The sequence below is a fragment of the Cavia porcellus genome, unplaced genomic scaffold (genome assembly GCF_034190915.1).
Source record: "Cavia porcellus strain 051 isolate PalLab524CR breed Dunkin Hartley unplaced genomic scaffold, mCavPor4.1 scaffold_3, whole genome shotgun sequence".
NCBI lineage: Eukaryota > Metazoa > Chordata > Mammalia > Rodentia > Caviidae > Cavia > Cavia porcellus.
Genome location: NW_026947486.1, coordinates 24,269,447 through 24,391,342, shown reverse-complemented (window position 1 = coordinate 24,391,342; position 121,896 = coordinate 24,269,447). Strand labels below are relative to the sequence as shown.

General features: G+C 39.0%; 1 protein-coding gene across 12 annotated transcripts; it reads left to right on the top strand.

Moving 5' to 3' along the window:
- Positions 1 to 529: 529 nt before the first annotated feature.
- On the top strand, positions 530 to 88,756 carry Fam156a (family with sequence similarity 156 member A). Of its 12 annotated transcripts, none has more exons than XM_063245885.1 (4): positions 530 to 2,267; positions 5,491 to 5,624; positions 83,740 to 83,827; positions 85,643 to 85,986. In XM_063245885.1, exons 1-4 carry the CDS (start codon positions 2,139 to 2,141, stop codon positions 85,718 to 85,720), a joined length of 429 nt encoding a protein of 142 aa, XP_063101955.1. In that variant the 5' UTR covers positions 530 to 2,138; the 3' UTR covers positions 85,721 to 85,986. The 12 variants fall into 12 exon arrangements, with proteins under 12 accessions (XP_063101955.1, XP_063101958.1, XP_063101956.1 ...); XM_063245888.1 differs by lacking the exons at positions 83,740 to 83,827; positions 85,643 to 85,986 and adding exons at positions 28,849 to 28,885; positions 39,292 to 39,405 and having other exon boundaries at positions 536 to 2,267; XM_005000151.4 differs by lacking the exons at positions 83,740 to 83,827; positions 85,643 to 85,986 and adding an exon at positions 39,292 to 40,674 and having other exon boundaries at positions 1,823 to 2,076; positions 2,193 to 2,267.
- The last annotated feature ends 33,140 nt before the right edge of the window (positions 88,757 to 121,896 follow it).

The following is a 121,896-nucleotide window of genomic DNA, read 5'->3' as shown; positions in this document are numbered from 1 at the left end:
TGGATAGATGGGATTATAAAACTCTTCCTTAGAAAGCCTCACTGAGGTCTGGGCTTTGGGATTACTCGGCTAGTCAGAGGGACAGTCATCGAGGATGGCTTCAAGCACCTCTAGCCTAAGCAGCAAGGAAGAAGGTGCTATCTTTTGCTGAGTTGGGCAGCACTGCAGGAAGGGCAAATGGCAAAGGGTCAAGGTGGACACCATCAGCATGGGACATATTGAGCATTAGTAGCTACAAAACTCAACCACATATGATGAGGGAATTTGAGAAGCTGACCTAACCTCTTTATGCCTAACATACCTCACCTGTTACATGAGAATAATACTAATTAGGAAACACAACATTGACTTAGCACAGAATAGTATTTTATACATTACATACCATAGCATGATGGTGTTATGGCCACATACTCCCCAGGTAAAATGGGAATCTCTCTCCTACCCATGTTGGTTTGGTTTTGTGTTTATTTCCTTTGTTGGTTTGGTTTACACATCAACTTTGAGAATGGTATTGTCAGTACAGGCAGGAAGGAAACAAGAAAAGGGGTTAAACAATTGCAAACTGTCAGTGTTTCTTATCACTTTTGTGCAATATATCCCATCAGCCTGTCTCCCACTGAAACATACTCCTCAGATCCTCTACTGTCCTGTCTGGAGTCTGTCTGTCTCCTTCAGTGGAGTAACATGGGCCTTTACTAAGATCTTCTACACTATTCTCTGCCCTGCAGGTTGTGTAGAATCCCTTCAGTGCCACGTGACTGGGAAGGGTGAGGGTTGTCAGCTGTCTCAGAGGTCTGTAGTTTAGAAGATTAAGCTAGTTATGTGCTTCTTGAAATAACAGTGTAGGGCTGCATACCAGGGATGTAATAAAGCCACGGACATCTACCATTCAATCTGAGCCACCATTTATTCTTTGTGTGACCTTTTGCAAGTGACTTACACTCTGTGTGAGTCACCTCATTTGTAAAAGGCAGGCCCCATAGTCTTCTGGGATTAATTCATTTTGGCCTTTAGACCACAAAAAAATTATTTTTAAATGTTACAAATGGCTGTGCATGGTAAGACACTTTCATGGTAAAAAGGGAATCTAATCTTATGTACCTATCTGCCTAGACGCACGTGAAAGACATCTGGCTTAAATTCACTTTGTTGGCCATGTTGAGCTTCACCTCTTTCCTGAAACAAGCCACGGCACAGAAATCCCTACACTTTCTTGTCCTAGGAAACCGCTGCCCACACAGGGCCAGGCTTCCCGGTAAGACCTAGCTAATGAGGCTTGCTGTGCGTCCACTCTGCCCTCACTCTGTAACACTCTCAGGTAACAGACCTTCTATTTCTTGTTCCTTGTTTCTCGGGATGATACACTTAGAATGGAAGTTTGTCCTGCTAAAAATAGTTGGGCACAGAGCTAAACATCCCCTGGTTCAGCAGGCTTCAAGCTTTTCTGATTACAACCCTCACACCTGCAGAAACTCTCCCCATTACAGCTAGTCTGCTCCTTCCTCTAAATCTAAAAGGAAAGTGCAACCTCACTGAGACACCCTAGCCAACACATCTGGAGCTCTCTGCCAATAAGTGCAGATAAGGCCTAACAAATGAAACTCATGAGCGAAACTTGTTACTGATTTGGTTTTCCTCTTGCCTGCTGGACTTCTTTCGCCCACGCACAACCAGGCAATGAACCAAAGCAAAATCCGCGATCGATTTTCACGTGCACGCTCTGCACCAGAACCAGCCCGCTGAACTGGGGCCAGCAGCCTCTCGAGACCTCTCCGCGGCTCCCACGGGCCACGTCGATGACGTCACGTCCGCTCCCAGGAGTCGCTTCCCATGGGCTTGACGAACAGCATGGATTCCTAAACCCACAGGGCAGAGGTTGCTCCGGGGGCCGCGGCGGGGCGCTATTCGGAGTCAGCTGGGACAAGTGGTCTAGGCGGGGCGGAGGGGAATGGCGCGAGTCCCAATCAGCAGCCAGGCCTCACTGGCAGTGGCACTCCCAACCACCTTTTCGGACTGCTACTGCAGTGGCCGCAGCCTTAAAAAAAAGGCCCAGCTGCTCTGAGACGTCGCTTCCGGGTGGGTGACCGAGGCCTGGCGCGTGCACACGGCTTTCCCTGTTCCGCCTCTCTAGCCGCCAGATGCGGGCTCCTCTCGGCGATCTTAACCCCTTCCTGACTTCTTCCGCTTCTCAGTGTTTCCTGCTCTGGGGAAAGGAGGCGGCGCGCCTGCGAGTGGACGGCGAGACCTGCACTGGAGAACGAATGCGCGTGAGACAGGCCGAGAGATATTGAGAAGGATGAACCCAAGGGGCCGGGGAGAGAGGAAAAGGGATGGAGAGGGAGACATAGAAAAAGCGCCACAGAAAGAGCTCAGGAGCAAACCAGAGAGGCCCGAGAGGCCAAATGAGAGACGGAGGAAGAGGGTGGTGCAGGATGCAGAGGGAGCCAGAGCTTCAGGCAGGCGGGAAGGAGAGTCAGGGACAACAACCGCCCTACAGTGGGGCAGGGGAGAGAAGGAAAGAGGAGTGGGGCACCAGGGCAAGTGTGTGTCGAGACCACAATGGTCCCTCGGCCAATAGTGAAGGGCGCCCCGGAGAGGAGTGTTGTTTTTCTTGGAGAGCCCTTCGCTTCGCCATCAGAATGGCGTTTGAACAGTCTGCGTGTCGCATATTGCTCTTTCTGTAGCGGGAGACTGCTGTCTTTTAAGAGAGGAAATAGGATGTAAACTTTCTGTGGGCATCATTTAGCAGCCGGGGTGTCACAGGCGTCACATTCGAGTTTGGTTCAGAAATAACCCATTTCAGGCTTGCGTGGTGGCACATGCCTGTAATCGCAGCACTTAAGGTTTGTGCCAAGTTCGGGTCAGCCTGAGCTACAGAGAGTTCAAGGCCAGCCTGAACTACATAGCAAGACCCCGATTTACAAAAAGAAAAAGAAAAAGGAAATAAACACTCCCCCAGAAGTAACCAGTTCCCTTGGCATCGCCTCTCTCCCCTCCTCCTCTCCCACCCCACAGTGTGAGACAGAATCATTCAAATGTTTTCGAGACCAGCAACATTTCTCAAACGGAACCATCAGAAAAACTCTTCCTAGAACTCTTGAGAGGTTCTGTGGTCAGGATGTGACTTAGGAATGAGTACACATGCTTTTCATAGGCTCTGGGATTCCTGCCTTAGCGCACAAATATGGGTCATTATCAAGTAACTGTGCAGGCTGAAGCGTGTGGTAGTCAGGGAAGAAAGGCATCTTCGGTTATCTCCTTTGCTTGAGTACAGCAGTGGACTTCAGTGGGTTCAGAAATGTGGTGTTAGGATTAGTCACAGATTTCCAGTATCATCTCCCTAGATTCACACAGCCTTCTTGGGGGTATCGGATTTGTGTGTTCAGCAGTATGTTTTAGGATTGTTTTGTTTGACTTATCCAAAAAGGCCAAGTGAATGGCCTGGCTTGGCTAAGCCTCTCAGTGTATCTACCAGCACGGAGAGAAAGGCCAGAAAGGAAGGATTTGTATATTTGAAGGAGCAAAATTTCAGCAGCTCCCTGTCAGGGGCAGTGTCTCTTTACCTGGACCATCTTGGCATTCAACACAGTGTTTGGCGTACAAATTTTGTAGGGAAGCACTGCTTGAACTCTTTTTGGTTAGAGATAAACTGCGCTGAAAATCATTTGTGTGTTCTATGAAATAGTTAAAACTACATCTTGGTAATCTGTTTCCTCAGCAAGTGGGTTGAAGCTGCTCTCAAGATTACTGTTTAGTTCTAAGCCAGGCAGTCATTCATTACAGGGAGAATTGACATTCTTAAAGTAATAGTCCTGGGCTATAACAGAATCTATGTATGATATCAGCAGATAATTACAATTTCAAGGTAAGGGGAGCATTATAAGCACAAGATGCTGAATGTGAATTACAACAGCTGACTGTGAATTACAGCAGCTGACTGTAGTGAGAGAGATTGATGTAAGGAATAGTACAGAGACCTTTGCATTTTAAAGACCTAAGTGAGTGAGAAATAAATATTGTCACTACCTACCTGTGTGACCTTGAGTAGCTGAACTCCTCCGATCCTCGTTTATATCATTTGAAAGTAGGGATAGTAATACAAACCCAGGGTCCCTAATCTGAAACTCCAAAACCAAAATACTCTAAAACCTGAATATTTTTGAGCACCAGCATGATACTGGAAATGGAAAATTCCACACCTGACCTCTGATACTTTGCAGTCATGGTAGGAGTGTAGCTCAGCAATAGAGGGTGTGCTTAGCATCCCTGTGACCCTGGGTTAAATCCCCAGCAAACACACACGAGCATGAGCACACACAGAATACACACACAATCACAGATGCATTGAAAGTATTCTATAAAATTACCTTTAGGCTGTGTGTATATGACATCTATAATAACACGCAAAAGGATTTTATGTTTAGGCTCCAGTCTCATCCCTGAAATATGTCATTATGTGTATGCAAATATTCCAAAATCTGAAAATTCTGCCTTGTGAAACATCACTGGTCCTACTTTTCTGCACTGTGTGTCACACCAGCCTAAGGAAGCAGCTCTTCCAGACCACCTGGGCTTCAGGACCGCCTCTCTGTTCCAATCCTTCCATGGCTCATGATTTGAGCCTTGTTTTGTTCAGTGCCTTGCTTCAAACACTGGTAGGACTCTGAGAACCCTTATCCTAAAGTACTATGTGTTGCGCATGAGCAGATGCCGAAAGTATTTCAGCTGGATTTTCTGTTCATCCAGTGTGTATGTTTTTTTCTCCCCACACTGCCTAGGGTCCAGAATCATGTGCTATGAGTGCCATAGTTTCCCACTTCTCAGTTGACAGGTATCATTATGCCAGCTAGAAATAATATGTTGTGGGTGAGTGGATATAGCAGATCCTGTGTTCAGATTTCTGTTCATTGAAGGGGTAGGAAGCATCGTGTCTTCTATCCCCACCCTACTGCCAGTTGTCTACTACCAGTGGAGTCTCCAGTCTTTTCCTCCCTATACCATTTCTTGAACAGAATTTGACTTCCTCAGACTGAGCTCTGTCTTCACAATGGGGCTACACTGGATATCTCACCAACAAGGCCACTGAACACAATGTATCCTTGGTAAAAGGCTGCTTGCATGAATATATCCTTGCCACTCAGGTTGTGTTGTTTTGTAGATGAGAGGTGTAGATGTCCCTCAGCTGACTGTCAGCAGTATATGTGATGTGAGCTCACTGATCAGTGATCTTGGTGACCAGGTGAATTCTTCACTGGCAAGAAGAGATTCTCTTGTAGACTTTCTCCTGCTGCTTTGGCCCCTCCTCATCTTTCCTAGTCCCTAGGACCCTCCTTTCAGCTCCCTCTGCTGTCCTGTCTCTTTCAGACCACCTTGCAAGGACCATGTTGGTTTCTTCATTTTCTTTTACACTCAGAAATAGGCACTGCTAGGTATTTACTGACATCACCGTACTTTATGTGACAGTACTAATGCCATACCCTCCATTCTCAGCCTGGTAGGATACAACTTATATGTGGAAGACCCAAAATTATAGAACACCTGTGTGCAAAAGACTGGACAGTGCTGACTGACCTACTTCTTATATGGCTGCAACACAGACTCCTTTTTCCCTGGCATCATAGAAGGTAGGTGAATACTTTTTAGCACTCTTTGCCTTGCACAGGGCTCAGTCATTTACCCATGGGAATTTGCCATTTCTGGAAAAGCATCACAATATGACAAAGGAATTCTGTTCTTTAGAACGGAAATTATCTTCATAGGAATGTTCCCTACCATTTGGGAAAGTTGGCAAAAATATCATATACTGTCACTGTTTTGCTTATTTTGGTTTTTGGGTTTGTTTGTTTTCAGTGCTGGGGATCATGCTCAGGTCTGTGCCTCTCTATGGCTGTCAAGTGCCATACCAGTGAGCTGCAGTCCCAGCCCCAGTGTCATTATTTCAGTTGTCAAAATCAGTACAACTCTCCTCACAACTCTCATCACCCCAACATGCTGTGCATTTGCCTGTTTAGCTGTAACTTTCTTGTCCCTATCACTAGAATGTAAGCTAATATGAGAGGAAATTGATGAAGTTTGTTGGACAATATTTGGGTCACTGAGAAGACAGCCTGGCACTAGAAAAGGGTGGTAACATTGGCTCTAGGAATGACCTGATCCCCCAGACGAGCTCAATGCAGGGACCAGCCTCTAGGTCTTTCATTCCTGACCTCTGTAGCTGGAGATTACTCTCTAGTTCAGAATTCGGAGAGGGAAAAGAATCCAGAGAGGCCTCGCCCCGCCACCAAGGGCACGTGCATCTGGAGTCAGACAGACCTGGCATGGAATTCAGTCTCTTCCTGGTTGTGTGATGTTAGGGCCATTACCTGATCTCACAGTGCAGGAATGTCCTTTGCCATATGGGTCAATATGAATTCTATGGGGTTAACATTTAAGTGAGTTGTTTATAGAGGATCTATATTTTTACTTCACCTGATAGATACTTGTGAACATCTACTTGGGGCAGGGCTCTGTGGTGGACAAACCACACAATGTTGCCAAACTTTGTTGGCTGCTGGCCTTATCTGAGACCAGCTGAATGGCGTTGGAGCTGAGAGAGGGGAGATGGTAGGTATTGATTGTGAGAACTCAGAGCAAGGCGTGCTGTCTGGGTCTTGGGAAAGAAGCCAGAGAAAGCATCCTGGAGGGAGTATTGTCTAGCTGAGTCCCTCAGGATAGGTAAGAGCTGAGTCCTGCTAAGAGCCATCTCATTTCCATACATTCATCTGAGGCCACCATGACTGTCCCATCTGCGGGCTCCCTACTAACCAAGGAATGGGGAACTGACCCAGTGCTGGCCAACGTGAAAGGAAGACAATCTCTGCTGAGGTCTTCTGAAGTATGCACTTCCTTAAATTAGTGCCTTTTATACTTGCATCTAGCTGTGTGTGTATGTCAGTCCTAGAACCAGTATAGGAAAAAAGGACAGATCAGACAGATGATCTTTGTATGAACCACTGGTAACACATTATTCCATGCCTGGGCCCACCCATCACATTGGCTGGTTTGTCTGATGGTCAGTTACCTTTCTGATTAACCCTGATTGAGAGATGTTTTCCTTTACAGCAACAACTAGACCTATGATATGGTGAATAGGCTGGATTTTCCATGAGAAGCCAATATAATGTCATTGTTTACGATACTAGTTCTGATTCTATTTAAGCTTTCTTCCTGTGTTATTCTCCTCTTATAATCACATTATCTTGACACAATTAGTACCTTCACATGTCAAATGGGTTTGTAATCATTAATAATGCCAATCCCTAACTTGAAAGCTTGTGTTCGTGTTTCTTGATTCTTTCTGGAATCTCAATATTGCTTTCATTTGCAGTTCTGTGATGGCCAAAATGCTACATATTTTATATGCTTATTAGTCATTTTTACTTCTTCTGAGGAGTGTCTATTCATTTCAATAGCCCATTGTTTCATTGGGTGTTATATTTCTATGGGTCTAGTTTTTTCAGTTTTTCATATTCTGGATATTAGTGCTCTTGCAAAGAGTACCTGGCAAAAGCTTTTTCTGTCTTGTAACTTGTTTCCTAATTTGGTGATTTTTTCCTTTTGTATGCAAAAGTTTTTTAACTTGATATTATCCCAGGTTTTAATTCTTGGTGTTGTTTTGTAGTTGTATTTCTGTTTAGAAAATCTTTGCCTATGTGTTTGATTTATTCAAGTTTTACATGTTTGATCATCTAGCAGATTGTTTCTGTTTAATATCTAGGTTTAGGTTCTATTTTCATTTTAGTTGTGCACAAGGCAAGCAATATGAGTCTAGATTCATTAGTTTACATGTTTATGACAATTTTTGCCAGCATCATTTGTTAAAGAAGCTGTCTTTTCTCCAGGATATGTTTTGGCTCCTTTGTCAAAGATCAGATGAGTGAATATGGGTTCTGTTGTTTCTACATACTCTATTATGTTACATTGCTTAACATTTTTCTTTTGTACCAATACCATGCTGGTTTTTTTTTCTCAGATAACTTGCTAATAAAACTTGAAGTCCAAGATTGTGATGCTTCTTGCTTTGGTCTTGTTGACCAGGACAATTTTATTGTTCTAGGTATTTTCTAGTACTTTATGAACTTTAAGATTGTTTTCTCTAATTGTGTGATGTATACCATTGATTTTCACTGGAATTGCATTAAATCTATACATCCTTTTTGGTAGTATGCCCATTTTAACAACACTGTTTGTACCTAGTCAAAGAAAAAACACCTCTTTCTTTTCCTTATTTTTTAATTTAAGAGAAAAAAAGACACAGAAACAAAAAACAAAAAGCAAAAGAGACAAACAAGAACAACAACAAACCCAAAACAATAACAGTATAGGTTTACAAAACAAGATAATATAAATTTAGCGATAGTTGTAATATTTTATATTGTTACTTTCAAAAGGGTTGCTTAGATTACCAGCTATAGACATGTAAAATTGATCTAATCATATGAGCATTAAATTTCTCTTTCCCAGAACTAATACAATTAGTAGTAGTCATTTTAGCTACCTTATGTACATGTATACAAATGTATGTCTTTTTCCTTTTCCTTTCTTTCTTTCCTCCTTTCCCCCATCTCAGTTACTTTTCCTCTTTGAACAGTTTCTTACCCTTACACAATACTTATTATAGATTCTGAATCACATTTGCTCTTTCAGTTTCTTACACTAGGAAGACAATGTGGTACTTACACGTGTAAGTTTGATTTATTTCACTTTGTGAGTATGGTCTCAAGTTGCATCCATTTACTTATAAAAGACTCGATGCAATCTTTCTTTAGAGCTGAGTAGTACTCCAGTGTATAAAAACACCACATCTTTTTTAGCCATTCCTCGATTGATGGGCAGTTGCATTGTTTCCAAGATTTGGTTATTATAAATTGTGCTGCTATAAACATGGGTACACATATATCACTGTGGTATGATGTTTTCAGTGCTTCTTGGAAAATGCCCAAAAGCAGGATAGCTGGGTCAAATGAAATCTCTAATCCTGCCTCTTTGAGGAATTTCCACCCTGATTCCACAGTAGTTGCACCAGCCTACAGTCTTACCAACAGTGGAAAAGATTTCCTTCTCCCCCACAGCCCCTCCAGCACTGGGTGATTTCTTTTTTTTTTTTTTTAATAGAAATTTATTTAATTTTTTTTTGTCTTTTTCGTTTTTATCGGTACCAGGAATCGAACTCACGACTGCCTGCTTGCAAGGCAGGTGCTTATGCCGCTGAGCTAAATCCCCAGCCCCTTCTGGGTGATTTCTTGATCTCAGCTATTCTGGAGTGAGATGGAATCTCAGTGTTGCTTTAATTTGCATTTCTCAAATGCCCAATGATGCTGAATAATTTTTGGATATTTATTTGTTATTTGTATTTTTTCATCTGAGAAGTACGTATTCACCTCAGATACTCATTTTTGGGTTGGGTCCTTGTCTTGTTTACTTTTTTCTCATTGCTGGGACAAAATGCCCAACAGCCAAAATGAAAGAAGTAAAGGTTTATTTAGCTTACAGCTTTTTGGGTTTGGGGTATTTTGTCCCAGCAACAAGAAAAATGTAACTAAGAGAGAGTTTGGCGCCAGAGGAGGGGGGTCATTCCTGTGACTGTACCAGACCATGGGGTTCCAGAGCCTTTGAAAATGGCTTTTGGGATGAGTTTGGAAAGGTTCAGAGATGTTGCCTGAATGTATAGAGCTGGAACAGCTTAGGCTGTTCAGTAAGGGAGATTCTGGTCAGAGTTCAGGAGACCAGAAGGCTGATAGAAAGCTGCTGGTAAAGACTCGGCTCGGGAGGCTTCTGCCAGGAAGAAGGACTACACTGGTTCTTGGACTCCACATGATGTATTTTATGGGTTGGCAGAAAGTTTATCTGCATTTTGTTTATGTTCAGAGACTTTACCTGAGACTAAAGTTAAGGATGGTGGACTGATTAACCTGGCAGAAGAAATTTCAAGGCGGTCGAATGTTGAGGTGGTGGCATAGCTATTTTTGAGTGCTTTTAGCCAGATTTATGTTGCAAATCAAGAGCAAAGAGCCCAGCAGGGTGATTTAAAATGTTGTGAGTTTGGCCAGAAGGGAACTTCAATAAAGCTATAGTCTGTAAAGATAGAGCTGAGATCTCAATTGCTTAGAAGGAACAGAAAAATAAAAAAGATGACCTGTGGGTATCACAGGAAGAGGCAGCTGGTCCCCGCACTTTGCAGCCTCAAAATTGCAAAAGTGAAAGACTTGGCTTGGAGGAGAAAGCCTCAGAGCACCATGTTCCAGATTGGTGGCAGTGGCTGCACCAGGCTCCAGAATGGAGACAGCATAGAGAATCTGTTCCTCAGAATCAGGTTCAAAGTGCCCAGTGATCCAGGCACTCAATCCCTACAGCCAAGAGAGAGGAAAGCCTAGCTACTGCTCCAAGTGGCAGCAGACCTTGGCAGAGAAAGGAAAGCCTAGCTATTGCTCCAAGTGGCAGCAGACCTTGGCATCCACATGGGGCTGGTTTTAGGTGCATACAGAATGCAAGCATTCTGAGATTTAAAAAGACTTCCATCCCGATTTCAGAAGGCCTGGGAGGCCAGGCAGTGTGTCCCTGAGAGGGCAGTGTGTGAAGCTGTGAGCATGAAGCCACAGATGCAGTGGAGATCCAGAAGTTTGGAAAAGCCAGAAATGTGGATTATCTAAGGAAACCTCCAAAACTGTAGGATAAATAAACCTTTCCTTCCCTAATTTTGGTGTCAGGTGTTTTGTCTCAGCAATGCATGAAAAGTAACCAAGACAGTCCTTGAATTTGGGGGCCTGATTTTTAAAAATTCTTTATACATTCTAGATAGAAGTCCTTTGTCTGAGGGACAGTTGGCCAAGATATTTTCCCAATTCATGGGATTTCTTTTCACTCTGGAGATTTCTTTCAATATGCAAGCACTTTTTAACAAGACGAAATCCCAGTTATTGATTCTAGGAAGTATTTCCTGTGCAGTTTGATTTTTGTTTAGGAACTCTGTGCCTACCACTCTGTCATTAAGATTTCTACCTACTTAGTCTTTCAGCATATTTAGTATTTCTGTTTTAATATTTAGATCTTTGATCCATTTTGACTTCAGTTTGGTGTGTGGTGATAGACATGAGTCTAGTTTTAGTTTTCAGCATATGAAAAGCCAGTTTTTCCAGCACCACGTATTAAAGAGGCTATCCTCCCAGGGAACATGTTTGGCCCCTTTGTCAAAGATGAGGTGGCTGAGTATGTTTGTAGTTGTGGCTGTATCTTCTAATCTATTCCATTGATCTTCAGGTGTTTTTTTTGTTCCAGTACCCTGCTGATTTTATCACAGTAGCTTTGTAGTGTAATTTCAAGTCAGGAATTCTGATGCCTCCTGCCTTGCCTTTGTTACCCAGAATTGCCTTATGTTGCTCTAGGTCTCTTCTGGTTCCAGGTGAATTTTAGGAGTGATTTCTGTAGATCTGTGAGGTATGCTAGTAGTATTTTGATTGGAATTGCATTAAGTCTGTATAACAATTTTGGGAGAATGGCCATTTTCACAATGTTTGCTCTTCCAATTCATGAACAGGGAATGTCTTTCCATTTCCTGAAATCCTCTTGGATTTCCTTTTTCAGAGTAATGTAATTTTCGTTGTATAGATCCATTACATCCTTTGTTAGATTAATTTTTTGGGGGGATGCTGTAGCGAAGGGTATGGTTTCCCTTATTTCTCTCTCAGTGAGTTTGTTGTATGTGTATAAGAATGCTACTGATTTTTGACTGTTGACCATGTATCCAGCTACATTACTGAATTTGGTTATTACATCTCGAAGTCTTTGAATGGAGTTTTGGGGATCTTCTATGTAGAGTATCATATCATCTGCAAATAATAATTTCACTTCTTTCTTTCCTATCCATATTCCCTTTATTGCTCTCTCTTGTCTAATTGCTCTCACTAATGTTTCCAGCACTGTATTGAATTGTAGTGGTGATACTGCACATCCTTGTTTTGTTCCTGATTTTAGGTTGAAAGTTTTCAGTTTTTGTCCATTTAGTAAGATAATGGCTGTTGGTTTATCATGCATGGCTTTTGACAGATTGAGATAGAGACCACCTATTCTGATTTTTTATAACGTTTTTGTCATGAATGAGTGTTGGATTTTGTGGAAAGCTTTTTCTGCATCTATTGAGATGATCATGTGGGGCTGGGAATTTAGCTCAGCGGCATAAGCGCCTGCCTTGCAAGCAGGCAGTCGTGAGTTTGATCCCTGGTACCGATAAAAATGAAAAAGACAAAAAAAACAAAAAGAGAGAGATGATCATATGATTCTTGTCTTCGGCTCTGTTGATGTATTACACTTATTAATTTGTGTATCACCACTCCTTCATTCCTGGGATTAATCCTACTTGATCGTGGTATATAATCTTTGTGATTATTTGCTGCATTCTATTTTCCAGTATTTTATTGAGAATTTTTGCATCTATGTTCATTAGGGAGATTGGCCTATAATTCTGTTTTCTGGTTGGGTCTTTCTCTGGTTTTGGTATTAGGCTGGTACTTGCTTCCAGGAATGAGTTAGAAAGACTTGCTTCCTTTCAATTTCCTTGAAGAGTTTGAGGAGTGTTGGCATTGAGTCTTCCCTAAATTTCTTTTTTTTTTATAATTTTTTTTGTCTTTTTCCTTTTTTATTGGTACCAGGGATTGAACTCAGAATAAACATTCTTCTCAGCTGCATATGAGTCATTCTCTAGAATAGATCATATACTAGCCCACAGAAAACACGCTTAAGTAAATGCAAGGGAATTGAAATCATCACATGCATATTATCTGACCATAGTGCAATAAAAGTGGAAATTAACGACAAAAAATCCCACAAGAAACCCATAAACACATGGAAACTAAATAACACTCTCCTAAACAACTAGTGGGTCACAACTACAGAATACACATGTGTATTCTGTAGAGAATGTGTATTCTGATTAGTGGGTCACAACCACAACTACAAACATACTCAGCCACCTCATCTTTGACAAAGGGGCCAAACATGTTCCCTGGGAGAAGGATAGCCTCTTTAATACGTGGTGCTGGGATTGCAAGGCAGCTGCTTATGCCACTGAGCTAAATCCCCAGCCCCCTTCCCTAAATTTCTTGTAGAATTCAGCAGTGAATCCATCAGGACCTGGGCTTTTCTTTGTTGGTAAGGTTTAAATTACTTTCAATTTCATTAACTTAAATTGGGTTATTCAGCAGTTTTGCATCTTCTTGGTACAGCTATGGTAATTCATATGTGTCTGGGAAGCTGTCCATTTCTTCCGTGTTATCCAACCTATGAGAGTAAAGATTTTCGACATAGGTATTGATGATCTTCTGTATTTCCATAGGGTCTGTAGTGATTTCACCCTTTTCATTCCTTACTGTGCGGATTTGAGTTTTGTCTTGTCTGTTTTTCATAAGGTTGGCTAGGGCTTTATCAATTTTCTTTATTCTTCCAACTCTTCAATTCATTAATTCTTTGTATTATTTTTTTACTTTCAATTGCTTTAATTTCTGCTTGCGATCCTTATAATATTCTCCCTTCTTTTGGCTTTAGGCTTGACTTGCTCTTCATTTTCTAGAAGTTTGATGTGCAGCATTAAGTTATTTATTTGTGTTTGTTCCATTTTCCTGATGTGGGAGTTTGGCGCTATAAATTTCCCCCTGAGGACTGCTTTCAGTATGTCTCACAGGTTCCAGTCAGTTGTATTTGTATTTTCATTCTATTACAGATATTGTTTAATTTCTTCTGTGACCCACTAGTTGTTTAGGAGAGTGTTATTTAGTTTCCATGTGTTTATGGGGTTCTTGTGGGATTTTTTGTCGTTAATTTCCAGTTTTATTGCACTATGGTCTGATAATATGCATGTGATGATTTCAATTCCCTTGCATTTACTTAAGCGTGTTTTCTGTGGGCTAGTATATGATCTATTCTAGAGAATGACTCATATGCAGCTGAGAAGAATGTGTATTCTGATTCTGTTGGGTGGAACACTCGGTACACATCTACTGGGTCCATTTGTTCACAAGTTTGGCTCAGTTCTGTTATTTCTTTGCTGATATTTTATTTGGTTGATCTGTCACTTTGTGACAATGGGGTTTTAAGGTCCCCCGTTATAGCTGTATTATTGCTTATTCAATTTTCATACCTGTTAACATTTGCCCTACATAGTTGGGTGCTCCCATATTTGGTGCATGTATATTTATGATTGTTATCTCTTCCTCTTGAAGTTTTCCCCTAACAAGTATGTAGTGACCTTCTTTATCTCTTTTGGTCATTCTTGGTTTGGAGTTCATATTGTTTGCAAACAGAAGAGCTACTCCTGCTTTTTTGTGGGTTCCTGTCACATGGAATATTTTTTTTCCATCCTTTGACTTTTAGTCTATAAGTTTCCTTTTGAGTTAAATGTGTTTCTTTTACACAGCATATTGTTGGATTTTGTTTCTTAATCCACTGTCTGTTTCTTTTTATTGGTGAGTTGAGACCATTTACATTGATGGATGTAACTGATATGTACTGACTTATCCCTGTCATGTTATCTTTCTGTTGTTGGTTTTCTACTTTTTCTGTTTAATTGGTTGCCTTACCTAGTGGTTTCTTCTGCTGTTGTTCTTGGAATGGTTGTTGTCTTTATCTATTTCTAGAGTATCTTTTAGTACTCTTTGTAGTGTTTCCTTAGTGGTCATGAATTTCTTCAGTTGCTCTTTGTCATGCAAGTATCTTACTTTTCCATCAATTTAAGAGAGAGTTTTTGCAGCATACCTCAATCTGAGTTGAAAGTTGTTTTCTTTGAAGACTTGAAATACTTCACTGCATACTCTTCTTGACTTGAAAGCTTTTGTTGGGAAGTCTTCTGTGATTCTGATAGGCTTTCCTTCATAGGTCATCTGTTTCTTTTTCTCTGACATCTTTTAGTATTCTGTTCTTGTGCACAATTTCTGATATCTAATTATTATATGTTTGGGTGAAGATGTATTTTGGTTATGGCTAATTGGGTTTCTGTATGCCTCAATTATCTGTAGAGCAGATTCTTTTCCCATGTTTGGAAAATTTTCTGCTATTATTTCTGTAAATGGTCTTTGTATGTCATTTTTGTTGACCCCTGCTTTTCCATTGATACCTGTTGGTTTTTTCTCTTTGCATCATCTTGTAGCTGTTGAATTGTTGTTTACTGGTTCCTTGATAATTTTAAGAGATCTTTTCTTTTGTGATCATAAGCTTCCATCCTATCTTCAAGGTCTGAGAGCCTGTCTTCAGCTTCATTCAAGTGGTCTTGCCAGCATTCAATGGAATTTTTAATTCCCTTAGTATCCCTTTGAATCTGTTTCATGCATTCTGTTTTTGTCTTATATTGTTCATTCAAGGTTTCCATCGTTTTCTTATGTTCCTCTTTTTTATCTAGATCTTCTTTAGGTACACTCAACATTTCTTTCACAGTGTTTGTCATTTCTAATTTTACCTAGGAGATTATTTATGATCTGATTTCCTCTATAGTTTCATGGAGTTAATTCTTTACTTCGTTTCTATCATTTCAAACAGTTCATTTGCGGGATTTCCAGTGTCTTCCATTTTGTGTCTCCTGGGTTTGTTCCTGGTGGGCTGGAGAGCTGAGATTGTATCTTGCTCTTTCATTTTGTAATTTTCTGATGGATTGCAGTGGAATGCTGCACTGGTTGTAACTTCAATCCTCTATCATCCTGTGGCTAGCTGGGGTACACGCCAAATCTGTGTTTCCAGAGCCTTCTGCTGTGTGTCCTGTAAGGTTGTCCAATGTTCCCTGATGTATTGTGCTGGTTTTCACTAGGATGCTTGGTTAGGCAGAGCTTGCATCCTCCATGCAGCTAGCAGAGACACATCCCTGGAGAGTGTTGCCTGGGCCTTGCCCCTGGCTGGGTAGATTTGAGAACCTCTAGGACCAAGATGGCTAGCAGTGTTGCTCTCCCAAAATGTGATGTTCCAAATCCTTGCCACCTGGCTAAGATGAGTGCAGAGCCTCTGAACTGCCTGGCTAGCTGACATGCACCCCTTATTTATGGCACTGAGGGCTTATCCCTCCTCTTCCTCCTTTTCCTCCTGTTCTTCCTCCTCTTTCTTCTTTAAGTTTTTATGACAGCATTTTACTATGTAGTTCAGGATAGCCTCAAACACAGTTAGTATCCTAGGTTAGCCTTGAACTCACAGGGATTCTCCTTCCTCAGCTTCCCAATTGCTGGTATTTAAGGTGTGCGCCACCATATCTGGTTCTTTCCCTTTTTTGATGTCCTCTTTAAACTTCTTTTTCTGAGTACTGTAGTTTTCATTTAGAGGTCTTTAATGTCCTTGGCTCAGTTAATTCCTGCATAATTTTTGAGGGTATTGTAAATTGTATGGTTTTCTTAATTTCTTTCTTGGTGAGTTCATCACTATTGTGCAAGAACATTATTGATTTGTTTTTGTACTAATTGTACTTAATTTAATGCTGGTGCAGTAGAAAATAGAAGGTTTTACTACCTTGAACCAATACAAGAGTTAGTCTTATAATAGAAATATATCCTAGGCTGCAAGGTTGTGGAAAATGTACAATAGGATGAGGACAATTTCTTGCATTAAGCATTGTAAGAGAGATAACTGCCAACCCAGCATTATGATTGTACTAATTTAAAGAAAATCCTTTTTTCCTGGGGATGCTTTCATCTTCCCTATCTTTTAGTTGTGTGGGAAATAAACGAGTTTGCTTTTTTCATTTTTATAACTTCTTTTTCTTAATATGTATCTTGTTTCAGTAGGATGCCATCCATTAAGCCTGAAGGAGTCCTTCTGGATTTGTGAATTGTGTTCTTACACATGTGTTTGAGAGTACAGCTTGTGTTTGTATAATATTCTGTTGTTGTTTTTTTATTGTTAGGCAAAATATTAGCAATGTGTCCTTTCCATATTTCCAGCCATCAAACATCTGATTTTTAAATCTGCGAGATAGTAAAAATTTAAAACAAAAGATAAAAAGCTCTTTGACAAAAACCCATACTCCTTAAGCATGGTTTGTGCTGTAACTTTCCCATATACTGCTAGTTTCCACATCCCACTACTTGGAGGTTCTGTCCATATTAGAGGAACAGACTGTGGAAAGGAGGTGCATAAGGTAACTCTTATTCTGGAACAGTCTTCATTCTCATGGTTCGAGTTCTGTCAAATAGTAAAACCCCACACTGTTCCCCATATCATTTTCAGTCCTGAAAAATAGCAAAGTCCTCTTACTAAAGTCATTCAACTATCTCAGCTCTGCTGTGTGTGCAGTGTGGCTTCTAATTGGAGGGGCAAGGACTTCGGTGTGGGGGGATTGGAAGAGGAGCAGGCAGAGGTTTCAGGTGAACTCCAAGGCACTTTTGCTACCTCCAGGGCCAGGTTGCTGCCCCCAAACACTCTCCAGAGCAGGTGACCCCATGCAGCCTGGCTCCCTCTTTAGACAGCTCTTGTCAGTGAGGAAGACATCTGTACCTCCATTATTCAGATGTGGCTGGCTCTCAGACATAATAACACAGGAGCATGTCCATCTACCTAAGTGAATACTACTGTGTTGTTTCTCTGGAAGGTGCCTCTGCTCATTTGTTTCCAAGCCAGACCTTTCCAGAGTTAGTGATGGACTGTGGTCCCCTCATCCTGTTTGGGGTGACCTTAAACAAAGTTAATCCTCATCTGATAGTTTCTTTGTTATTTTAGACATTACTTCTGCTAGCTTTTGCTTAATCAGCATTCATCTATTCCTTAGCTAGTGACACTGCAAAATAGAATGATGTAAGATCACATAAACTATTGATGTAACTTACAAGCTTGTAAGTAGGACAAAAGGTTATCACATAAGCTGGGGATTTAGCTCAGTGGTGTAAGCATTTGCTTGGCAAGCACAAGGTCATGAGTTCAATCCTGGTACCAGAAAAAAAAAAAACCACAATCACGTGTTCTTTGATTTTCAGAACTCTACAGTATTTTCTAGAAAATTCTGAGGTGTAGACTCTAGAGGAATAGTGATACAGAATTTATCTAGCTATACAAGAGTCTGAAGGATGTTCTCCTTCGAAGTATAAGTATATAACAAAGAGCAGACACCATCATTATCGAGGGTGCTTTACTTCCACAGTAAATTGAATCTGATCATTCTGTTAAAATAGCATACTTTCCATGGGTGTCTATATACTAAGAGGTAATATGGCAATTACCTTCAGCACTGGACTGAATCCAGCTTCCTGTCTTATGGAAAAAATTCTTTTTCATGGAAACTAGATACTCTTCACTAGTGTGTTGAATTAAAAATTTTGAGGATATCACATTTTTATTTTATTTATTTTTTTGGCTTTTTGAGACAGGGTTTCACTATATAGTTCAGACTGGCCTTGAACTCACTTTGTAGCCCAGGCTGGCTTTGAACTTGCAGTGATCCTCTGGTCTCACCCTCCCAAGTGCTGGGATTGAAGGACTGTGCCATCATACCAGGATGAAGATCCTGCATTTTTAAAAAACTCTTTAACATAAAGTAGAACTTACATAATTGACAGATTAGGGAGTCAGTCTGAATTGGATACATTATAGATGCAACACACAGATGAAATTTCCTAACACCACTCCCTTGACATGAATTTGAAACCTCCCTCAAAAGAATCCTATGAAAAATGATTTCAGAACCCCTTTGAAATTGTAATAGTGAGGGCCAGGGATATAGCTTAATGTCATGCACCTGCCTGGTAAACATGAGGTCATGTGTTTGATTCTCAATAGCAAAACAACAACAACAACAACAACAAAAAAACAACCCATACATTTGGGGCCAGGGATATAGCGTAGGGACACAATGTCTGCCCAGCAAGCATGAGGTCATGAGTTCCATCCCCGGTACCAAAAAAAATTTGAAATAGTGTAGCAGAACCACAAGTAAACAATTGCCTGTTAGTCTGTTATTTCAAATAGACTGAAAATCCAGCAAAAATTTTTTGTGGGTGTGCAATTTTTCAAAACAAATCACAAGTTGAAGTATCTAATATGCACAGCACTGTCCCTTCACCGAAGGCAAGAAACTTCCAGTGCTTCATGTCGGAGGCCATTCTTAGTGCTGTAGGCTGTGAAAGTGGGCTGGTTGATGTGGAAGTAAAGGCGTTGGCATGGTGCAGACTGCTCAGAAATGGGTTGAAGGGTATTGGGGCTAACTCTGGGGATGATCTGGTTTAAGTTGCTATTTGGCCCACTGGCCTGGTTTCAGCTGTGGATGCTGCTGTTGCTGCTGCTACTGCTACCACTATTGTCACTGCTCCAAGATTCTGTGTCCCAGGAATCCTGAAAGTTGGGGTTTTTACTCCTCATTTTGCTGGGGAAGGTATCTTCTTCACTGCCATTTTGGGGGGTGGGGGCATCTGCTGGTGGAGAAGAGCGACCAATTGCTGATGCCCATAAAGAGCAAGCTGAGTGCTTGTGTTTGTGTGGCCATCACAATGGTGAATACCCCCTACTCATAGTAACTATTTATTTTTGTATGTTGATTTTGTATCCTGCTACCTCACTGAATTTGTTTATTAGTTTTAGGTGGCTGTTGGTGGAATTTTTTTGTCTTCTATCTAAGTAAGAATAATTTGACTTCTTCCTTTCCTATATGCATTACTTTTCTTTTTCTTGCCCTATTGCTCTGGCTAAGTTTCAAGTCTGTATTGAACAGAAGTGGTTTCAAGTGCTGTACTGAACTTGTCTTGTTCTTGATTTTAGGAGACTGGGTTTTAGTTGTTCCTCATCTAATATGATGTTGGCAATAGATTTTTCATATTCAAATAAGGGTTCATCAAATTCAAATAAGGTCCTTCTATACTTATGTTATTCAGGGATTTTATCACAGATGAATGTTGGATTTTGTCAAAGGCTTTTTCTATGTATGTTGATGATCAAGTGATATTTGTCCTGTTGATGTGTAGGGTTATATTTATTAATTTTGTGTGGTGAGTGATCTCTAAATCTCAGGGATGAAGCCAATTTCGTGATATATTATGTTTTTAATGATTTTGTTTTTGATACCGGTACTTGTTAGGTAGTCCAGGCTGGCCTTGAAGTTGCTATATAGCTGAGGGTAGACTTGAACACATGGCAATCCTGCCTCAGCCTCCTGAGTGCTGGGATTCCAGGTGTATGCCAGCACACCCAGCTCTTTTTAATGATTTGATGAACTGCTTGTGTGTATATTATTGAGAATTTTTGCATCTATGTTTATTAATTAAATTTACCTGTAATTTATTTTGTTAAGTCCTCATCTGTTTTTGGAAACAGGGTAATACTAGTTTCCAGGGATGATTTGGGGACTGTCTATTCCTTTTAAGTTGCATTATAATTTGAAGAGTACTGGCATTAGATCATCACTGAGGTTCTTGTAGAACTCTGCAATGAGCCCAGTAGGTCCTGGGCTTTTCTTCATAATTTATTTTTTATTTCTGCTTCAATTTCAAGGTCTTTTTTGAGGTGACTCAGAATTTTTAGATTTTCTTGGTTGTTTTGGTAATTCATATATATCTAGGAATCTACTCATTTCTGCTAGATTCTCCAGTTCATCACAATATAGATTTTCAAAGTAGTTCCTAATAACCTTCTGGATTTCAGTGATATCTGTTGCAATTTTGACTTTTTCATTTCTAACTGCAGGGATTTAGGCTTTTTGTTTTAATAATATCAACTAAAGGTCTATCAATTTTGTTTATCTTTTCAGACAAGTAATTTCAATTAACTGATTCTTTGTATTATTGAGTCTCAATTTCATTGATTTTTTTTGCTCTGATTTTTATAATTTCTTTCCTTGTACTACCTTTGGATTTGGATTGTTCTTGTTTTTCTAGGACCTTGAGGTACATTGTTAGGTTACTTAGTTGTATTCAGTGTTTTTCTGATGTTTTTATGCATAGCTGTAAATTTCCCTCTTTCCTTAATAAACACTTCCCTCAGTGTGCCCTTCAGGTTCTGGCATTATCATTTGTACTGGGCATTATCATTTGATTCTAGGAACTATCTAATTTCCTTGATTTTTTTCTGTGACTCATGATTATTCAAGAATATATTATTCAGTTTTCATGCATTTGCATACTTTGTGTAGTTTCTCTTGCTGTTGATTTCTACTTTCATTGCATTATGATCTGCTAATATGCATCATATAATTTTGGTTCTTTTTCATTTACTTAAGCATTCTTTATGGGTTAGAACGTGATCTGTTTTGGAGAAAGTATCATATGCTGCCAATAAGAATGTGTATTCTGTTATTGTTAAGTAGAACACTTTTTAGATGTCTATTAAATCCATTTGCTTAATGTTTTCATTCAACTCTGAAACTTCTTTGATTTTTTTGTCTAATTGATCTATTTTGACAGTGGGGTATTGTGTTTCATCTGATCTTTTATATTAAGTAATGTCTTGTATGAACATAGATTTGCTGGTGTTCATTATGTATACATTCATAAATGTTATTTGTTGTTCAGTTGTTCCTTTAAACAATATTTAGTGACCTTCTTTGCTTCTTCTGATCAGTTTTGGCTTAAAATGCTCTTTATCTGAAGTTAGGATAGCTGTTCCTGCTTTTTTCATGATTCCTGTTGCAATAAATATCATTTCCCTTTCTGTACTTTGATTTCTAATCTTTTAATATCATTGGATTTTATTTCTTGATCCATTTTACCAATCTAGGGGCTGGGGATTTAGCTCAGTGGCACTAACACCTACCTGGCAAGTGTGAGGTCGTGAATTAGATCCCACCCCAAAAAATGTTTCCATTTTACCAGTCTGTCTTTTGATCTTTTGATTAGGGAACTGAGACCACTCATACTGATTTCCTTTTTTTATTGCTTGCTGCTCATCTCACCAGATATATTCATTCTTTTTTGACTTGTCGCCATTGTTGAATTCATTGTCTCTTTTAGGATATCCTTGAGAATTTTTTGTAATAATGGTTTGGTGGTCATAAATTTCTTAGGTACTCCTTGTCATGGGAATACCTTACTTCTCTATCGGTTTTGAAGGAAAGTTTTGCAGGTTACATAATTTGGGTTTTGAATTGTTATCTTTTAGGGCTTGAAATACTTAGTTCCAAACACTCTTAGTCTTTAATGTTTGGCTAGAGAAGTCTATTGTGATTCTAATGGGAGTAATTTCATAAGTCAGTTGTTGCCTCTCTCTAACACCTTTTGTGATTTGGTCTCTGTGATGAACTTGTACTTTTGAGTATAGTGTGGCACAGAGAGGTTCTCTTTGTCGTAGCTATTTGGGAGTCTGTGCTTTTTAAAAACCTGCATGTTAATTTCTTTCCACATCTTTGGAAAATTTTCTGCCATTATTTCTGTGAACTGTGGGTTTTGTTTTTTGTTTGTTTTTGGGGGTTCTTTTTGAGACAGAGTCTTTCTGTGTACTTCTGCGTAGACTTGAACTCACTGTGGAGCCCAGGCTGGTCTTGAACTCACTGCAATCCTCCTGCCTCAGCCTCTAGCATGCCACAGTTACTGGCATGTGCCACTACACTCAGTTTGAACAGGTATTTATGGCATTTATGTCATCTTCTGATTTTTCACTTATTCCAGTTACTCATAGCTTAGTCTTCTTTGCATTATCAAGCAGCTATTGGATTCATTTTTCATGTTCTCTTGTTGCTTTTAAGGTATGCATGATTAGTTGAACTTCAAAGGCATCACTGTCTTCCAGCTTTTAAATTTTATCCTCAAATTGGTCACTTCTGCAGCCTATGCTTTCAATATAACTTTTAATCTTCTGGATTTCTGATACAAACCCTTTCATGGACCCTTTCAAGTCTTGGCTAATCTGGTCATTCATGTTTTATATCATTTTTTAAGCTCATCTAGCATTTTGTTAGTGTCTTATGAGAGCTCCTGGATCATTTTGGTTATAATTTTCAATAATTGTTTAGTTACACTTTCTGTGATCCTGTTGAGTACTTCTTTGATCTGTTTTCTAGCTTCCTCTTTTATCCTTTCTATTATTTCAAGTGTGTGGATTTTACTATTCTACCCCTCACTGTTCCTTGGATTGGCTTTGCAGGGTGGAGCAGGATTTGGGAGTTTGGGGAGGCATTTTGTTGCCTTGTTTTCTGTTTCTGTTGTTTTGTTTTATGCTGAGGTTTGTGGGTGCTTGTAGTCTAAGGCTTTGTTGCTAGTATAGAGATCTCTTTAGTTACTTTTCATTGATGTTTTTTGGGCACAGCTAATTCTAATCCTTTGGTACAGCCCCAAGATTCAGCCACCCTGGTTCTGTTGGGAAAGGAGGATTTAGGACTAGGGAAATGCAAAAAGAAAACTTTGAAACCTTAAATTGATATGAAATAGAAGTAGTACAAAGGATCTTATTGGAGAATAGAATGTTTACAACAATAGGTAAAAGTAAGAGAAAGAACTGATGAGAAATGCAATAATACTTTGGTTCACAAACACTTCTGTTTGGAGAACTACCAGCATCTCCTGAGATTCATACCATGTTAGAACTTAGGGCACTGGGAAACCAAGCAACCAGTTCGCCTCCCTGGTAAATGGCTGTTGTGTGGCAGGCTGTGGCCGCCCCAGGGGGAGAACCCAGCATCTCCTAAGATCTGTGCCATATTGGAACTTAGGGTGCTGGGAAACCAAGCAACCAGCTCGTCACTCTGCTAAGCGGTAGTGAGACTACCAGTGCCTGGGCTGAGAATCAAACATCTCACCCCCCGCCCCATTAGCAAATGGGAACCAGAAATCTGAGTATCTCTTGGGAGGTTGACCATATGCAATATAGCAAATAAGGGGACTTCCTTCTACCATCTCTTTGAAGGCAAATATTTTTACCACTGTTTTGCTTTATTCTGATTAATGGTATTGCTCTATTCAATAATCTGTTTTGATAAGTTCTATAATGTTATGTATTTCATTTTATTTTGCTGTACCTGATTGAAAGAACAACTATTGTGAAGATAATGAGATATACTGTGGTACGTATTACTGTTATCCCAGTAACCTGCTGTGAAGTTCTGTACCAATTTCACTACACTGTCTAAATTGGCTTTGTACTGTCTTGTTCTGTTGTATTTTACTACCTTCAAAATAATTTAAAAAAATTTTAAAACACCTCTGTTTGTGAACAATTTGGTTTCCAAACAGAATTTGGCAAAATTTTCCTTCTGTTTGTGACCTCTGCATTGGGTGACAAACATGACCGTGGTCATCTTCCCCACACAAACAGGAATATAACCACCTTCCTCACTCTGGCACATGGGTAACAGACAGAACTGTGCATATGTGCCTTGAAGCTTTTTGGTGTTGTTTTCATTGAATACAGTACTATACAGGACTATTCAACCCATTGTGGCTCCAAAGAAGTGCAGAACAAGCATGGTAGTAAAAATAATGCACAGAGCAGTAATGAGGGTGACAAGAACATGTAGAACAGCAATGAAGGTAACCAGAATGTGCAGAGCCGAAATGAAGATGACATGAATATAAAGGGCATAGTGAAGGTAACAAGGATGTACAGAGCAAAATGGTAAGAAGAGTTTGAAGAAAATAACCACTGAACTGAAGAAAGAAATTGTAGAAAATCGTGAGTGTGATATTCGTATGACTGATCTGGACTCAGAATACAAGATAGCAAAGGCAACGATCTTGACTATTTTGAAGAATAGATGCTGTCAATGAGCTGATGTGGCAAAAGGAGAAATGATGTTAACCAAATGAGGACACAAGTGCTGGAAGAGGTGGAAAAAATTGTTAGTGTGGTTAAATGAGAAACAGCTGGCAAGTGATAGTGTTAGTGAACATGATCTGTGGAAAAGCCAGGAAATTCCTCAGTGATTTACTGCATGAAAAATTCCTCAGTGATTTACTGCCAGGAAATTCCTCAGTTATTTACTGCATGAAAAGCACTCTATAAATGCAACTGGGATGAATTTAAAACCAGTAGAGGGTGGTTTGGATTCATGAAGGCAGCAGGATATGTTGCTCAACATGTTCAACTGTGATGAAACATGGCTCTTTTGGAAGAAGATGCCAAACAGAGCCTACATCACACAGGAAAAAAAATGGTACTGCTGAAGCAAAAGCCTGTGAAGGACAGATTGACCCTTTTGCTGTGTTCAAACATAGGCACTAATCTGAAGATTAAGTCACTACTGGTATACCATTCCCAGGCCCCAGGCCCCTTTATGTTCAAAAACCAAAATGTGAACAAGGCCATACTGCCTGTCATGTGGAGGGCCAATGCAAAATACTTGGGTAACATGGCGATTGTTCACGGAATGGCTACACAAAGTTTATGCCCAGTGTTAAGAAATATCTTTCTGACAACCAATTGCCTGAAAGGTGCTTTCTGATGGACAATGCCTCAGCACACTCTCTAGCCTTGATGGATGGTATGCACTCTGAGTATGACTTCATAAAGGCCAAATTCCTTCCCACAGCATGATACCTCTTCTGTGGCTCATGAACTATCAAGTGATCTGCGACTTACAAGAAGTTGTACACATTGAAACAGATTACAAGTGGAAAAAAAAGAAGTTGTACACAAAAGCACTCTTCACAAGGTGTTTTAATGCCACTGAAGGGGTGTCCTTGACCCTGAAAGAGTTATGGAAGAAACATTTCAATGTCCCCACTGCATTAACCTCATTGACAAAGCCTGGAGGGCTTTGTTATCATACCACACCAGACCTTAAACTTGGCATGGAGGAAGCTAGTCAGAATGTGTCAAAGAATGTGACTTTGAAAGGTCTGATGCATAGGTAGTGGAGGAGATTATGTCCATGGGCAAGAGTATGGGTGTGGGTATTAGGTACAAACATAGAGGAACTTCTTAAGAGCCATAAGGAGGAGCCTGTGAAAGAAGAACTTGCTGAACTTGAGTGAGTAGCAGAGTAGAAGACAGGGAAGAGGTTAGCACAGATGTGATAAAATCCATTATGAAAAAATGCAGTGAGTGCCAGGATGTCCGAGAAGCACCACCTCAACATAAGTGTAACACAGTGTTGAGTCTGATGAAAATGAGGTCTCTCATTTCCAGAAGGTTACACAGCACAGGAAAAAAGTGTTAATAGATAGATTTTTCATCAAAATTGACCCTCCAGTTAAGAAATGAAAAGAGGAGATCCTTGAAAAAGATCTCCCCAATGTCCTTGTGGAGGCAGACTCTCCCTTCAAACAATAACCTCCTCCCCACATCCTTCCTGTCTTCCACATCTGAAGTTGTGTCAAGTAAGGTTAGGGTTCTCTCTCTTCATAGTGTACTGTACTGTACTTTCATATTTTTGTGTTAAAAAATAGATCTGATTCACAATGATTAACCTTATTTTCATTGGCCCTAGTGGGGAAATTTGATTTGGTTTCTGTCCAAAATTGGTTCACAACCAAAAGAGACCTAGAATAGCAAAGGCAGTTATAAGCAGCAAAGGAAAGGCAGGAGGCATCACAATCCCTGACTTGAAGTTATACTACAAAGCTACTGTAATAAGATCAACATGGTACTGGAATAAAACCAGATCTGAAGATCAGTGGAATAGATTAGAAGATACAGCCACAACTACAAACACACTCAACCACCTTATCTTTGATAAAGGAGCCAAGCAGGTTCACTGGAAGAACAACAGTCTCTTTAATAAATGGTGCTGGAAAAACTGGCTCTCCATATGCCGAAAACTAAAACTAGACTCATGCCTATCACAATGTACTAAACTAAAATCTAAGTGGATCAAAGATCTGAATGTTAAAACAGAAACACTAAATCTGTTGGAATACAAATTAGGTAAAAATCTTGGAAGACATAGGGCTACGTAGAGAATTTCTGAACAGGAATCAAACCGCATGGGAAATACTTCCCAGAATCAACAACTGGGATCATGTCTTATTAAAAAGTTGCTGCACATCCAAAGAAAACTCTAGCATAGTGAAAAGAAAACCTACAAATGGGGGAACAATCTTAGTGAACTGTCCCTCAAACAAAGGACTTCTGTCTAAAACATATAAAGAATTAAAAAAATCAAAACCCTGAAATTCAAAGACCCATTCCATAAATGGGCATCTGAGATGAATACACAGTCTCAGATGAAGAAATACAAATGGCAAATAAATACATGAAAAAATGTTCATCATCATTCTTCATTAGAGAAATGCAAATTAAAACCACACTGAGATTTCATCTCACTCCAGAAAGAATGGCAAGGATCAAGAAAACTACCAACAACAAATGCTGGAGAGGCTGTGGGGAAAAAGGAACTTTCCTGCACTGTTGGTGGGAGTGTAGACTGGTGCAACCACTGTGGAGGTGGAGTCTGGAGATTTCTCAAAAAGCTGGGATTGGAAGTCCCATTTGACCCAGTTATTCCACTTCTAGGCATATTCCCAGAAGAACTGAAAACATCATACCACAGTGATATATGTGCACCCATGTTTATAGCAGCACAATTTGTAATAGCCAGATCTTGGAAACAACCCAAGTGTCCATCAACTGAGGAAGGGATAAAAAAGTTGTGGTATTTTTATTCAATGGAGTACTACTCAGCTAAAAAGAAGGATCACATTGAGATATTTATAAATAAATGGACACAACTTGAGACCATACTCATAAGCAAAATAAATCAAACTCACATGTGTAATACCATATAGTCTCCCTAGTAGTAAGAGTATATAAGATTTTATGGTAATCGTGATTCCCCATTACATTGCTTTGAAGCCTTATAATGTTTTCATTCATCAGTTGTAATGATTTTAATCTGTTTTGTTTGATTTTATTGTGTGTGATGGTATGAACAGCTACGTTGAATAAAATAAGACATTATGCAGTTATTGCTGATTTAGTACTATCTTGCTTTGAAGTCCTACCATGCTTTTTCTTCTGTTTCCATTGGTTCTATCATGTTGTATCTTATTGGATTTTAATATGTGTGATAGTATAAACTAATTTTTATGGAAAATGAAATAATATAGTAGCTATTGTTCATTTTCTGTTATTTGGTTCTGAATGCCCTGTAATACTTTCATTCTCTTGAATGGTTTTATACTATTTTGTTATGTTTGATACTATTATATGTGAAGGTATGCTCAAGTATTTCAAAGAAAGAGACACTATGGTAGCTGCTGTTAATATCGGGTTGTCAGGGGCTGGGGATTTAGCTCAGCGGCATAAGCTCCTGCCTTGCAAGCAGGCAGTCGTGAGTTCAATCCCTGGTACCGATGAAAATAAAAAAGACAAAAAAAAAATATCGGGTTGTCTTGTGGTGAAGTGCTGTGTGTGTTGCTTACAGTGTTATGTTCTGATATGCTTTGTTCTGTCCTCTTTTGTCTTAATCTCTTTAAAATAAAAAACTAAAAATTGGTTCACAACTACATTTGTAGGGTTCAGAACAGATTAACCTTTTTTTTTGTACCAGGGATTGAACTCATGACCTTGCACTTGCCAGGTAGGTGCTTATGCCACTGAGTTAAGCTCCCAAGCCCCCACCTTATTGTTTTTAAGAAAATAGGTTTATTGATTCATAGTTCTCCAGGTTTAAAGGCCTACGTCACATAAGGGCCTTCTTGCTATAAGAGGGGAGGAGGGATTAACAGTGGTTAATACGTTCCATGCCATTATCTTCAAAGTAGTTGCTCAGATTATAATATATAGGGATGAAAAAATTGATTAAACAGTATAAGCACAAACGATTCTTTTCAATGAACTAATAGAAATTAGTAGTGTGATTATCTTAGCTATCTTGTATATATGTACATTTTTAATCTTCTTTCTTTTTTTCTTTTCCCAGTCCCAGTCATTCTTTACTTTTGAGTTTCTTTCCCTTTCACAATGTCTATTATACATTTTATATCTTATTTGCTCTTACAGTTTGTCACAGCAGGGAGACAATACAATGTTTACACATGTGAGTATGATTTATTTGTCTTATGCGTGTGGTTTCAAGTTGCATCCCTTTATCTATAAAAGCCTTGGATTTGTCCTTTTTATAATTGAGTAGTACTCAATTGTATAAAAATACCACATCTCTTTTATCCATTCCTTGGTTGATGGGCATTTGAGTTATTTGCAAAATTTAGCTATTGCAAATTGTGCTGCTATAAACATGGGTGCACATAAATTGCTGTGGTACATTTTTAATTCTTCTGGGAAAATACTCAAAAGGGGAATAACTAGGTCAATGGAACCTCTAATCCTAGTATTTTTAGGAAGATTAACCTTATTTACTTTGAACCTTATGGGGAAATTTAATTTGTTTCATGACCAATTCACTTTGTGACCAGAGTTGTAGAATGATTAAGTTTATGAACTGAGGTACTACTGTAGAAGATAAAAGAAAAAGAGGGAAAAAAGAAATTATATAGAGTAAACATAAGAGAAAAAAATTAAAGGGAGAAAATTTAAAAGCGAAAAGAGGAAAAAATAAACAAAAAGAGCAACAAAAAGAGATAGGAAATAAGGCAGGAAGACAAGTAAAAATTTCCCAAGGCCCAGTAAACTGGTCAAGAAGTTGAGGTAAAAGTTGGAAAAAACAATACAATACATAGATTCACAGAAACAAGAACAAACGAACAGGAAACCAACAGCAAAAATAACAACAAAAAACCCTCGAATGCAAACACTAATAATTTTTTTCTGTGATTTTGAATGTGTAGATTTTTCCCAGGATCTATAATTTTGAGGCAGTGTTTAAATCAGGACTTGTCCCTGCTCATAGTGGTAGATAGAGAAGGCACTCATCCCAGATCCATGCTGGACATAGTCATTAGTAGGCGGTAGGATTAGGGTGAGGGTACCAGTTTTGGAACTTTCAAATCTGGAGCAGTTTAGGCTGAGCTTGGCCTCTTGAAATGGGACTGGGGTCTTTGTCCTTTAATGTTAACCCCTTAGGGGTCTTTTGCTGGCCTGACTTCAGCTCCCTGACCACAGCTGTGTCCCATTGCTGTCTCTTACCCAGTCACTATGTGAGCCCTGAATTGAAGTTGTCCCATGACTGCGCTGAGTCTTGGGTTCAAACAGTAAACCCCTCCCTGGAATGGTTTCCACCCAAGCCTTGCCCCCTCCAGGGATATAGCAAGCAGGTCACAGCATCTGGTCTGATCCACTATCACCTTTCAACCCTGAGGCCTTCTAGAGTCTGTCCCCTGCTTTAACTTTGTCTCTGTAGATTCTGTGTTTCTTTCTCATAAGCCATGAGCCCGGGAGAATGTGCAGGTCATTCCTTCCCTTGTCTATATTGTATTGTCTCTTCAATTTCTCTGTAGCTTTGAATTTTCATTTCAAATCATTCCTGGTTACTGGAAGTCTGCTACCCTCTTTTTTTATTCCCCAAACTGTTATTTTCCAGTGTCTGGATTGCAAATCTCAGAGGAGCTGAGTTGTTGCTTATCACTGCACCATTTTCCTGGAAGTCCTTGTGGAGTTTTTGGATCTTGCTTATAGGGGATTGTTATCTGAAAATAGTGATAATTTTACTTCTTCCTTTATACATAGCCCATTTATTTCATTTTCTTGCCTGGTTGTTCTCGCTAGTACTATATTGAACAAGAGTAGTAATAGTAGATATTCTTGTCTTGTTCATCCTGTGTAGCTCTGCTTTCTTCCCTGGGTGAGGGCTCAGCTCCTTAGGCACAAGTCTACTTGTCCCCCTCCCCTTTCTTTGGTTGAGAACAGAATATATTTATTGAGAGGAAGAAAGCTTTTGTGTGTGTGTGTGTATGTGTGTGTGTGTGTGTGTGTGAGAGAGAGAGAGAGAGAGAGAGAGGGTTCCGAGTGGGTTGGCCATTGTTTCCCTTTTGATATTATTTCTCTTAAACACTTTTTAATGTCACTTGTTCCATCATCTGATTTTTCACTAATTTCATTAATCCTACATTAGTCTTCTTGGTGACATGTATTCCAGGTCCTTGAGAGGTTGTGATATGCTGCTAATTTTCACTCTGTTGTGTTCTAAGACTCTGGATATTTTCATTCAGTAAGATTGATCTTTCTGTAGAATAGAGTTCTATGAGTTTTAATATATGTGTAGCTTCTTGATGCCACCGCTACAATCTGGATAAGGAACTTGTCCATCATGTCAAAACTTTTATTGCTGCTAATCCTTTACTCCTACATCTCCCCATCACTAATACCTGTTAAATAGTGATCTCTCACCCTTTGTTATTATTTTATCTTTTGTGGAGTATCAAACAAATGAAGAGACAGCTTGTAGAATTCTGAATGGGTTTCCTTCAGTTGGCATAATGCAACATCTTAGATGAATCCCAGATCAATGCTATATTGTTTTTTGTTGCTGACTCATTTTCCCTTGTATGGCTAGCACAATCTCTTATTCACTCATTTATTGAAGAACATTTATATCACTTACCATTCTGAGTGACTGAATAGAGCCACTCCAAAAATCCATGCACTGGCTTTGTTGTGTGTGTGTGTGAAACTAAGTTTTGTTTCTCTAGGGTAGATATTCAAGAGTGGAATTTCTGGGTCTTAAAGTACATTCATGTTTTACAAGAAGCCATCATTCCATTTTTTTTCTCATCATCAGATATGAGAGAGCCAGTTCCTTGGCAGGTTTCCCAGTACTTGCTATTGTGATTTTTGCTTTTACCCATTCTATATATCTTAAGGTTTGTCATCACAGTTTTAATTTTCATATCTCTTTTTTATTATTTATTTATTTATTGGGTACCAGGGATCAAACGTGTAACCTAATGCTTGCCAGGCAGGCACTTGTGCTGCTAAGCTAAACCCCAACTTTATATATCTTATGGTTAATAATGTTGAACCCTGTTTTAAGCGTTCATATTCAAGTCCTTGCCCCGTTTTCTATTTGCATGTTTTATTTTCTTACTATTACGTTTTCCAGTAGTCTGGTTGTGGTCCTAATGGATAGCTTCTCCATTCATCATCTATTTCTGAGCCAAGAGATTTTTTTTAAAAAAGTGTAAAACAAAACAGAACAAAGCAGATCAGAAGAAAACAATGCAAATGACACAGGATTTCAAAGCAAGACAACAGGAGATCAGCAGTGGCTACAATAATGTCTCTTGTTTTCTTCAAAATAGTTGTCTATATCTTCACATACAATGAATTCATACAAAACAAAATAGTATAAAACTGATCAAAACAGAGTAATGAAGGCATTAAAGGCCTTCAAACCCAGACAATAGGAAAATCAACAATGGCTACCATAATGTCTCTTGTTCTCTTCAAGATAGCTGTCCATACCTTCATGTATGTTGAAATTAAATAATGCTAAACAAAGAATAAAAGCATTAGTGGATTTCACAGCATGACAATAGGAAATCAGCAATGGATACCATAATGTCTCTTTTTCTTCAGAGTACCTGTTCATATCATCATATATAATATAATCGATTCTTGTAAACTGTTTAGACATTTTAGGCATGCATAAGCCTCTACATGTACACCTATCCTTTCTGCATTAGACGGAAAAACAAATTACTAGAAAAACAAGAAACAAAAAAGACAAATAAATAACAGTAGCAAAGAGCCCAAAACAATGACAATATAGGCTTCCAAAACAAGGTGGTAGGAACATACTAAGGTTGTTATTTTACACTGTAAGCTTCAAAAGAGTAACTCAGATTACCAGACACTAACACACAAAATTGATCCAATCCTATGAATGTTAACTGTTTTGTTCCAAGAACTAATACAGAATTAGTAGCACAATCACCTTAACTATCTTAAGTGAATATATACAGATTTGTATATTTTTTTCTTTTCCCTTCCTTTTTTTCTCCTTTTCGCTGAGTTACTTTGAGCAGACTGAGCCAACATTTTGATCTCTCTCCCCTCTTGTCTCTCCTCTATCTCTCCTTTCCTGTGTCCCTTCCCTACCCCTTCCTTTCTTTTCTTCTCTGTTTGGGTTCGGTGATCAAACACCCAGCTTTGAGCATGCTAAGCAAGTGTTCTATCACTGAGCTACATAAGCAGACCCTAGGATTTTAAAATTTTTTAAAGAAGATAAAGCAGCCCCTAAGGTTGTTAAATTTATTTTAAAGAAGATAAAACAAATCAAAATAAACCAGTGTAAGAGATACAGGCCTAAAAACATGAAATCAACAATAGTTACCATAATGTCTTTTTGATGTCTTCAAAATAGCTTCAGATAACTTTGGACATAGTAAAAATCAAACAGAAAAGAATAGAATAGAAACAAAAATAAAACAATGCAATAAAGGACTTCAAAACAATCCATAATTGCTACCATAATATATCTTGCTATCTTTGAAATAGTTGCTCCTGCCATTGGCTTTGACATAATCAAACAAAGGAGAATAAAACTCAACCCAGCAAAACAATGGAAACGATATAGGACTTCCAAAATAAGACCATAAGATGGCGGCAACCCTCAGAAGGAGATCCCCCTAGATGCCACACTGCCTACCTATATATCCTCTGAACCCATGGTCAGACCACTGGCCCTAGACCTGCAATGTTAGTGAAACACCAAAGCACCACAGGCATCCACTTGCGTTTCACCTTCATAGCTATCATCACAACCTGTGTTTCCCTGGATAAGCTGGTTGCTTAAGGCAGCAGTGGGGGTGGGAGGGCTGTTTAATGGTACTTCTTATTTGCTAGCCTGCACACCAGAAGCAACAGGGGTCTGGCTGTTCCAGTCCGGTGGAGGTCTGTGCATGGCACTGGATCCTCGGCTGGGTTTGCTCACTGATATTTCCTTTGTTCTCTCTACCCCTGGTCCATGAATGGTGCTGACTCAGGGGAGAGGCTAGCATCTGGCTGTTCCAGTCCAGCGGAGGTCCGCGCATGGTGCTGATTCCCAGACTGGGTTTGCTAGCTGATGTGTTAGCCCATAGGTTTTAAAACTTCCTTTCATGCATTGTGATTTTCATTGAAAATTTGCTCATACTTACTGTCTAGTACCAAGCGTGTTCTCTTATAGTATCTTCTGAAAGTTTTATCTTTGTACTTTTGACACTCAGACCTCTGATATATTTTTAGTTAATTTTATATATAAATCATAATGCAAAGGTTCATATTTTTGTGTGTGAGTATACCACATTTGTTAGAAAAGTCTCCCTTCTCTTAAATTCCCATTTATATCTCTGTCAAAATTCATTTGACCAGCCAGGCACAGTAGTGCATGCCCATTATCCCTGCACTCAGGAGACTGAGGCAGGAGGTTTGCTGTGAGTTTAAAGCCAACCTGAGCTACATAGTGAGTTCAAAGCCAGCCTGAACTACATAGTGAGACCCTGTCTCAAAAAACTTGAAAAAATCATTTGATCATATTTGTATGGATCTTTTTATGGACTCTATTTTCTGATAGCAGTCTACATGTCTACTCTTTGCCCAGATAACAACACTTTTTAAATTTTTTCTTTATCAGTACATGTTTGCAGTATATGCAATTTACAATCATCTTGTGGAATGGATACATGTACATAATACAGCTTGGTTCTTAATTTTTTAATACCCTCCTTTTCTCCCCCACCTCCATCCCTCCTCCTCTAAATACCTTTCCCCATTTTGGTTCTTGCTGATATTATTAATCTGATTTCATGTTTATTACATGTAATATTTATATTAACTGAGGTTATTAGGTTCCTGTATATGACATATCTTTATTCTATTTATTTCCCCTTACCCTCCCTTTTGTCTCACCTGTTCTGTCTTGGACCCTTTCCCATTTGCAAGGGATCTATACCTTTGGCTCTTGTTATCTATCCTTTATTGTGCTCTTTGTATATACTTTGCCTTACTCAAATGAGAGATACCATATGTTATTCAAGCTTGTGTATGATTTTTTTGAGACAAGGTCTTGCAATGTAGTTCAAGCTGTCCTTGAACTCATGGCAATCCTCCTGCCTCAGCCTCCCATGTGCTGGGATTCTAGGCATATGCTGTCACTCCTGGTATGTGTATGTATGATTTACTTCACTCAATATATTTTGCAGCTGCATCCATTTTCCTACAGATATTTCACATTTATCCTGCTTTATAGCTGATAAGTGATCCATTGTGTATGAATGCCACATTTTTTTATCCAATTGTCTGTTGATGTGTATACAGGCTGCTTCCAGGATTTAGGTATTTTGAACTGGGCTGCTATAAACATCGGTATGTATATCACATAAACAATCTATTAATTATGCCTTTTTTATTTCTTTGTTGAGTATTTTATAGTGTTCATAGATAGATCCTGTATGTATTTTGTTAGTTTTGTATGTAACTATTTCACTGAGTTTGAAGCTATTAGTATTGTTTTAAAATGATGTCTTTAGCTCTTTGGGGAAGAAACCTAGAAGTGGGATAGCTGAGTCATGGAATTCCTAATTTTATTTCTTTGAGGAATTTCCATAATTATCAGCTTATGTTACTATCAACAAGCTTAGAGAGTTCCTTTTTCATTGCAGCTATGCCAGGATTTGTTATTTTTTGATTTCTTGATGATTGTCATTCTTTCTGGTATAAGATGGAATCTTAGCATTGTTTTAATTTGTATTTCTCTAGTAGTCAGGAATGTTGAAAATTTTTTCTTAAGTTTGCTGGCCATTTGCAGTTTTCCCCTGAGACATGTCTCTATTTCACTTGCTCATTTCTTGATTAGGTCTTTTACATTAGGTGGTCCTAATTTTTTGAGTTCTTCACATAATCTGGACATTAAACTTCTGTCTGAGGAATAGCTGACAAATTTTTTCCCATTCTGTAGGTTGTCTCTTCACTCTACTAATTGATTCCTTTGCTGTGCAGAAGATTTTAATGTGATTTAATCCCATTTGTTGATTCTTGCTGTTAATTTGTTGTTCAGTTGTGGTTTTGCTTATGAAATACTTTCCTACATTTATGGCTTTAAGTATTTTACCTATCTTATCTTCCAGTAGGTTCAATATTTTAATCTATTTTAGTGTTCATATTGTTGATCTATTTTATTTTATTTTGTTTACATGGTAAGAAATATGAATCCAGTTTTAATCTTCTGCAGAGAGATACCTAGTTTTCCTTGCCCCATTTGTTGAATAGGTGTCTTTCTTCCAATGTCTGCTTTTGGTCCCTTTGTCAAAGATCAAGTAGCTGAATGTGTCTGGGGAATGTTTCTGTATCATCTGTTCTGCTCAATTGATCCACATGTCTCTTTTTGTTCCAGTACCATGGTGTTTGTATTACAGTAGCTTTGTAACATAGCTTGAGATCAGGTAATGTGTTGCCTCCTGTTTTCCTCTTGTTGCCCAAGATTGCTTGTGCTATTCTGAGTCTCTTCTGGTTCCATGTGAATTTTAGGATTGTTTTCTCTCGTTTGCGAAGTATTCTGTTGGTATTTTGACTGAGACTGTATTGAATATGTATGACATTTTTAGGAGTGTGGCCATTTTCACAGTATTGATTCCAGCAACATTGCTAATTTTTGCAACTTTGTGGCAAGTTTTGAAACTGAATGATGTGAATTCTCCAATTCATTCTTATTTCAGCAGTTTGGAAGTTCCATATGAATTGTAGAATCAGCCTACATGTGTATACATTTTTCCTTCTAAGATTTTGGTTGGCATCTCTTTAATTCTGTAGGGATAATTGACCTATTTCCATATTGAGTTTCCTGATCCATAAACACAGTGTTTGTATTAATTATTCCTTTTTTATCAAGTATTTTATAGAGTTCATAGATAGATCCTGTATGTATTTTGTTAGTTTTGTATGTAACTATTTCACTGAGTTTGAAGCTATTAGTCAGTATTGTTTTAAAATGTACATTTCTCATACTTATATGGTTGTTTTACTTTTGTTTGTTTTGTATCCTATATTGTTAAACTCACCCATTAGTTCCAAGAGGTTTAGAGGAGATATGAGTTGTGATCAGCATACACAGTGAATGTTTAACTTTTTAAAAAATTGTTTTAAAAAAATTGTTACAGGCTGGGTGTGGTGGTGTACACCTGTAACCCCAGCACTCAGGAGGCTGAGGCAGGAGGATCATTGCAAATTCAAGATCAGCGTGGGCTACAAAGTGAGCTCAAGACCAGCCTGAACTGCATACTGAGACACTGTCTCAAAAAGACAAAAAAATCATTAAAGTAAAATACGCATAATCGTAAAACTCCCTCAAAGTACTCCCCCTCATTCTTATACATTTATCCCATTATTTTTATCATTTTCTGAAAGAGTTCTGGAAGTCTTTTCTTGTGTCTTTGCAAGTTATGATTTTAAAAATATATGCTGAATGCTATATTCTATCCAATGGTAAGGCAGCCTTGTAGAAAAACATTACAGTATGTCCTCATTCACCTTATTCACTGGATCTGGTACCATGTGACTTCTGGCTCTTCCCCAATGTAAAAATGACCATGAAATGTAAGCCTTCTGAATTAACTCAGGATATCAAGGTAACCATGACAATGGAACTAAAGATATAACAGAAGACTTACCAAACTGGTTCAGAAAGTGGAGAGAATGATGGGATAAGTATGTTAGAAGTAAAGGAGAGTATTTTCAGGAGGTTTAATGGCAATGTATATGTAACAATTTATTTTTAATTTAATCATGTACCATATTTGTTAATCATACCTCATACTTGGGTATTCCAGGTACACAGTCGTGAGATCTATGAGAAGAGACAGCATATTATTTCTCCTTTCTCATTTGATTGAGACTCATTGAATCTGTATAGCAGTGGTGACTATTCTGGCATTGTCCCACCATCTAGGACTTCCAGCATGAAACTGAATAGATGTGTTAAAACTGGGCGAGTCTGGAGGTTTTTATTTCAGCATTATAAAGAAAGTGTTCAATCATTGACCATTATGTAGAACATTAGTTTTACAGTTTTTCATTTATGCCCTTTAACAGGTACAGGAAGTGATCTTTTATATCTAGTGTATTAAAATTTTAATATCATTAGTGGATTTTCCATCTTGTCAAATGTTTTTTCTCATACCTTGATATGATTCTGTCATTTTTCTTCTTCATCTTAACTCACACTTTGTAGATTACATTGACTAATTTTTAATTAGTAAAAGAACCACCTTTGCATTCCTACTATAAAATCCACTTGATCATGGATTATGATTCTTTTCATATATGCTTGTTTTCTGTTGAAGAATTTTGTGCATTTGCTAAGGCAAATATCAGCCTGTTGTTTCCAGGTGTCAGTGCAATGCTGGCCTCATCACATATTTGGGAGTGCACCTTCTGCTGCGTTTTCTAGAAGAAATTGTCTAAAATTGATGTCTTCATTTCAGGTTTGGTAGAATTCGCCAGTAAAATTCTCTGGGCCTAGAGATCATTTTGCAAACATTTTAAATTTTACAAATTTAATTTCTATTTAAAGATGTAGGGCTATGCACAAAATTTCATTTCTGGTCAATTTTGGTAGTTTATGATTTCTCAGTAATTGGTCCATATGATACAAACTATAATTTATGTGTACCCTGTTTCAGTATACCTATGTTGTCCCTTTGTTGTTTTCTGAGTTTGTAGTGAAATCTCTCTTTTTGCTCCTGCTATTGGTAACTTGTTTATTTCTTCTCTTTTTTCCTGAAACAAGGTTATCAATTAAATTTATTATTTTAAAGAAGCACTATTTGGTTTCATTCAGTTTCTTACTCTTCTGGTTTTTGTTTGCTAGCTCTTCATTTTGTCTCTTACCTTTTAATAGGAAAATTCTTATTTATATACGTTGAAAATTTTGAGATGATTCTCATATACAGGAATACCCTTTGGACTAAATGTAAAGCCAACAATCAGAAAACAAAAATTAAAAAATACATAACTAGTACAAATACTTCCAACTTAATAAAAGTCTACTTCATGAAAGTATATAAATGCTTATCAGAAAACCATGGGTTAGTCACCCATTATTCATCCTTGACAATTCGTCTTGGGAATGACTCAGAAAAACTCACTCAGCAAGGGCTGGATATGGTGGCATATGTCTGTAATCCCAGCACTCAGGAGGTGGAGGCAGGAGGATCAAGAATTTGGTCCTAGGTTGGGCCTAATATTATTAGGGACGCTGTCTCATAACTTATAAATAAATAAAGAGCTGGGGATGTAACTCGGCGATAGAGCCCCCAAGACTGCTACCTATGAGAAAAAAAGGCAAGGAATTAATATTGTCCATGACATTTCATCACTGATAATCCCACCTGGTTGCAATGATAGGCGGTATTTCTACGACCTTTGTGATGTTCCATCAGCTCTCTGGAAGTAGCCCATGAGGTAGATCATGTGTTCAGTTGCATTTTATACCTAGGAAGTGGAAGTACAGAAAGATATAATAAGATGAATGGTCATGGGTTTTCCTTCTTCTCTTTTCACCCTTGGTTGCAGTCTGGCATCTTCTGGCCATGCATTTTCCTACCTCCAGACTAGTTATCTGAAAACCACCAGCTTCACCTTCCCATCTAGGCTCCAGGGCCTCGCAGAGCTTCTGGCTCAGGCAAGACCTCCATGGATCCACTCCAGAAATGGAATCCAGGGTTGATTTCTGGATCTTCCAAGATGGCCACTGCAGAGACATCCCAGGAGGGCACGACCGCCTCTCAGTCTTCCTCCACAGGACAGCTAATGATAGACCTCAGTAGTCTGAGCATCAGTCCTGGCTCCAACCTTTCTGCACCTCTGAGACAGGGACTTTTCCAGCCACAGTACAAGGAAGAGAAGACTCTGCCGGAGCAGCACTGGGAAAGGCTGGGGTTCCCTCAGAGGAAGAAAGCATTCCTGGGACACCTGGGACGCAGGCACCGTGATCACATGGCACCTTACCCAGTCGAAAGGGAAACCAGGCTCTCTTTCCCAGGCAGTAGAGCTCAGAATCAATTCAGGTGTCAGTGTCGATACTGCCAGGCCCACACGCCAAGTAGTTCTGGGGTCACTGGGGAGAAGAATGGGACCCTCAATCCCTCCTCCTGGGAAACCCTCGTGCAGGGTCTCAGTGGCTTGACCCTTAGCCTGGGCACCACCCAGCCTGGCCTTCAGCCAGATGGGGTGCAGCAGCAGAAGCCAGAGGAAAAGCACCAACTGGAGAGGCAGCAGGAAAGCATGTTCCAGAGGCTGCTCAAGCAGTGGTTGGAAGAGAACTGAGATGCTCATTCTCCAGGGACAAAGCCTCTTAGGGATTCAGACCGCACCATGTTGCAAGCTTTTGGGGGTTGGGACTCTTCGGATACCAAGCAGTCGCTCTCAGAAAAGGAGTCCCAAGACCTGTGTCTTCATCTTTCCTGCCTGTCAGTTGTGGAACGCTGAGAGGCATTTGGGGGCAGAGGAGACTGCACACCAGTGTTCCCCACGTCCTTTCATCTGGTTCCCATGCTGCATGTTGTCAGTTTCCCAGCCTGGATCTCCATCTTTGCTCCTTAACTTGTCAGGAAGATGTAAGATGTCTGTGTAGTGTGAATGCCTCATCGATGTCCGTGTGCTTTTGTACCATTTTACTGATCGCCACCCAGGAACAGAGCTGGGTCTGCTTGAAATGGCAGTGCTTGATTCTGAGATCCAGGTGCAAACATCTGCTGCCAAACAAAGTGTGGGAAAGGGATGTGGAATTAGAATTTGATGCTTCAGCATTGTGCTGTGAGTGTAAAGTATTATGACTGTGATAAGCTGACTGTATGTGTTTCCCTGCTCCTTAGCAATCGGGCAATATTCTCCTGTGCAAGACTTTGCCTAGGCACCTCATCGCTAATACCAAATAAACATACATATGAAAGGAAAGTAACACTAGAATGTAGGTTTGTCTATCAATAATGGTTTCTCTTTGAATCTCAGATCACTACCTTGAAATCCCCAACCAGCAGACCAGAGTATATCCAGAGGAGCTCTGCACCATGGAGATTCAGAAGAGGGCAAAGGGGCAGGCACAGAACAGTCCAGCCACTATTTGAGGTGCCACAGTGGAACCAGCATTTACACCAGCCAGGCAGTGAGGTTGGAAGAAAATCCTCTGGTACATAAGGGTGCAAAAGAGGCCACTGTCCCAGAAGGAGCCTCCGAATATTGGCACTGGTTCCCTGGATGAGGTTTCCAAGAGCCTTCCCTTGTTGCCTGGTATACTTGGTTAGTGAATGTGAGCTGAAGTTTTGTGCCTGTTTCCTGAGAACCATAGTAGTATTGGATTATTTCAAAATCCTACTGGAATTTAGATGTGTCCTTTAATTTCAAGAAGACAATGATTAAATTTACCTTCTTTTCCCCATCTTTTGTCCTGTGATGTGCACTGACCCAGTCAGAAACCTGAGGTTCTTCTGAGACAAAAACAAATTCTGCATTATGTCACTCTCTTTTTAGGGAGGCTCCAGAACTGCTATAAAATTCTATGTCTTCTGGTAGAAGTGACTTGAGAGCAGGTAAGTTTCTTAGATTAGATCTTGAGATCTCATCAAAGAGCATGAGAGTTAAGATGACTCTGCCAGGGATATCTGTCAGGTCCTGGGAACCAGGTGTATAAAGAGCAGCTTTTGTTTCTTTACACTCAGAGGCCTAAAATCAGAACAGTGATTTAGAAGTGTATAGAAGGATACCATAGCAGTGCACTTTGGGGATGTTTACTCAGTGTTAGACTCTCTTCTCTGAGTCTCTGTAGTTTCACTCATTTCACCCTCTCCCACAGACCCATCATTTAGCAACAGTGCCAGTACCTCATTAGGTCACACAAGCAGCAAAACTCTGAAGTACAGTATGAGCCGAGGCAGGCTGCATTTTAGCTGGCATCTCTGTTTACTTTCTATAAGAACTGGGGTGATATACAGAGACCTAGTGACCTTAGTGGATATTTCATTCCTTAAAGGACCAAGTCTGCTGAGATGCAGTGTTGAACCCTCACCACTATCAAATAGGGCAGGGGTAATTATTCCCATATTGCTGGAAGTTCACAGAGGTTATCAAGTATTGGCTAAAGACACAAGCCTTTGTCTGACTTTCCACACACACAATCACATGTTCTAGGCCAGCCACAAAAGTTCCATAGTAACAATAGCAGCGAAGTGTTGACCCAGTCAACAGGCTTTACTTTTTTCACTTGGCCTCCCCCAATTCTCTGAAATGCTAACTACTATGGTAGGGAAATGAGGAATTGCAGTGCTTTCCCTTGCCCTCTGATATTGAGCTTCTATGGGAGGGGAAAAATTGGACACTTTCTTAGTGTGTTTCCTCCTGCTATGTATGTCAGAACAGTACACAATGGGCAATTTACAAGTAAAATAAGTTTACTTCTACAGTCTCTGAGGCAAGGAAGGCCAAGATGAAGATGCTGTCATGTGGTACCATTTGAGGATCTTCTTACTATGTCCTCACATGGTGGGAGGGCAAAGGACAAAGAGGGATGAATAGATTTGACAAAATCCAAGACCCACTCATGACAAAAAGTCTCAGCAAACTGGAGGATGAAGGGAGTGTCCTTAACCTGTTAAGAGCATCTATAGCTTTAAGCTTACAGCTGACTTGGTGTTATCACACAGTAAAATAAGGAACGTTTTTCCTGTGAGAGCATAAACAAAGCAGGATGTCTATCCTACTGTGCACAAAGATTCTGGAAATATGGAGAATTTAGATAGGAAAATACATGTCTACTCACAGACAAACTAAGGGTTTTCTCTCCAAAATTCATGTAGAAAGTTAATTCTCATTTTGAGATCATAAGATGTAGGAGTAGAGGGACCTTCAGGAGGTGATTAGTGCTGTGCTCTCCTTAATGGTTTAGTCTATTCATTCTCTAATACATGAATGGATTAATAAATCAGTGGGTTAATATGGAGAGTTGTACTCCTATGAAATTCAGTTTAAGCTGGGCATGGTGGCGCTCACGTGTAATCCCAGCACTTGGGAGGCTGAGGCAGGAGGATCATTTCAAGTTCAAGACCTACTTGGGTTACAAAGTGAGCTCAAAATCAGCCTGAACTGTATAACAAACCATGTCTCAAAAAAAGACACAAACAAAGTAAAAAAAATAGAAAAACAGTTTTGTCAGGGTTCATCACGCTCAGCTCCTTGTCTCCCTTCTGTTTGAGACCTTCATCCACACGAAGACTCTGTCAGCAAGATGATCATCACCACATGTAACCCTCATGTCAGAACCATGAACCAAAATAAACTTCCCATATGTTTACCATATGTCTTACCCACTATAGGGCATTGTGTTTTGAGTAATAGAAAACAGACTAAGACAACATGATGTTCTGATATTTGTAGGCACATCATTCATGAGCCTTCAAGTGAGAACTATTACATGTTTACAGACTGGTGAAGGAATAAAGGAAAGATCGTGTATCTACATAATAGAACATTACTGAACCTTGTGGAGGGACAAGATATTCATACATAAACCTTGAAAAATTTTGCTAAGTGGCAAAAACCACACAAAAAGGACCACTTACTGTGTGAGTGGATCTATAAGAAAGGCTTTGAAACGGCAATTCCACACTGACAGGAGTGAGATAGAGATTGACTGTTATATAGGAAAAAAGGATCTATCTAAGATGATAGAAGAGTTCTAAAACAGAATTGGAGTACATAACTATGTAAAAATGCTGAAAGTCCCTGCATTTGTACCTTTTTATTAGTACATAGTACACTGTAATGTTTGCAGTACATAAAGATTACATTTATGTGGGAAGTTGGTACATATACCTAATACATCTTCATTCTTTTCTCATCCCCTAGCCCTCTTATCCCTCACTGCTCCTTCCAACTCTTAGTCTCCTTCCCATTTTCAAAAGCTCCATTTCCATTTTTGTCTTTTTTTTTTTTTTTTTTTTTTTTTTGTACTTGGGATCAAACTCATGACCTCACGCTTGCCAGACAGGCACTTATGCCACTGAGCTAAATCCCCAACCCCCTATTTTCCTCTTTTAATTCTTTCTTTCCATCTTCTTCCCCTCCTTCTCCTCCTTCCTCCATCTCTTATTCCCTTTCCTATCTGAAAAAGATCTCCCTGCTTCCTATTATCTCTTTTACTTTGCTCTTTATAATTCAGGCTTCTCATAAAACAGAAACTGCAGTTGAGCTTCTGCATCAAGTTTATCTTTATGGCAGAATAGTACTTCATTGTGTATAAAACCACATTTCTTTTATCCATTCATGTGTTGATGGGCATATAGGCCATTTTTAAGATTTAGCTATTATAAATTATGCTGATTTGTATCTTTTGTTGCATGAAATTCATGGTATGTCAAATGTACTACAGTAAATGTATATTTAAAATGTAATGATGCACATGTGAACTTTAGTCATGGAGGAAAAGGTATGCAGTAAATCCTTTACGATAGTACGGGATCTCCTGCTCTCTTTCCATGCTTTGTGTCTTGCCTACATTTCCCATCTCCATATATACTCAATGCTATAGCCAAACAGAGCACTGTGCACATCTGGGCAGAAAGTGTGCTAATAAGGTATGCACATTTCCATGTGTTGTGTGTGTGCGCACATGTGTGTGTGTATACAATCACAAGTAGCTACTCTTTGGTTGAACATACCTATTGGCTAGCAGTTCCCCATCTGTAGGGGGAAATCCATCTTACTTCCTAAATTCCATTTTAAAATTATGATTTTCAGCAAGCTCCACATTGGTCTCTCAGATAAACAACCTCAGCACTTGACTTGAACCCATTCCTAGGAAGGTATCAGAGTGGTGAGGGCTTTGATCTCACCCCAGGGACACTTTTCTGAGCAAAAGACCCTTGAGAATGAACAGCAGCAAAGTTTCCAAGACAACACCTGTCAGATGCTTTCCCACCTGTGTGTCTCTTTTCCCTCCAACCTTGGCCTGTCAGGTAGGAAAGGGAAGATTCCCAATTTTGTTTTCATAATTGAATTTTGAGTGTTCAGTGAGCACATTTAACAGATCCTTGGCCTTGAAGGTTATAAAGAATTCCTGTGGTAAAGGAAATATGAAAAGTTACAGAACTTTGGAAGACAGTGCTTCTCTAAGCCAGGCCATTGTCAGTCTTAAGTGCCGCAGGCTACCAGAGGAGGGTACTATGGGCCTCTAATCCATCACTGCCTGGAGACTGACTGCAGAGTATCACAAGTATTGTGGGCTGCCATGGATGGCTGTGGTGGCAAAGCCAGATGAGGACATCACTCTTGTATTGTTGCTCTCTTGCTTGTCCACTAACCTGAGAGCCTCCAGCCCCCGAATGTGACACAAGTGCTGTGGCACAGGCAGGCTGGTGGTTTAAAGGCTCAGCTAGTCTGTGGTGGAGCTTGTGTTGCAACAGGCAGGAAGCAGGGTGGGCTTGGCCTCTGATTTGCTGCCCAGCCACTACCTGCAGCACTGTGCACGCATCAACTCCTTGGCACCCCATGAACCGCCATGGCACCAAATCTATTGCTGGTTTTACTTTGGGTGTCTATAAAATGGAGGTCACAGAAAAATACTCCTCTAATGGGGAAGGGTCTTTTTTTGCCTTCCACAACTCCTTCCTCATCTTATTGAGGGGGCTGTTACTCCATTGTTGCTTTTCTGCTTGGGTCTTAGTTTTAAAACATTGCTCTGAGCCAAATCATCTGCGGTCATCTCAACAAGTATACCATCAAGATTCTCCCTAGTCCAAGTCCACACACAAAAAAGTAAATACAGGAATCAATAAAATAACAGGCACTTTTATTTACAATTATGGCCCTACTGAGCCTGCCTGTTTTTGTCCCATGTTTTATACTTGATGAAATCAATATAGATGATACCAATACACCTCTCTCCCCAATGTGTCTCTTGAGCCTCTTTTGCTCTCATAAGCCTGCTTTATTTGTGTGTCCACTCAGCAGTGACCTCTCACTTGCTCCATAATAAGTTCCTGTGTACCCCAGATCCCTGTTCAAAAGCCAAAATGCCATGTCCAGTGCAGCTCTCAAACTTCCCAGGCATCAAACAGAGGAGGATGAAGAAATGAAGACAAGAGTCAGAAAACAAAAAGCTGAGGTCAAGTGGAGCCCTGTCTCCTGATGGAAGAAAAAAGCTTCTCAAGACTTCAGCATGTTTATACACTTGGCAGGTTGATGTTATGTGGTCTGCCTAACAGCTTGTTTGCTTGGATTGCCTTGGGCTCTCCATATTCTGGAGGCTGGTCTTGCTTTAGCCCCACATGTGCAATTGGCCATCAGATTCAGCTGCTCCCTACAGAATATAATTCAGTGTGAATACCTTGGTTCAATCCCTGATATGAACAAACAAACAAAAGCCTTGTACAGATTTCTCCACAAGACACAGCATAGTAGTTCTTTGGAAATGGAAGATGGGACTTCCAGGAAGATGGCAGAATGGTAAAGAGCAACAAATTCAGCCTCTCCAAGATTCAGATTGCAAACACTGGAAAATAACTTGGGGAAGGAAAAGAGGGGAAAGATGGATCCCTGGGACCCAGGAAGCACCCTGAAGGGAAAATTGGAGCCTACAGAGAAAATGAAAAAAACAGACTATAATGAAGAAATAGCAGTGAAATTGGATGACTCCAGAGGCCTCCAGGGGAACATGGACCAGTGCAATTGAGCAGTGGATGCTGTACACTACAACAGTTGATTGTCTGGGGGACATGTACAGTACTACAGTCTGGTACCAAAGAACCGGACACTAGTCGAAACAGGCTGCAACCTTTCCTCCCTAATAAACAGAAGAGGCAGGATCATGGGATAGACTCAAAAGCCAAAACCCAGCTCCTCCTAGAAGACATTTCTGAAAAGTAGTCATTTCCTAAAGAGTTCTTCATACTTATATTACCCACCATAATCAATTTGTAAGCATCGGTGCAGAAAACAAACAACAACAACATAAAAGAAAACACAGAAGCAAGATGCCACCTCAGTCCTTGAGCTTACCCAAGGGTGTTGAGGTGGAAATAATCAGAAGCCACTGAGCTGAACTTTTTAAAATGGTAACATTAGTAACAAAATAGATGAATGACTCTAGAAGAAAGAAACAGATAATTAAAGAGGTTAAAGAAACACAGATAATTAAAGAGATGATGACCATAATGATGAAGATGGTTAGCGAATCTAGAGTAATACATACAAAAAATAGAAGCATTTAGGAAAGTGATGGAAATCATGAATGCCCAACATAGGTAAGAAAGAACAAGATTCTGTAACACATTCCAATAGATATCTAGGAAATTAAAAATTCTATTGAAGGTGTAAGCAGCAGAATCAACCATTGTACTATGTATGGTACACTATGAGACCTAGAAGTATACTATGAGACCTAGAAGACAGGGTTGCATTTAGTGATTGTCAAATAAAAGACTTAAAAATAGCAAGGGACCACAAAAACTCAATCCAACAACTGCTAGATGATGCAAAGAAGGATGATAGAAGGTTAATGGAAATAAGTAGAAAAAAATCAGAAAATAGCACAAAGGACATAAAAAACCTGTTGACAGAAGTAATAGAAAACTTCACAAGTATGAAAAAATTTGATACACAGATAAGTGAGGTGTATTAAAACTCTAGCCATCATCAACAAAAAATACACCAAGGCATATAATAGTGAAGATTTCAGATATTCAATACAAGAACAGAGTATAAAAGCTGTTAGGGGCTAGGAATTTAGCTCAGCGGCATAAGCGCCTGCCTTGCAAGCAGGCAGTCGTGAGTTCGATCCCTGGTACTGATAAAAATGAAAAAGACCCAAAAAAAAAAAAAAAAAGCTGTTAGAGAAAAGAAACAAATCACCTATGAAGGAAAACACATCAGAATCACAGCCTTTATATTTACCATGTCTGGGTAGACCCATTCTCTGGATCTAGCTCTGCCAGTTCTGCTGCACTCTCCAGCCCTTCCCTCTCCCCCGACTCCCTCAGCCTCTCCTGGAAATCTCACATATACAATGGATTTTTTTCAAATTTTTAAAATTTTATTTAAAAAGTGATAAAACCAAGGAAAGTAAAATGAAGAAAACCAACAAAAAATAAACCAGTATAAGTGATACAGGACTTCAAAACCTTATGAAACCAACAATAGTTACCATGTCTTTTGTTGTCTTAAAAATGGCTGCAGGTACTTTTGGACATAGTAAAAATCGAACAAGTCAGAGTAGAATGGAAACAATAGAGCTAACAGTGAATGCAATAAAGGACTTCAAAACAGGCTACTGGTAAATAAAAAATGGCAACCATAATATGTCTTATCTTTCAAATAGCTGCTCATGCCATGAAATTTAACATAAAAGAGTTATTCCAACCCAACAAAACAATGAAAATGATATGGTATCCCTATTGGAATCGCTTCCTGGGAAAGGTGCAGACTCATGGAAAGAGGCTTAGGTGTGGCTGTCTCCCTCACACAGCAGCCTGTGCTTGGCACTCCTTTCCAGGCAGGTACAATGGATTTTAAGAAGGTACCATGAACTCCCTTGTCCTAAAAATCACTTGAAAAAGATCTGAACTAGTGCAACCATTATGGAAATGAGTATGGTGATTCCTCAACTAAAACAAGAAATTCCATTTAACTCAGTTATTCCTCTCCTAGGTATCTTCCCTAAAGAGTTAAAGAGCTGAGGAGAAGAGAAGGTATTGGTTATGTGCTCAGCAGGAGGATTTTTGAAGAAGCTGCTTACCTCTACAAGAAAAAGTCTTTTAAAGTTACATTTTGCAATGTCTGAAATTCTGAAAGTTAGTGTAACATTTTGTCCAGTGTTCAAAAGCTGGTTGCTTTTGCTTAATGTAATGAGGTATAGAAGGAATAAAGAAAAATACTGTGGTTTACATTAAAACTACATGTGTGGAACAAGACTCATAAATTCCAGTTTTCCCCAACTCTAGATGATACTTCTGAAACTGCTTTAGGCATGTCTCCCGTACCTTGTTACATATTTCTTATCATAAAGAGGAATCACTTTAAACAGTACCATACACAAATAATTTGAGTTAACTTATGCTAAGAACTGTTGTCGGAAAGACAACGATTTGGATATGCAGTTTTATACTAATTTTTACTTCTCACAAAGTCTCATAGATGACTGTCCTTGGGCTAGGGCTTAAGAGAACTTCCCTTCCAGTCCTAACTCTACCAGGCTTTCCTGTTTTACTGAGTCCCTTTATTGTGTAAGTCAACTGTTTTCTGTATTTTAAGGGGAGGAAGCATGAAGGGCAGAGCACCCAGGGAAGGGATTATTCTGTTGTTTCCCTTATGCACTGTAGTGCCCCTCACAAACCCAGATAGGTTCTTTCACATAGGCAAACAGTTTGAAAATAAATTGGTGGGGGCTGAGGATTTAGCTCAGCGGCATAAGCGCCTGCCTTGCAAGCAGGCAGTCGTGAGTTCGATCCCCAGTACCGATAAAAAGGAAAAAGACAAAAAAAGAAAATAAATTGGTGTACACGACATGTAAACTTTCCTTTGTGCTCCATATTCCACAAAGGAAAGGAAGATCAGAGAGAAACTACTAAATAGTAAACATCGAGGGCTGGGGATATAGCTGAGCAGCATAAGCGCCTGCCTAGCAAGCATGAGGCCATGAGTTTGATCCTCAATACTGGGGAAAAAATAAATGTATTCTACTGAAAAATAATCTCTAAAGTTAGGTACCTAACACTGTAAAGCAATTATGCTGGTCCCTGACTTAAGGGATGATTTGAAGAAAAACATTCATCTTTCTTCAGGCTAATATATTTCCATTGCCTTACTAAGTAGACTAGCCCATACCCTAACTAAATAGCATATATGTGCATAGATTACAGCATCATTGACATCAGCATATCCAGACATGATAGAAATTTGACTTTTTTTTTGGTTACTGAGCTTTCATAATATATCTTTTCCATTTAAAATATGTAGGGCCTGGCATGGTGACACATGCCTGTAATGACAGCACCCTGGGAAGCTGAGTAAGACAAAGCCAAGATGCAGGAAAACCTGGGCAATTTTCTTTATTGGGAGGTTGGAGGAGTACTGGGAATCAAACTCAGGACCTCGTGCTTGCCAGGCAGGCATTGTGCCACTGAGCTAAATCCCTAGCCTCAAGCCTGGGCAATTACTGAGACCCTGTTGCAAAAAATTAAAAGGACTTGAACTATAGGTCAGTGTGAAGGTGTTAAATTCAATCCTTGGTAATGAAAGGTTCCTGCCCTAGTATAAATTACTGTACAATTATGACGGTTGTCTAACATGGCAGAAGGCCAAAGTAATAACGCCTACCACTTCCTCCTTCTCCAGCCCTAACTGCCACTCCCCTTCCTATTTATGCGCGAAGAGAATTCCAATCAGTTTCTCACACGTCATCAATGCCCACCCCATGTGCCACTTCTTATCAGAGGTCATATAACCCTCTGCCTCTCTGTATCCCGTCAAAGGAGACAGCCCAAGCACCATGGGTTGTGTGCTCCTTCCCATGTCCTTAACTCAATAAACCTGTTCATTGTGTACTTTTTGCTTCTCTATTGTGCCAGAATACTCGAACAAGTACCAAAGAAAAATAGGGAAAATAAAATCTCACAAAATACCTCCATAAGACACAGCACCGTAATTTTTTGAAAATGAAAGATGGCTCAGATTTGTGTCCCTTGATGTGGACAAATAACCAGCTCTTAGGCACGCTAAATGTATCATGTTTCCCTTTTTGATTCTTTATGAATTTATTACCAGACTAATGCATTTGCTTAGCTAAAAGGCCAAATACTGCTGGGAAATTCATGATGAAAAATAAATAATGCCTCTTTTGTGCACACCTAGGGAAATGCATTGCGTATAATTTTGTCTTTTTGGCTATTTCATCTGGATTAATCTCTGTGTTTCTAAATGATGGGATTATATTATGGGGTCCTGGCATATCTAAGAAATTATATGTTGATTTCTTATATCAGTTGAGGATTTCAGCCATTCTGATACAATACAAGATCAAGATATTCTGCAAAGATTTCATGTTTGGGGCCCAAAAAAACAGGATGTTGAGCCCTGCTTAGGATGTCTTCAGAGAGTCCCTTATAAGAAACAAGGCCATCTCAGGAGAATTTTCTCTGTTGTCTGTTACAACTTAAGGAAGGTTTTGCTTTTTCCATTTCCCATGATGTAGTTGCTAATATTATTAACATTTTTTAAAAATCAGTTTTGAGGGGGTCGAAATATACCTCAGCAGCACAAGTGCCTGCCTGGCAAGTGCAAGGTGCTGAGTTCAATTCCTGGTACCACAATAATAATTAAAATAAGACGGTAGGTAAACAACATATTTGGGAGCTGAGGATATAGCTCAGTGGTATGGGCATCTGCCTGGAAAGCGCAAGGTCTTGGGTTCAATCATCAGTACCCCCCAAAAAATATTAGTTTTGGGGATTAGGAATATAGCTCAGTGCAAGTATTTTTAGTGGCACACGTGCTGATGTGGGTTAAGGTCCCAGCCCTCAAAAAAAAAAAAAAAAAAAGAAAGAAAGAAAAAAACACTATTCTGGTATCAGCCAAGTGAGCTCATTTACTGAAGGTCCTTCAGCTGTGATGATGTCTGTTGAGTCTTCTGGGAGCCCTGTGTGCCAGGAAGGAGGCCAGAGGCCAGGGCTAAGAGAAAGAGAGTGAAGGTGCAAAGTGAGAGGCTTGTTCAAAACCAGGGTGGGTGGGAGCAAGACCAGAGAAACCCCATGGCACTGGCAAGAGGTTCACGACCCGCGGTGGGGCAGCAGGCACTAGAAACCACTGGTCCTGTTGCTGAGTAACAGCACTGTCAAGGAAAACCCCAGGATACAAAGGGAAAGAGAAACTTAGCTACCTCAGAGATCCCATGTTGTTATCCAGAACCGAATCCTGGGAGTGGCTAAGCTGAGTTCCAGCTGCTGTTGCTATGGTTCCCATGGCTGGAGGAAGGAGGCTTCCTTACAGAGCGGAGCCTTAAACTGGAGCCACTCTGTGCTTTTAGTGCAGTCAGGGGTTCTTCTCTTTGTTCCACCGAGCTTCCCTAGTCTTTGACTCAAGGTCTTTGGCAAAAAGGATTGGAAGATAGGTTTTTTAAATCATTAGGGTGTCTTTATGTTACTCTGGACTCTAGAAGGCAGTGTAACTGCGTTTAGTAACACTTTCCTCCTTAGCTTCCGCCCCTTTGTATCTGAAAAAAAAAAGTGTAGAGTCTTTTTTTTTTTTTTTCTACTAAAGCAGCCTTCCTTCTCTAATTTCAAACTATAGGACTATGGATGCCTGGGATTCCCCCCTTGCCTTCAAATCAAGTTCTTCCCTAAACCTCACACCTGTAGAAAGACAGGCCCTTTACTTTTCAGAGTGTCTTTTCTCCTGTGAGGCTGTCTTGGCATCCTCAGCAACTTATATTTCTGCTTTTATGCAAGATCTTGTCATTTATTTCTCATTTGTCCTACGGCTTATGAACCTTTATCAGTATTTCTTTTGTTATAAATCTCATCGAATCTGAGGAAAATCACAGCAGATCATTTCAAAAGCTGGGGAGTTTGAGGACCCTTGAGGACAGGACCCTGTTGCCGGCCACATGGGCATAAAGGATTACACTTCAATGACTTAGCACAGACAACCTCACATGCACTGCATAGTCACAACAGTACACAAGAATGTACAGCTTGGTAGCAGCCAATATATATGGGCAAAACAATCAAGGCCCTTGCTTGCTGTTTTGGTGATGACAGTTCTCAGTGCTTTCTTTCCCTGGGAACCTCACCCCTGCAAATAACTTTCAGTCCCCCCACCCCAAATCTCACTCTGGAAACTTTATCTGGAGATGATAAAACAGAATTTCATAACAAAATAGTGAGAGAATAACAATAGTAATACATTACATATTGTCAACTTCAAAGTAGTTACTAAGAGGACATGAGGTAGGCATACGACGTTCTCCAAACAATATTAGCACAAAACTTCCTTTTCAATGAACTAAGAGACAATAATAGTACACCTACATTGTATTTTCTCCCTTTTTCATTCCATCCATTCCTTCCCCCCCCCTTTCCTGTTTCCTTTTAAAAAGTTACTTTGCATTTCGCAATAGCTATTGTACATTCTAGATCTTATTTACTCATACTATTTCTCACACCTGGGAAACAATATGATGTTTACACCTGGGAGTCTGATTTGTTTCACTTATGAATGTGGTCTCAATTTGTATCCATTTACCTATAAAAGTCTCAAGTTTATTCTTTTTGGCTGAGTCACAGTCCATTGTATAAAAAATACGACTTTTTTTTATCCATTTCTTGGTTGATGGGCATTTGGGTTTTTTCCAAGATTTAGCTATTACTAATTGTGCTTCGATAAATATCGGTACACTTATATTGTTGTGGTATACTGTTTCCAATTCTTCTGGGAAGATTCTCAGAAAGGAATACCTAGGTTACCTGGAAACTCTAATCTTAGCATTTTAAGGAATCTCCACACCAATTTCCTAAGTGGTTGCACCAGTAAACACTGCCACTATGACTGGAAAAGTGTTTTTTAATTCTTTAAAAGTTCTAGATAGAAGTTCTTTGTCTGAGGAACAGTTGGCTAAGATATGTTCCCAATTCAGTGGGTTTTCTTTTCACTCTGTTGGAGATTTCCTTTTACATCAAAAACTTTTTAATAAGATGAAATCCCAATATTGTTGATTCTGGGAAGTGTTTCCCATACATTTCGATTTTTGTTCATGAACTCCCTGACTACTCCTACATTGTCAAGATTTTTAGCTAATTTGTCTTCCAGCAGATTTAGTGTTTCTGTTTTAATATTTAGATTTTGATCCACTTTGACATTAGTTTAGTGTATGGTGATACACTTGGGTCTAGTTTTAATTTTTGACATATGGAAAGTCAATTTTTCCAGCACCACTTATTAAAGAGGCTATTTTTCTTCCATTGTACATGTCTGCCCCTTTCTCAAAGATGAGTAGCTGAATATGTTTGTACTTGTGGCTGTGTCTTCTAATCTACTCCATTGACCCTCAGGTCTGTTTTTATTCCAATACTGTGCTGACTTTATCACAGTAGCCTTGTAATGTAGTTTCAAGTTGGGCATTGTGATGCCTCCTGCCTTAGAATTCTTGCCCAGAATTGCCTTTGCTATTCTAGGTCTCTTCTGGTTCCAGAGGAATTTAGGGACAATTTCTCTATTTCTTTTTTTTTCTTAATTTTATTTAAAAAGAAAAAGAGAAAAAACAAAACAAAACAAAGCAGTGTAAGGGTACAAGTAATACAGAACTACAAAAAAAAAAGTAAGAAATCACCTGTTAATAGATTACATATTATCATCTTAGAGATAGTTACGCAAGTAACAGTATCAAAGCATACAAAGTGAACATTCAAACAGAGAGACTGCAACAGTTGTGTTCATGATCCAACCAAAAACATTAATATGGTCAGCTATTTAACACCCCTAAATACACTTGCAGTTGTATCCTTTAGAGCACTTTTTCCCTCTCTTTTTTACAACGCAATTTACACATTATGGGTTTTATTACTCCTTAGTTCTTATTACTTTTTTTGGAAGAGAATAAAGTCAAATATGGCAAAACAAAGGTGTCAGTCAAAACCAAGGATAGACATAGTACATGATGTAAAAACAGAATACAAGGTTATCAACAATGGTTACCATAATGCCTCTTGTTTCCTTAAAAAGAATTGTCTATCTCATTAGGTATTATAAAGTAGAACAAAACAGTAGAGAACAAGACCAATAAAACTTAAACATTGTAAACATTACAGGACTACCAAAGGAGATAATAGTCAAACCACAATGGGCATCTTAGTGAATCTTATTGCCTTCAAAGTAGTTGCCTATACCATCAAACTTGATACTGTCATACAGAATGAAACAGAGTCTAATCAGTCAAAACAAGATAGTGGGAGTATTACAGAACTTCAAAACAAGTTAATAGGAAATCAAAAAAAGTTACTATAATATATCCTGCTAATTTTTTTAAATTTTTCCCCTTAATTAAAAAAAACCATAAAAAATACCTAAATAATTTTTTAATGAATAAGGGAGAGATTGAGATAAAAGAGGACATAAAAACATAACAATACAGGTCAAAGCATGACTGTTTCAGCAACCTAGTGCTTCACCACCAAATAACCCGACTTAATAGTAGTTACCATAGTGTCTGTCTTTTTCCTTGAAATATTTGAATATAACTTCATATACTATAGCTTCAAATATTTCCTTATCAAGAAGCCCAGAATAAAGCCTTTCCAATTAATAAGTGAAAACTTTATAAGGCTTCAAGGCCACATAATAGGGAATCATGATTACCACATATTTTTATATATTTGAATCATTACTTACATTAGGGAAACTATTCAGTATTCATACATGCGAGATTGATTTATTTCACTTATGAGTATGGTCTCAAGCTGCGCCCATTTATTGATAAATATCTCTGTGATCATTCTTTATAGCTGAGTAATACTCCATTGTATAGAAATACCACAACTTTTTTATACATTCCTCAGTTGATGGACACTTGGGTTGTTTCCAAGATCTGGTGATTACCAATTGTGCTGCTATAAACATAGGTGCACATATATGACTGTGGTATGATGCTTTCAGTTCTTCTGGGAATATGCCTAGAGGTGGAATAACTGGGTCAAATGGGACTTCCAATCCCAGCTTTATGAGAAATCTCCAGACTCCACCTCCACCTCCACCTCCACAGTAGTTGCACCAGTCTACACTCCCACCAACAGTATAGAAGAGTTCTTTTTTCCCCACAGCCTCTCCAGCATTTGTTGTTGGTTTTCTTGATCCTGGCCATTCTTTCAGGAGTGAGATGGAATCTCAGTGTGGTTTTAATTTGTATTTCTCTAATGACCAATGATGATGAGCATTTTTTCATATATTTATTTGCCATTTGTATTTCTTCATCTGAGAAGTGCGTATTCATCTCAGATGCCCATTTGTGGATTGGATCTTTGAATTTGGGGGTCTGAGTTTTTTTAATTCTTTATATATTTTAGACAACAGTCCCTTGTCTGAGAGAGAGTTCACTAAACTCTTTTCCCAGTTTGTGGGTTTTCTTTTCACTATGCTGGAGATTTCTTTTGATATGCAGAAACTTTTTAATAAAGGGCGATCCCAGTTATTGATTCTGGGAAGTATTTCCCAATTGGTTTGAGTCCTGTTTATGAATTCTCTACCTACCCCTACGTCTTCAATGTTTCTACCCAATTTGTCTTCCAATAGATTTAGTGTTTCGGTTTTACTATTCAGATCTTTGACCCATTTAGATTTTAATTTAGTACTTGGTGATAGGCATGGGTCTAGCTTTAGTTTTTGGTAAATGGAGAGCCAGTTTTTCCAGCACTATTTATTAAAGAGACTGTTGTTCTTCCAGTGAACCTGCTTGGCTCCTTTATCAAACATAAGGTGGTTGAGTGTGTTTGTAGTTGTGGTTGTATCTTCTAATCCATTCCACTGATCTTCGGCTCTGTTTTGATTCCACTACCATGTTGATTGTACTACTATTACTTTGTAGTATAACTTCAAGTCAGGGATTGTGATGCCTCCTGCCTTGCCTTTGCTGCTTAGAATTGCCTTTGCTATTCTAGGTCTCTTCTGGTTCCAGATGAATTTTAGGAGTGATTTCTCTAGAGTTATAAGGTATGTTGATGGTATTTTTATTGGGATTGCATTGAATCTGTATAACAGTTTTGAGAGAATGGCCATTTTCACAATGTTTGTTATTCCTATCCATGAGCAAGGGATGTCTTTCCATTTTCTGAGATCATCTTCAATTTCTTTTTTCAGTGTATTATAATTTTCCCTGTATAGGTCTTTCACTTCTTTCGTAAGGGTAATTCCTAAATATTTCATTTTTTGCTTGCTAATGTGAAGAGTGTGGTTTCTCTTACTTCCCTTTCTGTGATTTTGTTGTTAGTGTATAGGAATGCTATAGATTTCTGAGTATTGATTTTGTATCCAGCTACATTACTGAATTTATTTATTATATCTAAGAGTCTTTCAATGGAGTTTAGGGGGTCTTCTATGTAGAGTATCATGTCATCTGCAAACAATGATAATTTAACTTCTTCTTTTCCTATCTTTACCCCTTTTATTTCTCTCTCTTGTCTAATTGCTCTGGCTAGTACTTCCAGTACTATATTAAATGGGAGTGATGATAAAGGACATCCTTGTCTTGTGCCTGATTTTAAAGTAAAGGCTTTCAATTTTTGGCCATTTAGTATGATGCTGGCTGTTGGTTTGTCATAAATGGACTTTATTATATTGAGGTAAAGACCATCTATTCCAATTTTCTCTAAAGTTCTTATCATGAATGAATGTTGGACGTTATCGAAGGATTTTTCTGCATCTATAGAAATGATCATATGATTCTTACATTTGGCTTTATTGATATGGTGGATTACATTTATTGATTTACGTATGTTGAACCATCCTTACATTCCTGGGATGAATCCCACTTGGTCATGGTGTGTAATCTTCTTGATGATTTGCTCTATCCTATTTGCCAATATTTTACTGAGGATTTTAGCATCTGTGTTCATTAGAGAGATTGGTCTATAGTTCTCTTTTTTAGTTGGGTCTTTCTGAGATTTTGGTACTAGAGTAATACTTGCTTCCAGGAATGACTTAGGAAGGATTGCTTCCCTTTCAATTTCATTGAATAGTTTGAGGAGTGTCGGCATTAGGTCTTCTTTGTATTTCTTGTAGAATTCTGCAGTGAATCCATCGGAGCCTGGGCTCTTCTTTATAGGTAAGGACTTAATTACATTTTCAATTTCATTAACAGAGATAGCAGTTTTACATCCTCTTGATCTAGCTTTGGTACTTCATATGTTTCTAAGAATCTGTCTACTTCTTCTGTGTTATCAAACCTTTGAGAGTAGAAGTTTTCAAAATAGGTGTTGATGATCTTCTTTATTTCTGTAGAGTCTGTAGTGATTTCACCTTTTTCATTTCTTATTGCATGAATTTGAGCTTTTTTTCCCTTTTTTTAAATAAGGTTGGCTAGGGGCTTATCGATTTTATTTATTCTTTCAAAGAACCAACTCTTAGATTCGTTGATTGTTTGGATTGTTTTTAGTCTATATTGCATTGATTTCTGCTCTGATTTTTATAATTTCCTATCTTCGTTTGGCTTTGGGATTGACCTGCTCTTCTTTTTCTAGCTGTTTGAGGTGTAGCACCAAGTTATTTATTTGTATTCATTCTGTTTTCCTGATGTGGGAACTCAGTGCAATAAATTTTCCTCTGAGGATGGCTTTCATTGCATCCCACAGATTCCGGTAAGTTGTATCTGCATTTTCATTTTCTTGTAAGTATTGTTTAATTTCTTCTTTAATTTCTTCTGTGACCCTCTGATTACTCAAGAGTGTGTTATTCAGTTTCCATGTGTTTGTGGGATTTTTGCACAATCTTTTATCATTAATTTCTAATTTCAGAGCGCTATGATCCGATAACATGAAAGGGATGGTTTCAGCTCTTTTGCATTTGTTTAAATATGTTCTGTAAGCTAATATATGGTCTATTTTAGAGAATGATCGTTGTGCTGCTGAGAAAAATGTGTATTCTGATGTTGTTGGGTGGAACATTCTGTATATGTGTATCAAATCCATTTGTTCGCAGGTGTGATTCAATTCTGTTATTTCTTTGCTCATTTTCTGTCTGGTTGATCTGTCCTTTGGTGTCAATGGCGTATCCTGTTACAATTGTGTTACTGATAATTTTTTTTCATTTCTGTTAATAGTTGTTTTATATAACTGGGTGCTCTGGAGTATGGTGCATATATATTTAAGATAGTTATCTGTTCCTGTTGGAGTTTTCCCCTAATGAGTATGTAGTGACCTTCTTTGTCCGTTATGGTCATTATTGGTTTAAAGTTCACGTTGTCTGCAAACAGAATGGCTACTCCTGCTTTTTTTTGGATTCCTGCTGCATGAAGTATTGTTTTCCATCCTTTGCCTTTCAGTCTGTGAGTATCTTTCTGGGTTAGATGGGTTTCCTATAAACAGCATATGGTTGGATTTTGTTTCTTGATCGATTCTGCTAGTCTGCTTCTTTTGATTGGTGCATTGAGACCATTTACATTAATGGTTAAAACTGTTAAATTCTGGTTTATTGTTGACATGTTATCTCTCTGCTGTTGCATCTTTATCTTTTTGTTCTGTTTAATTATCTGCTTTGCTTAGTGGTTTTTTCCTTTGTGTATGTAAACTGTCTTTCAATATTTTTTGCAGGGTTGGCTTGGTGTTCATGAAGTTCTTCAGCTGTTCTTTGTCATGAAAATATCGTATTTCACCATCAATTTTGAATGATAGTTTTGCAGGGTACATCAGTTTAGGTTGGAAATCACTTTGCTTTAGGATCTGGAATACTTCACTCCATGCTCTTCTTGACTTTATTGTTTGTGCTGAGAAGTCTGCTGTGATTCTGATAGGTTTTCCTTTATAAGTGATCTGTCTTTTCTCTCTGATGGCTTTTAATAATCTATTCTTGTGTTGGATTTCTGGGATGGTGATTATTATATGTCTGGGTGTAGTTTTATTTTGGTTATGACTATTTGGAGTTCTATATGCTTCACTGATCCTGATGTCGGTTTCTGATCTCATGCTTGGGAAATTTTCAGCTATTACTTCTCTAAATATCCTCTTGACATCCTTTATGTTGTCTCCTTCTTTTTCATTAATCCCTATCAGTCTTATGTTATTCTTCTTTGCATCATCTTGCAGTTGTTGAGTTGTTGTTTCCTGATTCCTTTTTATTTTTAAAAGATCTTTCCTTTCCTGTTCACTAGCTGCAATCCTGTTTTCAAGGTCTGAAATTCTATCTTCACTTTCATTGAGGCGGTTTTTACAACTTTCAGTGGAGTTTTTTATTTCCTGTATATCTCTGTGCATCTGCATTATGTATTCTGTTTGTTTCTTATATTGCTCATCTAGGGATTCTATCTTTTTGTTTAGTTCCTCCAATTTTTTAACTGTGTTTCCTTTAGATATATTCAGAATCTCTTTCATTTCTTTTATCATTTCTTCTTTTTCCTGGGAGATTATTTCGAGTTTGAATTCCTTTAAAGCTTCCTGGAGTTGCTTGTTAATTTCAGTAGCTATTATGTCTGATATCTGAGGTGAATGGCATATATTTTCTTCTATATACATCGCTCCTAGGGTTTCTTGAGATGGGCTGGAGTTTTGAGGTTGTAATTTGGTCGTTCGTTTTGTCATTTTCCTATATTTCTGTGTTTCAAGTGTTATTTGAAAGCTTCCTCAGGGTCTGTTGGAAATCCACTTCTATGTTCACAGCTCCTGGGACTCTGGCACCCAGTTCCCCCAAGCCACTGGGCCTGTAGAACCAATGGCCCTCTTCTGCCTGTTTAGAACTCCATAGTTCCAGATAAGCTGGGCTTCAGGGACACTGTGCGCCCCCCTGCTTGTTGGAAGCTCCACAGTTTTCCAAGTGCAGCCATGATGGGGAGGCGGATGTAGATGCCTCAAACCCACTTATGCACTTCCCTGCACCTGGAAACCTGGAGGGTCCCGAACAGTCTGGGCTTTGGGCAGAGTGCACTGAGCACTTACCACAGGCTGCGGGGTCTCTGGAACTTGCGATGCTCCCCTGCTTGCTGAGATATCCACAGTCCTCCAGACACACGGAGAGGCAGATGCATGCACCCCAGATCTGCCCCTCCCTTCCTCTGCACCCAGATGGTGAGGTGCAGGAGTCCCAAATAGGCTGGGCTCCTGGGATAGTGTGCACCCGCCTACTTGCTGGAAACTCCACAGTTCTCCAAGCGTAGCCAGAATGGGGAGGCGAATGTAGATGCCTCAAACCCCACAGTTTCTCTATTTCTGTGAGGTCTGCTAATGGTATTTCATTTGGAATTGTATTAAGTCTGTATAACAATTTTGGGAGAATGGCCATTTTCACAGTTTTTTTTTTCTTGCTATCCATGAACAAGGGATGTCATTCTGCTTTCTGAAATCCGCTTCAGTGTCCTTTTTCAGAATAATGTAATTTTCAATGTATAGATATTTTACTTCCTTTTTAGATTGATTCCTAAGTATTTCTCCCTTTTTTTTTTGGATGCTATAGTGAAAGATATGGTTTCCATTATTTCTCTCTTAGTAAGCTTGTTGTTAGTGTATAGGAATACTATTGATTTTTGACTGTTAACATTGTATCCAGCTATATTACTGAATTTGGTTATTATATCTAGGAGACTTTCAATGGAATTTGGGGGTCTTCTATTTAGAGTATCATATCATCTGCTAATAATGATAATTTAGCTTCTTCCTTTCCTATCCTTATTCCTTTTATTGCTTGCTCTTGTCTAATTGCTCTCGCTAATGTTTCCAGAACTACATTGAATAGAAATGGTGATAATGAATATCCTTGTCTTGTTCCTAATTTTAGAATGAAAGCTTTTAGTTTTTGTTCATTTAGTAAGATAGTGGCTGTTGATTTATCATATATGATTTTTATCAGATTGAGGTAGAGACCACGTATTCTGATTTTCTGTAGGGTTTTTTTTTATCATGAATGAGTGTTGAATTTTGTTGAAAGCTTTTTCTGCATCTATTGAGATGATCATGTGATTCTTGTCTTTGGCTCTGAAGATATGGTGTATTATGTTTATTGATTTGCATATGATAAATCACTCCTGCATTCCTGGGATGTATTATCCAACTTGATCATGGGTGTATAATCTTCCTGATAACTTGTTGCATTCTATTTTCTAGTATTTTACTGAGGATTTCTGCATCTGTTCATTAGTGAGATTAGCCTGTAGTTCCCTTTTTTAGTTAGGTTTTCGCTGGTTTTGGTATTAGGGTAATACTTGCTTCCAAGAATGATTCAGGGAGAATTGCCTCCCTTTCAATTTCATTGAAAAATCTTAGGAGTCTTCCTTGAATTTCTTGTTGAAATCAGCAGTGAATCCATCAAGACCTGGGCTTTTCTTTGTTGGTAGGGTTCTAATTACACTTTTAATTTCATTGACTGAAATTGGGTTATTCAGCAGTTTTGCATCTTCTTGACCCAGCTTTGGTAATTCATATGTTTCTAGGAATCTGTCCATTTCTTCCATGTTATTGAACCTATGAGAGTAGAGGTTTTTGAAGTAGGTACTGATGATTTTCTTTATTTCCACAGGGTCTGTAGTGATTTCGCCCTTTTCATTCCTTATTGCATGAATTTGAGTTTTTGCTTTCCTTTTTAAAATAAGGTTGGCTAGGGGCTTATCAATTTTATGTATTCTTTCAAAGAACCAACTCTGACATCTTTTAGTATTCTGTTCTTATGCACAATTTCTGATATCCTAATTATTATATGTTTGGTTGAAGATTTATTTTGGTTCTGGCTCATTGGGGTTCTATATGCCTGACTTATTTGTAGAGCAGATTCTTTTCCCATGTTTGGATTTTTTTCTGCTATTATTTCTGCAAATAGTCTTCGTATGTCATTTTTGTTGATTCCTGCTTTTTCATTGATACCTGTCGGTCTTATATTGTTTCTCTTTGCATCACCTTGTATCTGTTGAATTGTTGTTTCCTGGTTCCTTGATTTTTTTTGATATCTTTTCTATTGTGATCATAAGCTTCCAACCTGTCTTCAAGGTCTGAGAATCTGTCTTCAGCTTCATTCAAGCGGTTCTTCCCGCTTTCAGTGGAATATTTAATTTCCTGAATATCCCTTTGAACCTGTTTCATGCATTCTAATTCTGTCTTATATTGTTCACTCAATGTTTCCATTATTTTTATATTCCTCTTTTTTTAATCTAGATCTTTAGGTACACTCAACAATTCTTTCATAGCGTTCATCATTTCTATTTTTACCTGGGGGATTGTCTGTGGTCTGATTTCCTTTATAGCTTCATGGAGTTATTTCTTTAATTCAGTTGCAAGATTTTCAGTGTCTTACATTTTATGTCTCCTAGGTGTGTTCTCGGTGGGCTGGAGGACTGAGACTGCCTGTTGCTCTTTTGTTTTGTCATTTTACCCTGGGACTCATGTGGCTGATCAGTCACTCTCCTGACAGATTGTACTGGAATGCTGCATTGGCCAGAGTTTCAATCTTCCAATATCCCCTTGGCTAGCTGGGCACACCCCTGACCTATGGCTCCAGATCCTTGTGCTCTGTGGCCTATGAGGCTAGCTGGGTGTTCCCCTGATATACTACGATAGGTTGCTCTGGGGTGTTTGACTGGGTAGCGTTTCAGTCCTCCTGCTGCTATCAGAGACACACTCCAAGAGTGTGATTCTGGGGCCTAGAACCGGATTGAGTGGAGTTAAGAACCTCTGGCATCCAGGTGGCTAGTAGGGGTGCATCCCCAGTATGTCACCAGGACCTAGTGCCTGGCTTGGAGGGGTTCAGATCCTCTGGTGCACACAGTTAGCCAAAGCACATCCACATCATAAGGTGCCAGGGCCTTGCTCTTGGCTGGGTAGAGTTTCAAACCTCTAGGACCCCACTTAGTGCTGACTTTTGGGAGGCGCTCATTAAGAAGAAGAAACTAATTAGGCCATCCGCTAAGCTGTGCATGCTAGCCATGTGGGGTCCAGGAAGAAAGAAGCTGGAAAGCGCCTCAAGGGAAACCATCTCCCTGCAGCCCCAGGCAAGCAACTGGCTGGTTTGGAGGATAGACTGAATTAATAGCAGCTAAGGTACAAAAAGCAACTGAATGCTTGTATTGTTTGGTTGACTTTGCAAGCTTGAGGTCAGTGGTCTGAGCATCTTTTGGGAGGATAACAGTATGCAGTGTGGCAAATATGGGGGGATTTCCTTCTTTTTGGGGGAGGGTACCAGGGATCAAACTCATTACCTTGCATTTCAAAGGCAGGTACTGCAAAAAATAAAAAATGAAATTAAAAATTCATAAGCGCTTGCCTTGCAAGTGTACAGTTGTGAGTTCGATCCCCAGTACCAAAAAAATAAAATAAAAAACAAAAGCAAGTGCTGTGCCACTAAGCTATATCCCCTGCCCTCTATCTTGTTTTTGAAATCCATTATTTTTCTGTTTTGTTTTGTTCTGATTTATTGTTTTACTTATTCAGTGTTCTGTTTTGATTGGTGTTTTCTGTTTTTATGGTTTTATTTTGTTATGTCTGATGGGATGAACAACTGTTATTAAAATAACAAGAAATACTGTGGTATCCATTGTATATTTCCTATTATCTTTTTTAGAAGTTCTATACCAGTTTCACTGCTTTGTTTTGATTGGCTTTATTCTATTTTGTGTTGTTGTATTTTGTGGTCTTTAAAATAAAAACTAAGACACAGACTGACAGAATGGATCAAGAAGCAAGTTCCAACAATATACTGTATATAAGAAACATGTTTAATTAAAAAGAAATTCATAGACTCAAAGTCCTAGGATGGAAATTAATACTCTATGGGACAGGAACCCAGAAAAAAGTAGGGGTAGATATTCTATTTGCACACAAGTGAATTTCAAGCCAAGACTGGTTAATAGAAATAAAGAAGCTCACAACTTCCTCATAAAGGGAAAAATCTAAGACAAAGAGATAACAATCATAAACATATATACCACAAATACCAGTGCATCCAACTATATAAAACAGTTACTACCAAGCATGGAAAATGAAATAAGCCCTAATACAGTTGTATTACAAGACCACAATACCCCACTGTCCAAAAAGACAGGTCAACTAGACAAAAAATCAATCATGAAATATTAGAACTAAATTAAACTTTTGAACAAATGTACTTAATAGATGTCTATAGAGTGTTTCACCCCACAACATCAGAATACACATTCTCATCTGCATAAGGGACATCTCCAAAATTAGACCATATACTGTCTTATAGAACATGCTTAAGTAAATGCAAAGGAATTCAAATTATCCCATGCATACTGTCAGACCACAGTGCAATGAAATTGGAAATCCATGCCAAAGGAAACCATAAGAACTTGATAAACACGTAGAACTTAAATAGCACCCTACTAACTACCAATGCATCACAGATGAAATTAAAGGACAAATTACACAGCTTCTACAATTAAATGATAATGCCAGTACAACATACTGGAACTTATGGTACACAATGAAAGCAGTCCTAAGGGGGAAATTTGTAGCAATGAACACTCATATCAGGAAAATAGAGTGAGGTCAAATAAACAACTTAATGTTGAACCTTAAGCTTCTAGCAAAATAACAGGCTTAGTCAAAAGCTTCTATGAGGGTGGAAATTATAAAAATCAAAGCAGAAATTAACACACTGGAAACTAAAAAACAGTATAAATAATGCATTAAAGAGTTGATTCTTTGAAAAATTAAATAAAATTGACAAACCCTTATCAAAAAAAGGAAAGCAAAGACTCAAATCCACAAAATTGGGAATGAAAAGGGTGAAATCACAACAGACGCTGCAGAAATCCAGAAGATCATCTACACCTACTTTGAAAACTTGTATTCTAATAAGATGGAAAATACAGAAGAAATGGACAGATTCCTGAATACATGTGAATTACCAAAGCTGAAGCAAGAAGATATAAAAATCCCAAAACAACCAATATCAATAAATGAAATAAAAAGTAATTAAAATCTATCAACAATGAAAAGCCCAGGCCCTGGCGAATTCACTGCTGAATTCTACAAGAAATTTAGAGAAGGCTTAACACCACTACTTCTCAAACACTTTAGTGAAATTAGTCCACTGATTCATTTGGCATATTCTGAATGTTAGTACTACAAAGGGACAGAAAAAAGCTGCTATTGTCACTTGTAGCTTGCTGCCTTTCTGGCTTCTTCCTTCTGCCTGCCATGAACTGTTTCTCCTCTGTGTTGCCCATCTACCATACCACCTTGCCTTGGAGCCAGAAGCTATGAACTGAAACCTCTACAAACCTCAAGCCAAGTTAACCTTTCCTCCTTTAACTTCAAGTATTGGGTATTTTGTCTCAGCATCAAGAAAAGTAACTAAGACAACACTTTGCATATCATAAAGACCCCACTGCAGCTTAAGTAATTAAAATATACCTGAGACCTGCATTGATAGACATAGATCTTTTATTTGTTTCATTTATTTATTCATTTATTTATTTATCCTGACTCGGTTCTAGGGAGCAGTGACGTACATCCCCATCCCCTTGTTTTTTTGGTTTTGGTTTTGGTTTTTGGAAACCAAATGAATTGCTCTGGCTCCCCTCAGACCCTTCATCAGCCTGTCTCAGCCTCTGAGTAGTTGGGATTACAGGGGTGTGCTACTTCACCTGGCTAGTTCTTTCATTCATGTTCCAGATATCTCATTGGCTGTTAATATATTGTCTATCGGGGCTGGGGGTTTTGCTCAGCGGCATAAGCACCTGCCTTGCAAGTGTGCAGTCGTGAGTTCAATCCCTGGTACTGATAAAAATGAAAAAGACATATATATATATAGTCTATCTTTCTACAGGGTACTGCCTTGGATCAGGTCAGTTCATAGAACTGAGCTTCTGGAAGGCCTCCTAATATTGTTTCATGCAATAATAAAAAAGCTGGCTGCATTGAATTGGGTCACGTAATAAAGTACAGAGGGTATAAGGAAAAATACACTAATAGATGTTGTCAGTTGTTTAATTCAATAGACAAGACTCATAAAATTGCATACTTCTCTTTCTCTCCAACTTTACTTGATACTTCTGAAGGTGCTTTGGATGTATCCCACATAACTGGAAAAAAGTCACATATTTCTTACCACAAAAGGTTTTGCTTTTTTTTTTTTTTTTTTTTTTTTTTGAGACACGGTCTGCCTGTGTAATTTAGTGTGGGTTTGAACTCACTGTAGAGCCCAGGCTGGCCTTGAACATACACTGATCCCCCTGCCTCAGCCTGCAAAGTACTGGGATTACAGTTGTGCACCACCACACCTGGCATATTAAAAGGTTTCACTTTAAAAAATACTGTGAAGTAATAATCGGAATGAATTTATACTGATAGCTTCTTTGACAAAAAGACAGTAATTTGGAAACAAAGTTCTTCACTAAGTTTTACTTCTCTCAAGGTCTCATAGATAAGCAGTCTTGGGCCAGGGCTCAAAGAAATTGCCTTTCCAGTTCTGTCTCTACCATCTTTTCTTATTTTACTGTGTCCTTTTATTTGCTTTTTTAAAAAATATTTTTATTTCATTTTAAAGAGATTAAGACAAAAGAGGACAGAACAAAGCAGATCAGAACAGAACAATGTAAGCAACACAGCACTTCACAACAAAACAACCAAATATTAACAGTAGATACCATAATGCTTCTTTCTTTGAAATACTTGAGCATACCATCACATATAATAGTATCAAACATAACAAAATAGTAAAAAACCATTCAAGAAAATGAAAGTATTATAGGGCATTGAGAACCAAATAAAAGAAAATGAACAATGGCTACTATATTATCACATTTTCCATAAAAAATTTGTTTATACTATCACACATATTAAAATCCAATAAGACACAACATGATAGAACCAATGGAAACAGAAGAACAAAAGCATGGTACGTATTCAAAGCAAGACGGTATTAAATCAGCAATAACTGCCATAATGTCTTGTTTTGTTCAAAATAGCTGTTCAGATCATCACACATAATAAAATCAAATGAAACAGAATAAAAGCATCCCAACTAATGAATGAAAACATAAAGCTTCAAAGCAATGTAATGGGGACTCATGATTACCATAAAATCTTATGCACTATTACCATTTCTTACACTAGGGAGACTATACGGTATTTATAAATGTGAGATTGATTTATGTCGCTTATGAATATGGTCTCAAGCTGCATTCATTTATTTGTAAGTATCTCAATGTGATCATTCTTTATAGCTGAGTAATATTCCATTGTATAAAAATACGACAACTTTTGTATCCCTTCCTCAGTTGATGGACACTTAGGGTGTTTCCAAGATCTGGCTATTACAAATTGCACAGCTATAAACATGGGTGCACATATATCACTGTAGTATGATGTATTCAGCTCTGGGAATATGCCTAGAAGTGGAATAACTGGGTCAAATTAGACTTCCAATCCCAGGTTTTGAAGAATCTCCAGACTGACCTCCACAATGGTTGCACCAGTCTACAGTCCCACCAACAGTGCAGGAGAGTTCCTTTTCCCCCACAGCCTCTCCAGCATTTGTTGTTGGTAGTGTTCTTGATCCTGGCTATTCTTTCAGGAGTGAGATGGAATCTCAGTGTTGTTTTGATTTGCATTTCTCTAATGAGGAATGAGGATGAACATTTTTTCATGTATTTATTTGCCATTTGTATTTCTTCAGCTGAGAACTGTGTATTCATCTCAGATGCCCATTTTTCAACTGGGTCTTTGAATTTGGGGGTCTCAGTCTATGGCCATACCATCCTGAACACACCCGATCTTGTCTGAACTTGGGGGTCTGATTTTTTTAATTCGTTATATGTTTTAGACAGAAGTCCTTTGTCTGAGGGACAGTTCACTAAGATTTTTTTCCCAGTTTGTGGCCTTTCTTTTCACTATGCTAGTGATTTCTTTTGACATGCAGAAACACTTTAATAAGACATGATGCCAGTTATTGATTCCGGGAAGTATTTGCAGTGGGGCTTGACTCCTGTTCATGAATTCTCTATCTACCCGTGTGTCTTCAAGGTTTTTACCCACTTTGTCTACCAGTAGATTTAGTGTTTCTGTTTTAATATTCAGATCTTTGACCCATTTAGATTTTAATTTAGTACATAGTGATAGACATGGGTCTAGCTTTAGTTTTCGGCAAATGGAGAGGCAGTTTTTCCAACACCATTTATTAAAGAGACTGTCGTTCTTCCAGTGAACCTGCTTGGCTCCTTTATCAAAGATAAGGTGGTTGAGTGTGTTTGTAGTTGTGGTTGTATCTTCTAATCTGTTCCATTGATCTTCGGCTCTGTTTGATTCCAATACCATGTTGATTTTACTACTGTTGCTTTGTAGTATAACTTCAACTCAGAGACTGTGATGCCTCCTGACTTGTCTTTGCTGCTAAGTATGGCCTTTGCTATTCTAGGTCTCCACTAGTTCCAGATGAATTTTAGGAGTGATTTCTCTAGATCTATGAGGTATGTTAGTGGCATTTTCTTTGGGATTGCATGGAATCTGTATAACAGTTTAGGGAAAATGGCCATTTTCACAATATTTATTCTTCCTATCCATGAACAAGTTATGTGTTTCCATTTTCTGAGGTCCTCTTCATTTTCTTTTTCAAGGTATTGTAATTTTCCCTGCATAGATCTTTTACTTCTTTTGAGAGATTAATTCCTAAGTATTTCATTTTTTTGGATGCTAGTGGGAAGGATGTGGCTTCTGTTATTTCTCTCTCAGTGATTTTATTGTTATTGTATAGAAATGCTATTGATCTTTGAGTATTGACTTTGTATCCATCTAAATTGCTGAATTTATTTAATATTTCTGAGTTTCAAAGGAGTTTTGGGGGGTCTTCTATGTAGAGTATCATGTCATCTGCAAATAATGGTAATTTAGCTTCTTCTTTTCCTATCTGTACTCCTTTTATTTCTCTTTTCTAATTATTCTGGCTAGTATTTCCATTACTGTGTTGAATAGGAGCGGTGATAAGGGATATTCTTGTCTTGTGCCTGATTTTAAGGTAAAGGCTTTCAGTTTTGGTCATTAAATATGATGCTGGCTGTTGGTTTGTCATTGATGGCCTTTATCATATTGAGGAAAAGATAATCTATTCCAGTTTTCTGTAAGGTTCTTATCATGAATGATTGATGGACTTTATCAAAAGCTTTTTCTGCATCTATAGAAATGATCATGTGATTCTTACTTTTGGCTTTATTGATATGGTGGATTACATTTATTGATTTACATATGTTGAACCATCCCTGCATGCCTGGGATGAATCCCACTTGGTCGTGGTGTAGAATCTTCTTGATGATTTGCTGCATCCTATTTGCCAATGTTTTATTGAGGATTTTTGCATCTGTGTTCATTAGGGAGATTGGCCTGTAGTTCATTTTTTTAGTTCGGTCTTTCTCTGGTTTTGGTACTAGAGTAATATTTGCTTCCAGGAATGACTTAGGAAGGATTGCTTCCCTTTCAATTTCATTGAATAGTTTGAGGAGTGTCGGCATTAGGTCTTCTTTGTATTTCTTGTAGAATTCTGCAGTGAATCCATCTGGGCCTGGGCTCTTCTTTGTAGGTAAGGACTTAATTACATTTTCAATTTCATTAACAGAGATTGGGTTATTCAGCAGTTTTACATCCTCTTTATCTAGCTTTGGTACTTCATATGTTTCTAAGAATCTGTCTACTTCTTCTGTGTTATCAAACCTTTGAGAGTAGAGGTTTTTGAAATAGATATTGATGATCTTCTGTATTTCTGTAGAGTCTATAGTGATTTCACCTTTTTCATTTCTTATTGCATGAATTTGAGCTTTTTCTTCCCTTTTTTAAATAAGGTTGGCTAGGGGCTTATCGATTTTATTTGTTATTTCAAAGAACCTACTTTTTGATTCGTTGATTTGTTGATTCTTTGGATTGTTTTCTTAGTCTCTATTGCATTAATTTCTGCTCTGATTTTTATAATTTCCTCCCTTCTATTGGCTTTGGGCTTGACTTGCTCTTCTTTTTCAAGATGTTTGAGGTGTAGCATCAGGTTGTTTATTTGTATTCGTTGTGTTTTCCTGATGTGGGAAATCAGTGCAATAAATTTTCCTCTGAGGACCACTTTCATTGTATCACACATATTCCGGTACATTGTATTTGTATTTTTGTTTGCTTGTTGGTATTGTTTAATTTCTTCTTTAATTTCCTCTGTGACCCACTGACTGCTCAAGAGTGTATTATTCAATTTCCATGTGTTAGTGGGGTTTTTGTAGTTTTTCATCATTAATTTCTAGTTTCATGGCACTGTGATCTGATAACATGGATAGGATAATTTCAGTTCTTTTGCATTTAGTGAAATATATTCTGTGGGCTAGTACGTGGTCTATTTTAGAGAAGGTCCCGTATACTGTTGAGAAGAATGTGTATTATGATGTTGTTGGATGGAACATTCTGTATACGTCTATAAAGTCCATTTGTTCACAGGTGTGATTCAGTTCTTTCTTTGCTGATTTTCTGTCTGGTTGATCTGTCCCTTGGTGTCAGTGGTGTGTTAAGGTGTCCTGTTATAATTGTGTTATTGCTTATTTAATTTTTCATTTCTGTTAGTACTTGCTTTGTATAACTGGGTCCTTTGATTTTGGTGCATATATATCTAAGATTGTTATCTCTTCCTTTAGAATTTTCCCCTAACTAGTATGTAGTAGCTTTCTTTATCTCATCAGATCATTCTTGGTTTGAAGTTCACATTTTCTGCAAACAGAATAGGTACTCCCACTTTTGGGGGAGGGGTTCCTGTTGCATGAAGTATTGTTTTCCATCCTTTGACTTTCAGTCTATAAGTTTCCTTTTGGGTTAGATGTGTTTTTTTAGACAACATATGGTTGGATTTTGTTTCTTGATCCATTCTACTGGTCTGTTTCTTTTAATTGATATGTTGAGACCATTTACATTAATGGTTATAACTGTTAAATATTTGTTTATTCTTGACCTGTTATCTTTCTGCTGTTGATTCTTTATCTTTCCATTCTGTTTAATTGTCTGCCTTGCTTAGTGATTTTTTCCTATGTATATCTAAAGTGTCTTTCAGTATTCTTTGCAGGGTTGGTTTGGTGATCATGAGATTCTTCAGCTATTCTTTGTCTTGTAAGTATCTTATTTCTCCATCCATTTTGAAGGATAGTTTTTCAGGGTACATCAGTCTAGGTTGGAAGTCGTTTTCCTTTAAGACCTGAAATACTTTGCTTCATGCTCTTCTTAACTTCCTTGTTTGTGTTGAGAAGTCTGCTGTGATTCTGATAGATTTTCCTTTAAAAGTGATCTGTCTTTTTTCTCTAAAAGCTTTTAAAATTCTGTTCTTATGTTGGATTTCTGCAATGGTGATTATTATATGTCTGGGTATAGTTTTATTTTGGTTATGGCTATTTGGTGTTACATATGCTTCACGAATCCATATGTCTGTTTCCATCCGCATGTTTGGGAAATTTTCAGCTATTACTTCTCTAAATTGCCCCTTGACATCATTTGTGTTGTCCCCTTCTTTTTCCTTTATCTCTATCTATCTTATATTGCTTTTCTTTGTACCACCTTGAAACTGTTGAATTGTTATTTTCTGATTCCTTGTTATTTTAAAAGGTCTTTCCTTTCCTGTTCACTGGCTGCAATCTTGTCTTTGAGGTCTGAAATTCTGTCTTCACTTTTATTGAGGCAGTTTTGACAACTTTCAATGGAGTTTTTGATTTCCTGTATATCTCTTTTGAATCTACTTCATGTATTCTGTTTGTTTCTTATATTGTTCATCCAGGGATTCTATCTTTTTGTTTTGTTCCTCTAATTTTTTAACTGTGTCTTCTTTAGATGTTATTCAGTATTTCTTTCATTACTTTTATCATTTCTTCCTTTACCTGGGAGATTATTTTTAATTTGAATTCCTTTAAAGCTTCCTGGAGTCATTTCTTTATTTCAGTTGCTATCATTTCAGCCATTTCAGATGTATGACTTATATTTTATTCTATGCACATGGCTCCTAGGGTTTTTTGGGATGGGCTGGAGGTTTGAGATTGCATTTTGGTTTTTCTTCTTGTCAGTTTTCTATATTTCCCTGTTTCAAGTGATGTTGCAAAGCTTCCCCTGGGTGTGTTGGAAATGGCCTCCTACATCCTCGGCTCCTGGGACTAAATGCAGGTTGTGGACCGTGGTCCAGCCAGGCCCGCAGGACCTCCTGTGCCATCTGCAGTGTTCCAGGAAGCTGGGCGGGCTCCTTGCCACTGTAGGTCATGGTCCAGAGCTCACCCCTGGCTAACCCCAATGTGCTAGAACTAAGCTCGTTTGCCCTCAGCTCCCCTGAGTGAATGAACGTCACTGGGCATGGTCTAATTGACCCATGAAACCTCCCAAACCTAGACCAGTGTGTCTGGAAGCTGGGTAGGCACTTAACCACTGGGAGCGATGATCTTAGAGTCTCCCCGAGCCCATGCCAATACGCTGGCACTTAGAAGGTTGCTGGGGGTGGTCGAGTTAAGCCCAGGAAAACTGCCGAGCCCACTCTAGTGTGGCTGAAAACTGAGTGGCCACTTAACTGCTAGGAGCGATGATCATAAACTCTCCCCTGGCTGGCGCTGGTGTGCTAGAACTCACTTTGCGGCCTCAGCTTCTGGGTTGAAAGAAGGTTGCTGATGATGGTCCGGTTAGGCCCTGGAAACCTGCGGAGCCTAGTCTAGTGTGGCTGGAAGCTGGGTGGGCACTTTGAGTCCCTTTATTTTCTCAGCCAGCTGTTTTCTCAACATCAAGGAGAAATGCATGGAGGAGCATTTGGCTAAGGGGTTGGTAAGGGAGCACTTTTTTCCAGTATAGTACCTACTCTTTTTTCTTATGTACTAAAATTGTTTTCTAGGAAAGGTTTCATTTCATTAAGCAAAAAATTTGAAATCACTGCTGTATATGATTTGTGTGTTCTTCCTTAAAGGAATTTGTCTATATGTATCAAGTATGGGAATCCACACAAGCCACATTATCTTAAATGTAGGCCAGGGTATTTTGTTTTGTTTCGTTGGTACTCATGACCTCGTGCTTGCCAGGCAAGTGCTTTTGATGCTGAGCTAAATCCCCAGCCCAGGCAAAGTTTTTTGTTTTGCTTTTTTCTGTTTGCATTTTTTTTTTGAGATAGGATCTTGCAGTTTAACCTTGAACTCAGCAATCCTTCTGCCTCAGCTTTCCAAGTGCTGGAATCATAAACATGCACCACCATGTACAAGATGGGCAAAGATTTACTTAAAATATTTGTTGTTCAAGTTCATTTGATTTCAAGGAGAAAGAAAAGAAAAAGGAAAAAATACAAAAAATGTTACTCTCTCTGAATTCTGGAAAACAAAATACTTGTTATTCAGATGAATGATTAAAGAAAATGTGGCATTTGTATGCAATAGAGTACTATTTTTCTATAAATAAGGGTAAATGAAGTATTTGTAGAAAAATTTATGCACCTTGAGACCATAATGTTAAGTGAAGTAAATCAGACACATAAGCTGAAATATGACATGGTTTCTCTTATATGAGGACCCTGATATGTAAATAAAGTATAAAATAAAAGACAGACAATAGGAAATAGTGAGATGGATTTTTGACATGTGGGAAGGGAGCTAGAAGATAGAAGGGAGAAAGGAGAGAAAAATGAAATTTATTTATTTTGGCTTTTCAAGACAAGGTCTTGCTGTGTATTTCAGACTGGCCTTGAACATACTATGCAGCCCAGGTGGGCCTCGAACTAGTGGCAGTCCACCTCCCGTAGCCTACTGAGTGCTGTCATTACAAGTGTGTATACCACGCCCGGCTAAAAATGAAATTTAAAAAGAGGAGATTGTGAAGTGCTGTGTACATGCACCAGGTAGTCGCTGTGAGGAATGTGATCATCATGTAATATAAACATGAATAAATAAATATATATACAGAGTCTTCAAAAATGTATACATACTTTAACAATTTACTGTACTAATAAATGTCTGGAAGCTAATGGCCACCTCTTTGAGCACCTCTTGTTATTGTAGAGTCCAGAAGTAACTTTCATTAATCTTATGATGTCTCAATTAAAATATTTGTGCAAGTTTTTCTAATGTATACATTTTTGAGGGTCCACGAGATGCAGGGAGAGGGAGAGTGTTAAAAAAAAGGATTAAGAAAGGTCATGTACATTTACCAGTTCTCCACAATGAATGTGATCATTTTGTATTACAAACATGTACAAATTTAAAAATTAAGCATTTGTTGTTGTATTTTTATGTTTCAAAAATCACATAGAAATTGATAAACATGCTATAGAAAAGAATAGGTGCTAGATTATTGGGAAATTTGAAATTCAAGAAAATATACTACTTAATGCAGTAGTGAGTATTGAGCCTGAGGCCTCATACATATGGGGCAATATCAGACTGTTTATACTCTCATCCCAATAAAATAATTATTTTTAAAGATTAATATGTTGCAGAGGATTTAGCTCAGCAGCATAAGCGCCTGCCTGGCAAGTGCTAGATTGTGAGTTTGATCCCCAGTTTAAAAAAATTAGTATGTGATGGTGAAGGTATATAAAACAAGTGTTTTTGAGCCGGGGATTTAGCTCAGTGGCATAAACACCTGCCTTGCAAGCCTGCGGTTGTGAGTTTGATCCCCAGTACCAAAAACAAAGCAAAACAAGTATTTTCTTATAATATCAGTGGTAATACAAATAGGGTTTAGACTTCATACAGTATATACCAAGGGTGTAAAGGGCTTAAGTTTTCATTTGATTTCAATAAGTCTACTTCTGAAAGTGTATTATGAATAATTGGAGATGGTGAAAATATATAAATAAAAATGATTCCTTGGATTTGATAGAGGGAATATGTTGGAGTAATGTAGTAATCGTGCTTTCCTCTGGTACATTTCCTTGACTGAAATCTCCCTAGAAATTATTACAGTGATTTTTCTATGAAAAGGCAGATATAGAATGCTCAAAGGCAGTTGTAATTAAACTTAAAAATGTGAAGTCTAGACTGTCCTTAAACACACTAATTGTTTTTCCATCTCAATTTTTTGTTTGTTAGTTTGTTTGCTTGTTTTTGGTACCAGGAATCAAACTCACGACCTTGCACTTGCCAGGCAGGCACTTATGCTGCTAAACTAAATCCCCAGCCCACTTGATTATATTAACATGCTTACTATTCACAAGACAATGCTAAATGAAAAAGTAAGCTCTATGTTTAGGTATTCAAACAATACTGTCAGAGTATTAAATAATAACACATTGTATTTACAAAGAGAATTACCTAGAAAAAATCAGGCCCTTGTTCACAGAGATATCAACAAATATGTATAGAAGAACGTATTGCTGGGTACTGTTTCATTGATATCCTGAAAAAATGCTGAGTATAGACAAAGCAAAACAAATATGGGTCCTGTCCTTAGGAATAAGGATTTTTGTTATTCTCATTGATTTAGGGGTTAGGGATTCTTTCTGCCTTTCATATAAGTTAGTAGATAATTATTGTAGACTTCTAGAAAAATTTTCAGGTCTTTTCCAAATGATTGTAAGACAGAAAAATTCATGATTAGTGGATTGTAAATGTTCATAGAATTCCTTATAATGATAACATAAATATCAGCTTTTAAAAATGGCTAAAACAATGGTGCCATTTAGGATATCATTATGTCTAAAATGCTTGCTTGCTTTATTTATTTATTAACTTACTTACTTATGGTACTGGACATTTAATCCAGGGCCTTTGCACTGAGCTACACATCACAAGTTTTTTATGTTTCCGTTTGAGAATGTGTCTCTTACATAGCTAAGTTGCTCTGGCTGAGGTGGAACTTGTGATCCTCTTTGCCTCATTAAAGGTATGTGCCACAATGTGGAAAAACTGAACTTTTCAGAAAAGAAAAAAATAAAATTGTTAGGGTACGTAGGCAGCCCCACAGAAGAAATTCCACTTTGAAAAGCGAAGAGTTTATCCTTAGGCAAGGAGATTTAGCAAGGGACCCCCCCCTCGGAAACAGCTTCAGAAATGAAGGACAAAAACCACAAATTTCTGGCCAGGTGTGGTAGTGTAAGCCTGTAGTCCAGCACTCAAGAGCCAGGAGGATGGGAGTTTCAGGGAAGCCTGGGCTACAAAGCCAAACCCTGTTTCAAAAACAGAAAATAAATTAACAAAAGATCCAACCAACCAAACAAGTTTCTGTAGAAACAACTTCCACTATATTTTTTGAGACCCAAAAGGCGGATGGAATATGTTTAGGGACTGTTGTCTATATTTTACTGCCATCTAGCGGCCAGTGAAACAGAAGGTCACCATTATTCTAGAAAAACCCATCTTTTTTACCGAGTGCCTAGATAGATGGAAATGAGGGCTGGGGGAGCTAAAGGAGATGAAAGAAAGGACCCTAAACTGCACTTGACACTACTGAAGACAGTATGGAGAATGGCTCTGTTGTAGTTTGGCATCACTGATGCCATCTTGAGCCCTGAATTTAACTAGTGCCCTATATTTGACCCAGGAAAATGGAAAATTACTCAGGTATAAGTCCCATGAGAAAAGCAGAATGAGCTGTATCCACAGGAGAAAAATTAACCTGCTCATCAAAAGAAGTAGGAGACAGGTGTCAACCAAAAATTAATGTGAGATTCTACCTAAATTGTTTCTAACAGGCTATCTTTTGTGATTCTCTCTTTTAAAAACTCTGTAAGGGTGCCACTTGTTTGGACTCTGAAATGGGGGGGGGGTTATATACAAGTGGTCCTGAGCTCAGCTAATTAAATTCCAAATTTATCAGTTTGGCTACTTGGATTCCTATATTGTTCACAAACCCATCTCAGGCTCCAGACCTGTATGGAAGCTTTCCTAGGCCTGCTATAGGAACCATAGCAGCAGTAGCTGGAAATCACTGAGTTACCAGAAAGCATCTGAACAAGGCCCAGGATTGACATGTTGACAATGGGATCAGTGACGTGTATAATACCACTTGTGATTGCACAAGCTTCTTGGCTAGCTGAGTTCCTGTAGGGCTGAGTAGGCCATCAGCCAGAGCAATAAAGATTTTCAGTAAATGAATTGACCTGGATAGTACCACAAAAACAATTTCTTTCCTTCTGTGCTGGGACTAGATCCCACATCCCCATGCATTCCAGGTAAACATACTTCACTGAGTTATATTCTCAGGCCCCCCAAACTGATTTTTAAAGAAATGTTAATGTTATGACTTGTATCTAGATGTTCCCCCAGAGCCTTGTGCAATCACAGTTAGGGCTTTTACAGAGGTGGCTGAATCTAAATTGTGTGATTGAGTCATGGTGCAATGCTAGGATCAAGGGTACCAGGATTAAGTGTGCTAGGGTTAAGGTTGGGTGATTACTAAATCAGTCCTCTGATTGGTTTGGCACCACCCTAATCCTGGTAGCCTGGATACAATATAAGGAACAGAATGAGGCTTGTCTCATGCTTGCTTTGCTACTTTCTGCCCGTCATGAACTGTTTCTCCTGTATAATGCCTGTCAGCCATGTCACCCTACCTTGGAGCTGATTATGGGCTGAAACCTCCTCAAAGTTTGAGCTAAATAAACCTTTGCCCCTTTAGATGTCAAGTATTTTTTCTCAGCAAGAGAAAAGTAACTAAGACAGTTATAACATAGGTACATTCTGCCTACGATGTGAAAAATGAAAAAAAAAATCAGCAAGTTGAAAAGACATCTGGAAAATTTCCCTAGATGGCTTTTTTCTTGGCAAAAGACTCTCCGAAGACATTCTCTTTTGTGAGCCCCAACCATGAACTCTTTGCAAAAGACATCGATCCTGTATTACATGACAGTGGTTGAAATCTTTGGTTGCTATAAGATCTCAACAGATAATGTCAAAGATATAAAGGACACAGCAATACAAGGCCACCATTTATAGACACAGGGATTAATATCTAGATAGAGTATCCATGAAGTGACAGTTGAAGCACATTTCCCTGGCTGTGCATAAAACAAAGAATTGCTGAGTATTGTTTTTCATTATATATTTTGTGGTAGTATTTTGTCTTTTATTTAAGCACATGAATTGACTAGATAACAAAATGTCATAAAGAATTCAGAAGGAAACTGGATTTAGTAAATGTGCCTAAGAACTGTTGATCCATGTACATCAAGGAAGGAAAAATCAGAGCCACCTTTCATTTTCAAAAAACAACTGTTCTGTGTCTTGTAAAGGTTGTACAAGGTTTTTCATTATTTTATTTAATCTATTTTTTGGAACAAAAATTGAACCAAGGTCCTTCACACTGAGCTACACTCTGAGTCCTTTTAATTTTTTATTTTGACATAGAGTCTAGTTAAGTCACAAAGTTGCCCGGACTATGATGCAACTTATGGTCCTCCTATTTTACCTCACAGAATTGTGATTACCATCATGCCATGCCTTACATTGTTTAAATGCAAATTATGGGTGCCTGTAATAAACTAATGGGACTGATTGCCAGTAAGAAACTAGCATATAAAAACTATAATTTGCTATTTGGAAAAAATATATATCATAAAAACACTAACCTTGAGAAAACACTCATTTTCTATAAAGTTATACTGCAGCTCATGCACTCATATTTAGGTTTTTTAAGATGCAAAATAATAGGGTTTAATTAGGATTTAATAAATTAATGAAAATACATCATCCTAAAGAAAGATGAATGTTTCTCTTCAAATAATCCTTTATTTATTAGAGGCCAGTAGTATCTTGATAGTGTTTCCTAATTAAACTTAGAGATTACTTTTCAGTGTTTGATATTCTTTTTTGGGGGTGAATATCGGGGATCGAACTCACAACCTTGCATTTGCAAAGAAGACGCTTATGCCACTGAGTTAAACCCCTAGCCCAATGTTTGGTATTCTTAAGTATGGCTATGCTCACTGTTCAATAATTTCATTTATCTCTGCTCTTACTAGTTCCAATCACATTTTGGTAATTGGGCCCTTAAATTCACATTTGGTATATTTTTGTTTATTCACTCTGTACCTCATTACATGACCCAAATCAATGTAGCAAGTGTTTGATTACTGGAACATATAACATTAGGATGACTTCCAGATGTCAGTTCAGTCCTCTGATTTGATCGAGGATAGTCTCCTGTGGAAGGGCAGTCAATATAGTAACAGCTGATAAAACACGTGCACATGCAGCACAAATGAAATATCTAGCCAGATTTGGTGGAACATATCTGTAGTCACAGCTACTCAAGAGGTTGAAGAAGGATGTTCTTGAGTTCTAAATTTGTCTGCCCAACTTAGTGAGACTCTGTCTCAAAGGAAAAATAAAAGCAGGACTAGGGATGTAGCTTAGTGCTTGCTGGGTCCAATCCACCAGAAACTGAGTGAATGAACAAAAAAACCAAAACTATTTCTATGAAAGCAGTTCTATGCTGCAATTTAATTACTCAAGCATCAGTGTAATTTTTATGAAATTAACAGTGCTCAGGGCCAGGGATTTAGCTCAATGGCATAAGCCTTGTAAGCATGCAGTCGTGAGTTTGATCCCTGGTTAAAAAAAAAGTACAACAGTGGTCAGTATTACAAACACTTCAGCATTGTCCTTAGTCTGTTATCCACAAGCAAAATGATCTTCAATAAATGAATTGACCTGACAGAAAAATCAGATGTTTTTCATCTTTACTGTTACTAAAACATAGGGCTATGTGCATGTGACCAGAACAATCTTCCACTGAGCTATATTTTAAGCTCCTAAGTTTGATTTTTAAGAGACATTAATAACATAGGTAAATGCTGACTGCAACATGGAAATTTTTTAAAAGATCTTGTAAAAGTGATGCTGCATAATATTCCAATACTGTAAAATCATTGATTTTTACATAAAGAAAAATGACTAGAACTGTAATTATTTTATTTCATAGTGATTGTTAAGCATCCTGTTAAGTACTACTTAGTCTTTCAACACTTGAAGATGAAAGAGTGAATCCAATGCCATAGCTCCTACCCTCACAAAGAAGCATGGCGATAGTTGCATTGCAACACCAGATACTGTCTTTTGAAAGTAAGTTTTATGGAAACTTTAACTGTTTTCCCAAAAGTCTCTATTTTTTTCAATAAAAAAGACTCAAATTTTAAAACAAATTTTCACAAGTATAAAACTTTGAAAAGAAAGATATTGAGGTTATGGTATACATATGGATCTCATGTCTGAAATGCATTTTTGTAGATAAAACCTCCTCTAAGAAAATTATCACAAAATATTAATAATGGTTAGATCCCCAGGGCACAAATGGCAATTTATGCAGGCCATCACCCTCTGAAGCAGGAAATTAGCAATGGCTACCACTTTCAGAAGTAGATTCCCCCATAAATGCTACATTGCATGTTATCCTCTGAATAGATGATCAGACTACCGGTTTTAGACCTGAAAAGCCAGTGAAACACTAAACACTACAAGCGTTAAATTGTATTTTACTCAATAGCCATCATGGCAGCCTATGTTTCTCCAGATCAGCTGGGGTTGCATATGGGGGGAGGGGAGAGTAGGCTCTTCTTGTTTTCTAGCCCACGTGCATGCGGGAAGGGGCTGGCATCTGGTTCTCCCCCCAGCGGCCTGCACATGGTGCTGATTCTCAGGGAGGGCTTGCTTCTTGGTGCTTCTTGTTCTCTTGCCCTTCAGTCCATGAATGGTGTTGACTCCTGGGAAAAGGCTGGCATCTATCTGGCTGTACCCAGAGCAGCCCACACATGGTGCCAACTTTCAGGGAGGGCTTGCTTCTTGGTGACTTCTTATTTTCTTCCCCTACCTTTTGGATTCTTTATGACAATTTTTAAACAAGTTTATTAAAGTGCTCAGAGGAAGTTTATTAAAAGTCAAATGCTATCAGGAAACATGATAAAAAATAAAATTCTCCAATGCTTCATTTTATGCACATACAGGGAGATGTGGCTCCCCATCCTTTCTCTTCAAGGTAATTTTTTTTCTGGATGTTAATCTGTCTCTAAATGGTGGGCTTGCATTCCTGTATACCATTAGACATAGTATGTTGAGTTCTGACTACAAGTAAGGTTTTCAATCATTCAGATATATTACAGGATCTTCTATTCATAGTTCATGGTTGGAGCCCCTATCCAAAAATGTGTTCTTAGAATTTCTTACTAAAAGAGAACACACCTGAGAAGAGTTTCCAGGCGTTTGTGCCAAAGTGCAGTTCACATTTGGCATTCTAGAGACTTGCGTTTAATTGATTACGTGGCTTACAATGCCCAGCATGAGACACAGGACACAGGTTTGGGATTATAGAGAGCAGAGGGCCAAAAATGTAAAAATTAGATTAATAAAATCTTTAATGGAGATATGATCACCCAGAGCAATGCATAGAGTGAAATGTTTGCAAGTCAGAAAGAAATATGATAAAAATAATGAACCAATGAGAAGAGGTAGCAAAGATGATCTGAGGGATGGTAGAAAGCCGAAGTGTGGTTATCCAGTCACACATGTGGACAGAGCAGAGTGTTCCTCGCTAATGTTCTTTTGACTATTTTTTGTTAATATTAATCTTTTTAAATGACAAGCTTTAATATTTTATGCCTATATCTTATATTCTGAGTAGTTTGAAGACAACAATACACAATGTATTAATTAGTTTTACTCTTCCACCAGCCTGTTCTAAAACTTTTATTATTTTTATTTTTTTCCTTTTTATTTTAAAATAAAAAGAAAAAAATAAATTGTAATCTAAATTATATCTCAGTTCAAGGATTCTATAAATTCTCAGTGAATGATTTGGGGATGATAATGCAAAATGTATGTACTATTATTGCCCCCTTATCAATAAGTTATCAAAATAACTTATCAAAATGTTTTGAAATTTTGGGTTTTTTTTCTCTTTGAAATAAAATGGATTTGAAAAAAGGGTGGTTCTATAATGAATGTTCTCCTTTCTGATATCATTGGACATTAAGTAGGCAATGGCCAGAGGAATTCTGTCTGCCTTGTTTTGGAAATACAAGGCCTGGTATCAGACTGAAAATATACAATGTATAATTTAAAATGTCACTGTGTTGTGTGTGGTCCTTATTGGGGTAAATTATAATTTATTTTTTAAAAAGTAGGCTTAGATAGCTGAATCTGCATTATCTATTGAATTCCTATACTGATGATTTCAAACACTCTGATATAAGACACAGGTCTTCCGCTCAGAGTTCAGCATGTGGGCTGCCCAAACAAGTGTGTAGGGAATCACTGGTGCAATGTAGCAACAGGTTTAGACTTGTTAAAGCACCACTGGGAAAAAACTCATTGACAGAATTAGAGACTGGCAGTGAGCACACTGGGTGTGTTGTAGTCAGGGTTTGCAAGGGAATAGATTCAATACAAGACACACAATTTATAGGGTTATTTTATTATATTCATCCAGAAAGTCAAATGAGAAAGAGTGTAATAAAATCTGTCCACACAGTAGAGACCCAAAGAATCCAGCTGAGGGCCTGGATTCCAGGCAATGTTCTGCACAAGTCCAGCTGAAGACCTAGAAGCCATGGCAATGTCTTCCATGAGGCCAGTTAGAGGCCTAGAGCACACAGTATCTCATGCAAGTCTGTATCAAGGAGCTGTGCTAGAAAGGCTTAATGGCCAGTGGTGGAAGCTAAACGTCTGTGCCAGTAGGATAAAGTATCTGTGCCAGCAGGCTGAGGGATCTCCAGTGGATCCAGGAAGCGACCTGCTGTGACCCACGCAGCTCCAGATGTTTTCCAGGGAGAAGGATGGTGAGAGGATGTGAAAAGTAAAAGTAAAGAGACCGATGGACAGGAACCCACATGAGACCACACCAGACACTGCCATGACAGAGAAGCTTTATTGGACAGGGAGGAGATGGCAAGGAGACACTGCCTTGAGTGGGGGGCTGCCTTGCGGGGTGGGGGGGACAACACTGCCTTGCAGACAAAGACAGCTGCCATTTGGCTTGGGGAAAGGGTTTTTAATGGTTGTTCTGGGCGAGCAGCAGATTGCGACAGTCTTTCATCAGGTACATTCCTAGGTGGAGTTGACTTTTGCAGTTGGAACAGTTCTGGGAAGTTTCTTTTCTTGCAACCCAAGAGTGAACAGGTTGACCACCTGGGAAATTTCTTTTCTTGCAACCCAAGCAATGACAAGCTCCAGGGACAGGCTGACCCTTCACAGACGAAATCTTGGATTATGTGGAGACCTTTCTCTCCTGATGGGAAAAAAGGAACTGCTCCCTCACTGCAGGGACATTTATATATTTTAGCAACTTAACATCACATGACACCCTATTGTCCTAGCAGCTCACTGTTTGGATTGTCTTGGGGCTAGCTGTTCTCTGGGCTAAAGCTTCTTCATGTGGCTCTCCCTAGTCTCTCTTTGTTCTTGGGACGCCCATGCCCCAGCCCTGCACGTATGGTGAATTTCCAGCTTCAGTGGCTCCCAACAGCCACTCTCAAGGTAAGGACCCGAGCTCCCCCTGAAGAGAATCCTCTGATGATAACAGCTGAGTTCAAATCAGTAAAACCAGTGTAACAGGCTTCTCCAGGAGAATCAACAGCAAACCCTCTTCCCCTCCAGTTCTTGTTTTATACTGTTAGCAACAATCCTCAGGTGGGTGGTCCACACCCAGCACCATACTGATTCAACTGGGTGTTACAAGTTGATTATTAGTTAATCCACCATAGGGTGCCTGGGTGTAGGCTCCAAACCAGCAAATCCCAGGACAGTTTCTTTTTTCCTGTTTTATAGGAACTTCCTGGTACTATTGGTATGGTTTTGAGGGTGAGAGGAAAGAGGTTTCCATATTTGGCTGTGATAATTCTCACTTACCTCTGCTGGTTCTAGTGCATTCTGAAGTCCTTACCTTCACTCCACTTAGCTACTCTAGTCTTGTCCTCCAAGTTTGTGGGCAAACCTCTGTGGAAAAGACAGTTCTTGCTCTGATGATCGCAGCTCTGTTTCTCAGGCTGCCAAATGATAATGTCACACAACCTGAGCACTGTGGTGTGTGTGTGTGTGTGTGTGTGTGTGTGTGTGTGTGTGTGTGTAATATTTTCCTAGCAAAAAGTTTTTTGCCCATTTTGCCGCCTAGGACAGTTTGGTACCAGGGATTCTGATGACTCATTGTGAGGGAGTTTCTCAGTATCCATGGACAAACCATTTGCTGCTCAGAGTGACCTATCTCCAGCAGAGCTTCTGAGACACCCTAAAAACTTGTATTTCTGCTTGTCTAAAAGGTTTTGCCACCTGTTCCCTACTTGTCTTAGGTTTAACAGGCATTTCCTGGTATGTTCTTTCATTATGGATATCCTTGGGCCTTGCTCTGGGAAGTTTCTTCGTAAAGTGCAATAAAGAAAACAACTTTCATCCTCAGTACCATTATTCAGCAGTGATTATTAGGTGACACATTGTGATAATTTCTTTGGAGGATTTTTCAATTGTAATCCTGGCTGGAAGCACCTGTTGTGAGTAGCTGAGGTGGAGATACATGCAGGGCTAAAGCAAGGCCAGCCCAAGAACATGGAGTGCCCCAGATAAGCCAGACATTGTGCCTCAAACTGTTCAGATCCAGGTTAACCATCTTGCAACTTTAACTGATTTTCAGACTTTACTTGGTAATGCTAATTGACTCTACCCAGCTCTTATGCTAACAACTCATGATTTAGGCCCTCTCTTTGATATTCTCAAGGGGGACCTGGCCCTCACGTCTCCAAGAGCATGTACATCAGAGGTTAAAGCTACCTTGGACAAAGTTAATCTGGCTCTCTGATGTTCAACTTTCTAGAGTTGACCCATCTTCGTCAATACTTTAATTATTTTCCCAACTGAGCATATGCCCACTGGGGTCCTTTGGCAGTCTCAGGGTCCTTTGCAATGGCTACACATGCCACACGCTCCACATAAAATTGTTATCTCCTTCTATGATGCTGTGGCAGAAGTGATTACACATGGATTGATATGTGCTGTTCAGTTCTTTGGCCATTAGGTACAAACTATTGTTCCTTTTTCTGCTATTCAACAACAGTGGCTATGGCAGCTTTTATCCTCTCGGTAATCTGCATAGATTAACTTCCCTGTTATTACTGATTATCATTGTCCTCCAAACAAGTTAATTAAATTTTTTTCCCTTGCACTCTTTATTTTTCCTTCAAAAATAAGCTCATCCCCGATAGTGGAAGGTGTTTCTCTTTTCATAGATAGGTCCTCTTTGGATAGGGGATGCTATATAATAGCCTTCTCTTCACAAAAATGATACAGGTTTTTCTTCTGCAGGCTGTCATATGGGCCCTACAAGATCACTCATCACTCCCACTGTCCTCTTCTCAGACAGTGCTTATATTTGCAGTATGATGCACCACATTGAAACTGCCATTATGCACATTGGCCAAGAAGATCTTTTTTATTTACTTCACACTTGCCAGATTGTCATCTGTTCACACTATAGTCCCTGTTTTATTTTTTTTTTTTTTTTTTGATCATTTACATTCTCATTCCCAACTGCTGGGGACTCTCACCGAGGAAAGTGCTGCAACAGACAGATTGCCGGCTACAGTCACTGTTATTGCCTTAGATGCCATTCAATAGGCTTCTGCCTCCCATTCCATTTTCCACCAAAATACTTCGCCTCCTGCAAACAGTTCATTTTAACTTGGCAAAAGGCTCAACAATTTGAACCCTAATCATCTCTGACAAATGGATGTCACTCACAACCCTGAGTTTTGCTCTCTATGCTGGGTTCACAATTCAGTGGATACATCCTCAGTATTTATTTTTGCTTCTGCCCACACTGGTGAAGTGACTAAACATGTCATCCCTCATTGCTTAGATGGTTTTGGTACCCTTGGCTGCCTCTGGTCACTTGAGACTGATGATGGCCCAGTTTATACAAATGCTGCTTTCCAAACGTTTTGTGAAACTTTCTACATTTCTCTTAGCATGAGAATTCCCTATAACCCTCAAGATCAAGAAATTATTGGACATGCTCACCATATCCTCAAAATTCAATTACAAAAACCAAAAGGATGTCCCTCCCTACAGAGAATTCACGCCTCATAATAGGCTTCACTTGGCATTAACTTTTAGAATCCTACCAAGGATGGGACTACATTAGCAAAAAGACAGTTCAATAAAGTAAAGGAAAAGAAGCTAGGAAGTGTCCTTTGCAAAAATCTTCACAATGGACAATGGAAGTGACCCAGCCTGGTACTCATACGGGGCTGAGAGTATACTCATGTCTTCACAGAAAATTCGAAACAGCCTATCTAATGTCAGAGTGTGCTGTCCAGCTGTATCGTGGATCCAGACCTAGAGGAGGAGTTGGTTCCACCTTTCAAGAAGCTCATGCTCAGACTTGTGGCAGTAATGTCTCAGAGACCATGCCCCTCTGATGGGCAAGGATGGAGCTAGACCTGACCTTGGGCCAATTAAAGAAATTGACCAACGATGACCAGGAGATGGTAATCAAAAATGAGAAAGTGACAGAATGTGTGGAGATGTTTGGGCTGGAGGATACATAAAAGAAAGGGACATGAAAGTTACTAGCATTTTTAAGATAAAATAAAATACAAAAAATATGTATAATGATTATTGATAAAAGGTTTTTGTTCCTCCTAGATATCTTTTGTGAGAGGTCTTTGCTAATTGACCTACAAAAATTTTAACTAGTCTATTTATGATTATAAAGTTCTAGAATTATAAAAGTTATTATAATTTGGCCAAAAATACATCTGAGTGCACTCTGATTTTGTAATCATATTGTTTATCTGTTTGTTTGTCTGTTTGTCCAATCTCTAAACAGCTGTTTTATTTGACCTCAAAGTTTTATTTCTTTTTGCATTTTTTGATTTGGTTTATAGATAAATCTCATCAAAATTCAACATGTGCATCCACTTGGATTGCCAGCTGGTCAAAATGATGTTAAATTGGTTGTATAAATGTAATGCGTATTATTGTTTACGTATTATGATTTGAGAGTCTCTTATTGTTCAAAAAGAATGTGTCAAGTGTGATAAGGTTCTCATAAGTTATCGAAAACTTTGTTAAGATAATTTAACAAAAACTCCTTAGGATGGGAAGAAACTAATTGGATAGGACTCCAGTTGATGAATAAGGAAGCAGCTGCCAGGAAACAATTATTCAGTCCCTGTTCATTAATAGGAGGTTTTAATGCTCTCCATCACCTTATGAAAGACACCCCAAAAATGTTGCTCAAAATATATTATTGTGATATGTTTACATTGTTCATTGTCAAAAGGTTGTTTTCTAGAAACAAAACAAGGTTTTTCCAATGTAAAGATGCTCTGATACAAAACTAACTTAAGAAGCAAAGTTTTCATATGATCATGACACTTTATTATTAATATCATGGGATGTTAAATGTATTCATACTTTCTGGATAGACAGGTCTCCCAAAACTAGGTTTATGTGATAGACTTTTCTTTCAGATCCAGACATCTGCCTTTCTTCTGTGCTCCAGCTACTTGTGATAAGAAGTTTATGCCAAGCCAACAAGAGCCACCAATTTTTAACAAAACTTTTGTGATATGTATGCTGTCTATGCCACTACATTTAGAGATGTTTAGACATTAAGCAGCCAGCCAGTGTCACACATGTCAATGACATCCCATTAAAGGACAACAAATTAGGTGAGAGCTTCTTGTGTACTAGATAGAGATGATTGACTAAAAAGTATATTCGATGTCAAAATGGAAATTTCATTGTTATAAAAATGTGATCATGCAAGCTGGGATTGGTGGTGCTGTAATCCCAGCACTTGGGAGGCTGAGATAGGAGAATCATTGCAAGTTCGAGACCAGCCTGGGCTACAAAGTAGGCTAAAGTCTAGCCTGAACTGCATAGAAAGACCCTGTCTCAAAAACACACAAAAAAGTCATCATGCAAATTAAAACAACACTGAGATTCAATCTCACTCCAGAAAGAATGGCTATCATCAAGAAATCAACCAATAACAAATGCTATGGGAAAAATTGAACACTTCTCCATTGTTGGTAGGACTGTAGACTGCTGCAATTAATCTGGAAATCAGTATGGAGCATCCTCAAAAAGCTAGGATATAATCTGTGCTTCAATAAATCAAATGCCCATCAACTTAGGAATGGATAAAAAAGATGTGGTATTTTTATACAATGGAGTACTACTCAGCCAGAAAGAAGGAAAAACTCAAGACTTTTATAGGTAAACGGATGCGATTTGAGATCATTCTCATAAATGAAATAAATCAGACTCACACGTATAAAGATTATATCATCTCCCTGGTATGAGAAACTGAAAGAGTAAATAAGTTCTAAAATGTACAGTACATATTGTGAAATAGGACAAACTATTAGGAACTAGGATGGGTGAAAGGGGAAAAGACAGTAAGGAAAAGGGAAAAATGCAAGTCATTTATACTGTTAGTGTCTCTTAATTCATTAAAAATAAAGGTTTGTGCTAATATTAACTGGAGAAATTTTATGCACACATCATGTACTCTGAGCAAATACCTTAAAGAAAATAACATGTAACATATTAGCTATTGTTATTCTCCTATTATTGTTATGAAATTTTGTTTTACCTTTTTAAAATTTAAATAAATTTAAATAAAATGAAAAATTGTTATTGTCATGCTAAAATATTATGTATGGCTTTTGATCTCAATTTTTCTGTATAAAACTATAACTACTCTGATTTATGTTTTGAAATTTTGTTTCTTTTTTCTTTTTTCTCTCTGAAATGAAATGGATTTGAATGAAAAAAGAAAAAAACCTCTATAATTGCTGTCTGTTAATATTCTACAGGGATTAAATTTCCAGAACATCTATGGTTGGTAGGAAATAGCAGTTCTACTTTGTATTTAAAGATATAAAGTTATAATCTTAAGCTCACTGCGCCCGTTACAATGTCATTAACATTCTCTTCTGAATTTTCAGAATCTGAAGTTTGAAGACCAAAAGGTAGAGAAAGAAAGATGGTCTAGGAGGACAGCCAGTATTTTGGCTCTGGTCCTCTGAGGTCAATAAGGACCCAGGATATAAGAGACCTCTGCTGTGACATCCTATAGCTTAGTTAGTCCTGGACTTCCTGACCAAGGAGACTGTTGAACCACAGAAGAAGTAAATCAGGGGCTGGGGATTTAACTCAGTGGCATAAGCGCCTGCCTTGTAAGCAGGCAGTTGTGAATTCGATCCCCAGTACCGATGAAAAGCAAAAAGACAAAAAAAAAAAAAAAAAAAAAAAAAAGAAGTAAATCAATGTGCCTAAGGAGAGAAAAGTCTCCCAAGTATTCACAAAAAGCAAGTTGGTCAAGCAATGGCTGTGTCTCATCCAGACACATGACACTGATGGAACTGAGAGGTACTACACATGATTCTAAGGTAAAACTTGAAGAGACTTAACTGATCATGATAGATAGCAGGAAATTAATTTTCATTAATACAAGTCTCACTTTAACTTGATCTTGAACATCCAGCAAAAAACTACAACCACAAAACATATAAAAAAGTGTCATAGTAATACGCTAGCTATAACAGAGGCTCAAATCACTGACACCTTCTAATAATTTCCAGCTATACTGGTAACTGACTACTGTTAGGGGTTAATGGGCATCATGTGGTTAAATTGCTGGATGCAGGGACCTGAAATCCTTGGACTGGGAATCTTTAGCCTAAATGCAATAAGTTCACTCAGAATGGAAAGAGTTCGAGAAGGAGGAGGCCTTTAGAAGAAAAGGTTGCTTGGGGATTCCTAGGGAAGAGTGGTGAAGAAAAGCCTTCCACAAAAAGAAATTCTTCCACAAAGTCATGCAGACACAACTGCTCCAACTCCAACTGATCACTTGCAACTACCAAGCAGAAAAGGGGGAGATGTGGGGAGTGGCTGATGTGGAGACTGATCACACATACAGAGCAAAAGCAAGGCCAGCTTGAGAACATGGAGCACCTGAGGCAAGCTAGACAAACAAGTTGTTAAGAAGGTCCTTTCTCCTATTAGGAGAATGGCTTCATCTATTATAAACCTTTTGCTGATTGTATAAATAAATGCACTGCAGTCATTGGGCAGTTAGATTTCTCCCATCAGTAGAGAAGGCGCTCCCTGACCTCAGCTTCTGACCCTTCATTTCTCCATCCTCCATCATCCTACCCCTAGGAGCTGCTCTGGATGTGGCCGGCACACACCTTTATCCCAGTGCTCTGGGAGGCTAAGATATGAGGACTGGAAGTTGCAGCCTAGCCGGGGTAACTTCACAGTGTAGGAGACCCTATACTAAAAGAAGTTTAAAGGTTAGAATATAGCTTAGATAAAGAGTTTTTAAATTCCCAGCATTCCAACAAATAATACAAATGAGCATTTTAGACATGATGGATTCAATACTGTCACCATTATTGTAGTCATCCTTGAGCAATCAGTGGGTCACAGAGGAAATTAAAGAATAAATTAAACAATACCTACAAGCAAACAAAAATACAAATATAACTTACTGGAATCTGTGGGATGCAATGAAAGTTATCCTCAGAGGAAAATTTATTGCACTGAGTTCCCACATCAGGAAAACAGAACCAATACAAATAAACAACCTGATGGTATGCCTCAAACATCTAGAAAGAGTAAGTCAAGCCCAAAGCTAAAAGCAGGGAGGAAATTATAAAAATCAGAGCAAAAATTAATGCAATAGAAACTAAGAAAGCATTCCAAAGATTGAATGAATCAAAGAGTTGGTTCTTTATCAATAAAATTGATAAGCCCCTAGCCAACCTTATTAAAAAAGGAAAGAAAAAACTCAAATTCATGCAATAAGGAATGAAAAAGGTGAAATCACTACAGACTCTGTAGAAATACAGATCATCAACACCTATTTTGAAAACCGCTATTCACATAGATTTGATAACACAGAAGAAATGGACAGAATCCTAGAAACATATGAAATACCAAAGCCAGGTCAAGAAGATGTAGAACTGTTGAATAACCCAATTTCTATTAATGAAATTAAAATGTAATTAAGTCCTTATCTACAAAGAGGACCCCAGGCCCAGACGGATTCACTGTGGAATTCTACAACAAATAAAATGAAGACTTAGTGGCCCACACTCTTCAAACTCTTCAATGAAATTGAAAGGGAAGCAATCCTTCCTAAGTCATTCCTGGAAGCAAATATTACTCTAGTACAAAACCTGAGAAAGACCCAACTGAAAAATAGGACCACGGGCCAATCTACCTAATGAACACAGATGCAAAAATCCTCAGTAAAATATTGGCAAATAGGATGCAGCAAATCATCAAGAAAATCATACATTATGACAAAGTGGGATTCATTCCAGGCATGCAGGGATGGTTCAACATACATAAATCAATACATGTAATCCACCATATCAATACAGCCAAACGTAAGAATCACATGATCATTTTTATAGCTGCAGAAAAAGCTTTTGATAAGGTTCAACACTCATTCATGATAAGAACCTTACAGAAAATTGGAATAGATGGTCTTTAACTCAATATGATAAAGGCCATCTGTGACAACCAACAGCCAGTATCATGCTAAATGGCCAAAAACTGAAGGCCTTTACCTTGAAATTAGGCACAAGACAAGGATGTCCCTTATCACTGCTCCTATGCAACACAGTGCTGGAAATACTAGCCAAAGCAATTAGACAAGGGAGAGAAAAGAGTTAAAGATAGGAAATGAAGAAATTAAATTACCATTATTTGCAGATGACATGATACTCTACATAGAAGACCCCCAAAACTCCATTGAAAGACTCCTAGATATAATAAATAAATTCAACAATGTAGCTGGATACAAAGTCAATACTCAAAAATCTAAATAGCATTCCTATACACTAACAAATAAATCACTGAGACAGAAATAAAAGAAGCCACACCCTACAGACAAGCATCCAAAAAACTGAAATACTTAGGAATTAATCTCAAGAAAGAAATAAAAGATCTATACATGGAAAATTACAGTGCTCTGAAAAAGAAATGAAAGAGGATCTCAGAAAATGGAAAGACAATACTTGTTCATGGATAGGGAGAATAAATATTGTGAAAATGGCCATTCTCTCAAAACTGTTTTTGCAGATTCAACACAATCTCAATGAAAATATCACAAACATACCTCATAGATCTAGAGAAATCAATCCTAAAACTCATCTGGAACCAGAAGAGACCGAGAATAGCAAAGGCAATTCTAAGCAGCAAAGGCAAAGCAGGAGGCATCACAGGCCCTGATTTGAAGTTATACTACAAAGCTACTGTAATAAGATCAACATGGCACTAGAATAAAAACAGATCTGAAGATCAGTGGAATAGATTAGAAGATACAACTACAACTGCATTATCTTTGATAAAGGGGCCAAACATGTTCACTGGAAAAATGCTAGTCTCTTTAATAAATGGTGCTGAAAAACCAGCTCTACTTATGCTGAAAACTAAAACTAGACTCATGCCTATCACCATGTACTAAACTAAAATCTAAATGGATCAAAGATCTAAATATTAAAACAGAAACACTAACTCTGTTGGAACACAAAGTAGGTAAAAATCTTGAAGACATAAGAGTAGGTAGAGAATTCATGAACAGGAATCAAATCTCATGGGAAATACTTCCCAGACTCAATAACGGAGATCACATCTTATTAAAGAATTTCTACATGTCAAAAGAAATCTCTAGCATAGTGAAAAGAAAACCCACAAACTGAGAAACAATCTTAGTGAACTGTCCCTCAGAAAAAGGACTTCTGTCTAAAACATATAAAGAATTTTAAAAAATCAGACCCCTAAAATTCAAAAACCCATTCCAAAAATGTGTATCTGAGATGAATCCACAGTTCTCAGATGAAGAAATATAAATGACAAATAAATACATGAAAAAATGTTCATCATCCTTGGTCATTAGAGAAATGCAAATTAAAACCAAACTGAGATTTCATCTCACTCCAGAAAGAATGGCCACAATCAAGAAAACTACCAACAACAAATGCTGGAGAGGCTGTGGGGAAAAAGGAACTCTTCTGCACTGTTGGTGGCAGTGTAGACTGGTGCAGCCATTGTAGAGATCAGACCGGAGATTGCTCAAAAAGCTGTGATTGGAAGGCTAATTTTTTATTTAAAGAAAGACAAAACAAAATAGAAAATGGGCAGAAATAATACATACTTTCAAAGAAAAGAATTAAAGAGTAATAAAGCACTAGTTGATACTGTCTCCCCACAAATAGTTGTTCAAGATACAAAAGTAGAACCTATAAATGGGAATTCAACCAGGGAAACTGCAAACAGTTCTGTTCAACTATCCAACAAAAACTAAGCAATATGGTTATCAATCCTATACAGTTAGACATGTACGCATTTATCCATATCTTTATTTATGTTGAGACCTAACACAACTTATTAGATTAAAATCCTTCTGAACAAAGATTAATAATATTGCTGGATTTCACATCGTAACACTCCAGAATCAGCACTGAGCACTGCAGTGCCCCTTTCTTTCCTTCAAAGTATTTGTTCATTTCATCATGTGTCATAAGATCAGTTCTCATAAACTGTTTATAGGTTTTATGCAAACATGAGTCTTAACATGTATTTCTATCCTTTCTATATTAGAGGGAGAAACAGAACAAAGAAGGACAGAACTAAACATATTCCTATAGATATGTAAAACTAAAAAGACATATAGAACTGCTATATAAGGAGTTCTACCATGGTCACTGTGCTGTTTCTTGTTATTATCAACAGAGTTGGCTATATCATCAGATAAAGCATAATTGAACACATTAGTACATAACAGAATTAACAGAAATACAACTTTGTAGATAGTGTAGAGCTACAAAAACAGGTAGGAATCAAATAAGAATGAATATTGTAGTGAATCATTGTCCTTTTCAGTATAATTGCCTATACTTCTGAACTTGATACCAGCAACCTAACAGTTTTGAATAAAACCTGTCAATAATAAGCAGCAATCAAACAAGTCAGATTTAACTAAGTTCAGTCATGATACAACAGTATAAGTCATACAGGGATCCTTATTGAGTTAATAGGATATTAAAGATGACCACTGTGTTATGTCCTGATATCTTTGGGACAGCTGTCTGTGCCCTCAGATCCATTGCTTGTATACAAACTAGGATGGAACAAGTTCTAACCAAGCAGAGTGGTATGATTAATAAGGGTTTTAATTCCGATACACTATTAGCTATATCTTCTGATTTTTTTGAAGACTATTCCTCCCCTTTACTCCCCCAGAATGAACTGTGTATTTTTGGGTCTCCCCAATACTGATGGTTTTATATTGGGGGGGGGGCAACCTGCTATTTACCTAAGTGTTTCCGAACTTTCTCACTCCTGGGCTGGATTTCTAGTTATATTGCTTCATTTATTAAAGCCTGTCTGTTCAACCTATCCATAAATACTGGTCAAGTTATCCATATTATTCTCTGGTTCCCTATCACAATGAGTTCCATTTTTTCGTATTTCATTTTGGTCCATACAGTCTTTTTTAGGCTAATTATATTTCTTATAAAGAGCCTCTCGGTGGATCCTACCTCTTGATCCACTCTGCCTGAGATTCTCGCCTTTTTCCCGTAAGATAGTGTATCTAGGCCACCTATATTAGAAATTATATCCAACCTACTTTGCCTTATTTCTGTTGTGTCCTTTTTCGGTCATTAGTTGTCTGTCTTCTTCATTTTGCTTTCTGCTCCATTCATTGTGGCCTCTCAGCCACTGTTTCTGGAATCCTGGTACTTATCTCTCTCTTTAGAATGTCCTGCAGTATTCTCTGTAAAGTTGGATTGGTGGTTGCAAATTCCCACAAGTTGCTCTTTATCTTGGAAGCACCTTGTTTCTCCATTAATTTCTCGGGACAATTGTGCAGGATATATCAATCTTTCCTGGAGGTTATTGTCTTTCAAGGCTTGGGTTATTTTGCCCAAAGCTGTTTGAGATTTGATGGTTTGTGCCAAGAAGTCTGCTGTAATTCTGATGGGATTCCCCTTGTAAGTGATCTATTTCTTGTCTCTGACAGTTTTTAATATTCTGTTCTTATATTGGATCTCTGGAATATTGATTATTATATGCCTGGGTGTTCTGTTTTGATTGTAGGTGACTGGAGTATTGTAGGCCTCATACATCTGAGTATCTTTTCCTTTTCCTATGTTTAGGAAGCTTTCCTTAATTATTTCTGTGAATAGCTTTTGCAATTCCTGCTTCTTCATTCACATTCTTTATTCTTAAGTTATAGATCCTCTTGTAGTCTTCTAGCCTTTGTATTGTTATGGCTTGTTTCCTTGTTATTTTTAAGAAGTTTTTCCTTTCATGTTCCCACATTATAAAGTTGTCCTCCAGTTCAGGTAATCTATCCTTAGTTTCTTTCAAGCTGTAATTCCAGCTTTCAATAGAGTTTTTAATTTCCTGATAATCTCTTTCAACCTGCTTCATGTATTATATGTTTTCTCTATTTTCTCCATCAAACATTTCTCCCCCGGTTTTTTGTTCTTCCATTCTACCATCTGTGTTTTCTTTGGAGGTGTTAAGCATTTCTTGCTTTACTTGGTTAAATATTTCAATTTTGAACTTGTCTATGAGGTCCTAAAGATATCGCTTTATGTCTTTAAGTCTATTGGTGCCATGCCTGATATTACATGTTTGCTATCCTCATTCTCCTTTGCATTTATTTTTCCTGGATCAGTGTTGTCAGGATTGGGGACTGAGGACCCTTTCTTGTTGCCTCCTCTTCTCATACTTTTTATTCCTTCCATACAGGCATACATAGGAGGCCCAGTTTCTTTCTTTATCAGTTTCAGTTTGTCTGAAGCGCACTGCCTAGGTGGTCCCAATCACTGCAGTGTACTAGGAGGTACCTGGGCAGCCTATGCTGGGCCCGTCCCTCCAGATCAATCTACTGAAGGCTTCACTGCATTAGGGTGCTCTGCCAGGCACAGGGACCTGGTTTGGGCTAGCCTATTGGGCCTCAGTCTGTGGCATCACTCAGGTCAAGTGTTCCACACCAATCCTGCTTGAGAGGGGAATATAGGACTGAAGTCACTACAGTGCCCTGTTCCAGCCAGTCTACCTAGTCCCAGAATGCCGTCTGTTGAAACCTCTTTGTCTATGGAAGGGTTTTTATTTCTCTCGCTCACCACACATCGATTCAGGGTTCCCCGTGAGCTCTGCTTTCAATTCAGTTTGACAATTCCCACTCTCAGAAACTTCATGTCTCCAGTAAATTGAAAATAGCAGGTTATCCTGGATGCACAAATTCAGCCATGTAATCATCAGTGAGTTCAAGCAGTGGCACCGAGACTTTACCTGTTCCAATCATAGCACCGGGACTACATTTCCAATGGTTTTTCTTTTCTCAGCTTAGTACGTTTCAGGGTCAGCAGGGTATATCACGCTCTGCTTGGGAGAACCCACACCACAACATTCTTAGAATCTAAGCTGGCTACCTCAGAGAGCTTCTTTAACTGCTGTAATTTATCCACCATCTTTTCTCAATCGTAGAAGTCCCATTTGAACCAGGTATACCACTCTTAGGCATATTCCCAGAGGAACTGAAAACATCATACCACAGTGGTATATGTGCACTCATGTTTATAGCAGCACAATTTGTAATAGCCAGACCTTGGAAACACCATAAGTGTCCATCAACTGAGGAATGGATTAAAAAGGTGTCCTATTTTTATATAATAGAGTACTATTCAGCTATAAAAAATGATCACAGTGAGATATTTATAAACAAATGGGTGTACCTAGACATCACACTTGAAAGTGAAAAAAGTCAAACTCAAATGTATAAACACCGAATGTTTTCCTGAGTATAACAAATGGTAGAAAATACATACAAGTAAGCAGTAATCATGATTTGCCATTATATTGTTTTGAAGACTTATAAGGTTTTCATTCATTAATTGGAATGGTTTTATTCTGGGGTGTTTGATTTTATACTCTGTGATGGTATAAACTGTTATTTTGAAGACAACAAGACTTGTAATACCTAGTGCTGACTTAATGTGCACTTGAAGTCGCATCAAGCTTTTGTTCTTCTGTCTGCATCGGCTTTATCCTGTTGTATCTCATTGGATTTTATTATATATGATAATATGAACAAAATATTTTATAGACAAGGAACAAATATAGTAACCATTGTTTGTTTTCTGTTAGTTGGTTCTAAATACCCTGTAATACTTTCATCCTCTTGAATGGTTTTATACTGTCTTGTTATGTTTGATCCTATAGCACACGCAGGTGTACCCAAATATTTCAAGGAAAGAGACACTACGATAACTAGTGTTATGTAGGCTTATCTTGCGGTGAAACACTATGTTGCTTAAACTATTCAGCTCTGAAATGTATTGTTATGTCCTCTTTTATGTTACTCTCCTTTACTTTTTTTAATTAAAAAAAAAAGAGACTGAAACCCTGGATAATAGGAGGGATCTCGGTATGTTTAAAATGCTTATTTGACATACCAACTTTCTAATCCAAACTATTTGCATGGAGCTTCACCGCAGTTGTTTGAGTTTATATTTTGCAATGTTATCCCCTAAGTCACTAACATAGCATGCTGACTTTGAACTAGTAGTAATCCTCCTGCCTGAGTCTCCCTGAGGGTGGCTGTGGAAGGTGTGACCCAGCAAGCCTGGCTCAAATGCATGACCAGTGCAGGTGTTGGTTTTGGCTGGGCAATGGCATGGTGGGCAAGACAGATTCTCTTCACGTCACTCTGAAGAAATTTCACACAGTGAGGTTCAAGGATGTCTACAATGAAAGAAGGTACTGGAAGAGGTCCATAAACACCAGCAGTACAGAGATGCCTCCAAAAATGCAATCTCAAAACCCCATTCGCCCAGGTATCTATTTCCCTCCTGGCGAAGTTCTCACAAATAGGAAAAGAAGTCTTTGTTTTAGTAATACACGTGTTCATGGAAGCACAATTCATGATGACTAAATCTTGGAAGTACCCACTAGGCTCAGCAAGACATTGATAAAGAAAATGGGCCCTGGTGTGGTGACTCACACCTGTAATCCCAGCACTCTGGAGGTTGAGGCAGGAACATCTTTATCAATTCAAGACCAGCCTGGGATACAAAGTGAGATGAAGGCCTGTCCCAATTGCAAAGACAGACCCTGCCTCAAAATCTGAGAAAAAAAAAAAGAAAACGCCATGTTTATACACAGTGCAGGGCCAATCCTCCACAAAGGATAAACTTGAGTCTTTGACAGGAAAACGTAAGCATTTGAAAACTTACTGTTATGTGAAGAAAATGAGACATCCCAGGTACATATTTCGAAGTTTGTCATCTGAGAAACCCAAAATGTAACTAGGAGAGCACAGAGATCAGGTAATTGGGAGACAGCTGTTTTGCAAGTGGAAGAAGGACTAAAAGGTGGAGAGAGGAGAAGGCTGAGGAGGGGCAGGGGATCAAAGAGGAATACACTGCCTCACATACTTGAACCAACCTCCCCCCTCCACCTCCTCCGCCGGCAGGAGGAAAGTGGTCGTGATTTATGGCGAACACATAGGAATTAAAACCTAAAAACGGACGGAAAAAGAAATGGCGCTGTAGCGCAGTGAGACAAGACCTTCGACGGGGACCGAGTGTTGGGGGTGCCAAGGAGGCCTCCCAGGTGGAATACCCCTGGGAGCCGCAAACGACTTCTTTTTTTTTTTTTTTTTTTTATTTAAGAGGAAAAAGAGAAAAGCACAAAACAATCCAAAGCGGTGTAAGGGTACACGTAATACAGAACTACAAAAAAAAAAAAAAAAAAAAAAAAAAAAAAAAAAAACCAGAAAAAAACACAACAGTAAGAAATCACCTGTTAGTAGATTACATATTATCATCTTGAAAATAGTTCCTCAAATCACAGTATCAAAGAATACAAGGTGGACATTCAAACAGGGAGACTGCAAACAGCTGTGTTCAATGATCCAAAAACATTGATACAGTCAGCTATTTAACACCCCTAAACACACTTGCTGTTATATCCGTTAGAGCTCTTTTTCTTTTTTTTTTTCCCTCTCGTTTTTACAACAAAATTTACACATTTTGGATTTTATTACTCCTTAGTGCTTATTACTTTTGGGGGGGGGGAGAATACAGTCAAATATAGCAAAACAAAGCTGTCACTCAATACGAAGGATAGACATAGCACATGGTGTAGAACAGAGTACAAGTTTATCAACAATGGTTATCAACCTTGTCCCTTGTTTCCTTAAAAAGAATTGTCTATCTCATTAGATATTATAAAGTTGGACAAAACAGTAGAGAACAAGACCAACAAAACTTAGGCATTGTAAACATTACAGGACTTCCAAAGAAGACAATAGTCAAACCAGAATGGGTATCTTAGTGAATCTTACTGTCTTCAAAGTAGTTGCCTATGTCTTCAAACTTGATACTATCATATAGAATGGAACAGAGTCTAATCAGTCAAAACAAGATCGTGGTCCCGCAAACGACTTCTAAAGGTTGAGTTTTCAGCAAGAAAATCCCAAAGCATAAGGCACCCATACTGTAGCCAGTGGTTTCTGACCCGCCTGGCAACTATGCGGAAAGACCCGAGGACATCCTCCGCACTTTTTTAAGACGCGAAGGGCGGGTGCACAACACGCGGGAAGTTTGCGCGGGACGCTACTGCCCTCTAGCGGCCGCAGAAACACATCCGCGGCTTCCTGACGGCAGAATGCACGCTCTTCCGAACTTCTGCGGCCACAGACCAGGAGATAAAGTAGGGGCGCTCCACAGAACACGATAGAAAGAACCCCAGCGCGCACTAAAGCCCAGGGAGTAGGCCCAGGGAAGGCTCCGCCCCTGCAGGAAGCCGCCCCTCACCCCTCGCCCTGGAAGCAGAGCACCCGCAGCCGGAAGTCACTGCGTCCCCGGAAGGACGCGCCGGATGGAGGCCCAGCATTGGGTTGTTGTGGGCCTGCGCGCCGCGGCCCGCGGCCCGGGCAGCCCTGGGGTCCTAGTTCTGACACTTCCTGTTACACACAGACCAAACTTGTGGTGTCTGGGTGTTGCTGGCTCACGCCGGGACAGGCTCCTCTTGCCAGCGCTGGCCATGGGGTTTCTCTGGTCCTGCTACCACCCAGGCTGGCAACTGAACAGGGATGTCACCTGGCAGCCTCACGCTCTGCCTCATAGCCTGGCCTCTGACCTCCTTCGGGGCGAACAGGGCTCCCAGGAGGCCCAGTACACAGCACCACAGCTGAAGGATCTTCAGTAAATGAGCTCACCTGGCCAGCGCCAGAAAGACAGCCTCAGCCTTCTTCCCTCTTCGGTCACCCAGGGTATCAGGATGCTTCAAAGAGAAGCTCAGTGTTCACCAGTGTCCAGGGGCTGTCAGACTCTGGAGTTACATTTAGGTTATAGAATGCTTTCGTGTCCCCAGTAGAAGGATAAAATAAAAGATGCAATCGGAAAGGGTGCGATGCTGCCAACAAAAGCTTTTTGTCCCGCAAGAGTATCAACATTCATAACTTGCACAAGAAAATGGTAAAGCAAAAAGCCCTGTAGGGACAGACCCTGTTGAAAGTGTACCCTGAGGTACTATGAAATGAGTCACACATTACAATTACAAAGGCAGTGACCTAGGACGGGCTGGAACCTTCTTCATGTGTGCCCCGAGTGCATGTAGGCAGAAGGCACTGCAGCAGGGTCCTGTTTGTTTTCTGTCCTGACCAGACTACACTGAGAACATACACGAAGCAAAGCCACAATGACTTCTGTTTCAGTAACCTTCCTTTACCTTGCTGTTGCTTTCTTTGTGTAGGGGACCTGAGATGTTGGTTGCTTGTTTTGTTGTGTTTTGAGATGTTATTTTCTGCCCACCTGATCAGCAAACAATTTTACAGCTTCTACAATGCAATTCAGGTTGTGGACATGCATTTGACTTAGCAGCAAAGTGCCAGCCTGACAACCTCAAGGTCCTCCTTCTGAGTCCCAGTACCAAAAAAGGAAACCATTCAGGTTATTTTCCAGCTATCATAAGACACAGTAATTCATGCTGTGTGAACATTACTCATGCAAATTCGTTGTACATGTCAATCGAATTCTAAATGATTATATAAAACAAAAAGATCTTTAAAAGAGACTGCAAGCAGATCAACCAGACAGAAAATCAGCAAAGTAAAAACAAAACTGAATCACACCTGTGAACAAATGGACTTGATAGACATATACAGAGTGTTCCATCCAACAACATCAGAATACACAGTCTTCTCTGTCGTGCATGGGATATTCTCTAAAATAGACCCTATATTACGCTGCAGAATATACTTAAATAAATGCAAAGAGCTGAAATTATCCCATGCAGGTTATGGGATCATAGCGCCACGAAATTACAAGTTAATAATAAAAGATACTGCAAAATTCCCGCAAACACATGGAAACTGAGTAACACACCCTTGAGTGATCAGTGTGTGTCAGGGGAAATAAAGAAGATATTAAACCATACCTACCAGTAAACGAAAATACAAATACAACTTACCAAAATCTGTGCCATGCAATGAAAGCTGTCCTCGGAGGAAAATTTATTGCACTGAGTTCCCACATCAGGAAAACACAAAGCATACAAATAAATAACCTCAAACATCTAGAAAAAGAAGAGCAGGTCAAGCCCAAAGCTAAAACAAGGGAGGAAATTTTAAAAATCAGAGTATAAATTAATGTGATAGAGACTTGGAAAACAATCCAAAGAATGAATGGATCAAAGAGTTGGTTCTCTGAAAGAATAAATGAAATTGATAAGCCCCTAGCCAACCTTACTTTTTTAAAAAAGGCAAGAAAAACCGCAAATTCATGCAATAAGGAATGAAAAAGGCGAAATCACTACAGACTCTGTAGAAATACAGAAGATCATCAACACCTATTTCGAAAACCTCTCCTCACAAAGGTTTGATATTACAGAAGAGATTGACAGATTGGTACAAACATATAAAGTACCAAAGCTAGGTCCAGAAGATGTAAAACTGCTGAATAACCCAATTTCTATTAATCAAATTGAAAATGTAATTAAGTCCTTACCTACAAAGAAGAGGCCAGGCCCAGACGGATTCACTGGGGAATTCTACAAGAAGTACAAAGAAGACTTAGTGGCCCAAACTCCTCAAATTCTTCAACGAAATCAAAAGGGTACCGATCCTTCCTATGTCATTCCTGGAAGCCAATATTACTCTAGTACCAAAAACCTGATAATGGCCCAACTAAAAAAGTGAACTACAGGCCAATCTCCCTAATGAACACAGATGACAAATCCTCAGTAAAATATTGGCAAATATGGGCTGGGGATTTAGCTCAGTGGAATAAGCACCTACTAGCAAGCAGGCAGTCGAGAGTTCGATCCTTCCTACCAATAAAAAGGAAAAAGAGAAATATATACATTGGCAAATAGGATGCAGAAAATCATCAAGAAGATCACATACCATGACCAAGTGGGATTCATCCCAGGCATGCGGGGATGGTTCATCATACCTAAATCAATACACAATCCAATGTCAATAAAGCCAAAAGTAAGTGGCACACATTCATCTCGATAGATGCAGAAAAAGCTTTCATAAGGTCCAACACTCATTCATGATAAGAACCTTACAGAAAATTGGAATAGATGATATTTACCTCAACAAGACAAAGGGCATCTGTGACAAACCAACAGCCAGTTCCATGCTAAATCGCCAAAAACTGAAGGCCTTTACCTTGAAATGAGGCACAAGACAAGGGTGTCCCTTATCACCAGTACTATTTCATATAGTACTGGAAATACTAGCCAGAGCAATTAGACAGGAGAGAGAAATAAAGGGAGGAAAGGTAGGAAAAGAAGAAGTTAAGTTATCATTATTTGCGAGGACATGATACTCTACATAGAAGACCCCCAAAACTCCATTGAAAGACTCCTAGATATAATAAGTAAATTCAGCAGTGTAGCTGGATACAAAATCAGTACCCAAAAATCAATAGCATTTCTATACACTAAGAACAAGGTACCGAGAGACAAATAAGAGAAACCACGCCCTTCACACTAGCAACCAAAATGAAATATTTAGGAATTTTTTTCCCAAAAGAAGTCAAAGATCTACATAGGGGAAATTATAATACACTGAAAAAAGAAATTGAAGAGGATCTCAGAAAATGGATAGTCATCCCTTGCTCATGCATAGCAAGCATAAATATTGTGAAATTGTCCATTCTCCAAAAACTGTCATAAAGATTCAATGCAATCCCAATAAAAATAACATCAACATACCTCATAGATCTAGAGAATTCACTTATAAAACTCATCTGGGACCTGAAAAGTCCTAGAATAGCAAAGACAATTCTAAGCAGCAAAGGCAAGGCACCAGGCATCACAGGCCCTGACTTGAAGTTGTACTACAAAGCAATTGTAGTAAAATCAACATGGTACTGGAATAACAACAGAGTCCAAGATCAGTGGAATAGATTAGGTGTAACCACAACTACAAACAAGATGAACCACCTCTCTTAGATTAAGGGGACAAACGTGTTCACTGTAAGAACGACTGTTTCTTTAATACATGGTGTTGGAAAAACTGGCTCTCCATGTGCCAAAAACTAAGTCTTGATCCATGCCTGTCACCATGTAACAAACTGAAATCTAGAAGGATCAAAGTTCTGAATATTCAAACAGAAACACTAAACTATTGGAAGACAAAGTGGGGACAAACCTTGAATACGTAGGGGTAGGTAGAGAATTCATGAACAGGAATCAAACTGCACGGGAAATACTTTCCAGAATCAACAACTGGGATCACGTCTTATTAAAAAGTTTCTGCACATCCCAAGACATCTCTAGCATAGTGAAAAGAAAACCTACAAACTGGAAAACAATCTTAGTGAACTGTCCCTCAGACATGGGACTTCTGTCTAAAACATATAAGGAATATTTTAAAAATCAGTCCCCAAATATCAAGGATCCAATCCAGAAATAGGCATCTGAGGTGAATACACAATTCTCAGATGAAGAAATACAAATGGAAAATAAATACATGCAAAAATGTTCATCATCAGTACTCATTAGAGAAATGCAAATTAAAGCCACACTTGAGATTCCATCTCACTCCTGAAAGAGTGGCCAGGATCAAGAAAGCTACCAACAACAAATGCTGGAGAGCCAGTCGGGGAAAAGGGACTCTGCTGAACTCTTGGTGGGAGTGTAGACTGGTGCTACCATTGTGGATGTCAGTGTGGAGATTTCTCAGAAAGCTGGGATTGGAGATCCCATTAGTTCCAGCTATTCCACTTCTAGGCCTATTCCCAGAAGAACTGAAGACTTCATACCAGAGTGACATACCTCTACCCCTGTTTATAGCAGCACAATTTGTAATAGCCAGATTTTGGGAACACCCTAAGTATCCATCAACTGAGGAAGGGATAAAAAGATGTGGTATTTTTATACAATGGAGTACTACTCAGCTATAAAGAATGATCACATTGAGATATTTATAAGTAAATGGTGAAGATTGACACCACACTCGTAAGTGAAAAAAGTCAAACTCATATGTATAAATACCGAATATTTTCCTGAGTGTAAGAAATGGTAAGAATACATAAAACCATGTCGTAATCATGATTCCCCATTGTATTGTTTTGAAGACTTATAAGGTTTTCATTCATTAATTGGAATGGTTTTATTTTGAGGTGTTTGATTTTATAGTCTGTGATGCTATAAACTGTTATTTTGAAGACAAGAAGACATTGTAATAACTAGTGCTGATTTAATGTCCACTTGTTCTGAAGTCCCACCAAGCTTTTGTTCTTCTGTCTCCATCGGCTTTATCATGTTGTATCTCATTGGATTTTATTATATGTGAAAATATGAACAAAATATTTTATAGACAAGTAGCTAATATAGAAACCATTGTTTGTTTTCTGTTAGTTGGTTCTAAATACCCTGTAATACTTTCATCCTCTTGAATGGTTTTACACTGTCTTGTTATGTTTGATCCTATAGCACACGAAGGTGTACCCAAATGTTTCAAGGAAAGAGACACTATGATAACTAGTGTTATGTAGGGTTATCTTGCAGTGAAAAACTATGTTGCTTAAACTATTCAGCTCTGACCTGTGTTGTTTTTTATTTTTATTTATTTTTATTTATTTATTTTTTTAATTTTATTTAAGGAGAAAAAAAAGCAGAGAAAGTGTACAAGTTATACAGATTTGCAGAAAAAAAATGAACAGTAGGAAATTACTAGTTAATGGATTACATATTGTCATCTTAGAAATAATTGTTCAAGTCTCAAAATTAAAGCTTGTAAAGTGGACATTCCATCAATGATACTGCAAACAGTTCTGTTCAATGATCCAATAAAACTCTGTGATATCATATTCTATCTTATACACTTAAATATACATGCAGTTATATAGTTTAGAGCACTTTCTTTTCCTCTCTTTTGTACAATGACTATTACACATTTTGGGTTTCATTGCTCTCACGGTTCTTATTACTTTTTTGGAAGAGAGTAAAACCAAATGTGACATAACAGAACAGAATCGGTCAAGTCAAAAGGGTGGACATAATAGATAATGTGAAAACATAATACAAGGTGATCAACAATGGTTACCATAATGCCTCCCTCTATCTCTAATAGAATTGCCTATACCATTAGTTATAATACAATTGAACAAAACAGTAAAGAACAAAACCGACAAAACCAAACCATTGGAGACATTGTAGGTCTTCAAAAGTAGATAAAAGTCAACGAGAATGGGCGTTATAATGAATCTCATTATCTTCACAGCTGATGCCTAAATTTTTGAACCTGATACTATCCAGCAAAACAGAATAGGGGAACATCAGTTAAAAAGCAGATGGTGAGAGTAATACAGGGCTTTAAATCGAGGTAATGGAAAAATCAAAGTGGGTTACTATAATATATCCTGTTATTTTTTTTCCTTTAATTAAAAGGATAAAAAATTTTTAAAAAGTATTAAAAAAGTAAATAATGGAGTGGAGATTGAGATAAAAGAGGGCATAACAACGAAACAGCACAGATCAAAACATAACCATTTAAGCAGAATAGTGTTTCACCACCAGATAATCCTGACCTAAAAGTAGTTACCATATTGTCTCTTTCCTTGAAATCCTTGAGTACAACTTCGTATACTGTAGCATTAAGTATATCAAAACAGTGTAAAACCATTTAAGAGAATGACAGCATTACAGAGTATTTAGAATCGACTAACAGAAAATGAATAATGGTTTCTGTATAATCTCCTTGTCTTTAAAAGGTTTTTGCTTATACTATCGTACATAATAAAATCCAGTAAGATACAACCTATTTAGACCATTGGAGACAGAAGGACAAAAGCTAGATGAGACTTCAAAACAAGATGATACTAAATCAGTATTACCTATTAAGATGTCATTTTCTCCAAAATAGCTGTTCCTATCATCCAATCTTCTCTGCCTCATTTCTGTTGAGCTCTTATTCTGTCAGTAGCTATCAGTTTTTCTTCTTCACTTTGTTCTCTGCTCCATTAGTTGTGGCCTCCACTATTTCTGGATTCTTTGTATTTTTCTTTTTTTAGAATATCCTGCAATACTCTCTGTAGAGTTGAATTGGTGGTTGCAAATTCCCCCAGTTCCTCTTTATCCTGGAAGCACCTTGTTTTTCCATCAATTTCCAGGGACAGTTGTGCAGGATATCTCAATCTTGGCTGGAGATTATTATCTTTCAAAGCTTGAATTATTTCCCCCCACGCTCTTCGTGATTTGATGGTTTGTGCAGAGAAATCTGCTGTAATTCTGATGGGTGCTCCCTTGTAAGTGGTCTGTTTCTTGTCTCTGACAGCTTTTAATATTCTGTTCTTGTATTGAATTTCTGGAATTTTTATTATTATATGCCTGGGTGTTGCTCTGTTTGGGTTGTAGGTAGCTGGGGTCCTGTATGCCTCATACATCTGAGTATCTTTACCTTTTGCTAAATTAGGAAAATTCTCCTGGACTATTTCTGTGAGTAGCTTTTGTAGTTCATTTGTTTGTGTCCCTACTTCTTCTTTTATGTTCTTAATCCTTAAGTTATGGATCCTCTTATCATCTTCTTGTCTTTGTATTATTGCTGTTTGTTTCTTTGTTATTTTTAAGAAGTTTTTCATTTCATTCTCCCATATTACAATTCTGCCCTCCAGTTCAGATAGTCTGTCCTTAGTTTCTTTCAAGCTGTTATGCCAGTCTTGGATAGACTTCTTAATTTCTTGATAGTCCCTTTGAACCTGCTTCACATACTCAATGCTTTCTCTGTTTTCTCCATCAAGCAATTCTCCTCTCTTTTTCTGTTCTTCCATTCCACCATCTGTTTTTTCCTGGGTGGTGCTTAGCATTTCTCTAACTATTCTGCATACTTCTAGCTTCAGGTCATTGATAACTTCATTCCTGAATTGGTCTATGAGGCTCTCTATATGGCGCTTAATGTATATTGGTGCGGTGTCCACTATTGCCTGTTTCTCAGAATTGGGGGCCGAGGAGCCTTTCTTGTTGCTTCCCTTCCCCATAATCTCTGTTCCTTATATATGTAAGCTTATATGAAAGGCCCAGCTTCTCTCCCTGTCAGCCACAGCCTGATCGAATTGCGCAGGTTAGGTGTTCCCACTCACCGCTGCGCACCAGGCAGCCTACGTGGGGGCCCGCACCTCCCGGCCTCCGTCAGGCTCTGGGATCTGGGTTGGGTGAGCCTACGGCGTCCGCCAGCAGCGTCACGCAGGCCAGGCACTTTTCACCAATCCCGCCCGAGAGGGGAATGTGTGGCTGGAGTCGCCACCGCGCCCTGCTCCCGCAGGACTGCCCGGGCCCAGAAAGTCCTCTGGAGTCAAACTGTGGTGGAGTGTCAGTTTCTCTCACTCACCTCGCCACAAGTCAGTGCACGCCTCCCTGCCTGTCCTGTTTTCGACTCCGTTCTCAGACTCCCGTTCTCAGAGTTTCCGCGCTTCTCTCTCCTTGCCGAGCCGATGTAGGGGCAGCCAGCCACTGCGCGGCAGGAAACCCAAATCGCGGCTTCCAATGGCGCAGGGTCCAGCCTCAGAAGCGAGACTTTTCTGTTCCTGTTTTAGCACCAGGACCGCATTCCAAGTTGGTTTCTCTTAGCCGAGTTCATTCCTGAGTCAGCAGAGCATAACTCCACCTGCTTATGTCTCTTTAGTCCGCACCATACCTGGCTTCTCAGCCTAGTTTTTCAGAGAGCCTCCGGTAGTTGCTGTTATCTGTCCGCCATGTTCTCCCGGAACTCCCTGACCTGTGTTGTTATGTCCTCTTTTATGTTACTCTCCTTTACTTTTTTTAATTAAATAAAAAAGAGACTGAAACCCTGGATAATAGTAGGGATCTCGGTATGTTTAAAATGATTATTTATTTGAGATACGAGCTTTCTTATCCAAACAATTTGCACGGAGCTTCACCGCAGTTGTTTGAGTTTATATTTTGCAATGTTATCCCCTAAGTCACTAACATAGCATGCTGACTTTGAACTAATAGTAATCCTCCTGCCTGAGTCTCCCTGAGGGTGGCTGTGGAAGGTGTGACCCAGCAAGCCTGGCTCAAACGCATGACCAGTGCAGGTGTTGGTTTTGGCTGGGCAATGGCATGGTGGGCAAGACAGATTCTCTTCACGTCACTCTGAAGAAATTTCACACAGTGAGGTTCAAGGATGTCTACAATGAAAGAAGGTACTGGAAGAGGTCCATAAACACCAGAAGTACAGAGATGCCTCCAAAAAGGCAATCTCAAAATCCCATTCGCCCAGGTATCTATCTCCCTCCTGGCGAAGTTCTCACAAATAGGAAAAGAAGTCTTTGTTTTAGTAATACACGTGTTCATGGAAGCACAATTCATGATGACTAAATCTTGGAAGTACCCACTGGGCTCAGCAAGAGATTAATAAAGAAAATGGGCCCTGGTGTGGTGATTCAAACCTGTAATCCCAGCACTCTGGAGGCTTAAGGCAGGACCATCTTTATGAATTCAAGACCAGCCTGGGATACAAAGTGAGATGAAGGCCTGCCCCGATTGCAAAGACAGACCCTGCCTCCAAATGGAAAGAAAAAAAAAAAAAAAACAGGAAAGAAAGAAAAAAGAAAACGCCATGTTTATACAAAATGCAGGGCCACTTCACCATAAAGGATAAACTTGACTCTTTGACAGGAAAACGTATGCCTTTGAGAACTTACTGTTATGTGAAGAAAATGAGACTTCCCGGGTACATACATCGAAGTTTGTTATCTGAGAAACCCAAAATGCAACTAGGAGAGGACAGAGAACAGGTAATTGGGAGACAGCTGTTTTGCAAATGGAAGAAGGACTAAAAGGTGGAGAGACAAGAAGGCTGAGGAGGGGCAGGGGATCAAAGAGGAATACACTGCCTCACATACTTGAACCAACCGCCCCTCCCCCCCTCCAACATTGCCGGCAGGAGGAAAGTGGTCGTGATTTATGGCGAACACATAGGAATTAAAACCTAAAAACGGACGGAAAAAGAAATGTCCCTGTAGCGCAGTGAGACAAGACCTTCGACGGGGACCGAGTGTTGGGGGTGCAAGGAGGCTTCCCAGGTGGAATACCCCTGGGAGCCGCAAAAGACTTCTGAAGGTTGAGTTTTCAGCAAGAAAATCCCACAGCATAAGGCACCCATACTGTAGCCAGTGGTTTCTGACCGGCCTGGCAACTATGCAGAAAGACCCGAGGACATTGTCCTCACTTTTTTAAGACGCGAAGGGCGGGTGCACAACACGCGGGAAGTTTGCGCGGTACCCTACTGCCATCTAGCGGCCTTAGAAACAGACCCGCGGCTTCCTGACAGCAGAATGCATGCTCTTCGGAACTTCTGCGGCCACAGACCAGGAAATAAAGTAGGGGCGCGCCACGGACCACGATAGAAAGAACCCCAGTGCGCACTAAAGCCCAGGGAGTAGGCCCAGGGAAGGCTCCGCCCCTGCAGGAAGCCGCCCCTCACCCCTCGCCCTGGAAGCAGAGCACCCGCAGCCGGAAGTCACTGCGTCCCCGGAAGGACGCGCCGGATGGAGGCCCAGCATTGGGTTGTTGTGGGCCTGCGCGCCGCGGCCCGCGGCCCGGGCAGCCCTGGGGTCCTAGTTCTGACACTTCCTGTTACACACAGACCAAACTTGTGGTGTCTGGGGGTTGCTGGCTCACGCCGGGACAGGCTCCTCTTGCCAGCGCAAGGCATGGGGTTTCTCTGGTCCTGCTACCACCGAGCTGGCATCTGAACAGGGCTGTCACCTGGCAGCCTCACGCTCTGCCTCATAGCCTGGCCTCTGGCCTCCTTCTGGGCGCACAGGGCTCCCAGGAGGCCCAGTAGATAGCCCACAGCTGAAGGATCTTCAGTAAATGAGCTCACCTGGCCGGCGCCAGAAAGACAGCCTCAGCCTTCTTCCCTCTTCGGTCACCCAGGGTATCAGGATGCTTCAAAGAGAAGCTCAGTGTTCACCAGTGTCCAGGGGCTGTCAGACTCTGGAGTTACATTTAGGTTATAGAATGCTTTCGTGTCCCCAGTAGAAGGATAAAATAAAAGATGCAGTCTGAAAGGGTGCCATGCTGCCAACAAAAGCTTTTTGTCCCGCAAGGGTATCAACATTCATAACTTGCACAAGAAAATGGTAAAGCAAAAAGCCCTGTAGGGACAGACCCTGTTGAAAGTGTACCCTGAGGTACTATGAAATGAGTCACACATTACAATTACAAAGGCAGTGACCTAGGACAGGCTGGAACCTTCTTCATGTGTGCCACGAGTGCATGGAGGTAGAAGGCGCTGCAGGGCCCTGTTTGTTTTCTGTCCTGACCAGACTACACTGAGTACAAACACGAAGCAAAACCACAATGACTTCTGTTTCAGTAACCTTCATTTACCTTTCTGTTGCTTTCTTTGTGTAGGGGACCTGACATGTTGCTTGCTTGTTTTGTTATGTTTTGAGATGTAACAATTTTTACAGCTTCTACAATGCAATTTAGGTTGTGGACAGGCATTTCACTTAGCAGCAAAGTGCCAGCCTGACAACTGCAAGGTCCTCCTTCTGAGTCCCAGTACCAAAAAAGGAAACAATTCAGGTTATATTCTAGTTATTATAAGACACAGTAATTCATGCTGTGTGAACATTACTCATGCAAAGTCGTTGTACATGTCAATCGAATTCTAAGTGGTTCTATAAAACAAAAGGATCTTTAAAACAGAGTGCAAGCAGATCAACCAGACAGAAAATCAGCAAAGTAAAAACAAAACTGAATCACACCTGTGAACAAATGGACTTGATAGACATATACAGAGTGTTCCATCCAACAACATCCGGATACACAGTCTTCTCTGTAGTGCGTGGGACATTCTCTAAAATAGACCCTATGTTACGCCGCAGAATATACTTAAATGAATGCAAAGAGCTGAAATTATCCCATGCATGTTATGGGATCATAGCGCCACAAAATTACAAGTTAATAATAAAAGATACTGCAAAATTCCCGCAAACACATGGAAACTGAGTAACACACCCTTGAGTGATCAGTGGGTGTCAGGAGAAATTAAAGAAGATATTAAACCATAGCTACCAGCAAACGAAAACACAAATACAACTTACCAGAATCTGTGCCATGCAATGGAAGCTATCGTAGGAGGAAAATTTACTGCACTGAGTTCCCACATCAGGAAAACACAATGTGTACAAACAAATAACCTGATGCTACACCTCAAACATCTAGAAAAAAAGAGCAGGTCAAGCCCAAAGCTAAAACAAGGGAGGAAATTTTAAAAATCGGAGTATAAATTAATGCGATAGAGACTTGGAAAACAATCCAAAGAATGAATGGATCAAAGAGTTGGTTCTCTGAAAGAATAAATAAAATTGATAAGGCCCTAGCTAACCTTACTTTTTTAAAAAAGGAAGAAAAACCGCAAATTCATGCAATAAGGAATGAAAAAGGCGAAATCACTGCAGACTCTGTAGAAATACAGAAGATCATCAACACCTATTTCGAAAACCTCTCCCCACAAAGGTTTGATATTACAGAAGAGATTGACAGATTGGTACAAACATATGAAGTACCAAAGCTAGGTCAAGAAGATGTAAAACTGCTGAATAACCCAATTTTTATTAATCAAATAGAAAATGTAATTAAGTCCTTACCTACAAAGAGGAGGCCAGGCCCAGACGGATTCACTGGGGAATTCTACAAGAAGTACAAAGAAGACTTAGTGGCCCAAACTCCTCAAGTTCTTCAATGAAATCAAAAGGGTACCGATCCTTCCTATGTCATTCCTGGAAGGCAATATTGCTCTAGTACCAAAAACCTGATAATGGCCCAAGTAAAAAAGTGAACTACAGGCCAATCTCCCTAATGAACACAGATGACAAATCCTCAGTAAAATATTGGCAAATAGGGGCTGGGGATTTAGCTCAGTGGAATAAGCACCTACTACCAAGCAGGCAATGGAGAGTTCGATCCCTCCTACCAATAAAAAGGAAAAAATATATATATATTGGCAAATAGGATGCAGAAAATCATCAAGAAGATCATATAAGCTGACCAAGTGGCATTCATCCCAGGCATGCGGGGATGGTTCAACATACGTAAATCAATACATGTAATCCAATATCAATAAAGACAAAAGTAAGAGGCACACGTTCATCTCGATAGATGCACAAAAAGCTTTTGATAAGGTCCAACACTCATTCATGATAAGAACCTTACAGAAAATTGGAATAGATGATATTTACCTCAACATGACAAAGGGCATCTGTGACAAACCAACCGCCAGTTCCATGCTAAATCACCAATAACTGAAGGCCTTTACCTTGAAATGAGGCACAAGACAAGACTGTCCCTTATCACCAGTACTATTTCATATAGTACTGGAAATACTAGCCAGAGCAATTAGACAGGAGAGAGAAATAAAGGGGGGAAAGGTAGGAAAAGAAGAAGTTAAGTTATCATTATTTGCGAGGACATGATACTCTACATAGAAGACCCCCAAAACTCCATTGAAAGACTCCTAGATATAATAAGTAAATTCAGCAGTGTAGCTGGATACAAAATCAGTACCCAAAAATCAATAGCATTTCTATACCCTAACAACAAGATACAGAGAGACAAATAGGAGGAGCCACACCCTTCACACTAGCAACCAAAATGAAATATTTAGGAATTTTTCTACTGAAAGAAGTCAAAGATCTACATAGGTAAAATTACATTACACTGAAAAAGAAATTGAAAAGGGTCTCAGAAAATGGAAAGATATCCCATGCTCATGGATAGCAAGCATAAATATTGTGAAATTGACCATTCTCCCAAAACTGTCATAAAGATTTAATGCAATCCCAATAAAAACACCAGCAACATACCTCATAGATTTAGAGAAATCCCTCCTAAAATTCATCTGGGACCAGAAGAGACCTAGAATAGCAAAGACAATTCTAAGCAGCAAAGCCAAGGCAGGAGGCATCACAGGCCCTGACTTGAAGTTATACTACAAAGCAATTGTAGTAAAATCAACATGGTACTGGAATAACAACAGAGTCGAAGATCAATGGAATAGATTAGGTGTAACCACAACTACAAACAAGATGAACCACCTCTCTTTGATTAAGGGGCCAAACTTTTTCACTGTAAGAACGACTGTTTCTTTAATACACGGTGTTGGAAATACTGGCTCTCCATATGCCGAAAACTAAGACTTGATCCATGCCTGGCACCATGTACCAAACTGAAATCTAAAAGGATCAAAGTTCTGAATATTCAAACAGAAACACTAAATCTATTGAAAGACAAAGTGGGTACAAACCTTGAAGACGGGGGTAGGTAGAGAATTCATGAACAGGAATCAAACTGCACGGGAAATACTTTCCAGAATCAACAACTGGGATCATGTCTTATTAAAAAGTTTCTGCACATCCAAAGACATCTCTAGCATAGTGAAAAGAAAACCTACAAACTGGGAAACAATCTTCGTCAACTGTCCCTCAGACATGGGACTTCTGTCTAAAACATATAAGGAATTTTTAAAAAATCAGACTCCCACAACTCAAGGATCCAATCCAAAAATCGGCATCTGAGGTGAATACACAATTCTCAGATGAAGAAATACAAATGGAAAACAAATACATGAAAAAATGTTCATCATCAGTACTCATTAGAGAAATGCAAATTAAAGCCTCAGTTGAGATTCCATCTCACTCCTGAAAGAGTGGCCAGGATCAAGAAAACTACCAACAACAAATGCTGGAGACCCTGTTGGGGAAAAGGGACTGTCCTGCACTCTTGGTGGGAGTGTAGACTGCTGCTACCATTTTGGATATCAGTTGGAGATTTCTCAGAAAGCTGGCATTGGAGGTCCCATTAGTTCCAGCTATTCTACTTCTAGCCATAGTCCCAGAAGAACTGAAGACTTCACACCAGAGTGACATACCTGCACTCATGTTTATAGCAGCACAATTTGTAATAGCCAGATCTTGGAAACACCCTAAAAGTGTCCATCAACTGAGGAAGGGATAAAAAAGATGTGGTATTTTTATACAATGGAGTACTACTCAGCTATAAAGAATGATCACATTGAGATATTTATAAATATATGGGCCCAGGGTGGAACCACACTCCTAAGTGAAAAAAGTCAAACTCATATGTATAAATACCGAATATTTTCCCGAGTGTAAGAAATGGTAAGAATATGTAAAAGCACATCGTAATCATGATTCCCCATTATATTGTTTTGAAGACTTATAAGATTTTCATTCATTAATTGGAATGTTTTTTTTCTGGGGTGTTTGATTTTATAGTCTGTGGTGGTATAAACTGTTATTTTGAAGACAAGAAGACATTGTAATAGCTAGTGCTGATTTAATGTCCACTTGTTCTGAAGTCCCATCAAGCTTTTGTTCTTCTGTCTCCATCGGCTTTATCATGTTGTATCTTATTGGATTTTATTATATGTGATAATATGAACCGAATATTTTATAGACAAGGAGGTAATATAGAAACCATTGTTCGTTTTCTGTTAGTTGGTTCTAAATACCCTGTAATACTTTCATCCTCTTGAATGGTTTTACACTGTCTTGTTATGTTTGATCCTATAGCACACGAAAGTGTACTCAAATATTTCAAGGATACGAACACCAAGGTAACTACTCTTTTGTAGGGTTATCTTGTGGTGAAAGACTATGTTGCTTAAACTGTTCAGCTCTGACCTGCGTTGTTATGTCCTCTTTTATCTTATTCTCCTTTACTTTTTTTAATTAAATAAAAAAGAGACTAAAACCCTGGATAATAGTAGGGATCTCGGTATGTTTAAAATGATTATTTATTTGAGATACCAGCTTTCTAATCCAAACTATTTGCACGGAGCTACACCGCAGTTGTTTGAGTTTCTATTTTGCAATGTTATCATCCCCTAAGTCACTAACACAGCATGCTGACTTTGAACTAGTAGTAATCCTCCTGCCTGAGTCTCCCTGAGGGTGGCTGTGGAAGGTGTGACCCAGCAAGCCTGGCTCAAATGCATGACCAGTACAGGTGTTGGTTTTGGCTGGGCAATGCCATGGTGGACAAGACAGATTCTCTTCACGTCACTCTGAAGAAATTTCACACAGTGAGGTTCAAGGATGTCTACAATGAAAGAAGGTACTGGAAGAGGTCCATAAACACCAGAAGTACAGAAATGCCTCCAAAAATGCAACATCAAAACCCCATTCGCCCAGGTATCTATTTCCCTCCTGGCGAAGTTCTCACAAATAGGAAAAGAAGTCTTTGTTTTAGTAATACACGTGTTCATGGAAGCACAATTCATGATGACTAAATCTTGGAAGTACCCACTAGGCTCAGCAAGACATTGATAAAGAAAATGGGCCCTGGTGTGGTGACTCACACCTGTAATCCCAGCACTCTGGAGGCTGAGGCAGGAACATCTTTATCAATTCAAGACCAGCCTGGGATACAAAGTGAGATGAAGTCCTGCCCCAACTGCAAAGACAGACCCTGCCTCAAAATCTGAGAAAAAAAAAAAAAAAAAAGAAAACACCATGTTTATACACAGTGCAGGGCCACTCCTCCACAAAGGATAAATTTGAGTCTTTGACAGGAAAACGTAAGCATTTGAGAACTTACTTTTACGTGAACAAAATGAGACATCCCGGGTACATATATCGAAGTTTGTCATATGAGAAACCCAAAATGTAACTAGGAGAGGACAGAGAACAGGTAATTGGGAGACAGCTGTTTTGCAAATGGAAGAAGGACTAAAAGGTGGAGAGACAAGAAGGCTGAGGAGGGGCAGGGGATCAAAGACGAATACACTGCCTCACATACTTGAACCAACCGCCCCTCCCCCCCTCCAACACTGCCGGCAGGAGGAAAGTGGTCGTGATTTATGGCGAACACATAGGAATTAAAACCTAAAAACGGACGGAAAAAGAAATGGCGCTGTAGCGCAGTGAGACAAGACCTTCGACGGGGACCGAGTGTTGGGGGTGCCAAGGAGGCCTCCCAGGTGAAATGCCCCTGGGAGCCGCAAACGACTTCTAAAGGTAGAGTTTTCAGCAAGAAAATCCCACAGCATAAGGCACCCATACTGTAGCCAGTGGATTCTGACTCGCTTTGCAACTATGCGTAAAGATGCCAGGACAGGCTCTGCACTTTTTTAAGACGCGAAGGGCGGGTGCACAACACGCGGAAAGTTTGCGCGGGACTCTACTGCCATCTAGTGGCCGGAGAAACACATCCGCGGCTTCCTGGCGGCAGAATGCATGCTCTTCGGAACTTCTGCGGCCACAGACCAGGAGATAAAGTAGGGGCGCGCCACGGACCACGATAGAAAGAACCCCAGCGCGCACTAAAGCCCAGGGAGTAGGCCCAGGGAAGGCTCCGCCCCTGCAGGAAGCCGCCCCTCACCCCTCGCCCTGGAAGCAGAGCACCCGCAGCCGGAAGTCACTGCGTCCCCGGAAGGACGCGCCGGATGGAGGCCCAGCATTGGGTTGTTGTGGGCCTGCGCGCCGCGGCCCGCGGCCCGGGCAGCCCTGGGGTCCTAGTTCTGACACTTCCTGTTACACACAGACCAAACTTGTGGTGTCTGGGGGTTGCTGGCTCACGCCGGGACAGGCTCCTCTTGCCAGCGCAAGGCATGGGGTTTCTCTGGTCCTGCTACCACCGAGCTGGCATCTGAACAGGGCTGTCACCTGGCAGCCTCACGCTCTGCCTCATAGCCTGGCCTCTGGCCTCCTTCTGGGCGCACAGGGCTCCCAGGAGGCCCAGTAGATAGCCCACAGCTGAAGGATCTTCAGTAAATGAGCTCACCTGGCCGGCGCCAGAAAGACAGCCTCAGCCTTCTTCCCTCTTCGGTCACCCAGGGTATCAGGATGCTTCAAAGAGAAGCTCAGTGTTCACCAGTGTCCAGGGGCTGTCAGACTCTGGAGTTACATTTAGGTTATAGAATGCTTTCGTGTCCCCAGTAGAAGGATAAAATAAAAGATGCAGTCTGAAAGGGTGCCATGCTGCCAACAAAAGCTTTTTGTCCCGCAAGGGTATCAACATTCATAACTTGCACAAGAAAATGGTAAAGCAAAAAGCCCTGTAGGGACAGACCCTGTTGAAAGTGTACCCTGAGGTACTATGAAATGAGTCACACATTACAATTACAAAGGCAGTGACCTAGGACAGGCTGGAACCTTCTTCATGTGTGCCACGAGTGCATGGAGGTAGAAGGCGCTGCAGGGCCCTGTTTGTTTTCTGTCCTGACCAGACTACACTGAGTACAAACACGAAGCAAAACCACAATGACTTCTGTTTCAGTAACCTTCATTTACCTTTCTGTTGCTTTCTTTGTGTAGGGGACCTGACATGTTGCTTGCTTGTTTTGTTATGTTTTGAGATGTAACAATTTTTACAGCTTCTACAATGCAATTTAGGTTGTGGACAGGCATTTCACTTAGCAGCAAAGTGCCAGCCTGACAACTGCAAGGTCCTCCTTCTGAGTCCCAGTACCAAAAAAGGAAACAATTCAGGTTATATTCTAGTTATTATAAGACACAGTAATTCATGCTGTGTGAACATTACTCATGCAAAGTCGTTGTACATGTCAATCGAATTCTAAGTGGTTCTATAAAACAAAAGGATCTTTAAAACAGAGTGCAAGCAGATCAACCAGACAGAAAATCAGCAAAGTAAAAACAAAACTGAATCACACCTGTGAACAAATGGACTTGATAGACATATACAGAGTGTTCCATCCAACAACATCCGGATACACAGTCTTCTCTGTAGTGCGTGGGACATTCTCTAAAATAGACCCTATGTTACGCCGCAGAATATACTTAAATGAATGCAAAGAGCTGAAATTATCCCATGCATGTTATGGGATCATAGCGCCACAAAATTACAAGTTAATAATAAAAGATACTGCAAAATTCCCGCAAACACATGGAAACTGAGTAACACACCCTTGAGTGATCAGTGGGTGTCAGGAGAAATTAAAGAAGATATTAAACCATAGCTACCAGCAAACGAAAACACAAATACAACTTACCAGAATCTGTGCCATGCAATGGAAGCTATCGTAGGAGGAAAATTTACTGCACTGAGTTCCCACATCAGGAAAACACAATGTGTACAAACAAATAACCTGATGCTACACCTCAAACATCTAGAAAAAAAGAGCAGGTCAAGCCCAAAGCTAAAACAAGGGAGGAAATTTTAAAAATCGGAGTATAAATTAATGCGATAGAGACTTGGAAAACAATCCAAAGAATGAATGGATCAAAGAGTTGGTTCTCTGAAAGAATAAATAAAATTGATAAGGCCCTAGCTAACCTTACTTTTTTAAAAAAGGAAGAAAAACCGCAAATTCATGCAATAAGGAATGAAAAAGGCGAAATCACTGCAGACTCTGTAGAAATACAGAAGATCATCAACACCTATTTCGAAAACCTCTCCCCACAAAGGTTTGATATTACAGAAGAGATTGACAGATTGGTACAAACATATGAAGTACCAAAGCTAGGTCAAGAAGATGTAAAACTGCTGAATAACCCAATTTTTATTAATCAAATAGAAAATGTAATTAAGTCCTTACCTACAAAGAGGAGGCCAGGCCCAGACGGATTCACTGGGGAATTCTACAAGAAGTACAAAGAAGACTTAGTGGCCCAAACTCCTCAAGTTCTTCAATGAAATCAAAAGGGTACCGATCCTTCCTATGTCATTCCTGGAAGGCAATATTGCTCTAGTACCAAAAACCTGATAATGGCCCAAGTAAAAAAGTGAACTACAGGCCAATCTCCCTAATGAACACAGATGACAAATCCTCAGTAAAATATTGGCAAATAGGGGCTGGGGATTTAGCTCAGTGGAATAAGCACCTACTACCAAGCAGGCAATGGAGAGTTCGATCCCTCCTACCAATAAAAAGGAAAAAATATATATATATTGGCAAATAGGATGCAGAAAATCATCAAGAAGATCATATAAGCTGACCAAGTGGCATTCATCCCAGGCATGCGGGGATGGTTCAACATACGTAAATCAATACATGTAATCCAATATCAATAAAGACAAAAGTAAGAGGCACACGTTCATCTCGATAGATGCACAAAAAGCTTTTGATAAGGTCCAACACTCATTCATGATAAGAACCTTACAGAAAATTGGAATAGATGATATTTACCTCAACATGACAAAGGGCATCTGTGACAAACCAACCGCCAGTTCCATGCTAAATCACCAATAACTGAAGGCCTTTACCTTGAAATGAGGCACAAGACAAGACTGTCCCTTATCACCAGTACTATTTCATATAGTACTGGAAATACTAGCCAGAGCAATTAGACAGGAGAGAGAAATAAAGGGGGGAAAGGTAGGAAAAGAAGAAGTTAAGTTATCATTATTTGCGAGGACATGATACTCTACATAGAAGACCCCCAAAACTCCATTGAAAGACTCCTAGATATAATAAGTAAATTCAGCAGTGTAGCTGGATACAAAATCAGTACCCAAAAATCAATAGCATTTCTATACCCTAACAACAAGATACAGAGAGACAAATAGGAGGAGCCACACCCTTCACACTAGCAACCAAAATGAAATATTTAGGAATTTTTCTACTGAAAGAAGTCAAAGATCTACATAGGTAAAATTACATTACACTGAAAAAGAAATTGAAAAGGGTCTCAGAAAATGGAAAGATATCCCATGCTCATGGATAGCAAGCATAAATATTGTGAAATTGACCATTCTCCCAAAACTGTCATAAAGATTTAATGCAATCCCAATAAAAACACCAGCAACATACCTCATAGATTTAGAGAAATCCCTCCTAAAATTCATCTGGGACCAGAAGAGACCTAGAATAGCAAAGACAATTCTAAGCAGCAAAGCCAAGGCAGGAGGCATCACAGGCCCTGACTTGAAGTTATACTACAAAGCAATTGTAGTAAAATCAACATGGTACTGGAATAACAACAGAGTCGAAGATCAATGGAATAGATTAGGTGTAACCACAACTACAAACAAGATGAACCACCTCTCTTTGATTAAGGGGCCAAACTTTTTCACTGTAAGAACGACTGTTTCTTTAATACACGGTGTTGGAAATACTGGCTCTCCATATGCCGAAAACTAAGACTTGATCCATGCCTGGCACCATGTACCAAACTGAAATCTAAAAGGATCAAAGTTCTGAATATTCAAACAGAAACACTAAATCTATTGAAAGACAAAGTGGGTACAAACCTTGAAGACGGGGGTAGGTAGAGAATTCATGAACAGGAATCAAACTGCACGGGAAATACTTTCCAGAATCAACAACTGGGATCATGTCTTATTAAAAAGTTTCTGCACATCCAAAGACATCTCTAGCATAGTGAAAAGAAAACCTACAAACTGGGAAACAATCTTCGTCAACTGTCCCTCAGACATGGGACTTCTGTCTAAAACATATAAGGAATTTTTAAAAAATCAGACTCCCACAACTCAAGGATCCAATCCAAAAATCGGCATCTGAGGTGAATACACAATTCTCAGATGAAGAAATACAAATGGAAAACAAATACATGAAAAAATGTTCATCATCAGTACTCATTAGAGAAATGCAAATTAAAGCCTCAGTTGAGATTCCATCTCACTCCTGAAAGAGTGGCCAGGATCAAGAAAACTACCAACAACAAATGCTGGAGACCCTGTTGGGGAAAAGGGACTGTCCTGCACTCTTGGTGGGAGTGTAGACTGCTGCTACCATTTTGGATATCAGTTGGAGATTTCTCAGAAAGCTGGCATTGGAGGTCCCATTAGTTCCAGCTATTCTACTTCTAGCCATAGTCCCAGAAGAACTGAAGACTTCACACCAGAGTGACATACCTGCACTCATGTTTATAGCAGCACAATTTGTAATAGCCAGATCTTGGAAACACCCTAAAAGTGTCCATCAACTGAGGAAGGGATAAAAAAGATGTGGTATTTTTATACAATGGAGTACTACTCAGCTATAAAGAATGATCACATTGAGATATTTATAAATATATGGGCCCAGGGTGGAACCACAC

Excerpts from the sequence above, each read along its gene's own strand:
- Fam156a (XM_063245881.1), top strand. The coding sequence starts at position 1,797 with ATGACGTCACGTCCGCTCCCAGGAGTCGCTTCCCATGGGCTTGACGAA. Across the intron at positions 2,077-2,192 it reads CTCTGAGACGTCGCTTCCGG|TGTTTCCTGCTCTGGGGAAA; the intron begins GTGGGTGACCGA and ends TCCGCTTCTCAG.